The sequence below is a fragment of the Camelus bactrianus genome, chromosome 11 (assembly GCF_048773025.1).
Source record: "Camelus bactrianus isolate YW-2024 breed Bactrian camel chromosome 11, ASM4877302v1, whole genome shotgun sequence".
Lineage (NCBI taxonomy): Eukaryota > Metazoa > Chordata > Mammalia > Artiodactyla > Camelidae > Camelus > Camelus bactrianus.
Window position 1 is genome coordinate 85419531 of NC_133549.1, and position 144179 is coordinate 85563709.

At 42.2% G+C, this 144179-nt stretch overlaps 1 protein-coding gene and 2 pseudogenes across 1 annotated transcript; all 3 read left to right on the plus strand.

Moving 5' to 3' along the window:
* Positions 1–21280: 21280 nt before the first annotated feature.
* Positions 21281–91315, plus strand: LOC141579219 (zinc finger protein 81-like; annotated as a pseudogene).
* LOC141579218 (uncharacterized) lies at positions 21943–97552 on the plus strand. Its single transcript, XM_074374449.1, has 3 exons — positions 21943–22069; positions 84516–84611; positions 91322–97552. The coding sequence occupies exon 3, from the start codon at positions 91639–91641 to the stop codon at positions 92935–92937; it is 1299 nt and encodes a 432-aa protein (XP_074230550.1). The 5' UTR covers positions 21943–22069; positions 84516–84611; positions 91322–91638; the 3' UTR covers positions 92938–97552.
* Positions 84516–110622, plus strand: LOC105072436 (large ribosomal subunit protein uL6-like; annotated as a pseudogene).
* The last annotated feature ends 33557 nt before the right edge of the window (positions 110623–144179 follow it).

The window sequence follows — 144179 nt, forward strand, 5'->3', positions numbered from 1 at the left end:
GCCATTTCTTTCTTTTCTGCCTGGTAAACACATGGTCCTTCATCAAGATCCATCTGTAATAGGACAGCTGTTCAGCTGCCTTTCCCAGTTTACAAGCTAGCCTCTCCTCCCTTCTGCTCCCAAGACCTTCACGTGTGCTGGTGAAGGGTGAATGGGTGAAGATGCTCCTCTGTCTCCACCTTCTCCATCCCTGCTCCCCTCACACATGCTTCTCTCCTCCCAGATTGAGAATCCCAAGCAGAAGCAACTCTACCTTCATCTTCCTATCATCCCCAGCACCTAGCATAGGGCCATGTACATATGTGCCATGATGCTTTTAGTTAGACAAAACTTATAAGTTTGATATTAGATGAATGAACCTCTGGGCTCAGTTTCTTCATATGTATAATAATAATAATCATAGTAAAATAACACTGTGCCATAAAAGCAATAATAACATAATAATATGGTAATTATAATAGTAATGATATAATACTACTAATAATAAATCATCATAATAATAATGTAATAGAGAAGGGCAACTCTGACTCTATACTGGATCTGTTCCTTTAGTTTTAATGACTGTGCCCTGCTTTCTAGGCTCAGTCTTGCTAGCGCTGCACCTTTTGTGAAACAATGTTGCCTTTAGCCTGAAATACACAGGAGAGCCTATTCTTGAGGCCCTGACCTTTAAGGATGTTAGCACTTCTGCACTTAAGTGGAGATGGCAAGTTGCAAAACAGAGAATACCCTTTGTTTTGTTGGAAGTTTACAGGGACACCGTGACCTGGCCCAGGTGGACAGCAGCAAGAACAAAGAATGCCTGCAGCAAGAAGTTTGCAACAACCAACACACCCACTCCCCTGTTCTTTTTTTTTTTTTTTTTTTAATAAAAGGAACCTATATTCTGACTACAGCAGTTTGTTTTCCAAGGCATTAGTCTGCCATCCTCTTGGTCTGCCAGCTTTCCAAATAGTCATTATTACTTGCCCAGACACCTCATCTCCCAAATTATTGGCCTGTCATGGGGTGAGCAGAATGAATTTGGATTCAGCAACAATTATAACATAATAATAAAATAAATCCATGAGTCAGACTCTACACTAAATATCTTCACATCCACTATCTCTGTGCCTCAAGATATCCTACAGGTTATTAAGTTATATCCATTCCACACAGACTAAGGGAGGTTAAATAACTTGTCTAAAGCCTCAGAACTAATGATGATGCTGGGATTCAATTCCAGATCTGTCTGATTGCCCCATTGGTTTTCTTTCCACTATAATCTTTAATTAAAAGGTCCCCAAGAATAAATTGTTAAGGATGATGTGGGGAGGGCTTTTGGAAAGGGAGCAGACAGGTTTCTCCAGGTTCTAAGACTGGTGTGTAAAGCTCCTTGAGGAGTTGAGTAGGGGAGGGGACAAAGGCATTGGTGATTCTTCTCCCCAAGCAAACTAGTAAAGAATGACTAGAGAAAAGATCAATAGTTCAGGTGTAGTGGGGAGGGTGATGTAGGGAAGGCACAGGGGGATCTCTGAAACTAAGGAAAATGCTCTCCAAGGGCCTGAAGCTGAGCAGTGGATCCAATTGGCTGACTGATATATGGAGAAATTTAGGATGGAGCAATGTTGGAAAGGGGTGCACTTGGCCTTGGGAATTTTGGTAAGCTTTTAAAATTCAGTAGACACCAACATTGGAATTGTGGATTCAGGCCACCTCTGAGTTTTGCTGCTTGCATTGGAAAACACAAAGTGCTTCTCATCATGTGGAGCTGGTGGATGTCAGGACAGCTGGCGTGCTGGCCCTCCATATACCTTCTGATAGTCAATCATTTCCCAGAGTTTCTCTCCATTACCCTCCATCACTTGATTCAGCAAGGTCTTGACTCAGGGGACTGGGGTAGATCTAGGACAACTTCTGTTGCAGCCCATTGGTGAGTCAGGGAGGAGGCAGGGCATAACCATTGAAGGAAGGACACAGCAATTGAGGACACAGCAATTGAGGACAAACTGGTTAGAAGCAAGATAACAGAAGACTCAACTTCCAGGAAATCTTGAGCCTCAAGGCACAGCCACTGGCCCATGATAGCTCTGAGGCTGACCATAAAAGTCCAGAAAGTGTGTGTGTGTTGGGGGGGGTTGCTGATTCCTGGAAATCTCTGCCCCTTCCCCAAAGTAGTTGGAATAATCCTCCTACTCATTAGCATATGAAATTATTGAGCCCATTAAAAACTAACAATCCCACACCTCGTGGTCGCTCTATCTCTTGCCTTCTGAGATTGCCTCACTGTCTATGAACCGTGTATCTACTTTCACTTTAAACACTCCACATGCCTGTCTCCCTCCCTCTGGCCTTTTGAGATGGCCTGCTTTCTGCCTATGGAGTGTGTATCTATCTCCTGTCACTTTCCCTTCTGAGTGAGATGGACCCTACTCTGTCTAAGGAGTGTGTATTTCTCTAAATCAACCTGCTTTCACTTTACTGTGCCTCACCCTTAAATTCTTTCCTACCTGAGGCAAGAACCTAGTATCAGGCAACATTGAGTAATTGTGACTTTAGTGACAGGTTAACCAATCAAGTCAAATGCAGGAACCAGGGCCCCAAGGGAAGAGGTGTGTTTTCCCTCCGGATGGCATAGTACTTTTACATCTATTTTAAAATCATATTTCAAATGACTGAACAGGTTTGAGGGAACGTTTTCATTGTTAGGGTTTAAGGCTTTAAGTCTGTTTTCCTTTTCAAAATTATCCAGTTTCCCTTATCTCTCTCCCCTTCCGTGTGAGCTGTGCTATTGAAAGGCAAATTTCCTGGAGGGGTTGGGGAAGTCGGTGTTGAGAATTATCATATCAAACAAACCCAATAAACTGAATGAAAATTGAAAATTAGCAGAATCCTGACTGACATCTAGTCTCTGCACTAAATTGAAATTAATGTGACCCTGTCTTTTCTGTTTTAAACAAAGATAAGGAAAGAGTAAGTTGTATTCCAATTCCCTCTGGGCCCATCGGCATTCCTCCCCTGTGATGAAAATATAAACAAAAAACAGGAGTGGGGAAAAAAGGGAGGGAAAAGATCCCAAACATATTAGCGGAAAAAATATGTACAATCTTTGCTATATAACTTAATAAAAGCTTATGGACCAAGGATAAGGAAGCCACACTGAACAGATGCACTGGGTCTGAAATATGGTCCAACAAAGTCTGTAACAGGGTGAGCTTTACTTTGAACATTCTCCAAGTTGAAATGAAAGCTTCACAGAACAGATACATCAGGCAACATCAAATAAAAACGCTGATCTGGCACTGCTCCCAAAACAAGGGGGAAGAGAGGCTTGAGGGCTGGATGGGGAGGAGAGGGAAATGGGAGGGAGCAGTGAGCCAGCCTCACCTCCCTACTGGGGGCTCAAACAGTCGCTGCCCTGTGACAGTAAATACACAGCAGCCATTTAGGTCATTTCTATTGTCGACTGAAATAAACATGCAGCCTTAAAGTTAAAAGTTGTTTTATTTGGTGGGAGGACTCAAGCTGGGATGACAACCTCTCAGATAGCTCTGAGGGACTGCTCCCAAGAGGCAGGGGAGGAGCTAGGATATATAGGAGCTTTACAACAAAGACCAGGTAGTTGGAACAATAAGATTACTTGTTATCTAAAGAGAATCAGGCATCTCAAGTTAAAGAATTTAGTGTTTTTCTATGTATGGAAGGAAGCAAACATTTGGGCTCACTGAATTCATTCCTTTGACAAGCACCTAGCTATCTAGGGCCAGTATCCTGTCCTTTCTTATTCTGAGTCTGTCAGAATGCACCATTGTGAGTGGCTGCAGGGGCTGGGCTGCAAGCTTGTCCCCACTGGGGGGTGGCAGCAGCCGCTGATGACTTGGTTTCAGCATTCTTTGTTTACTGATATGTTTTCAGTATTTTCATTCACTTTGCAGTATTTTTGTTCACAATGCTCATGCTTGGTCCTAAATTAGACCAATATTTTGGGAGACATTTCGTGACCAATTTTGCCTCGTGGTGCTAGGAAGGCTTATTCCTAGATTAGGTGAAGAATCTGTTGACATGCCACTCAAAGTGCTAGTTTTGGATCAGGCCCTGTTGATATTAAAAATTCTCTGGATCACCTGTCTTACTAGTCTATTATGATCCAGGAGATGTTTACCCCTCATTGCTCATTCCCATACCTAGAATCACAGTATTACAATTATTTTATGCTGGTTATAAATTTTATCTATTTCTTCAAGGTGTTTAGCCATCAATCTTGTTGCAGACCTAGTTACACACTAGGAAATGGAGGAGATGATTTTATAAAATAGACAGGATATAAGTAACATTGTTAGTAACGTTAATAAAGTCAAAAGTAAGGATTTAATAGTTAGGAAGTTACATTTTGGGGTTAAAATTTTGCTTGTGTTTCTGATTGAGTTTGAGTGATCTTATAAGAAAATTTATATTTATGGTCAGGCTCAGAGCAGGTATTATTAATTGGCCAGGTGAGGTCTTCCACCTTGTAATGTCAATAATGGCCTAAACAGAACTATCATTCCTTTTTAGAATAAATTTTCTGAGGGCTATCTAGTTACAGCCTTGGAGTAGGGAAACCCACCAAGGTAATACAGAAGTACTGGACATAAGTTATTTACCATAAACCTAACAATTGGACTAGTTCATAATCAAAGGTATAAGCAAATATCAAAGTAATTGGTATACAGGTCTGGTCCAGTGTCTTGGGTCAGCTGTCTACCTCAGATGTCATCTTCTTCTCATCCTGGCTTGGCAGCTTTTTCTTCATTTGAGCATTGTTTTAAAGTGAGCAGTACTCCATAGGCCAGTCCACTGCAGGGGCTCTCTCTGACTGGAAACTAATCCAAAAGTCAATTTCCTTTAGCTTTCACTGTGCATGGTCTAGTTAAGAGTACCTGGTAAAGGGTCCTTCCATTCAGGTTGGAGACAGTTCTTTAAGTCATGTCTGTTCCAGTATGTATAATCCCCTGGTTGCAGATCATGGGGCATTAGAACTTTAGTGAAGGATAGATTATTGAGCTTCAGAAACAAATCTAGAGTGTTCTTTTAATAATTCAATTAAACTTTGCAGCAATGTAACATAACAGCAAGGAATGATTTGGGAAGTGTCTTAGTAAATATAGACCTCAATTAACAAAACTAGAATTTAATATCCACTAAAATATAATCTTTTTCTCTCTAAAGTTCCCTCATTTTTATCAAATATAGTCAAATCAAGATTAATTTGTTTATAAGTTAAGTCTAATTATTTGATCATATAGGCTCTTTTAAATTGGCTGTGTTAGAACTTTTAATAAGAAGTCTCAGGCTAAAATGTTAATAAGGTTTCCTTAGGCCAGGAAAGCAATATAAAGGGGTTGTCATAGATTTTTGTCTTACAGATTTAGGTAAATTGTTTTCTCTTTAAGGTCCTTAAAATACCTTGAGACTCCTATATCTGTTAGGAGATGACCTTTTTAATTTATCTGATAGAGCCACTGGGGACCTAAGTGTTTCCAGTCTCTGGAGGGATCAGATAGAGAGAAAAGATAACTGTTTCAAGTCTGCTTACATAGGTATAATTCATCAAATTGCTGTGAGTCATAACTAGCTTAAAGAGAAGAGTTTCTTTATGTCTGGGAAACAGATTAAAGCCAGTAATATTTCAGACAAATTCAAAAATTATAACCATATTCATCAGTTTACTCGGTCCCCTGTAACTAATTCTTTTGTTAGCAGTGTTATGAAATCAGAGTTTTCATTAGACCTTTAAAATTTCTTACCCAGTTTAGTTTAGCGCTATAGTTTGAAATTTATTAGAAACCAGTAAATCTCCTTGAAAAGAAAGCATTTTGTAAAATCATCAGAATAAAACAATAACTGTCTATAAATGACAAAAGATTTAAAAGCATGGTTAAACACCATTACACTGTAATCAATAAAGAAACCTGGTCAAGATAACCAGAATTATGACTGGTAACATTTCAGATATACCAGAATTTTAGGGAGCCCATATAAATTATATAATATCTATATTAATAATATTTTCTCATACAATATAACCTAGGAAGATTTGTTATTCATTTGACAATACTTCCCATGTTATTTAACATACCAAATGAAACTTACTACTTTAAAATCTCCCTTTGGGATGTTTCAGGGGCCCTCTGTAGCACCCCAAAGTTAACTGGAGATCAAAAGAACTTTAATCAGAAATTGATATTTGGGAAGCTTGTTAAAAGGTTTCAAAACACTTGGTCAGATAAAAGTATAGATCACTGTAAAGTAGTACTTATTCATTAACAAGAAAATATTTCAAAGGTAAAGGCAGAACAGATCACTTAAGGAGTATAAGTAGTTTACAATCTGTTACTGAAGGGAGATTAAAATTTTAAGAAAACTTTGTCCATCTAACAGAGAGAAAACCGAATCTAGTCTTTTACCAGGTTACTTGTAAGATTCATTTACTTTGATCAAATTTATTCTAAACTTAGCCCATCCCAACCATGTACAAAACTCTTTCCTCAGGGTTCCTCTTCCACAAGCCTTCCACAACTTTCTATACTCATATTATTTTGTCCCTTATTTTCTCTTTCATTCAGAAGTAACCAGCTTCAGGACAAAGTTACTATTTTCCATTAACAAAATATAATCCCATTCCTTATATCTTCCTTTACACATTCACCTTATTTTCCTAGGATACTGAGATGTTTCCCTTAATAGTAGAGAATATTTCAGGGTGGCGCCAAACATTTATTAATATTTTTAAACACCTTTAGTTTCTCTGTAAGAGGAAGTCAAATGTTAAGTAATATTTCAATCTTATTTTATCTGAAAATGGCATAGCTATTTAATAAACTCCCATCATTTAGCTTAATTTAGCACAACTCTACAATTTAAAGATACCAAATATTTAGAGATTTTAAGCATACATTTTTAAAAATATATTTTTAAAGAATTTACCCAAAAGGTCTCATATCATTTGCATTTTAATTTACTTAGAATTTTATCACACATTATATTATTATTATTATTATTATTATTATTATTATTATTATTATTATTATTATTATTATGACAAATATGCAACAGGTATAACAGGATCTTATTTGAATTTCATTAAACCTAGGTACAATAAGGGTATTATACTTAATATTGATGACTCTAAATATGTCTTTATTAATTAGAACAAACTTAAACTAAACTTAATACCAAGCAGTAACTTAATATTAAATATTTTCCAGTTCATGCGAACCTGACAGTCAATTTGGTCAGTTTTTATTTTAAAAATACTTAATTTGTACTCTCTTATTTTTATGTCAATTAAGTAGAGCTCTTTGACTTTTTTTTTTAAGCAGTAGAAATATCTCATATCCATAATGTGCACACAGACTTATAAACAGACAAAAGCTAGAGATCTCATAGCTTCACTTTAAATCTTACTTAAGAGTTAGGTATTACAATATAAATTTACTGCTTATAAATAACAATTGGAGTAAGCTGAATTTGCATGCTCAAATCACTAAGGCTTACTATTCATGAAAAAGACAATTAAGATTTCTTGACAAAGTCTGAAGGACCTGTCAGAGTTCTGAGTTTTAAAATGTCAAAAATTTCTTTGGCCTTAAGTTTATCTTGTTGAGCTAATTAGGCTCAGTCCTAGGTCATTGTTTGCTGTATTTACATTTCTGATCTGCAAGACAAAGACACACGCTTCCAGTTCCCCAAAGAATTGGTCGGTCACCCAGGCCCAATAGTATCTTCTTAATTTGCTTTTCTGTATCAGTGAGAAGAGCTGTAAACAAAGAATTCCATGTTTTAAAACTTTAAGGTTTACTTTATCTTGTCTTCAAAAGCTTGCAGAAGGCATTTAGTAACATCTGTTTTCCTTGAGTTATAAGTTAAACCCAGGGTAAATCTCTTATTTTTTTTAGCCCCTGAATATTAGTTTTTAGTTTTACTTTATATTGGATGGCTCAGGCAACTCTATTGTCTTCCTTTAGTTTGTTTAATGTTTTCTGAGGGACAGATATGTGCCCAGATTTATAATACCAAGAAGGGGAATCGTTTTCCCATGGAAACATATCTATCCCACAACATAATTAAGCAAAAGAGATTTATATAAAGCCCACTTAAATATACCAATTTTAAAAACTTTTATCTCAATTTTATTAACTCTTATACCTTTAATTTTAATATTTATTAGGTTTAATAAATAATTCTTATTGCTAGAAGGGGTTCCAGGAGCCTTTTTCTTTTGTTAATTTCTTGTCCACTTTATCTAATTTTATATAAAAGTCTCTGGGATCACCAATTTTGAGCCAAAGTACTTAGGCCTTTGTAAAATTTTCATTTGATTAGTTGATCTGTTGCCCCAATCATTGATCAAGCATCTCAGTCTATATATATATTTTTTTCTAGCCCTATAAGTATATACATTTTAAACTGGGGTAAATAAAGCAGACTTGTTTGAACTTTAATGTTGGGGACCAGTAGGTGATCCCTTTTGCCTTTTTTTTTTTCTTTTAACTTTACGTAGTGTAGTATCAAAACCTTGTATCTAAATCCAAAAATGTCCATTTTATTTATCCCATTCAAAATAGCCATCTAGAAAATATTTATCCAATTGGGATAAATCCCTTATTATGGTTAAGAAAAACTCTTTTGACATTTTTACATTTCTTTTTTCAGTTACTCAACCTAATTAACATTAATTATTCTAATGATTTTATTAGCATCTCTAAAACCCATTGAAGAAAAAGAGAAAACACAAATGTAGCTTTCCAAACCAGTCTTTTCCCTCTTTTAAACTAAGTTCTTAGGTTAACCATTAGATATATTTTTCTACCTTTAAACTTGATTGATTTTAATAGGTACCAATAAAACAACTGTTTATAATGAGAGCTCTCTTAACTTTCACCAATTTAGAAGTTTTTCCAAATTAAAGGAGCCATCATATGGCCATCAATTAATATATATGTATAGTGATTTTAAACCAATAAGATGAAGAGGCTTTTCCACATTGGAGTGGGGATGTTGCCTAAATAAAATTCAAAAGTTTACTCCCCAAAAGATAAAGGCCTTTGTGGCCCAGGCTGATGCAACAAAGGTCAAAATGGCAAAATGCCTGAGAATTGGTACAATCAAAGAACCGCCGAGAATCCCAATTTATTTGCTTGGCCGCCACATGCACACAATACTTGTACTCTTTGCATGGCAGAGTCCAAGTTTTCCTTTAAAAAAAAGGAAACATATGCATACATACACACACATGAAACACCCAGAGAAAGACAAAACATCTACATTTCAAGGACACAGGAAGAAAAATCCAAGTTCCCCCTAAAGGGGCTTTTGTTTTTATAAGGTCAGAATTCCAAAAAAAGTTTTATCAGGCCTGGCTAGTTACTTTCAGAGTGAGATTGTTTTTTAAATTCCCAATTAAAGTTGTAAGTTTTGTATGTAAATAAACCTGGCTGGGTTATTAGTTGGAGGCTGGCAATCTGTCATTTCTTTTTCTTCTGTTTTGAAAGTTCTATTCCCCATTTTAAGGTCGGGTTGTCAGAATAAAATTGGTACTAGGTTTTCCAGCAGGGACAACTGCATGGCATGAGGTCTTTGCTTCTACCACTCCTGCAAGTTTCTCAGTCACCTGAGAAAGCTGTTACCAGCCAGTAGGAGGGTCCCATTTTTGGAGTTGAAAGGTTTCTCATAAGACTTTTACTTTTATCCTAACAAATTTAGTGGAGGTAGCCAAATTGAGGAAAGCATTAGACCAGCCTCTTACCTAACCACTCAGTCCAGACCCCAGTATCTTTCAACTGGGCCCCGCTTGGGACGTCTCCACTGAGTGGGTATTCCCCTGGTATCTTTCAACCAGCCCCACCCAGCATGTCTCCACCTGGGTGGGTATTTCCCCCCAGTATGTTTCAACTGGAGGGCCAGGTACCTGGATTCACCACCAAATAAAACTCAGGATCATCAACCAATATGGGAGATCTGAGAACCAGGAAAGACTCACCCAAATTCGTCTGGACTCCACGAGGAGGCGGATGGGCACAAAGGGTTTCTGCTGGTACCAAGACTCCGGTTCCTCATAGAGTTCAGGCAAAGGAGAGAAGTCTGCTCTGAGTCCCTTCGTGGTTGCCAAAACTGTCAACTGAAATAAACACACAGCCTAAAAGGTAAAAGTTATGTTTTATTTGGTGGGAGGACTCAAGCTGGGATGACATCCTCTCAGATGGCTCTGAGGGACTGCTCCCAAGAGGTAGGGGAGGAGCTAGGATATATAGGAGCTTTACAACAAAGACCAGGTGGTTGGAACAATAAAAGATTACTTGTTATCTAAAGAAAAACAGGCATCTCAAGCTAAAGAATATAGTGCTTTTCTATGTATGGGAGGAAGAAAACATTTGGGCTCACTGAATTCATTCCTTTGACAAGTACCTAGATATCTAGGGCCAGTATCCTGTCCTTTCTTATTCTGAGTCTGCTCAGAGTGCACCATTGTGAGTGGCTGCAGGGGCTGGGCTGCAGGCCTGTTCCCACTGGGGGGTGGCAGCAGCCGCTGATGACTTGGTTTCAGCATTCTTTGTTTACTGATATGTTTGGTGGCAAATAGTGACCTATTGAGGGGATGGCAGGGATTGCCTGGTGTAATTAAGCTGCTTGCTAGCAGTGCCTTCAAAAGTACTTTGCCTATAGCCACCATCTGTGGTTTATGGCCAACGTTTCTGCTGAGGTAGGAGTTTGGTCTAAAGGCAGACAGAGTCCTTTCCTGCACAGCCCACCCCAGCACCCTCAGCTGAATCTCCTCCAGGAAGCCTTTGATGTCTGTCTAGCTCTTAGGAAAATGGAGAGAATTCCTTCCAGCCTTTCTTCTTATTCTCTTCACCTCCCTGAAATTTTGTCATCCCCATCTCCAATCTTTCCATGTGTTCTACTAGGTTGATTTCTCTGCTGAAGGTGTCTTAGGTGGAATCTAAGTCCTGATTTGGTACCGCCAGACCTAGGTTTGAATCTCTGGTTGTGGATGTATTTCTTTCTAAGATTCTGATTCCCACTGGAACGCCCACAGCACACAGTTGCTGGGGTGAGGGGTTAATGGGATGAGATGTACTAGTGGTACTGCAGATTACCAGAGCCAAGACATGGAAGCTTCTAACGTCAATCTCCTTCCCTTATGGAGTGGAAACCAAAGCCTCTGTATTTATCATTGGGGTTCAGCAAAGCCATTCTGACCTTTACATCTTTTGTGAAGGAAAAGCCCAGCTGGGCTAATGAGCTAAGTCACATATCTAAGTGTGATAAGTGTCAGTTTACTGATCTAAGTTCTGCTGGGCTAACTCATAAATCTGAAGTTTAGTGTCAGTTTACTGGGCTAACAAGCGAACTAGTAAATCCAAGCTCAACAAGTGTCAGTAACGTGATCTGTTCCAAATTGATAAGCTCCAGTGTACTGATTCCTTGCTTTTTGTTGTTTGAACCTTATTGGCTAATAGCCCCATACTTGTAATTAACCCTATAAAACCTCATGTGCACATCTTGGAGGTGCTCAGAGCTTCGGAGCAGAAGCCCCTCTGAGCCCGCTGGCGTAATAAATCTGAGTACTCCAGCCCTCCGAGTGGTGCTTGTTTCTTGGCTGGCCTGTCATTTCTGTAACACTTTCACAATATACAATGGCTTCCTCACAGAAAATATGTTTCCTCCCCTGTGAAGCAGTGTATCTGAGTTTGATGCCTCTTCCTTCATCTATAACTTGACCACCTTGGGCTGTTTTCTAATCCCTTGAGCCTCACTTTGCTCTTCTGTGAAATGGCAGTAGTAACAGCAATAATAATATCTTCCATGTAGGGTTTTTATGACACCCCAGTACGAGCATGCATGGTAAGGACTCAGGTGTGGTTACTCTGGTCTTTTTCTCTTTGCAAGGACTCACTAAACCTCACAGCAGCTGAATCAGTTTTCCTAGGTGCTGGAGAGCATCTCACAGAATGATAGCTCCCCAGTGGACCTTTGCTTGTCCCCAAATTCCTGTTGTCCTTCTATGGAGACCTGAACTCCTCAAGGGAGGGGTGGGTGTCTGCCACATCTTTGTAGCTTCCAGAGTCCAGCTGTTTTCTGGGCACATCTGGGTACTAAATGAATCTTTACTGAATGTAAATCTGTGGTGTGGGGTAAATTTGCAGAAGTCAATTTCATTCCATAGACACTAGAAGTCTTCTTTCTGGACACAAGTGCTAAGCGAGTGGCCTCTGTCTTTGGGGCACCCCAAGTCTCCTCTCCTCTCTCTTTTCCCTTGCTCCCTATTTTGTGTCTTTCTCATCCATCCCTGGCCTTGGGGAAAAGACAAGATCCCTGGCACTTTGTGCCTTCTCCCAGGGGCTCATTCCCAAGTCTGAGCTCCTCCACGAGGAATTAAAAGCCTTCACTCTCTGACAGCAGAATCCTGTCTCCACTGTGGACTTCCATGTCCTTGGGGAAGGTTTTGGAAACTCTCAATTAATCCAGTGTTGGGGAAAGAATTGGACTTGTGGATTCTGTGATTCCTGTCTGCCTTCTATGACTTTATGACTGTCTTTCTGCAATGGTTGGGTCTCCAGTGGAAAGTCAAAATTCTGGGAAAGCCTGGTGGGACCTAGGGCTGAACACCCCACTAGAATCCTTCTGGAACTCTGGTCTACAAAATCACCACTGTTAGGGTTGAAGCAGCTGGGGCAGAGAGCGTGGAATCAGCTCAAGGTCCTCAGGTTCTTTCTCTCCTCTCCCTGATGGATGTCCAGAATCTCAGCTGGAAAATCACAGTCTGTCCTGGGGTTTCATACAGGGTTTTTTGTGATTATGATGGAGGACCTGCCTTAAGCCCCAGATTTCCACCTTCATGGTGTGATTTGCAGGGGAGGCAGGGAGATCCAAACTGGATGCCCAGAGCCTGACATGCAGCCTGAAAATTGAGGTTCCAGATTTATTCCTTTAGGCATGTGGGACATTTCTTCACTAGAGTCCCTGTTAACAGGTAAGGTCCCTAGGAGTGGGCTGATGTTATCCCCATGTCCAGCCCCTCTTTAGAAGGGCTTGAGTACTCACAAGAATTAGACACAGGCTCTGGGGAGGAGGCATAGAACCACAAGGGAGGGGATGAGTAAGCTGGAAACTAAAAGACACTCCCCTAGTTCATAGACATCCTCTGGAGCTATCCTATGGAGGAGAAGTTGCAGGCAGGAGGCATGAGTATTTCCTTAGCATCTACCATGTGCCAAGGTGTCTCATTTGTCACAAATAAACAGACAAAACTATGAGATAGCTCTTTCCTGCCTTCCACACCCAATACCCTAGAATATAATCTCCATAAGGGGGGGGGGTTGTGTTATTCACCACTACATTCCCAGCACCTAGAGCAAACTCTCACTGCTCGATCAACATTTGCTGAATGAACAAGAACTGTTATAACCCATTTTACTGATGAGGGAACTGAGTCCCAGAAATCTTCACTGATTATCACATTCCACGTAACTGGTAGATGGTAGAGGCTGGATTCTAACTAGGTCTCCCCAACTCACTTTTCAAGTTTTTCTACATGCATTTGGTTGTGATTCTGCCCCTACACTTGTCCACCTTGGAGCAGGACCCCAGGACCCCCGCCCATACCCACCTGGAAGTGACACCATTGAGCTTTGGTTACCAGCTTGAAGAAGCAGTAAGGGATCTAGGCTGAGATTAAGGGGAGCAGTGCCCCAGCATCCTGAGCAAGTCTTGGGTGTGTCTCCTTATGTGCTGCCCTCCTCTGTGAAAATGTGGTTACCAACAGCCTCACAGAAAGAATGTGAAAAGTAAATGAGACCACGGGTGGGCACAGGAATTGGAAAGCCATAATGTGATAACCACATTTGAAGGAACATTGCTCACTGCCTAAAACCTCAGCTTCCTCATTTAGGAGGACTGCACAGAAAGGGAGAGGGAGGTGAATTGCTCTCATCGTGTTCTGACTGTGGTAATCAGCCCAGTTATTTGCTCCTCAATTCTGAACCCTCTTCCCTCCCCACTTCTCCAAGAAAAGATTATTTTTAATTACAGTTTTACACTGGATAAATGAGCCTCCACAATAAGTTAATGAGAAGGACATTGCACCAGGAGACAGCATGTTTGATTATTTTTGCAGAATTTCTTAAGCTTTATTATTTCCAGGCCATCCCTGCAAGAGTCCCCATGTCCGGGGTGAAGAATGTGGGAAAGATGCCCATGATTTCTGGGATGTTCATTTGTGGTACCTGGGACCAGAAAGAAATACTCTTTACTTTCACGAAGGGAAAGCCAGAGACTGCTGTCAATCCTTTTGGCTGTTCTCCAAGGGAGCAATTTCTCTGATACAACAGAGTAGCCCAAAGTCCCCTTAATAATGACCATAGAATGGAACTGGATAGCCTTGCTTCTCTGCATCCTCAGTTTCCATTTTTGCTTAGGTCCTATCATCACACATTGGATTCTTGCAACAAGATCCTGATGGGTGTCCCAGGATAACTTCCCCTAAAATCCATCATTGGCTGTCCTTGGCCTGAAAGATAAAATCCAAACTCTTTGGTTTCTTATTATCAGAGCTTTGCCTCTCTCTCCTGAGAAACCACACACCCTTGCTTTTTGGTGCCTCTGAACATTTAAATGTTCTTCCTTCTGACTGGGATCTTTTTCTTCTCCACTTTCTTGACCCCTCAGGGCAAATTATCAGGGAAGTACTGTCAGATCTTCTGAGGCAGCTCAGGGTTGGGGGGGGTCTCAGCAACCATCCCAGAGTGCCACACACACAGGTCAGAAGATGTATGAATGTCCCTGCGCAGTAACAGTACTCAGGGGCTCTGCCACTATGTGCTGCCCTATCTGGAATGAAGAATGAAGAGAGAGAGAGGCTAGAGAACTGTACAAGGCTCTTTGCTGCCTCAACCTGGAAATGATGAAAACTAACATTTCATTGGCCAGAGGTGGTCACGAGGTTCCCCTAACTGCAAAGGGGCCACAGAATGCAGGGGAGCCAATGAAACTTTACGTGAGCCTTGCTGTCTGTGCCACACTGACCTTAATCAAGTTTCTTTTCATCCCTGGGTTCAAAGAACATTCTGTCCAACTTTATTATGTTATAAATGGGGAAACAGAGACATCCTCCAGCTCTGAGACTTATATATATATAAATGAAAGTACTAGGGACTGAACCCAAGACCTAATGCATGCTAAGCATGCACTCCACCACTGAGCTATACCCACTCCCCTCAACTATGGTTTAATTAATTCTAAAACCTGGCAAGTGTCAAGTTCCTCCTGGACCTTGTAGATTTGGTTTAATGGCTCTGCTGAGGGCCTGAATCTACCTCCTGGACCTCCATCACAGCTCATTGCACTTGTGACTTCCCTTCCACGGGATTAGCCCACCTTCCAGCCTGTAATGGCTTTGGGGGAGGACGGTTATCTACATTTTTATTTCCTCATATTCTTCCATTTAAAATACTGTGGGATCATCTTCTGTGAAGACAGCATCCTTTGCTTTGTAGCATACATCGGTCCTCATAGGAGAAATTCCTATGGTGACAGCTATAAATGAAGGACCTTTGTAAGAAAGTAGATTATCTTGACCTAATGCTTTGTGTTGCTTTGCATAGATACTGCCATCTCATGTCTGTAATGCACAAGATCATGTAACATTCACATTCAAATTGGTTTAAAATTTTAAAATTCACTTGCAGCCTTGGGCAAGGAAGGAAGAATAAAGGAAGGAAACTAAGCATCTAGTGTCTTATCACCAGCAAAATGAATTGTGGCACTTAGACAGAATAAGTCACAGGAATGGCTGTAATTCTGCACCTGCAGCAATCTGATTATCCAAGCAGAGAAAAGAACCAGGACCTAGGAGACCCAGGAAGGCTGCATGCCATATGTGGTTACCAAGGTTTAGAGGTTTATTTTTAGAAGAACAGCATGATGGGTTGTTATATCTGTTTGACCCAAGAGAGAACCCTGGGAGGAAAATGCTGTCGCAATCAATATTGAAGTAGTTTGTGTCTATAACAAATTTGTTGTGAGCATAATTAATAAGCCAGCATATCTTTATTGAAGTCATAGTCTGTTTTCAGTATTAGAGAGGGGGGGGGAAGTATAATGTGTTTACTAGCCTATATGAAGATTGAAGAAGAGATTCTGTACAAACTGCTGGGTAGCAATTCAAAATCCAAGACAGGATGTGGTCTTCACTGTCATGTGAGGAACTTGGAGGGTACACTGTGGGCTGAGGGAACCAGGGAAAGCTAATGAAGTGGGCAGACCAGGGTAAGGATGGAAAGGCAAAAGGCTGTGTGAAAGGAATCCTCAGACAGGAGGATCAGCACAGCTACTGGGTGGTGGGGAAGCTATACAAGGTATTGAGGAGCTATAAAATAATTGGTCAGCTAAGGGGATAGCAGAAGTTTGCAAGGATAGATTTCCAAGCCAACTAAAAGTGATATCTTCCTCTTCAGAGCCCTAAAGTCACCTCTTTTTAATGATCATGGCTTCCCTTTTCACTTGAGATCTGTAAATTTGAGATTTATCTGCATTTGCAGTGTTCAACCACTCTGAAAATAATTCTATTCTTTTCTTTCCGTCTCATTGGGCCAAGCATATTGCCTCACATGCAGAAAGTATGCAGTGCCCTATATATGCTTTGAGTTGAGTTGAGCTGAATTGAATTGAACTGAACTGAACTGAATGAGACTACAGCTAAATTTGAGAGCTTTATGGCCAGCAGAAGTCTAATGAGGGAAAGTGTTGGCCTTTAATATTTAATCCCATGTTAAAGAGTTTTGCCTTTATCCTGAGAACAATGGGGAGCCATTGATGATTGTGGGCAAGGGTGTAATATGTGTAAAAGCTAATCTGTAGCTGGCTGATGTGGAAAGAGTCAGAAGACCTAGAGACCCATTAGCCATTATGAATGCCTTGCACTTGCTCAGGAGCCAGCCTGGGGTGATGTGAAGACCACGTGCTTAGATGCTTGCAGGAGCCAGACAGCTTCCTGAGACAGGAGAAGGTAATTGGGCACATTTTGGGGACAGATTCCCTTTGTTTTCATGTTAAACACATTAAACTAGACTCCACCTACTAAAAGAAATAGCTCAGTCTGTTTTTCTGGATTCCAGAGTTGTTCTCCATCTGCATTGTCATTTTCCTGATTTCAACTGAGTCAGAGATGCAAAGAAATATTTCTTTCCTACAAGAGAAACAACAGCCTGAGCATGATAATAAATGGTAGCTCACACTTGATGTCAGTGCCAGGAAGACTCTGAGGAGAGATGGGCACTGAGACAGGCTGCAGCCTACATTCTGGACTAAAAAGGGCAGTTCCTATTTAGCTACAGTTGATTGTTCATGAGCAGAAATACAAGCCTGTTCACTAGATATTTTTGAAAGGAAAGTGGGAATCCAGAGCTCTCTGACTTCTCTGAATCTTAAAATATTGGCTCAAATGTATTTAAAACACTATTGATGTCAAGCAGGTGCTCATTCCTACTTTTTGATCTGTTTGGATCAAAGAGTCTGAAGCCCCAGAACCAAGATTTAAGTCCCAACTCTGACAACCACTGATATTGAACAAGCTGCTTAACCTCTTTGAGCTCCAAACACCTATTATAAAAAAGCAGATAATATTTACCTCCTTGCAGAATGGTGAGGAATAAATTAGAGGATAAGCATATTCTAAGTACTGAAAAAAAAATTAATAACTTTAGGTTTTGAAGTCTGGGGTGCAAGGATCCAAGAGCGCAATTCCTTGGGTGTGGAAAGATTAGAAAAAGAGATCTGTGGATTCAACTTGGGGCAGTGATGGGGCTGGGGCATTGGTGACAGTGTCCCAAGAAACTACTTAGTCACAGAAAGCATCTGAAACTTGGGCATGGAAAATACCATTGGCCACAGTTCTCTAAGACACTGTCAGCTGTAATCAGTGGTCCATGTAAAGAACAGTACCTCTGTGAGTGAAATGCATTAGACTTTTAGATGAACACAACTCGTCTCAGATGGTTTTTGAGTTCAGGGACCTGGGAAGGAGGATGTTCCACGTGTCAAGTTGAACCAGTAGAAAACAACAGCAAAATCAAGGCATAAGGATGATAAATGCAGGTAGATTCTAGTCTCCCACCTGTGGAGAGGCCTGACACCCTTCCTATGTTTAAAGCTCAGCTTGCATTTGGTTTCAGTTTGCTAAGCCCTCACTGAGAGCCCCTTTTCATGTCCTCAGCTTTCACCATGGTTGGCAGGCTGAGCCACCGGAAATCATCCTACAAAAAGACAGCCAATGTTGAATGGCTTTGGCTGCGATGCTCTTTCCAGAGTTAACCTTCTTCCAGTATTGACATCTGTTGCAATCTATTTTACAGACTTCACAGAGGGGCCAATCATAAAAAAATCAATACAATTAAGGAGCAGGCTGGCTGTCTTTTAAACCATGTCTGTATGAATCTGGATATGTGAGGTTTCCAGTGGGATCCTTACCTATATTCAGATGTGTATGGGTATATTTGATTGAGCAGGCCCCACCTAAAAGGGAGAAACTTCAGCAGAGGGGCAATACAACTGACAGCAAAGCATTCTCATGGGAGGGAGTGAGGGTGTGGGTGGGAGGGTGGATGATTATGAAGAAAGTCAGGTAGATCTCACTCCAGTGGGGCTCACAGGATCACCATGCTTTGTGCCAGGAGACAGGATGATGGGATGGTATACAATAATCTGCCTTACTTAAAACTCTCCACAACACTGAGGCACCATATTCTGTGTGGGTTCATCACCAGTTGTGGGTTCTGGCCAGCAGAAGTCCCACTAAGACAGAATGAATTACCCTATATTCTGTGGAAAATTCAAGAGAGTGAGAAGGAGTCGGGAGCCAACTCCATGAGCCTCTCAAATCTATCATATTTACTGAATACAGTCAAAGGAGGAATGCAGGAATTTAGGGAAGGATAGAGTGGGATCACAATGCATACAAAGGCTTTGTTTATTGTCAGTGTTTGGCTCAAGGTCAGAAGACCTTTTCTGGTAAATCATAGATGTGTTTAGTCTTTCAGCTTATCAGGGCAGAACGTATGAGAATCAGCTGCTTAATAAGATTTTTCTTGGAATCAGGTGGTTGTGCCTGTCTTAGGTTGCCCCCTCAGGGAATCTTACCAGTCATTGGCTAACCAGCCTTCTCACCTGTGAGTCTGCAGCTTTATACCATTCCAGCCCAAGGCTGTTTTGGGGACAGAAGACTAACAGCAGGCATGCCCAGTGTTTATCATCAGGGCCTGGGTCATTGCTAAAACCTCAAGGCAGTTACTAAACACATTTTCTTTAAGGAGATAAATGGCTGGAATCTGTTACACAATTTGTTAACCCAATCATGGGCTCCCACAGTCTGTTCCCTTATATCTGAGGGTGTCCCATATCCAAAGGTGACCCAGAAGACAGACCACTCTCAGCCTTACTACTGACCATTGCTATTCCATCATGAAATAAGACTGCCAGGCGAAGCACAATAAAATATGCCTCTAAAAAATTATTTGTAGTTTATCTTAAGTTAAAATTTAACTTACAATCCTGTCTTTAGTTTGTTTTTGCTAAATCTAATAAATCTACTATGAAGTTCTCACTGTTTAAGGGCACAAAGTACCCCACCGAAGTGGCCCCTAGGGGCTTTGCTGGGGGCTATGTTGTAAGGCAAGAAGCTCATAGTGAGAACCAGTGAAATGTCAGTGATTGTTTCCGACAGTGTGATGCCATTAGTCTCACAGGCTTGTGTAGTTTGAGAAAACTTAGGGTAAACATGGATAGATTTTTACAAAAAAATTTGAAAAATGGTCGTGGTGGACCTTAAGGCAGCTCTTGCACTGATTTTTTTTATTAAGATATAATTATTTACAGTAAAATTCACCATTTATAATATACAGTTTTCTCAAATAATATAGTCACACAAACAATCAAGATATGGGACTGTTCCATCATCCTCACAATGCTGCCATACCCAGTTGTGGTCATATGATTATCTCAATATATACAGAAAAATCATTAGACAAAATTTAACATACGCATCATAAGTATCTTATTAGGCTAGGAAAAGAAGAAATCTTCCTTACTATGATACAGAATAGTCTACAAAAATATGTAAAATATCATACTTAAAGATGAAATATTGAAAATATGAGCAAATGATGCCAAATACCATTGCTTCTATTCAACATTATTCCAGAGATTTTTACCCAGTGCAATAAAATACATTTTAAACAGATATAAAGGCTAGAAAAACTTGATTATCATACTTCACAGATGACATGTGGTAAATTAAAACAGCAAAAAGAATGTATAGAAGCACTAATTGAATTAGCAAGTGAATTCCGACCGTATACAAATTGCTGGAATTTGTCTACATAAACATAACTTTTACTTTCACGTGACAGCAACAACAATTTTTCAAAAATGAAAAATTAAGGAAGAAATAAAAATACCTGCACATCATACACATCCAACCAAAGATTTGTAACTAGTCTGTATAAAGAACACTTACAACTCAGTAAGACAAACAATCCAAGAAAAATAAAGATTGTACTAAAGAAGCTATATGAATGGCAAATAAGCAAATGAAAAATGGCTCAAAACCTTCATCATTAGGGAAGTGAAAATAAAAATCACAATAAGATACTACCACACATGGACTAGAATGGCTAAAATTCAGAAACCATCCACACCCAGTGTAAATGAAGATGTAGAGCAACTAGAACTTGCATATGCTGCTGGCAGGAATTTAAAATGGTACAAGCAGTCGGGAAAACAGTTTGGAAATCCTTAAAAAGTTCAACAGATACCTATCATAAGTCCCACCAATTCTACTCCCAGAAATTTACCCAAGAGAAATGAAACATATCCAACACACATGTACTTGAATATTTATAGCAGCCTTATTTATAATAGCCCCACATTGGAAACAGCTCAAGAGTCCATCAACAGGTAAATGGATAAGCAAATCATGATATCTCCATAAAATGGTATGCTACTAATTGATAAAAAAGAGAGAATTATTAAGATGCATGACAACCTAATACTGTAAACAGATGTCAACAAATGTCGACAGTCAAATGAACCAACTTTAATAAAAGGCATGCAATGGGGCACCATAGAGCAATGAGAACAATGATTGCTACAGGCAGTGATATGGGTACATTTACAAACATAATAATGAGGGGGAAAAAAGCAACACAAAATAATACTCTAGGTTTTTATATATATATATAAAGTTTATTTTTTAAAAAAAGACAAAACATCTATTTTGGTAGACCTTCGGGGCAGTGATTACTTTGGGGAAAAGGAATTATGACTTAGAAGGGGCATGAAGTGGATTTAGGGGTGTTGAAAGTGGTCTATTTCTTGATATGGGTGGTGCCTTTATAAGTATGTTCATTTTGTCAAAATTTATTGATCTATACATATGATGCTTTTTCCTTTTACACTAGTTCCATATTACTTCACTAAAATATTTATTTTAAAATCTTTAGGAAGAAACTAAAAGGGTCTGAATTGCCTTGGTTACTGACCTTTAATGTAGACCCACTACTACTCTCTCAAATCTGGGTGGACCCTTATACACACGTGTCTCCATCTCAAGCGCGCAGCCCCGCCCTCAGGACACGGGAGCCAATCTGCGCACGTGCTTCCCAGCCCCGTCCAGGCGCCCTCCCTGGCCGTGCCCCTCCCTCCGCTCGCCCAACAGTCAGTTCCTCAGGAAGGCAGGCGGCAGTTGGTTGAGCCAATGGCGGCTCTGCGGATCTCCAGAGCGGCGCCCGCCTTGCTCCCGGCGGCGACGGCGGCGGAGCAGTCCCTCCAGGAGGCGCCGCATGGGCAGAGTGGAGGCCGCGGATCTTCGTTCCCAGCGCAGCGACGGCAGCGGCGGAGGCGGCGGCGGCGGCGCCTCGGCAGCCAACCTGGCGGCGGTGGCGGTGGCGGCGGTGGCCGGGGGCACAGCCCCGAGATGGTCCGCGGGCAGGTATTCGCTGTGAAGCCGCGCTCCAGCAATCTTTTACATCGGGGAGGGCTCCCACGTCGTCGTGTGGTGAGTGTCCGCTCCCTGCGTGCCGGCTGCGCCCGCCCGAGTGGTCCCCCGCCTGGCCTCAGCACACGCAGCTGCGGTGTGGGCCCCTGACCACAGCCCCAGCCCTGAGCCGGGCCGGGACCCCAGCCAGGCTGCCCCGTCGTTCTTGCGCAGGCGTCTTGGGCGGTGCTGGGCCTCTGGGCTGGGGTGTTGCTTGGGGTGCTTCCCAGCTGGCCCTCTTTGATCATGGGGAGTGGGGGAGTGGCATTCAGGCGGTAGGTAGTGGCGCCAGGGGTGGGGTGGAGACCAGGACCTGGGCACCCAGGACTCCCCCCCAGGTTGAGTTCACAGTGGCCTGTGTGTACAATCCTGAAATCACCATCTTGTTTGCCCTCTGTGGGAGCCATGATTGGGTTAACAAGTTGTAAAAGAGCCCAGCCGCCTGTCACCTTTAAGAAGAACAAATGTGCTTAATAACTGCTTTGCAAGAAGGCGCTTGTGCACCCGCACTCCTGTCTCCTTGCCATAGAAAGCAGAGACAATGCCTTACTTGCCTAGTTGAGGTTTTAGATAGCACTCTGCTCATTGCAAAGCAATGCCTCAGGCCCTCAGCTATAAACCCTGGGTGTGCCTGCTGTTAGATAATCTGTTATCCCCAAAACAAGGAACTGGCTGGTCTGGTAGTCTGCTTTGTAATTAACATACCTAAAGAATGTATCTTGTTCCCCTCTCCCCATGACTTCCCTAAAGATAAACTAAGCCTTTGTACTCATTGTGACTTCTCCAATCTCTATCCCATCCTGTCTTTCCCTAAATTCCTGCATTCTGTCACACTACTGTTAATGATTTTTCCTTTGATTGTACACAATAAATGTGGGAGCATTTGAGAGGCACCTGGAGTTGGCTCCCGACTCCCTCTCGCTCTCTTGACTTTTTCCACAGAATCTCGGGTAATTCATTCGGTCTCTGTGGGACTTCTGCCAGCCAGAACCCACAGCCCACCTCACCTGCATTTTCCATGGATGGATTCAGTTCAGCACCTTCCGTGGTGCTAGTGGGAATTGCCCATCACGTCCTTGGGCCCTTAGAAGAAATTAATGCTTAACTGTGTACTGAAGAAAGTCCTTATGTTCATAACATGTCAGTTGAAAGATTTTTTTTTTAATCTGATAAGAATTTTTCCTAGTCTGAAGATGATTTAGATTGGGTAACTTTCTATCACAGTTGTCCACTTAATGTGACTTACATCTCTATTAGGTGAAATGTCAAGTCCTCTTAGTGTAATTTTTTTTTCCTTTCTTAAGATCCAAGTTCAAATACTGGAATATTAGAATCCTGGTCCAGATGGTAACTTTTAATCTTCAGGTTGATATTTAATATAAGTTTAATCTATTTTGTGCTTTATTAGTATTTAGTAAATGTTGGTTAAGAATGCTGGGTTTATAAAGGATTTCTTGATTGAAATAATAATATTTGAATAAATGATATATTTACTCATTTATTTATTTAAAATTTTTTGAATCGAGACAGTCAGTTACAGTGAGTTATTTTCTAGTATACATCGTAATGTTTCAGTCGTACATATATATACATGTACATATCTTTCGTTTTATATTCTTTTTCATTAAAGGTTACTATAAGATATTGAATATAGTTCCCTGTGCTATAGAGAAGAAATTTGATTTTTATGTTTTTTTATTTTATCTTCCTGATTTCTTGATTGAAATATTAATAATACTTGACTCACTGATTTTTTAAAAGCTTAATGTTTCCAGAAGGACTTAAAAGATTTCAAGGAAGAAAAAGAATCTTTTCATTTTCTGAATCTGTCCTTTGGGAATTTTGCCTTTCCTGTGCAAAATCATTTCCTAATCGTTCTGTAGAGGATATAAAGAGTGGAGTTTGAATTGAGCCTTTCTGAGTGGGTGTGGTTTTGATAGGAAGACAATAGATGCAAGTGACAATCTGAGCTGTGGAATCCAATCCTGGAAAAGGACTTAGGTGGCAAATTGTGGAAGACTCTGTAGGCAGAAGGGAGTTTGACTTTATATTTGTGCAATGGAGAAGCATCAGAGTTTTTGAGAAGAGGCAGGCACATGATCAGTTTTGAAATTTTGGGAGAATCTAGATCAACACTGGTGTAAATGATGGTAGAAAACTGAGATGGGGAATCAGGCTACGTGACCTTCTAGAGGTGAAGTGATGTAGTGGCATGGAAGATGGAGATGTTAAGAGTCAGTAACGGTCTCTTCTCAGAGGAGTGGTGGACTTTCCATCATGGCAGGTATGGGATGAAGCAAAGGATGATGAGATCTTACAGAGTAAGAGGCTGAAGAGGTGAGATATGGATTTGGGAGAGATTCTGAGACAGGACCTGGTGATGTAGTATGGGGAAGGTTGTTAATTCCAAGGCTTCTAGCTTGGGGGCATGGTGGTGCCATTAGAGGAGAAGTACTGTAGGCAGAGGAGGTTTGTTATGCAGAAATAGTGAGTTCTGGTTTGGACTTGTTGAATTTATGATGCTGGTAGGCTATGTAGGCTATATCCAGAAGGCATCCTGAAAATAAGAGAGACCTAGAATCTGGAGATGAAAATTTGTGTAATTTGTAGTCTGGTGTGGATGAACACAGATTCTTATTTGAGTAATTGGTTAGCTGAAATTGCGTGCATATATTCTGTGTGTTTATCTTTTTAGTAAAGAATCCGTAGCATTCAGTACATTTTCAAAGTGTTCATTATCCCAGAGAGGTTAAGAATCAATGAGACAGAATAGAAAGACTGAAGAAGGAACCTTGGCAAGCAAGTAGTTTTAAGAGGTGGGCAAAGGAAGAGGAAGCTGAGGACTGGTGATATATAAGACTTGGGAAAAAAGGAAAAAATGATATGAAAGAAGCTGAAGCTGTATGTTTCATCACCTAATTAAGGTAAGTATCTATGTTGGATAAGCTCAGTTTGAAACATTTTCTTAATGTGACTGAGAGATTGTGAGGTCGTCCCCATAGAGATCCTAATTGAAGTCTTGAGAAGGGACATGTTGAGAAAAAAATGTGTGAGCTGAGCCGAAGGAATGTCTGACTTGAGGTGTCCTTAGTGGGCAAGCTACAGAAGAGGAGGAGGAGGTGTGGCCAGAGACCAGAGAACTGGGAGCCCACATTGTCAGTGGAGCTGGGGACATAGTGGTCACTGGGGATCGGTGCTGAGGACTGTACAGAGCACAGCAAGCTGGAAAACAAGCTGTTGGATTTGTTGACTTTCAGCTCTCCTCAAAAAAAACATGATTTTAACAAAAATTTCATTGTGCTCACATTCCTGATGGCACAGTATCCGGTCCGGTTAAAGTTTCTGTGATTCTGGCAGGCTAGTGAGAACTACCATTTAGTCAACACTTTATGTTAGTTTTCTTTTCTTTTTTAAAATATATATTAATTAGTCCTCTTAACCAAACTGCAGAGGTGGTTCCTTTCAGTAAGTGGAAGTTTGGACACAATGAGGTTACTTAATTTGCCCACAGACACTCAATTAGAAAGTGGTAGAGCATCTCTGTCTGATTCCTAAGTGATACTCAACCAAAGATCAGAGTTGAGAAAATACATGCTTTCAATAGTAGAAAATATCTATTGTCTGCTTTCTGTGTGATTTTCTTTTTAGCCTTTTACAAAAACATTTCATGCAAGGTCATTCATTTAGAATTCATTGAGTGCCAGTTTTCTGCAAGGAGTCAAGGGGCACCTGCCCTTCATTAGCTCTTGCTCCAGACAGTGGGGTGCAGTTAAGCAGGAAAACAGAAGGACCGTGGGGAGTGCTGTGGGGACAGAAGGCCTGAGTGGTGTGGGACTGTCTGTGTCTGGCTTCATAAACCTTCGTGCTTGGTTTGGATGTATGATTGGGAGTTTGCCTTGAGAGGTGCACCCCAGGTAGAGGAGAATGCATATGCCAAGGCACAGAAATCTGAAAATGGCACATCTGGTCAGGAAAACCAGGAGTTGTCTGGGAAGGGAGAGTGTGGGTGGGTGCCTTGGGGAGAAAGCTGGAGTGGAGGCAGCCGGGATAGGTGGGGCCAAGTTCTGAAGGACTTTGTTTTCTAAGGAGCTGGGACTTGAGTTGGTAGGTGAAAGTAACTGAAGGATGCCCTTTTTCTGCTGGTTCCTCATCAAATTTTTTGTTTCCCTCTTTGTCTCTTTTGACTTTGTACCCACTGTAATTGTTCTGTTTTCTTTCTGCTAATTTAGGGGTACTCAGTGGGTGTGATTTTTACTCTGTCTCCAGGGGCATTTTGAAATGTATGTGGGTTTTGCTTTGCTTGTTGTTGTTACATTGATTGAAAGTGTTACTGGCCTTTGTATATGTGGTGGAGGCGGATGTGCCAAATGACCCACATGCAGTGCACATGTGGCACAGTCAGTCCCTGCACCAGGGGAGCATCCTGTTAAGATGCCAGTGGTGTTTCCCTCCAGCCCATCCCTAAGAAGGCCTGGGCCCTAGGCAGGTCCTGCCTTCCTCTGAGTTACATCTTCTGCATGAACTTGTCCTTATTACTTTCAGCTGTAGCCCTCCCTCTATCCCTCTCTGGGACTTTGCTGGGTGTTGGTACCACCTGTTTGAAAGGCAGGACCATCAGTGCTATAAATCATCTACAGAGGCTGCAGACCAGATTCCTAGTTGTGCTGGTTTGACTGTTAATTTGACTTTTAATAAAGAAGTCTCTTGTATGGTTTTTGGAGCTCAAAGATGTGAGGAGACCATCTTACATGAGCAACAGAAAATCCAGAGTTTCTGAAAAGTTTTCAGTATAAGGAAAATGCAAACAAAATTCATTTTCATATTAGTAACATCCCTAATAATGTGCTCCCGGTGGTTAGCTATAATTGATATGCCATTCTGATGAATTGAATTGGTATGTTTTCAATTCTCAAGCATTAATAAAAAGTTTTATGAAAAGCATTCTAGTTGAGTTTTCTAGGAACTATGTATAGTTTATTCCTCACCTTGCTCACAGTAATGTACCTACTAAGTAGAAAACAACTGATTCCCCAACAGGCATCTCAAGCAACCCCACCACTCATCCAGCCTGCTCTGCCCACCCCCCTGCCTGACCCTGAGATGCTCTTTCTTCCTTTTTGCTTCTCTTTTCTCTTTCATTTCTTGAGGCTCCCGTACATTGGAAAGCCAATAGAATAGATGTTCTCCAAGGTCTGTCTCAGATGCTCATTCTTAGGGCAGGCTCTGGGCTCTGAACCCTTCTGAGGCTGGTAGGAGCTGGGGGTAGGGGTGTAGGGGTGAGGTCTGCATGGACTTCACCACGACCAGCTGACTAGCATTAGTTGCAAGCTTGCCGTAGGTGCTGTGGTTTCAAAGTCATTTTCATCCTCACCTTTGAGGTATTATTTTTTTTCACTTTACAGATAAGGGAACCAGGTCTCCGGTAACTTGTCCAGGGTTCACAGCCAGTAAATGTAGAGCAAAACTGAGGTTTGTCTAGACCTCAAAACCAGTCATTATTCTTTTCTTCCCTAAACTCCTATAGACTTTCTCCTGTTACAGTGAGTTACCTTGAAACATGATTCCTCCAGCCTGGGTTCCTGAATGAGTTGGCACCAAAGTATTACATTATGATTGTCATGGCCAACTTGGGCCTAATGTAGAGATGGAAGAGGGAGGAACCAGAAACTTGGAAGGGGTGAGGAAAGTGGGTTCAAAGCAGCATCATTTTTATCAGAGGGGTGTTTATCAGTGTTGATCCTTCTCACTTCTCCTATGTACCTCCACCAGTTTCTTGATTTTCATCAATTTAGTAATGTTACCGAGCATGTACCTGACCTGTGTGTTAAGCAGTAGGATCAAAGTGGTTTTAACTCTTTGGTGTTTACAGTCTAACAGGAAAGTAATCACATTTACTGAATATGATGAGGTGCACAGTGTTATCTTTTATACCCTTAAAAAGTGGAGCCAAGGTTTGAGGAGTAGTCCGGGAGGGTTTCCTGCAGGAAGTGCTGTTAAGCTGGGACCTGGAGAATGGCTTGGAGGTAGCTGAGTGAAAAATAGGGAAGGGTGCTAAAGCAATTCAGGCACTACTTGTAGCAAATGGGTTGTAGAAATTGGGGAGTTAATGATTAAAATCCAGGGATTTCTCATGGTGTTTCACAGACAGCGAGAGCAGTTAAAGCTTCAGGCATGGATGTAACCAGGAATTAGAAACTAGACCAAGGCTGCTACTCTCTTACCTCTTTACATTTAGAAAATCTTCTTGCACCCTGCATCTCTGCACAGCTGTTGTTTTTGTTTGTTCTCTTTTCACTTTTACCACATCCTCCTGCACTTGGCAGAAGAGAGCTGACCCTAGCTTCCCAGAGGTATATGTCTTCAGAGCACTCTGACTCCTGGGGGAGGGAATCCGATCCAGCTTGGGCTAGTGTCCACCACTGGTCTGGGCACCTGAGGCCCAGGTGGAGACATTTGATGAGGCTGAACCTCTCTAAGGTGGCAGAGTGAGGTGGGGGTGGTATTGTGATGTCTCCTGGTGACCTCTGACACTTACCAGGTTAGTTCTTAGTGCTCCTTCCCCTGCTGGTCTTCTACTGGTCTGAGGCCTGCTGTTGGGGGCTGAAGGGAGAGGAGAAGAGGGGAGGACAAAGTCATTTAGGCAGGAGAGGGGCTTTGGGTTGCTTTTAGTGTGCTTCTGCTTTCCTATCTCTGGCAGTGTGGGGATGGCAGCCAAACTGGATGGCATTTCTTACAGTGTATTTAACATTTGACACATATATAACATGTGAGTTATGCAGTCTAATAAACACCAAAGAACCCACCTCCCACTGCCTGACTTCAGACCAGATTGAGGCCCATGTTCTGATCTGTGGCTGGGAGTCTACAGTAGAGTGGGGAAGAGTGTTGTCTCTGGACTCCTGTGTGTGACCTGAGCTTGATTTTCTCTCCTGTAGAGAGAGGTTAGTGATACCCACCTCAGGGTTGGGAAGATTGGATGAAACACACAGGTGAGCGCTGAGCCCTTAGCCTTGGGTTCATGCTCTAGTTGTTACTCCCTGGAAGTGAATGGACCTGGTGAGACCAGTGTCCTCCCTCCCCTCAGTCTCTTGGATGTCGTCCTGGAGTGCGAAGCAGTATCTGTGGAAGTGAGACGGTTAGACTTGAGTCATATGATTGTGTGGTCTAGGGCAACATCCTCTCCTGGCAAGATTTATCAATTAGGGCATCTTCTCTGCCTGGCCCTGGTCCATGTTCCTGCACACCCTGAGGAATGCTGCAGGTGTAGGAGACAGACTGATAAGGGAATAGATTACTGTCACTTCTTGATAACACTGATATGAGATAATTCTGGACAGAGCTTCTAACTCCACCTGGGCTTCCCAGTTACTAATTAATTCAGCAAGTGTTGTTGGTATGCACTAGGACACATACTAGTTCAGTTACTTCAGTGAATAAAGCACCTAGTCCCCAGGCAGCTGATGGACGGTGGATGCCTGTCTTGGAGAGAGCCCATTCCATAGGTTGTTTTGTTTTGCTTATGTTTTCCTTTGCTGTGCAAAAGCTTGTAAGTTTATTTAGGTCCCATTTGTTTATTTCTGCTTTTATTTCTTTTTCTGGGAGAACATTGCTGAGATATATATGAGATAATGTTTTGCCTATGTTTTCTTCTAGGAGGTTTATTTTACCTTGACTTATGTTTAAGTCTTTAACTCATTTTGAGTTTACTTTTGTATATGGTGTGAGGGAGTATTCTAGCTTCATTGATTTACATGCTGCTGCCCAGGTTTCCCAGCACCATTTGCTGAAGAGACTGTTTTTATTCCATTATATGTTCTTACCTCCTTTGTCAAAGTTTAATTGACCAAAAGTTTGTGGGTTCATTTCTGGGCTCTCTATTCTGTTCCATTGATGCATATGTCTGTTTTTGTACCAATACCATGCTGTTTGGCTCATTGTATCTCTGTAGTATTGTCTGAGGTCTGGGGGTGTTATTCCTCTAGCCTCATTCTTTTTCTTCAGTAATGCTTTGGCAATTCTGGATCTCATGTGACTCTATAAATTTTCATATGATTTATTCTAGTTCTGTGAAATATGTCCTGGGTAATTTGATAGAGATTGCATTAAATCTGTAGATTGCCTTAGGCAGTGTGACCTTCTTAACAATGTTGATTCTTCTAATCCAGGAGCATGGGATATCTTTCCATTTTTTCAAGTCTTCTTTAATTTCTTTCATCAGTGTTTCATAGTTCTCCATGTATAAGTTTTTCACCTCCTTGGTTAGATTTATTCCTAGATTTATTTTTACTTTTGGTGCTATTTAAAAAGAGACTGTTCTTTACTTTCTTTTCCTGCTGATTCATCATTAGTGTAAAAAAATGCAACTGATTTTTGTACATTAATCTTGTATCCTGCTACTTTGCTGAATTCTTTGATTAGTTCTAGTAGTTTTTGTGTGGACCTATTAGGGTTTTCTATATATAGTATAATGTCATCTGTGTATAGTGTCAGTTTTACATCTCTTCCAATTTGGATCCCTTTTATTTCTTTTTCTTGCCTTATTTATGTGGCTAGGACTTCCAAGATTATGTTGAATAGGAGTGGTGATAGTGGACAACGTTGTCTGATCCCAGATTTTAGTAGGAAGATTTTTCAGTTTTTCACCATTGAGTACTATGCTTACTGTAGGTTTGTCATAAATAGTTTTTTATTATGTTCAGATATGTTCCCTCTGTACCCACTTTGGTGAGAGTTTTTATCATAAATTGGTGTTGAATTTTATCAAATGCTTTTCCTACACCTATTGAGATGATCATGTTTTCTTTTTCTTTCTCTTGTTGATGTGGTATATTTCATTGATTTGCTTATGTTGAACCATCATTGTGTTCCTGGGATGAAACCAACTTGATCCTGGTGTATGATATAATTTATATGCTGTTGGTTTCTGTTTGCTAATATTTTGTTGAGGATTTTTGCATCTATATTTATCAGTCATATTGGTCTGCAATTTTGTTTTTTGGTAGTTTTTTTGTCTGGTTTTGGTATCAGGGTGATGGTGGCTTCATAGAATGAGTTTGGGAGTACACTCTCCTTTTCAACCTTCTGGAAGAGTTTGAGAAGGACCATTATGAGTTCTTTGTATGTTTGATAGAATTCCCCAGTTAAGCCATCTGGTCCTGGACTTTTATTTGTAGGGAGGGTTTTTATTGCAAATTCAATTTGATTTCTAATGCTCGATTTGTGTTCAAGTGGTCAGTTTCTTCTTGATTCAGTCTTGGTGGACTGTATGTTTCTAGAAACCTGTCCATTTCTTCTAGGTTATCCATTTTGTTTCTATATAGTTGTTTATAGTATGTCTTTATGATGTTTTGTATTTCTGTGGTATTGGTGATCCTGGATTTTTGTTTGTTGGAAATTTTAAAGTTTACTGATTCAGTAAATCTCCTTACTAGTTACTAGTCTACTTTGGAGCTCTCTGGGCTTCTTGTAACTCAGTGTCTGTTTCCTTCCCTAGGTTAGGGAATGTTTTAGACATTGTTTCTTCAAATATCTTTCCTGTCCCATTTTCTCTTCTCCTTCTGGAGCTCCTATAATGAGAATGTTACTCTGCTTGATGTTGTGCTATTAATCCCATAAGCTGTCTTTACTTTTCCCCCCCTTCATTTCCCTTTGTGCTTCCATATTTGAGGGTATTTCTCTCACCTGTCCTTGAGTTCACTGATTCTTTCTCATGCTTCATCTAATGTATTTTTAAGTTCAATATTGTATTCTTTAGTTCTGTGACTTCTGTTTGGAACTTTCTTATATTTTCTAACTTTGTTGAAGTTTTCACTGTGTGCATCCATTTTTTATTCTCAGTTCAGTGGGCTTTTTTATGAGTGTACTTTGAATTCATCATCAGGCAAATTGCTTATCTTCATTTCATTAAGATTTTTTTTTTCTGGGATTTTATCGTGTTGTTTCATTTGGAACATTGTTCATAGTCCTCTGTTTCTTCATTTCACTTGGCTTTCTGTGTTGGTTTCTATGCATTAAATAAAGTGACCTTCTCTCCCAGTCATGAAGAGTTGTGAAGGAAATGAAATTTGTCAATTAACCCTGAGTACTCTTGGTTGTCAAGGAAACTGTGATTGTACAAGCATCTTATATTATTTTTAACAGTTCCCAGCTGTTGAGGATGTGCCAAGACCAGTCACTATCCCAAAGGGGAGGCTCTCAGTCAGCACCTAGATTCAGGCTGATTGGAATAGAAACCCTCCAATAACAGCTTTTAAAAAATACAAATATATTGAGTCTTTGGACTGGAAGTGTAGGCCCTGCTGACCCCCAGAGGCAGGAAGCCTGGAGGTGTTCCCTGGAGAACAGTCATAAGCAACAGGACTTGAGATAAATGCCCAAGCTCCTTTCTGGGAAATGTCAGTGAGTTGTAAAGAGGCAGACTGAGAGTGCAAAGATGGCACCTGCAGCCTGCCTTCCCTGAAAGCACCTCTGTGGCCTCCTGATGTGTGCCAAGCCTGACCTGCCTCCAATTCCAAAGCTCTAAGACTAGGAAGTAGGCCTTTTTTTCACATCAAGGCTAGGTGTGTGTCTCAGTGTAATATGCAGTTCCCTGAAAGTGGTAGCCTGCCAAGAAGTGTCTCTCCAGTTGTTATAGTCCCATGGGACCCAGATATGCAATCAGCTGAGTTCTCCAGAGCCAGGTAATGAAGGAGCATCCCCTGAGTGGAAGCCACAATAACTGGGTCACCAGTGTGTAGACATCCCCTGCTTGGAGATACTGGTACTCTGGAGCCCATCAGAGGGAGAGTGTGAAGATGGCTGGAGGGAGGCAGTGGGAGAGTGCAAAGATGACACCTTCTGAATAAAGGGAAGCAGAAGAAAAGAAAAAAGAAGAAAGAAATATAGCAAGACAGAGGGAGAGCTGGGAAGATGGCTCCTGCTGGCTGGGGCATAAAGTTGGCTCCCAGAGGGAAGGGAAAAATAATGAAGATGGTACCTGCTGGTTTTATTAAGGCAGAGGGATAGTAGGAAGATGACACCCACCACCAGCCTCAGTCTCTGGGGAGAATCCCAGCAGCCCCTGCCCCTCAGACCAATGCTTCCTAATTAGGAAATGAATCTCTTTCACATAAAATCTGGGTGCTTTTGAAAGGGCTGCTTCTGAACTTCGCCCTGGGACCAAGATCACAGGCCCTTTAAGAATGGGTCCTGAATTCACCACAACTCAGTGGGCCTCACAGGCATGTGACCCAAGTGTCTTCCAAGTCAGATGTTTTGGGGGTTTCTCTCTCAGTTGTTAGTCTTCAAAATTTGAGTCCCCATGCTGGGGTACAAACTGTTCACACCTCAGAGAGAAGTTCTCCATTTTGAATTCCCTCCTGAGTGTGTCTGTCCACACGAGGTGTGGGGTTTATTGTGAAATTGTGTCTCAGCCTTTCCCACCTGATTTGACGTGGTTTCCCTCTGGTTTGCCTGATGAGAAGAGGTTGCTCCATTTCTTAGGCTTTTCCAGAGGAAATTGTTCCTCATGTAGTTGTAGATTTGTTGTGTTTGTGGGAGGAGGTGAGTTAAGGATGTTTCCACGGTGCCACCTTGAACTGAAACTTATTGTGTATGTTTTAAATTTTGGTTTTCAATTGCTCAGTTCACTGCTAGAATATGGAAGTATGATTAATGTTGTGTATTTATGTTTATGTAAGGATCTTGAATTCTGGGATCTTGCTAAAGCCATTTATTATAATTTATTATGAGTTTTCTTATAGATTCCTTGGAGCTTTTTCCATAGATAATAATGTCATCTGTAAAGAATGACAATTATATTCTTTTCTAATCGGTATGACTTTATTTCCTTTTATTGCTGTGCTACACTAACTAGAACCTGTAGTGCTAAGTTGCAAACTGACAGAAGAGAGCAGACATTCTAACGTTGTTTTTGAACTCAGGGGGAAAGCATGAATTCTTTCACCATTATGATGTTAGATGTGGGTGTTTTGTAGATGTACTTTAAGTTGAGGTAGTTCACTTCTGTTCCTAGTTTTCTGAGCATTTTTAATTTGTTGAATTTGTTTAATGCTTTTTGTGTATTAATTGATGTGACTGCATGGGTTCTCTCCTCTAGACTCTTCATAGGGTAGATTACACTGTTGACTTTTGACTATTGAACCAGGCTTGCATTCCTGGAATAAATTCCACTTGGTGATAGTCTATTCACATGGATGCTTATGGTAGGTATCCTTGTGGGTTTATTGCAGGAGGCTAAATTATGGTTCCCCAATGAGGTCCATGTCTAATCACTTCTGTGACATTGTGTGAATGTTACCTTGTATGGCAAAAGGGAGTTTGCAGAAGTAACTAAGTTAAAAATCTTGAGATGAAGTTATCATAAATTTTCTCGGTGTACTTAATATAAAAGTAGGGAGAGAGAAACTGAGTCAGAGAGACCATGATATGAAAGGAGCAGAGATTAAAGTGATGCACTTTGAAGATGGAAGAAGGGACCAAACTCAAGGAAGGCAGGCATCCTCTGGAAGCCAGAAAGGGAAAGGGAACAGATTCTCCTGTACATTCTCAAAAGGAATCAGATCTGCTTGACACCTTGACTGATATCAGAATACTGAGCTGCAAAACATTATTATAATACATTTGAGATATTTTAAGCTACTAAATAGTAATTTGAAATTTAATGATACAATTTGTAATTTGTAATAATTTGTCATGACAGCTGGAGAACATGAACACACTTATATTTTGTTGAGAATTTGTGTGTGTGTGTATCCATATTCCTGGGGGTATTTGTCAGAAATTTTCTTTTTTGAGCTGTCATTGTTGGGTTTTGGTATTATGTTATGCTGGCCTCATAAAATAATTGGAGACATAATCACTTTGCTTCTATTTGCTAGAAGATTTTGTGGAATTCACGTTATTTTCTTGAAACATTTAATGGAGATCTCTAGTGAATACATGGATCAGGAGATTTCTTTTTTGGGAAGAACTCTACCTATGAGTTGAATTACTTTAAGAGTTTTAATATATGTTAGATCATCTATTTCATCAGAGTTAAGTTTTGGTAATTAGTGGTTTTTAAGGAATTTACCAATTTCATGTCTGTTTTCCTTGTGTGTGTGTGTATATATTATGAAGTGTAGTCAGTTTACAATTTTGTGTCAATTTCTGGTGTATGGTATAGTGCTTTAAGCATACATGAACATACATATACTTGCTTTCATATCCTATTTCATTAAAGGTTAACTGTAAGTTGTTGAATACAGTTCCCTGTGCTATACAGTATAAACCTGTTGTTTATCTATTTTATATATTATAGTTAGTATCTGCAAATCTCAAACTCCATATTTATCCCTCTCCATTCTCATCCCCTCTGATAACCATAAGTTTGTTTTCTCTGTCTGTGTGTTTCTGTTTCATAAATAAGTCCATTTGTGTCTTCTCCTTCAGTTTCCACATTTAAGTGATAGATGGTATTTTTCTTTTGCTTTTTGGCTAATGTCACTTAGAATGACCATCTCCAAGCCTATCCATGTTGTTGCAAATGGCTTTATTTTATTTTTGCTTATGGCTGAGTAGTATTCCATTGTATACATACACCACAATTTACTCATCCAGCCATCTGTTGATGGACATTTAGGTTGTTTCCATGTCTTGGCTATTATAAATAGTGCTGCTGTGAACATTGGGGTGTATGTATCTTTTCCAGTTAGAGTTTTCTCTGGATATATGCACAAGAATGGGATTGTTGTATCTTAGGGTAAGTCTATTTTTAGGTGTTTGAGGAATCTCCATACTGTTCTCCATAATGGCTGCCCCTAACTACTTTCCCACCAACAGTGTAGGAGGGTTCCTTTATAGGAGGGACTGTTTAATATGCAAATACAAATCTGTGTTGACACCAGTCCACACACTTCCAGCTGTGGGTAGTTAGGGAGGGATATTAACTGTGGAGTGCCTTTGCAGAATCATGAGCCCCTAAGGCCACAGCAAGATGTGTCATCCTCCCTCACCTGGATGAGATGCTCCTGCACAGAAGTCCCACAAATCCCACAGTCATGGTGAATGACATTCCCCTTTTACACACTTTTAACAGGTGCCCCATTAGCTTCCTCTCAGCCCATTCCCCTCGTGTTCTTGGGTTTAAGAGGGAGCTGTCTCCAACACTCCCCACATTGCAATAACCCTAGGAGACTAGAAGAGGCTCCCTCTACAATGGTGCAGAGATAAAGGAAGCCCTGTTTCTCAGGCCAAGTCTTCCTCTCTGGTCAGGACACCAAGGAAGGAAACCAAGGCCTGTCATCTGGCCACCTCAGGGAAGCAGACTGAAGCTCCCCAAAGACAAGTGTTGTCTCCAGGGTCCATTCTAGAGAACTGGTTAGTATCCAGAGAGCTGAAAGGCACAAAAACAGCTATTCTTCCCTAGTTTGTTCGGGGATACAGATCATGATGGGATGTACCACAGGCCCATGGCCAATCAGGCCTGAGGGAAAAGGACAATGCAGGGGTCCCTGGGGAAATTGAGAGCTGCAGGCTGCCAGGAGCAGTCTGAGGACCCCGTGTCAATGTGGAGGAAGATCTAATCAGCCACCTGTGGATCCATAGCTCTGGGGAACTCCTCATCCTCCTTCTTAGGACCCTTCTCTGTAGAGCAGTGCAAACATAAATAAGACTACAGTGGTCTTAGATTATTTCCAAACAAAACTATCATTATTCCCATTTTACATGCAACCCTCCAAGGTGCTGCTCCCTCCCACAGCCACCTATATCCACTTCCCCAACCCTCTAACTGACAACCACCCCACTCCACCCTGGCCCTTATGGTCCCATCCTCCTTCCCTGCCCTTCCTCCCTGCTCCCCACATCAGCTGGGGTCAGCACTGAATGAGGAGGAGCCCCTAAGGTACCCTGGGATCCCCCTGGGGGGCTGGCACTGGAGGGCTGGCCCACTGTTCCCTACTGGCTGCAGTTCCTCTTTCTCCTCCTCGTTCCCCCTGCGACAAAAAGGTCACATCTCTTTTTTGCCTGTGAGGAGTGAACCAGCCCCAGAGTCAAGGCCAGCATCCTGGAGATCCCAAGGTCAGGGTTAGGCAGGGACAGCTTCCCAGCAGACATTGGGTCTCCACTGGAGCCCTCTTCCTAGACTTGGCAGCTGGTGGAAGTGGTGGGCTGAGGCCAGCTGTCTGAGGGGAGGGGGCCTGGGGATCCCCCTGAACTCCAGGGCAGACAAATCTCAAGGGCCCTAGGGCAGAACTCTGAGGCATCCCCCAGGGCCACAGGCTGTACTGAGAGGCCAAGAGGAAGGCCAGGGTGGTGAGCTTCTCCTTGTCCTCACTGCACTCATCCCCTGGCCCTGGGGCCTCCTTAATAGAAGACCTCTCTCTGAGAACTGAGGCATCCTTGGCTCCCAGGCTCCATGCAGTGCAGTTTTGACCCTGGGAAGGGGAGAGGGGCAGTCCAGCCTTGAATGGAGGGAAACCCTGATGTCCTGGAAAGAGAATAAAGTGTTTGGTCCTGAACAGGCCACTATCTGTTCAGTAGCACCTTAGAAGTTCCTTGAAATCAACATCTGGTGGGCTTTCTTCATGACTGACCCCTAGCTGGGGGCCTTGGTCATATGTCTGGGCATCTTGGCTGATGTCAGGCTCACAAGGACTTGAGTCCAAAGAGGGTGCACTGACTGGTGTGTGCCCACACACCCAACTCCTCCTTCAGGACTAGGAGTCACTTCTGCACCAGCTGGTAGGAGGGAGGTGGACAGTGACTGGCACTGCATACACAGGTGAAGGGAGAAGGAGGGCTGGGTGGTGGGATGATGGCACTGGGGTGCAAGAGAAGGGATGTCTCCAGCACTCCAGTCAAACTACAGACACTAGAGCACTCCTGCTGTCCTCCTGGGCCTTATTCCCAGCTGTGTTTCCTTCCTTTCCCTATGGGCCCCCATTCTCTCCTTCCTATGGTCCTGCATTGCACCCAGTCCCTAGCAGGTGCTCTACAATGCCAGGCCTTCCAGGCAGGGGAGGGATGAACAGAGCCCTGTGGGCCTCCTGTTCTGTGGTCCCATCCCTCCCCCATCTGTCCTAGGTCTTTGCTTCTCTTGGTTACCTGGGTGTCCCTCTCTCCTCTGGCTCACCTCTTCAAGGGTGAGTCCTTCTTCCTGTCCCAACTCCTCAGCTAGGATGAAGAGATACAGGTGTGGTTATACAGAAAGCAAGTCTGCCAGGAATTGAGGGTGATTGAGAGCCTCCATGTAAGATGGAAGAGGCTGTGTGTATCCTTGTCCTGGAGTAACTTGTAAGCCATGAATACCTGGAGGGAAAGTGAAAAACAGAGACCCACCTCATGTCCTCCAAAAGATGGCCTGCTTTATTTAAGCCACTGAGGTAGTCAGCTACACACACACACACACACACAAAGCTGAGGGACAAGGTTCAGAGTTTAAGTCCCAAAGACCTGGGTGGAACCCCAATCCTGTTGCTGAGAGTGCCAGTCCCTGGAATCTTGCAGCCCCCCCAGCTCCAGGCCCAGCCCACCTTGGTGATGAAGTCTTCCTGGTAACACAGCTTGTCAGTGTAGCTCAGGAGATCCGGGTTCGTGTAGATCGTGTTCTCTTTCTGCTTCAGTTCATTTCTGTCCTCTTGGAATTCTGCATCTAGCTCCACAGTGGCTGAGGGGACAGGCCCCACCAGCTCCTACATGGTGTCCACATACTCTTTCACAGCCTCAGGGAATTTACTTAGGTGCCATGGTCTCCCAGGGACACTAGGATCTGTTTAGCTGCAGGTCGGTGGGCTGGGCCCTGGGGCCACCCTTCCTGGGCACACACACTGGCAGAGCAGCAGGAGGAAATAAAGGTGAGGGGCTCCTGCATCCAGCTCCTGACCATGCAGTGCACATGTCGGTGCAGACAGTGTTTGGACAACAGGGAAATGGGTGTGGTTGGAGTCCTGACCACCTGTATCTTCACCCACAGTGATGGAGAATGAGGAGGGAGAGGTAAGGGGGAGCTTCTGAGAGAGTCACATGTGAGGAAATGGGAAACTTCAACTTTCCAAGTGTCTCCCCATCCCACCCACTTCTCAGGCAGACTTTACATGGGTTCCTTAGACAGGAAGGTGGGACTGAAGTTACAGAACTGACCAAGTCAATACCCCAGAGTGACAAAGGGCAGCTGAGACCCCTTTCGGTGGCTGTCGAGGTTGAAAGACCAATGAGCCCCTTGAGGGAAAAGGACTGATGTGGGGGCAGTGGCCATCCCTAAACCCCTGTTACCTTTGCATTCAACTCCAGTGGGCACGTGGGTACCTGGCTGAGGGCACACTTTTGGGTCTGGGGGCCCCTGAGGTTCCAGGCTTGGTGGTGCTGGAGGAGGCAGGCCCTGCACCCACTTCATCCACTGCAAATGCTAAATCTGCATCTCCTCCTTTGCTTCAAACTCCATGACCCTGAGGGGTTAGGGAGGCACAGGCCATGCTGAGAAAAAGGCCTCGGCTCTGGAGCCCACCAAGGGAGAAGAGATGGAGGAATCAGAAAAGGTTGTGCTGGGGACAGTCAAGCTGTGTGAGATGCAGCAGGGAGCTGCTCCTGTGGGAGATACCAGATCTATGGACAACCCTGCCTCCCCAGTATTGGATGGTGTTCGACAGCATAGACCGAGGTCGCTTAGTTGAAACAGGCCTGCATGGAAGGCCCACAGAGACCAGGAAGGTGTCACATGGACTGTTCTGAGAGCACTAACAGGATGTGATATCGTTTGGCAGTGTGACTCATGGGAGAACAGAAGCCCTGGAGGGCAGGGGTATTGTCTCCTTGATCCATTAAATGATGGTTTTTCCTAGAAAAGCAATGGTCCCTAGTGGATCTTATATATTTGAGGAATGAATGAGCCCAACAAACCCCATCACACAGATGTGAGTGGGCCTGGGAGCCACTTATACCTCCCAGGGATCCCTGCACCCCACACTCACTAAAATTGTTCCTAACAGAGCTTCTTTCTTAAATTTTTATTTATTTTTTAAACTTTTTTTTATTGATTTATAATCATTTTACAATGTTGTGTCAAATTCCAGTGTTCAGCACAATTTTTCAGTCATACATGGACATATACACATTGTCAATTTTTTTCTCTTTGAGCTACCATAACATTTTGTGTATATTTCCCTGTGCTATATAGTATAATCTTGTTTATCTATTCTACAATTTTGAATTCCCAGTCTATCCCTACCCACCCTCGGCCCCCCTGGCAACCACAAGTCTGTATTCTCTGTCTATGAGTCTATTTCTGTCCTGTATTTATGCTTTGTTTTTGTTTGTTTGTTTAGATTCCACATATGAGTGATCTCATATGGTATTTTTCTTTCTCTTTCTGGCTTACTTCACTTAGAATGACATTCTCCAGGAGCACCCATGTTGTTGCAAATGGCATTATGTGGTTGGTTTTTATGGCTGAGTAGTATTCCATTGTATAAATATACCACATCTTCTTTATCCAGTCACCTGTTGATGGACATTTAGGCTGTTTCGATGTTTTGGCTATTGTAAATAGTGCTGCTATGAACATTGGGGTGCAGGTGTCATCCTGAAGTAGGGTTCCTTCTGGATACAAGCCCAGGAATGGGATTCCTGGGTCATATGGAAAATCTATTCCTAGTCTTTTGAGGAATCTCCACACTGTTTTCCATAGTGGCTGCACCAAACTGCATTCCCACCAGCAGTGTAGGAGGGTTCCCCTTTCTCCACAGCCTCTCCAGCATTTTTCACTTGTGGATCTTTGAATGACAGCCATTCTGACGGGTGTGAGGTGATACCTCATTTTAGTTTTGATTTGCATTTCTCTGATAATTAGTGATATTAAGCATTTTTTCATGTGCCTTTTGATCATTTGTATGTCTTCCTTGGAGAATTGCTTGTTTAGGTCTTCTGCCCATTTTTGGATTGGGTTGTTTATTTTTTTCTTATTGAGTCATATGAGCTGCTTATATATTCTGGAGCTAACAGAGCTTCTTGATTCCACGGGAATCAGAGAAAAGGTCTTGGGATGAACACACTGTGCCTTGTCCCCTCCAAAGCCCTTCCTAACAGTGACAGCTAATGGGTTCACAAGTTCCATTTGAAATGGGAAAACAGTTCCACTCAAGGTCAAAGTCCCAGTGACACAGGAGACAGAGGCTTCCTCATAGGCAGGAGGACAATGACCAATTAGACCAAACACAGCTCCTCTAGCTGAACTTTCCAGGGTCCAGTTCCCTAGAAAGCACTTTCCATGAAGGATCCTCTCTGTCCCTACCTTCCTAAGGCCTGATCTTCTCTTGACCCCAGTGCAAACAGGGGCAAACTGAGGCTGAAGGAGGTAGAGTGACAATCCCACATGTGACTGCTAGTAGGTGGCTGAGTTACCAATGTCTCATAAGGACAGAGTGCTCACTTTTGGAACAGAAGTTCCAGCATTTGCTGGTTGGTGTTGAAAGCTCTATAGATGCCCAAGAATGTGTTCAGGTAGGAGGGTTTGCTGCTCAGGATGGCAGTTAGCAGGTTTACCACCAGCTTCTCCAGCCTTTGTTGCTGGAATCTCCACACCCTATAGGTCTCATCCCTGCTCCTCCCTGATGGTCCACCTTCCCCCTGGGGTGGAAGGTGAGAGACATGAGTCAGAGGCAGCACTGGGGACCACCAGGGGGTTGGGGCTGGAGCTCAGAATCCTCAAGCCTCAAGGTCTTGTGCCAGAGGTGGAATAGGGGAGACCTGAGCAGACTCACAGTTCTCGGGATCAACAGTGCAAGGGGTAGATGGTGATGATTAAAAGCATTGGTGTCTCAGATCACTGTGTCAGCATCTCAGTGCCAATATCTCCCTACATCAACTAACTCATTCTTGTGACTGCAATCACGACATCCCATTCTAGAGCTGAGAAAAGAGAGGCTGATCCCGGGGTGAGAGGGATCAGGATTGTCAGGCCAACGTAGACACATGGAGACAGACAATAAACAGGACAATCTGTAGAATAATGCAGAAACACCCTTGACTTAACATGAACTGAGATTCTGTCTAAGTCTCTTTCTGATTTTCTGACTCATATGTGGGCATTGACTTTGCATCTGGCCAAGGCAGGGCCTGGGCTGTGAGGACAGGTGGGAGAGCTGGGGAATAGTTTCCTTTGCCAGCAGGTCTCTAAGAGGGAGCCCAGGGGAGAAGCAGGGCAGCTCTGGGACCTGGGGCTTCCTGGGTGTGGTGTCTCCTCCCTCACACTCACCCTAAGCCCATCCTGGCATCTGTTGGTTTCATGGGGCACCTGCCCCTCTTGCAGGGAGATGGAGCAGGGGACTCTATAGACCAGATCCTGTCCCATGTCCTGTGTGGAGTCCTGCAAACACAGTGCCCAGTGGCCGGGCAGAAACCACAGAGCCCTGTCTCACTGTCTTCCTGGTACTCAGATCCATAAGACATCTCCACTCCAGTCACACACACTCAACTCTGCACAAACCTCCAACAGGGACAAAAATCTGACAACCAGAGGGCCTTGGTTTCCCATTGGCACAGATAAGAGGCCCCTCAGGAGTCCTTTTTCCCTCCTGCCAGCACTGCCCAGGTGTAGCCATGACAGGATCACCAGGCTCAACAACGAGTTCCTTCCAGACTGGACACATCCCCTCAAGACCCCTTTCCCCCACATGGAGATGAGGGGAAGTGGGCCTGCCCAGGGAGGGCTCCCAGAGGTGGCTGGTCCCAGACTGGCTTGTTCCAGTCTACCTGGTGTTACTTTAGGTGAGCTCCTCATAAGGGACCAGAGGCGTTGGGGTTCAATAAATGCCTACAGCAACTGAACAACCTCTCACTCAAGGGTTTCCTGATGGAGAAGTCCTGGGAGATCGGGAAACAGGAAGAGAGCATGTTTCTCCATCAACTGTCTCCTGCCAAGTGAGCTGACTCTGGGGCCATCACTAGAGTGTGGGTGCCTGGTAACCAGGTTCCATTTCTGTTGGGGTATTTTAAGGAAGTGATGTCACTTCCTGGGATCTACTTCCTGGAACCCCCTCCTCAGAACACCTCCACACACATCCCTCTGGGCTGCTGTCTGCTCACCCCTCTCTTGATGCAAACCCACCTCTTCCACAGTGACAGCAGCCCTGCCCTCTCCACAGCTCCCAGGGATGGTCTGCATGCAGCTGTGAGGAGACGACCTGGCTTCTAGTCTCAAGTCTTCATTCTTACCTGTTCTCCATCCTCTATAAGTCCTGGTGTCTGTCCAGGCCTGTCTGTCTCTCTACCTGCACAGTGGGAATGATTCTAGAATGTCCTTCCACGGATGTCCTCAGGCATATGCAGAATAAGACCTGAAAAATGGGGAAGTGTTGTTATATGTATGTGATGCCTCCTATCCCTTTTTTCTTTGTCTTCCTCCCCCATGTCTTTTCCTTTTCTGGTCCCACTCCATAACCCTTATTCTATGTCATTGAACATGGGTGTCTATGTGTGTGTCTTTGTGTGTGTGTGTGTTTAAGCCAGTGCTCACACTCTGACCAGCCGAAAACTGCTTCCACATGGGAGGGATGTGCAAGAGCATCCTGAGGTCTAAAGGTCTCTAATTTCCAATGCAAACACAATGATGGGGACTGAGGCCCTGGCTAGCAGATCAGAGCTCATAACTCAAGGCTATACAGGTAGAAGGGCTGGAACTTGGATCAAAGACAGTGTGTCTCCACTGTCCACACTCAGTCCCACATTGCTGGGGGCAGTGAAACTGTCCACTTCTCTGGTCACATGGTCTGGCAGGCTGAACTTCTCTAGCTGGGCATGTAGTGACCCAGGGACAGATGAACAGATGATAGCTGTCATCACCAGGCAGACTTGACAATCTCATTTGCTGCTTCCTTTATGTTCCTGTCTTTAAATGCTTATCCCCAAGACTGAGGCTGGCTGTCAGGTTTTATCCAGGCACAATCCCAGTAGAAACAGAGATTAGGTCACCAGGAACAAGAGGCTCTTTACTCAGCTGGAGTATCTCAGCTTGCTTGTAACTCCCTGAGAAGCAGTTTCTCCCAGTGAATTCATTATAAAGTGGTCTCAGTTTTGCCATTTGTTTAGAGTCCTCATATTAGTAATATCATGCAGTATTTAATTTGTCTGACTTACTTCACTTAGAATGAAAATCAAGGTTTCCCAGACATACACCCCAGTGTTCACAGCAGCACTCTTTACAACAGTCAAGGCACAGAAGCAACCTAAATGTCCAAGGACAGATGAATGGATAAGGAAGATGTCATATGTGCACACAGTGAAATACTACTCAGCCATAAAAAAGAATGAAGTAATGTCATTTCCAGTAACACAGTTGGACATGATGTTTATCATACTAAGTGAAGTAAGTCAGAGAAAGACAAATACATCACTTGTATGTGGAATCTAAAAAAATGATACATATGAAAATATTTATAAAACAGAAACAGACTCACAGACATAGAGAACAAGCTATGGTTACCAGGATGAAAGTGTTGGTGAGGAGGGTTAAATTAGGAGTGTGGGATTAGCAGGTACACATGACTATACACAAAATAGATAACAACAAGGACCACTTTATAGTAGAGGGAACTATATCCAGTAACTATTAATAAAGTATAGTGAGATGAATATGAAGAACTATATATATAATATATAACTGAATCACTACGCTATACAGTAGGAACTAATGCAGCACTGTAAATCCAATACTCTTCAATAAGCCATGGGGACAGAGAGGGCACAGGGATCCCGGAGGACATACGGCTGCCCAGCCCTGATGGGAGTGGGGGCTGAAGGATGATGAAGGGAGGAGACCTCCAGGCAGAAGGACTCCTGAAAGGAATGAATGGGGAATCATATGATGGGATTGATGGCTAAGGCTGTAAGGACCATGCTGCCAAATGACAATGAGAATGGACCAGAACAGGTGAGGTGGGTAGCTTTGTGCTTCCCTGGGAGGCTGGCGCAGGAACAGATAGGCAGGAGGAAGTGTGAATGAGGTTGGTCCCAGGCTCTGTGTTTGGGGAGAAGGGGAAGAATCAGAGGGGGCTGATGGAGAAGAGGTGAGAGGATCTGGGGATCACTTAGCCCAGAAGCGAGGGAGACAATCCCCAGATTTCTGGCAGAGGAAACTGGGAGGACGGTGCTGCCATTCCCCACACACAAAACAGAGAAAGAGTGGGCTTGAGGGAAGGATGATGACTTTCCATTTGGACATGATGCTAAAGTGTCTGTAGGCCTCTGACTCTGAGTCCAGCTGCCTTGTGTTACTGGGAACTTTAAGAAATGCAATGTCTTAGGCCCTACCCCAGATCTCCTAAATCAGGAACCCTGTGGGTGGGTAGGGCCAGCAATCTGGGTGTTAACATTCCTCCAGCCCTTCCAGGAAGGGTGTGCTGGTCAACGTTTAACAACTCATTCCTGGGGAGAGGGGAGGAGTCCTGATTTTAGTGTCTGCCCATTCAGTGATGGGAACCATCCCACCATGGCTGACTTCTAGCGACTTGTCTGATGTCACTGCACACGGGGTTGTGAAGAGACACAACTGTCACTTGCAGGCAGCATGAACTAGCTCCAGGTGGTTGTGATGTGAACCTAGGGCCCCAGAGACCCTGCTGGAGGCCAATTGCATGAAAGTATCTACTAGGCAGGTAGATGTGTGGGTGTAAAGCTGAAGGGAGGACTTGGGGTGCAGGAAGTGTTCTGGAGATGTCAGTGGAGATACAAGCTCTGACCAGGTAAACACAGGGACAGAAACATGAGTGATGATTCTTGGTTCCTGCCCTTAAGGAGTGTGCAGTCATGTAGAAAAATAGAAAAAAGTATTCTAGAGAATGACAGAAGCGCCAAGGGTGTTAGACCCTCAACCTGGGAAGTTTCCTGGAGGAGGTGGCAGGGGCTGGGTTTTCAAACACAGGAAGGGAATTGGGTAGATGAGATGGAGGCCAGTATCCCAAGCAGAAGGGAAGGGAGAGGGGAGAATACAGCAAACAATGTCCAGGGGTTGCATGTGCGTGAGCATGGCTGATGGGAGGGGTGAGCACTGTCATGACAGGGGGGAAGCCAGGGAAGTCAGGACAAGGAGGGAACTGGGCTCAGAGCAAAGGCATTTAAACTTCATTTTGAAACCTATGAGGAATTGTTAAAGAATTGGAAGGAGTCAGGGTCTATGATCAAAACTTTATGGAAATGACAGGCCAGCCAAGAAACAAGCACCACTCAGAGGGTTGGAGTACTCAGATTTATGCTGGTGGGCTCAGAGTGGCTTCTGCTCCAAAACTCTGAGTGCCTTCAAGACGTGTGCATGAGGTTTTATTGGATTAATTACAAGCTTGGGATTTTTAGCCAATAGGGAGTGAAGAGATCAGCAATATCACAAAAGGGAAGAAGGGAATCAGTAAACTAGAACTTTTTAAAAAAAGAACAGATCAGTTACCAACACTAATTAAACTTGAAATTATGATTAAGCCCAGCAGAACTCAGATCAGTAATACGACACTTGTTAAACTTAGATTTATGAGTTAGGTCCAGCCCAGCTTTTCCTTCTCAAACTGAAAGGTCATGCTACCTCCTCAATCATCATGCTCTGTTTGCTATGAAATTTCTTCTGCTTCTCAAACACATCAAGCTATTTGTCACCTCCAGGTCTCTTTGTGTACACTTCCTCCTGCCTGGGACCCTCTCACACTAGCTCACCTCTGGGTTAACTTAAACAAGTTTCTGCCCAAATATCACCTCTATCGGGCCCTCCAGGGCCATGACATGAATTAGAACAGTCCCCCTAAGTTCTCTCCATCACAGCACCTCCTCCAGCTCCTTGTGAGAGATGCCATGAACCACAAGCTACAAGGATCTTAGTGGTTTCTATGGCTGAGTTTAAAATGTGTGTATTTCAACTCCAATGCCAAAAGGGAAAAACGACTGACTTCCCACAAATGAAAAAAAAAATTAATTGTATTTAATGGCATTGAACTTTGCTCTCAAGGCCTTATTCTAATGTTCTCCCAGCTCAGGATACTTGGGCCAATTTTTAGGTTTTCCAGATCCATTTAAACATTCTCTGTGCAGTTCAGAGTTTGACTACAGTTTTAACAAATACCCTCAGTTACTCAGGGTGTCTTCATATTCCCTCTCCCTTGTCTTCCTTTTCAATAGGCCCTGGGCACAGGGAAAGCTCACACACCACAACCCTTGGAAGGGGGTCTGGAGAGGGGAGAGGCCTGATGCGCTGCTTCTGGATACCAGCCTTTAACCTCTGACAGCTTCAGCTGCAGTGAGGTGGGGCAGGACTTTCAAAGTTAAACACAGGATTATCAATTGATCCAGCAGTTCCACTTGTAGAACTAAATTTCCAAAAGAATTCTAACCAGGGTCCGTGTTCACAGTAGCATTATTCTCAATAGCCTAAAGGGGCAAACAACACGTGTCTATCTGCAAATGAATGGGGGAATCAAATGTGGTGAATACACACAATGGAATATTATCCCATTTGAAAAGGAATTCAGATCTAAAGTTAGGTGTACCAGTGGGTAATGTGGGCAGGAAGGTATAAGTTGGGTATATGAAATTCACTTCTCTTGGGGAATGATGGAAATGTTAGCTATCTTAATTGTTGTGGTGGTTTCATTGCTGTGTAGATTTGTTATGGAAATGACAGGCCAGCCAAGAAACAAGCACCACTCTGATGGTTGGAGTACTCAGATTTATTATGCCTGCAGGCTCAGAGGGGCTTTTGCTCTGAAGCTCTGTGCACCTCCAAGACATGTGCATGAGGTTTTATAGGGTTAATTACAAGCTTGGGGTATTCGGCTAATAGGTGTGGAACAGCTTTAGCAGTATCATCACAAAAGTAGAGGCAGGGAGGCAGCAAACTGACATTCCAAGGCCAGATAGGTGTCTGAAAATCCAGCTGGCTAGCAAAAAAACATGAGCAGGCAATCAGCAAGCCAACACTCATTAACTTAGATTTATGAGTAGGCCCAGCCCAGCTTTTCCTTCACATTCTCATTAATCAATGTCCAATGGACAAAATAACTAAGTAAGATGTGACCACTGTAGAAGATAAGTTACAATGTAAATAGAACAATGTCAATGGACTATCTCTGGAAGAAATTCTGTAACTGAATTCTTCAAAACAAAGAACTGTTAAACAGCCAACACATCAGGGAAATATAACATATGAAAGAGATACATAATTTAAATATTTATAATTTATTTCAGTTGAACAAGTAATAAAAGTATATCTCACGGCTTGAGCTTTATTTGCTCAACCTGGCAATTCTATCCAGTGTACTGGAAGTCGCAGACCCCTCTCTGAGCTGGCTGGAGGGCTTTCAGGAAATGCTCCATGCGCTTTCTGGCCCAGGACGAGGCAGTCGCTCTGAGCCTTCTGTCTATGTGCGCTGCCCCACTTACCCTCCCCCTGCTTGTCCCTGTGCTCCCATTCTGAGTCTGTGGTCTTGCGAGAAGATGGTGCTGGCGCCTCTGGTGGCTGAAGGTGGGGAGCAGTTAACAGGACTCGACTACTGAGTCCCTGAGGGTTGGGCGGGTGGAGCAGGGGACCCCGCGAGAGAGGGGTAAGTGAGAAATGGCTTTATCCTCGGACCTTGGTGTGAATCCGGATCTGTTTTCATGAAATTGAGGAGAACCGCCTCGTCCCAGTGCTTGTTAACCAAGCAACGCTGAGTTTTCTCATCTTGGGGGTGAAGGGTGGTCTGAGGCCTCGGTGCGACCGCGCGCGGACTCCAGCTTTCTGGCGCTCAGCAGGTACGCACTTCTCGTCTTAGCGGAGAACCGCGTTCTCTTCTCTGGATCTCGCTCCATCCTCCCAAACACCTGCGGTCAGTGTCGCGTCCCATTTTAACGGTGAAATAGGCTCAGAGATGCGATATGAATCCAAAGTGGCGACCGGCGCAGGGGCAGGAGGAAGGATAGAGTCCATACCTCATTCTCTGCCCAGCGTAAAACTTGAGCGTGAGTCAGTCGCAGCAGTTAGCAGCTTCATGGCCCTAACCCCCTGTGGAAATCACTTTGAAGTGAATGCGGCATTGGATTTGGGGAATTTCTTTTTGTTTCTAAAGAACTTGTGAGCCATGCACATAAATGGAGGCGTCCAGGTCCCTCTGACCGCCCCCACCCCAGCATTGCCCGTGTTCTCAGTAGCGGCAATTTGCTTTTACAGGTGGTCCTGCTTGTAATTCAGGCTGACAGGAAGATCCCAGAGCTTTAGATTTTGGGTGAATATTCCAACTGGCTTGGGTCAGACTTTCTTGCAACAAAGCAGCTTTTGTGATGTAAGAAGGGGGTTCCAGGAGCAGGAATCCCTGGTAGGACAACCGGTTGGCCTGAGACTTCAGTACAGATACAGAGCCCAAGTGGAAGGAGCTCTTATTGCTTAGCCAGAGCAATTTGGGTCCTCCTGCCAGAACCACTGTCATATCCAGACTGTCACAGACTGGGTGACAGTGGAAGTTGGGGCCAACTTTCAGAAGAGGTGTAAGCTGTGGCTGGGGTAGGAGGGCGAAACAAAAGGAGCAGAAGTTACAGCTTCTTGGGGAGTTATGAAAGCATCGTGTGGAAGGAAGAGCTTACCAGCCACAGGGGAGGGAATTACCTTCTTCATCCCTTCATTATTTACTCCACTCTTTCTGGGCTCTAAGCTGCTACCACACTACACCACAACTAGAAATACGCTGATGACCCTCCTGTCTTGATCTTAGAGAATCAGAGACGGTACTGCAAGACAGGTCTTTAAGACTTGGACTTCAGGCAGATCTATTTCTGCTTTAGTTAAAATATGGTGTTGGGATAGTGTGGGCAGGAAGTGGGTGTAAAATATTAAGTGGTTACAGTCATACATTTTATTACGGCAGAATCAAGAGCAGGCATTGAGTCCCTTGATAGTTCAGGCAGGATTTTTATGCTTTGACAACAGATAAATCAAAACCAGTTTTTTATTTTGTGTGTGTGTGTGTGTGTGTCAAAAGATACATTTGAGGCCCTGAAACCAAGTTAAGAGAAATTTTTTCTTCCCTTCCAAAAGAGACCAGCCCTTTAAAACACCCCATCCCTTTTTTTCAGAATCTTGTTGGGATTCTCTGTTTTTTGATGAACATTTTACATTTTTGTTCTGTAGTTTTGCTCAGCATCAGTTTTAAAAGCATTATATTCCATTCCTTGGCTTTTCCTCATTGGCTGAATTAGTTTAATATGTTTACATCTTTCTGGGTTAGAGCATACATTCTTAATAAACTAGCAGGAAAAAAATGTTTTTACATTTGAAACTAGTGTGTCCAAGCACTGCGTAGTCATACAGTGTCATGCATCGACACAGAGTGCTCCCTCCCTGACTGTTACGCTTTCTGCCCCTTCTAAACTTGTCTCCCTTTCTGGGGTATTTGCCAGCTACTTTGTGGAGCTCTTTAGGCAGGTGACATCTCTCATGACCTTTCCTTCTTAGCCGTACCCATACAGTTCTTCACTCTCTTCCAGGACCAGCAGAAAATGATCACATCCCCTGTGAATTCTTTAAAATTTATGCACAATTTTGCTTAACAGTGATTATTTGAAGTTTATAAAATGTACATTCATGTGAAATAGTAGAAATGAATAATTTAACATCAGGAAAAATAGAGAGCAGAAGTCAGGAAGTTACAATCCATGGACCACATGCAGCATGCTCCTTGTTTTTTCATGGCCCCAAACTAAGAATTTTTAGATGATTGAGAAACAAGCAAATCAAGAGTAATGTTCCGTGATGTGAAAATTGTATGAAATTCCAATCTCAGTGTCTGTAACATTTTATTGGGACACAGTCATGCTCATTCATTTATGGCTGTGGCTGCTTTACATTTACATACATCACAAGGGCAGAGTTGAGTGGTTGTGGCAGAGACTGTATAGCTCACAAACTGAAAATATTTGCTGTGTGGACATTTACTGAAAATGTTTGCTAACCTCTAATACAGAGTAGCAGATCCATAGAAGGGCAAAGATGCCATGTAGGTAAATGTGAGTCTTGTTATCTTACTGAGTTCTGAAACAAGGACATACAAACTTTTTGAGAGGCTTCAGTAGGTGACATTGTGAATCTTCCAGTGACAGCCTTAACATTACATAAAGAAGTGGTAAGAATACAGAAAACAGTTCTTATCCAATCTGGAAGAAAAGTTAAGAGATGCCAAAAGTACATATGTGATAAATAATTCAAGTGAATTGAGCCAGTGTTAGGACTCATGATTGTTCAAAGAAGGGACAGGTCTGGGTAGACCAGGGTGAGGTAAATAGGTTAGTAGGATGAGGCTTTGTGACAGTCCTGAGGACTGGGCAGAATCTAAATCTTTGTAGAGCCTGATAAGGGATTCCTCTCATACTTAATTGTGGTAAAATACACATGACATGAAATTCACAGTTCAACCTTAAAAAGTGTAGAATTCAGTGGCATTTTTTATGTTCACAATGTTGTGCAACCATAGCCACCATCTACTTCTAGAATCTCTTCCTCACACCAAAAGGAAACCCCGTTCCCTTAATAAGCAGTGCCATAAGTTAATTAACAGTTACTCCCATTTACCCCAGCCCCTAGCAACTGCAAATCTTTTCCTGTTTACAGACCTGCCTAGTTTGGATAGCCCATATAAATGGAATCATGTAGACTTTTGTGTGTGGCTTCTTTCACTTACCATGTTTTCAAGATCCATCCATGTTCTAGCTTATATCACTTCTTCATCCCTTTTATGACTGAGTATTCCATTGTATGTGTGCATGTCTGTATATATATATACACATACACACGTGCACACACATATACACACATGTGTGTGTACGTATGTGTATAAATACACACACATGCACACACATATGTATATATATATGTAGTTGATGGGCATTTGTGGGTGATTCCTGTTCAGTTATTGAGAATAGTGCTACTGTGAGCATTCTTGTACAAGTTTTTGTTTGAAGACCTATTTTCAATTCTTTCCTAGGAGTGAAATTCATGGATCATGTGATAATTCTGTGTAACTTATTTTGAAACTGCCAAACTGTTCCACAGCAATGTCCTTTGCAAGTCATATGAATTTTATGTTAGCTTTTCTATTTCCACACAAAAGGCCTTTGAAATTTTGATAAGGATTGCATTGTATCTGTAGACCACATTGGGGAATATTGCCATTTTAAGAACAGTGAGTCTTACAATCCATGAACATGAGGTGTTTTTCCATTAATTTATTTTTTTAATTTCTTTCAGCAATGTTTTATAGTTTTTAGTATACAGATCTTACATATTCTTGCTTAAGTTTATTCTTAAGTATTTTATTATTTTTGATGCTGTTGTAAGTGGAATTGTTTTCTTCATTTGATTACTTATTGATAGTAATTTCTACACACATTGATAGTGTGTAGAAATACAACAGATTTTAAAGTGTTGATCTTGTATCTTGCAGCTTTGCTGAATTTATTCACTAGTTCTAATAGTTTATTTGTAGATTCTTTAGGATTTTCTATATATGTCATCTGCAAATGAAAGACAATTGTACTTCTTCCTTTCCAGTTTGAATGCCATTTATTTATTTACCAACCTATCCACCTACATACCTACCTACTGACCTATTTGCTCTGGCTAGAATTTCTAGTACAGTGTTGAATATATAAGTAGCCAAAGCAGGCATCCTTGTTTTTTGTTTGTTTGTTTTGTTTTGTTTGTTTTAAAATCATCTTAGTCTTCTTAAGTGTACAGTTCAGAAGTGTTAAGTTTCTTTACACTGTTGTGCAACCAACCTCCAAAGCATTATCATCTTGCAAAACTGAAAGTCTTTACCCATTAAACAGAAACTCCCCACTCCCCCCTGCCTCCTATTCAACTTTCTGTTTCTATGAGTTTGACTACTCTTGATACTTCATATAAGTGAAATGATACAGGACTTGTCTTTTTGTGACTGGTTTATTTTACTTAGTGTAATGTCTTCAGGGTTCATCCATGTTGTAGTATGTGTCAGAATTTTCTTCCTTTTTTAAGGTTGAATGATATTCTATTGTGTATATATATCATTTTGTTTATTCATTCATCTGTTGATGGATATTTGGTTTACTTCTGCATTTTGACTATTGTGCATGGTGCTTCTATGAACATGGGTGTACAAATATCTCTTTGAGATTCTGCTTTCAATTCTTTTGGGTAAATACCAAGAAATGGTATTGCTGGATCACATGGTAATTATATTTTTAATTTTTTGAGGAACCACCGTACTGTTCTCCACAGCGTCTATACCATTTTATATTCCCACCAACAATGCACAAAGTTCCAATTTCTGTGCTTCCTCATCAACACTTGTTATTTTCTGTTTTTTTTTGATAGCAGCTATCATAATGGGTATAAAGTAGTATCTGATTGTGTTTTTGACTTGTGTTTTCCTAGTGATTAGTGATGTTAAGCATATTTTCATAAGCTTATTGGCCATTTGTTTATTTTCTTTGGAGAAATGTCTGTTTAAGTCCTTTGCTTTTTTTTTTTTGTTTCTTTTTTTTGTTTGTTTGTTTGTTATTGAGTTGTAGGAGTTCTCAGAGAGCCCCCAGACAGGTCAAAACACAATTCTTTGAAAATAGGATACATATATAGACATATGTTTTATTGTGCTTCACAGATACTGCATTTTTTATAAATTGAAGGTTTTGGGCAGCCCTGCATTGAACAAATATGTTTGTGCCATTTTTCCAGAGGCATTTTCTCACTTCTTGATAATTCTCATAACATTTCAAACATTTTCATTATTATTATATTTGTTATAGTGATCTGTGATCAGTGATATTTAATGTTACATTGCAAAAAGATTGTGACTTATTGGAAGCTCAGGTGATGTTAGCATTTATTTTTAGCAGTAAAGTATTTTTCAATTAAAGTATGTACATTTAAAAAAATTTAACCCTATTGCACACTGATTAGACTATAGTATAGTGTAAAAATAACTTTTATATGTATATGCACTGGGAAACCAAAAAATTCATGTTACTGAATTTAGTAAATTGGTCTGGAACTGACCCTGAAATATCTACAAGGTATGCCTGTATTGACCACACTGGCACCAGCAAGCCAAACCAGGTTTTTCCAGATTTTTTGTTAGATTGCAGAGTTCTGAAAAACTTGATTCTGAGAGTCTTTTCTAGTTTAATCATTGCTTTACAGGAGGGATGGAATTTTGGGTTTCCCTACTGTACTATTTTACCCCAAGATTTCCACATCAGTTTTATTTCATTTTTTAAAACTTTTTTTTTTTTATTGAAGTATAATTGATTAACAACATTGTGTTAGTTTCTGGTATAAAGCAAAGAGATTCAGTTCTACATATTTACACATATTCTTTTTCATGTTATTTTTCCATTGTGTTTTATTACAGGATATTGAGTATAGTTCACTGTGCTGTACATTAAGACATTGTTGTTTATCTGTTTTATATATAGTAGTTTGTACCTGCTAATTCTATACTCCTAATTTAAACTTCCCCATCCTCTTTCCCCTTTGGTAACCATAAGATTGTTTTCTATGTCTGAGAGTCTGTTTATGTTTTGTAAATAGGTTCATTTGTGTCATATTTTAGATTCCACATGTAAGTCATATCATAAGGAATTTGTCTTTCTCTTTCTGACTTGCTTCACTTAATGTGATCATCTATAGCTCCATCCATGTTGCTGCAAATGGCATTATTTCATTCTTTTTTATGGCTGAGTAATATTCCATTGTGTATGTATACCACATCTTCTTGATCCGTTTATCAACTAATGAACATTTAGGTTGCTTTCATGTCTTGGCTATTGTAAATATTGCTGCTATGAACATTGGAGTGCATATACTTTTTGGAATTATAGTTTTCTCTAGATATATGCTGAGGAGTGGGATTTCTTGATCATATGGAACTCTGTTTTTAGTTTTTTAAGGAACCTCCATTCTGTTTTCCATTGTGCTGTGCCAATTTACATTCCTCCCAACAATGTAGTGGAGGGTCCCCCTTTCTCCACATTCTCTCCAGCATTTCTTAATTGTATTATTTTAATGATGGCCATTCTGACCAGTGTGAGGTAGTACCCAATTGTGGTTTTGATTTGCATTTCTTTAATAATTAGTGACATTGAGCATGTTTTCATGTGCCTATTGGCCATCTGTATGTTTTAATTGGAAAAGTGTCTGTTTAAGTCTTCTGCCCATTTTTTGATTGGGTTGTATTTTTTGTTGTTATTTTTGAGTTGTATGAGCTATTTATATATTTTGGAAATCAATCCCTTGTCAGCCTCATTGTTTGCGAATATTTTCTCCCATTCCATAGGTTGTCTTTTCATTTTGTTTATGGTTTCCTTTGTTGTGCAAAAGCTTATAGGTATGATTAGTTTCCATTGTTTATTTTTGCTTTTATTTCTATTGCCTTGGCAGAATTACCTAAGAAAACATTGGTACAACTTATGTCAGAAAATGTTGTGCCTAATTTCTCTTCTAGGACTTTTATGTCATCATGTCTCATGTTTAAGTCTTCAATCCATTTAAAGTTTGTCTCTTAGTATTTAGGTGCTCCTGTATTGCAAGCACATACGTTACTGACTGTAACATCCCCTTCTTGAATTGTTCTTTTTATCATTGCATAGTGTCCTCCTTTTATGGTTTTTCTTTTTAAAGTCTATTTTGTCTGATATGAGTATTGATACCCCCACTTTCTTGTCATCTCTTTTTGCATAAAGTCATATTACATCCTTTCACTTTCAGTCTGTATGTGTCCTTTGCCCTAAAGTGGACCTCTTATAGGTAGCATATTGTAGGCTCTTGTTTTGTTATCCAGTATGCAACTCTGTGTCTTTTGTTTGGAGCATTTAGTCCACTGACATTTAAAGTAATTATTCATGGATATGTATTTATTGCCATTTTAAACCTTGTTTTCTGATTGACTTTGTATTTCTTCTTTGTTCTGTTTTGTTTTTCACATTGTGTTTTGATGGTTTTCTTTTATATTATGCTCATGTTCTGTTCTTTTTGCTTTTGTGACTCTATTGTATATTTTGATTTGTGATTACCCTGTTTCTCAAGCATGTTAATCCATTACTGTATCTATTTCCTTTAGACTGGAAGTCATATGGGCCCAAACACATTCGTTTTTTTTTTTTAACATTTTTTATTGATTTATAATCATTTTACAATGTTGTTTCAAATTCCAGTGTTCAGCACAATTTTTCAGATATTCATGGACATATACACACTCATTGTCACATTTTTTTCTCTGTGAGTTATCATTACATTTTGTGTATATTTCCCTGTGCTATACAGTGTAGTCTATTCTACAATTTTGAAATCCCAGTCTATCCCATCCCACCATACACCCCCCTGGTAACCACAAGTCTGTATCTCTGTCTGTGAGTCAATTTCTGTCCTGTATTTACGCTTTGTTTTTGTTTGTTTGTTTGTTTTTGTTTTTGTTTTTTAGATTACACATATGAGCGATCTCATATGGTATTTTTCTTCCTCTTTCTGGCTTACTTCACTTAGAATGACATTCTCCAGGAGCATCCATGTTGTTGCAAATGACATTATGTTGTCAGTTTTTATGGCTGAGTAGTATTCCATTGTATAAATATACCACATCTTCTTTATCCAGTCACCTGTTGATGGACATTTAGGCTGTTTCCATGTTTTGGCTATTGTAAATAGTGCTGCTATGAACATTGCGGTGCAGGTGTCATCCTGAAGTAGATTTCCTTCTGGATACAAGCCCAGGAGTGGGATTCCTGGGTCATATGGTAAGTCTATTCTTAGACTTTTGAGGAATCTCCACACTGTTTTCCATAGTGGCTGCACCAAACTGCATTCCCACCAGCAGTGTAGGAGGGTTCCCCTTTCTCCACAGCCTCTCCAGCATTTGTCATTTGTGGATTTTTGAATGACGGCCATTCTGACTGGTGTGAGGTGATACCTCATTGTAGTTTTGATTTGCACTTCTCTGATAATTAGTGATATTGAGCATTTTTTCATGTGCTTTTTGATCATTTGTATGTCTTCCTTGGAGAATTGCTTGTTTAGGTCTTCTGCCCATTTTTGGATTGGGTTGTTTATTTTTTTCTTATTGAGTCGTATGAGCTGCTTATATATTCTGGAGATCAAGCCTTTGTTGGTTTCACTTGCAAAAATTTTCTCCCAGTCTGTAGGTTTTCTTCTTGTTTTATTTCTGGTTTCCTTTGCTGTGCAGAAGCTTGTAAGTTTCATTAGGTCCCATTTGTTTATTCTTGCTTTTATTTCTTCTAGGAGAAAATTTTTTAAATGTATGTCAGATAATGTTTTGCCTATGTTTTCCTCTAGGAGGTTTATTGAATGTTGTCTTATGTTTAAGTCTTTAATCCATTTTGAGTTGATTTTTGTATATGGTGTAAGGGAGTGTTCTAGCTTCATTGTTTTACACGATGCTGTCCAGTTTTCCCAACACCATTTGCTGAAGAGACTGTCTTTATTCCATTGTATATTTTTGCCACCTTTGTCAAAGATGAGTTGACCAAAAGTTTGTGGGTTCATTTCTGGGCTCTCTATTCTGTTCCATTGGCCTATATGTCTGTTTTGGTACCAATACCATGCTGTCTTGATGACTGTAGCTCTATAGTATTGTCTGCAGTCTTGGAGAGTTTTTCCTCCAGCCTCTTTCTTTCTCTTCAGTAATGCTTTGGCAATTCTATGTCTTTGATGGTTCCATATGAATTTTATTATGATTTGTTCTAGTTCTGTGAAATATGTCCTGGGTAATTGGATAGGGATTGCATTAAATCTGTAGTTTGCCTTGGGCAGTGTGACCATTTTAACTGTTGATTCTTCCAATCCAAGAGCAAGGAATATCTTTCCACTTTTTAAAGTCTTCTTTAATTTCCTTCATCAATGGTTTATAGTTTTCTGTGTATAATTCTTTCACCTCCTTGGTTAGATTTATTCCCAGATATTTTATTACTTTGGGTGCTATTTTAAAGGGGATTGTTTCTTTACTTTCTTCTTCTGTTGATTTATCATTAGTGTAAAGAAATGCAACTGATTTTTGAACGTTAATTTTGTAACCTGCTACCTTGCTGAATTCTTCAATCAGCTCTAGTAGCTTTTGTGTGGACTTTTTAGGGTTTTCTATATATAGTAACATGTCATCGGCATATAATGACACTTTTACCTCTTCTTTAACAATTTGGATCCCTTTTATTTTTTTCTCTTGCCTGACTGCTGTGGCTAGGACTTCCAGGACTATGTTGAATAGGAGTGGTGATAGTGGGCATTCTTGTCTTGTCCCAGATTTTAGTGGGAAGCTTTTGAGTTTTTCACCGTTGAGTACTATGCTGGCTGTAGCTTTGTCATATATAGCTTTTATTATGTTGAGATATGTTCCCTCTATACCCACTTTGGCGAGAGTTTTTATCATAAATCGGTGTTGAATTTTTTCAAATGTTTTTCTGCATCGATTGAGATGATCATGTGGTTTTTGTCCTTTCTCTTGTTGATGTGATGTATTACACTGATTGATTTGCGTATGTTGAACCAGCCTTGTGTTCCTGGGATGAACCCCACTTGGTCATGATGTATAATCTTTTTTATGTGTTGTTGGATTCTATTTGCTAAAATTTTGGTGAGGATTTTGGCGTCTATGTTCATCAGTGATATTGGCCTATAATTCTCTTTTTTTGTAGTGTCTTTGCCTGGTTTTGGTATCAGGGTGATGGTGGCTTCATAGAATGAGTTTGGGAGTTTTCCCTCCTTTTCAATCGTCTGGAAGAGTTTGAGAAGGACTGGTATGAGTCCTTCTTTGTATGTTTGGTAGAATTCCCCGGTGAAGCCGTCCAGTCCTGGACTTTTATTTGTTGGGAGGTTCTTAATTTGCTATTTCTATTTCCTTTCTAGTGATCGGATTGTTCAAGTGTTCAGATTTTTCTTGATTCAGTTTTGGTGGACAGTAAGTTTCCAGAAACTTGTCCATCTCCTCTAGGTTATCCAGTTTGGTTCCATATAGTTTTTCATAATATTCTCGTATGATATTCTGTATTTCTATTTTGTTTGTTGTAATTTCTCCATTTTCCTTTCTTATTTTGCTAATTTCTGCCCTCTCTTTTTTCTTCTTTGTGAGTTTGGCCAGAGGTTTGTCGATTTTATTTACTTTTTCAAAAAACCAGCTTTTGGTTTGGTTAATTTTTTTCTATGGTCTTGTTAATCTCTATTGTATTTAATTCCTCTCTGATCTTTATTATTTCCTTCCTTCTGCTGCTTTTTGGGGCTTTTTGTTCTTCTTTTTCTAATTCATTCAGGTGGTGGGTTAAATTGTTCATTTGAGATTGTTCTTTTTTGAGGAAGGCCTGTATCGCTATAAACTTCCCTCTTATTTGTGTCCCATAGGTTTTGAGTGGTTGTGCTTTCATTATCATTTGTCTCAAGGTATTTTTTAATTTCAGATTTGATTTCCTCATTGATCCATTGTTTTTTCAATAACATATTGTTTAATCTCCATGCTTTCCTTTTTTTCTCCTTTGTTTGTCTGTTGTTGACTTCCAGTTTCATGGCATTGCGGTCAGTAAAGATGCTTGAGATAATTTCTATCTTCTTAAAATTGTTGAGGTTTCTTTTGTGCCCAAGTACATGATCGATCCTGGAAAATGTTCCATGTGCACTTGAAAAGAATGTATATCCTATTTTTGGGGGGTGTAATGCTCTGAAAATATCCCCGAAATCTAGTTTTTCTATTGTAGTATTTAATTTCTCTGTTGCCTTATTTATTTTCTGTCTGGAAGATCTGTCCAGTGATGTTAATGCAGTGTTAAAGTCTCCAACTATGATTGTATTCCCATCAATATCCCCCTTTATCTCTGTTAGTAATTCTTGTATGTACTTAGGTGCTCCTATATTGGGTGCATATATATTAATGAGTGTAATATCCTCATCTTGTATCACTCCTTTAATCATTATAAAATGTCCTTTTTTTATCTTTCTATATGGCCTTTGTTTTAAAGTCTATTTTGCCTGAAATCAGTACTGCAACTCCTGCTTTTTTGGCTTTTCCATTTGCATGGAATATCCTTTTCCATCCTTTCACTCTCAATCTATATGTGTCCTTCTCCCTAAAGTGGGTCTCTTGTATGCAGCATTTTGAAGTTTCTTGCTTTATTATCCAGTCTGCCACTCTGTGTCTTTTGACTGGAGCATTTAGTCCATTAACATTTACAGTAATTAATGATAGATGTGTGTTTATTGCCATTTTGAACTTATCTTTGCAGTTGAATTGGTATATCCTCTTTGTTCCATTCTTCTTCGTTTTGTGGTTTGGTAATTTTCCTTTGTATTATCATGGATTTTATTTAATTTTTGTGACTCCTTTGTAAATGTTTGGGTTGTGGTTACCCTTTTTTGTAAATGTATCAACCCATTACTATAACTGTTTTTATTAAACTGATAGTAACATGATCTCAAACCCATCCTACTGTTAAAAAAATTTAAAAAATAAAGAAAAAAATATTCTATATTTCCCTGCCTCCCTCTCCCACTCTCAGTGATTTGCATGTCTTCTTTTATAATTTCATGTTTACTTTATTTGTAATTCATGAGTTATCACCTTTCCAGTTGTGTGTTTCTCATTTCTGTAGCATCCTGCTGCTTTTCTATTTAGACTAGGCCTTTCAATATTTCTTTTAGCATGGGTTTAGTGTTGCTAAACTCCTGCAGCTTTTTTTTTTTTTTTTTTTTTTTTGTCTGTGAAACTCTTTATTTCTCCTTCTATCCTCAAGGATAGCCTTGCTGGATAAAGGATCCTAGGCTGCATCTTTTTTTCATTCAGGGCTTTGAATATATCTTGCCACTCCCTTCTTGCCTGTAGTGTTTGTGTAGAGAAATCAGCTGAGAGCCTTATGGGGGTTCCCTTGTAACTTACTCTTTGCTTTTCTCTTGCTGCCTTTAGAATCATTTCTTTATCCTTGACTCTGGCCATCTTGATTATGATATGTCTTGGTGTGGGTCTATTTGGGTTCTTCCTGTTTGGGACCCTCTGAGCTTCCTGTACTTGGATATCTGATTCCTTCTTTAAGTTTGGGAAGTCTTCAGTCATGATTTCTTCAAAAACCTTTTAAATCCCCTTTGATCTTTCTTCTTCTCCTTCTGGGGCCCCTATTATGCGAAGATTGGGATGCTTTATATTATCCCATAGGTCCCTTATGGTATTTTCATAATTTTTTATTTGCTTCTCTTGTAGTTCTTCTGAATGGGTGCTTTCTATTGCCCTGTCTTCTAGATCAATAATTCGTTCCTCTGCATTATCTAGTCGGCTTTGCACAGCTATTAGATCATTCCTCATCTCTGTCAATGAGTTTACTCATTCTACTTTGCTCTTCTTTATAACTTCAATTTCATTTTTGACATATTTTATATATCTAAACACTATCTCGTTTAATTCCTTCAGCAATTCGATCATTCCTTTTTTGAAATCTTGATCTAGTAGGCTATCGATGTCTATTTCATTGATCTTTCTTTCAGGGGATTTCTCTTGTTCTTTTAATTGGGAAAGGTTTTTCTGCTTCTTCATCTTGCTCATACTTCTTTGGCACTGTGGTTTATGGTTATCAGTTGTTTATTTTGGTCCTTAAGGATTTTATCTATCTGATTCCTATTTAGGAATAGAACTTAGGAAATAAAGAAAAAAAATGAGAGAGAGAGAAAGAATTTTAAAAGAAGGGAGAAAGAGGGTTTGAAAACAGTGTATAATGAATAACAGAAGAGTGAGTTGAAGCAGAGTATTAATAGGGTTGAGACGTCCTTTTGAAACTTTTACAAAAAAAGGGTGGGGCTATGAATAGATGTATTTGAAACCTGTGTCTAATCAATAGCAGGACATCAAAACCCAAGAGAAATAGAAATGAATTATGAAGTAAAGATTAAGAGAGTAATAGAAAATAGAACAGGTAAAAACAGATTTAAAATAATAAGGGGGGGGTTGTCGGTGTTCTCCTGGAGTCTGTGTGCTTTTAATGTGAAGTCTTTCTGTCTTCGTCCTGTTTTGGAAGATCAGTTTGCTGTTTTCAGAGGCCCTCAGTTGGCGCCCTCTTCTGTGCTGCTCCCAGCACCTGTCGGCAAGCAGATAGCGCCTCCTCCTAACACTGGGTCAGGTGCAGCTGTCTGCTGTGGGCGGGTGGGTCGCTGCCCCTCCGGATGCCGCAGTCAGATGTTGCAGACTGGCGGGGTAGGAGGGCGGGTCTTGCCCCCTCCCAGCACCTCGGTCAGGGGCTGTGTTCCTGCCCGAAAGGTGGGGGGCCGCTCTCGCTCTACCTGCGCCACCGCAGGTAGCTCCGCTGCTCTGTGCGGCTGCGCGCTGCGCCCTGGTCGGCGCTCCGTAGGTGGGCTCGGGGAAGACTGAGGGACAGCCCTGTCCCTGCTCCGAGCCAGAACCAAGCTCCTTGTTTGTCTTTGTGGAGCAAGTTCTCTGAGGGACCAGGATGGAAGGATCCTATCTGCCCTGGGCTGCAGGCCAATCTCAGTTTGGCCTTTGAAGCTGCTAAGCCCTTTCGTGTGGATGCAGGTTTCAACCCCGCCCTCGCCTGAGTTCTCAGCGCGGAGTATATGGTGGCTGTGCCTGAGCCCCGCCTCTCTTCCCCCAAAAACTTTCTGCGGGTTTTCACAGATGGGGGTGTGCACCCTTCCCCCGAGAGCACATCAACCTTGCTGTTTTATGGAGGGCCCAGGTTGTTCTGCCCTGTGCACCCACAGCCACAGCGCGCAGCCCCTTGCGTTCCCCCAGGGCTGCCTCCGTGCAGCCACTTCCGTCCTCCACCCGGCTTGTGCAGCCTGGCCCTGCCTGGCCCTGCCCGCTGCTGCCGGCCTCGTCTCAGGCTGGGTGTGGGGTGGGGGAGACGGGATGCTCTGTGCCCGTTTAACTTAGTTCTGTCAGTCAAGGGCTGCTCTGTACAGATCCGAGCCTCGGAGGCTCCCCCTCCGTCCCGCTGGCCTCTCAGTAGGAGAGGGGAGATCCAGCGAGCGAGCGCCAGACCTCCTTTGCCGCTCCCTCCCCGCGGGACCTGTCCCGCGCTGCTTTGCCTTTTGTTCTTTATTTTTTCCTTTTCTCCTACCAGATTTTTGGCATCTTTATCTTTTGAAGAGGGCGATGTTCTGTCGGAGTTCCACAGGTGCTCTGGTTGGCTGAGTGGGTCTGTAGATGTGGGTCTTGGTGTATTTGTGGGAGAGGGTGACCTGCAAGTGTCCTTCTACTCCGCCATCTTTGGAAGTCTAATTCCCAAACAGGTTCTTTAAAAAAAAATCCACAATTTTTACTCCCTCCACCACATATTATGATTTTGATGTCCTCTTTTGCATCTTCGTATTTATTTATTTTTTTGCCATTCACTGTAGTTATCACATTTGCAGTTGTGATATTTTCTTTTCTATGTATTCCTGCTTCTTTTCTATTTAGAGAAGAGCTTTCACTATTTCTTTTAGGATAGGCATAGTATTCCTGTATTGTTTTAGTTTTTACTTGTCTGAGGAATTTTTTATCCCTCCCTCTATTCTAAATGATAATCTGGTTAGGGAGAGTATCATAGATTGCAGGTTTTTTCTTCAGGACTTTAATATATTTAGCTACTCCTTTCTGGCCTGCAACGTTTCTGTAGAGAAATTAACTGGTAGCCTTATGGAGATTCCTTTGTAATGAACTCTTTGTTTTTCTCTTGCCACCTTTAAAATCTTCTCTTTAATTTTGGCCATTTTAATTACAATTTGTCTTATTGTAGGTCTTTTTGGGTTCATCTTGTATGGGATCCTCAGTGCTTCCTATACCTGGATATCTGTTTCCTTCTTTAGATTTGGGAAGTAGCCATAATTTTTTCAGATACTTTTTTAAATCTCCTTTTCTCTTTCTTCTCCTTCTGAGATCCCTATTATGCTTAGGTGGGAAACTTTATATTATCCCATGGGTCTTATATATTGCTTTCATTTTTTTTAATTTGTCTTTCTGTCTGCTGTACTGAATGGGTAATTTCTGTTATTCTGTCTTCCAAACCACTTATTCACACTGCATTATCCAGTTTGCTGTTTGTTGCCTTTAGCCAGTCTTTGTCTCAGCAAATGAGTTTTCTAAATTAATTGGCTCCTGTTTATAGTTTCCAGTTCCTTGTTACAGTGATCTGCATTCCCATCATTCTTAATTCCTTCAGTAATTTCATTACCTCCTTTTTGAACTGAAGTTCTGGTAGGCTGGAGAGGTCTGTTACGTTATTTACTCTTTTGGCAAAATCCTCTTATTTCTTTAGTTGGTAGTGGTCCTTCTGCTTTTTCAACCATAAAGTCCAAAGTGTTCAACATAACAACTTATATATATCATGAAACAAATACCACAAAAAGTTTAATATCCATCATCTCATATAGATACCCTCGAATGCTTTTTATTGTGATGTAACTCTTAGAATTTACTCAGACTTTCATATATACCATACATTGTGTGAACTGTAATCATCATGTTGTACATTATATCCCCAGTACCTATTTAAATTATAACTGGAAGTTTGTAACTTTTCTTTGCTTATCTATTTTATTTATTATTGAAGTACAGTTAGTTTACAATGTTGTGTCAACTTCTGGTGTACAGCATAATGTTTCATTCATAGATATACATACATATATTTGTTTTCTTTTTTTATTATAGGTTGTTACATGTTATTGAGTATAGTTCCCTGTGCTATATAAAAGAAACTTGTTATATATCTATTTTATATAGTTAGAATCTGCAAGTCTCAGAACTCCCAGTTTATCCCTTCCCACCTCCTTTCCCCTTGATAACCATAAGTTTCCTATGTCTGTGAGTCTGTTTTTGTTTTGTAAATAAATTCGTGTGTGTGTGTGTGTGTGTGTGTGTGTGTGTGTGTGTGTGTGTGTTTAGACTCCACATTCGAGTGATATCATGTGGTATATTTTTTCTCTTTCTCGCTTACTTAGAATAATGAAGGACATAGAGAATAGTCATTCTAAGGGAAGTTTGTAACTTTTGACCACTTTCATCCAGTTTTCCTCTCCCCACCTTTTAATCCTCCACTCCCAGCCACTGATAACCACTAATCTGATCTCTTTTCCCATGAGTTTGGTGGTTTTTTTATTGTTACATTTTTGTTTAGATTCCACATATAAGTGAGATCATACAATATCTTGTGTCTGATATCAGATTTTTCATAAATCCTTCAAGGTCCATCCATATTGTCATAAAGAGCAGAAATTCCTTCTTTTATTGCTGAGTAATATTCTCTATATATTTTATATTCTATATATATTTTATTCATAGTAGTTTATACCTCTTAATTTTCCCTACCTCTGTCATGCCCCTCCCCCTTCCTTGTCCTACTGGTAACTGCTAGTTGTTCTCCATATCTGTGAATTTGTTTCTTTTTTGTTATATTCACTAGTCTTTTTTATATTCTGCAAGTAAGTGATATCACACAGTATTTGTCTTTTTCTGTCTGACTTATTTCACTTAGCATAATACTCTCCAAGACCATCCAAATTATTACAGATGGCAAAATTTCATTATTTTTTATGGCTGAGTAATATTCCATTGTTTGTATATACACCACATCTTTATCCATTCATCTGTTAATGGACACTTAGGTTGCTTCCATATCTTGGCTGTTGTAAATAATGCTGCAGTAAACATTGAGTGCATGTATCTTTTTCAATTAGTGTTTTAATTTTTTTTTTTTTTTTGGAAATATACTCAGGAGTGGAATTGCTGGGTCACATTTTCAAGTTTTTTGAGAAACATCCATACTGTTTTCCACAGTGGCTGCACCAGTTTACATCCCTACCAACAGTATATGAAGTTTCCCTTTCTCCACATGCTCTCCAACATCTGATATTTATTCTCTTTGATAATAGCCTTTCTGATAGGAGTAAGGTGATGTCTCATTTCTCTGATGATTATCAATGCTGAGCATCTTTTCACACATATGTTGGTCATACGTATGTCTTCTTTGGAAACATGTCTATTCAGGTCTTCTGTCGATAGTTATTTTTTTAGGGGTTTTCTCTTGCTCTTTTATTTGAGACAGATTCTTCTGTTTTCTAATTTTGCTTAATTTTCATTCTCTAGGAGATACATGAAACAGTTACAGCCACATAAGTGGCTTCCTTATGTGGAAGCATCCCCATACAGTCAGTGTGTACCCAGTGGATTTGATAGGATAGCTGGATCTGACTTGAACACAAGTTATGCCTTTCCTTAGGGTGTGCTGGCATTTGTCACCTTGGTAGTAGGTGTTACTGGAGATGGAGAGACTACAGCTGGATCCAGGTTTGAGCTCAGGTTTCCACTCTGCTCAGTGGCTGTCTCCACCCTCTTAGAAGTGGGCATGAGTCACATATTGCTGGACTAGGAGCCCTGAGGGTCAGGTCGAAGCTGGCTCCAAGTATGTGCTCTCCCTGCTTCCAGCAGTGGTACTTTTGCTCCAGAGGGGAGCAGCACTGGTGCAAGGTTGGGCATTTGGCTTGAACTGGGGCACAGACCATGGTGGTCCTTCCAGGGCAGACATCTGGACTGCTTCTGTTGTAAGCCTGGGTAAGCAGCTGCAATGCTTGCTGCCACATTGCTCAGATGCTGCTTTGGGTCTGAGCCTCCTTTTTTCCTCACAGCTGGGCTCTCCTCTTGGCCTCTGCCACCCTTGCCCTGGTGTGGAGCTGCACCACAGAGCACATAGGGCTTGTGTGGGCCCCCAGCGTGGGTCTGGGCACCAGCTGTGTTTGTTTGGCTTCAGATGGAGATCAAAGGTGCTTCTCATGTGCTTACTATGTAAATGCCAGTAATGGCCACCCCTGCTCTTCTCAGGCACCAGACTGGGTTACACACAGCAGGGAAGTCATCCCAGTGTGGAGCTGCATAGCAAAGCAAGTGAGGCTCCAACGTTAGCTGGGCTTGGGCTTGAGGACCTGCCGCAGCAGTCACAGGAAACCAGACAGCCACATGTACAGTTTTCAGTCTGTGTGTTTGCCTTGCTTCAGGAGCAAGCAGGCATGTGCATGCTCCACACTGGTGAAGTCCAGGCTTCCCATAGCCCTGCTGTTAACCTTACTGGCCCTCCAACTGGCCAAGGGGCTCGCCTTCCCTGTATCAGACCCCATGCTAGGGTGCCGAGTATGTGACTTGACCACTCACTCCCCGAGGAGGATCTCCACCTGTGTGTTCTCCCTTTTCTTCTGTGTCCTCTCTCAGGGGCACAGGTCTCAACCTGATCACTTCTCTTCCCTTCTTTCCATATTCTGTGTGGATTTTTCTTACAGCCTTGGTTGCACTGGAGTCTCCTGCCAGTCTCCAGTTAGTTTTAAGTGAGAATTGTTCCACATGTGGATGTATATTTGAAGTGTTTGTGAGGGGAGGTGAGTTCTGTGTTTTACTGTACTATCTTCATCTCCTTCCTCTGTCAAGTGAATACTTTGCCCATTAAGTTAAATCTAGTCTTAGTTATAAAGTCATACAACATAGCTGTATGTGGAGACATTCTCAAAATTACTAGGAGAATTGGGTACAATATTAAGGTATTACAAAGTTACAAAGCAAGCAATAATAGAAACATCACCAAGAAGTAGTTATTGAATCCAGAGGATCTCCAGTGGCTCAGGATAAGGTGGATTATTTTTCACATGGGAATTAGAATTATTTTCCATCTTTAAATTCTCCAGTTCTCAGAAATACCATCTAGTGATAAAGTATAAAAACTCAACTCTTCAACTAATTTTATCACAAAATGTCTGTCCTTGTAATGAATGTTTTTAAAATTTAATTCAATTATTCATTCATCAACTACTTATGAGAATCTACTAAGTGCCCTTTGCTATATACTGTAGGTTCTAAGAAAAATGAACTGTGGGCCCTTACAAAGGAGCCACTCTCAGTGGGGTGGGAGTGGGAGGTTAGGACACTAATAGAATATTGTTGAAGTCTTATAACTGAGGTGCACAAAAGATTCTGCTTCATATTCTTTTTCTTTAAAAATTGCAGCTGTTTTATTGATCACCTTATCACACTTCCCTGTAATAAAAATATATGATTAATTGAGGTTGAAGAGTTGTTTAAAAATTTTCCTGTCATGATAAAACTGTTTTATTATTCAAATGAATCAAAACAAATATATTTCAAATATTTATGAATAAGTGTCAAACACAAAAGTAAAGTTTTATTGGAAATACATCTTACAGAGTTGGAGTTGGATGGATTTTTTTAGAAACTAGTGTATTTTATTAGTCAGTGAGAATTACTACAATGAAAAATAGTTTAGCCTTAAACCTACTACAAGTTCAATTCCATGGCTGTAAGCATTGAGAAAACTTGTTTGCATAAATAAGTAGATGTGAGTGAACAGAGTTTTGTTATAGTAATGTCTCTTAATTTTTTGAATTGCTCCTGAATTATATGCTACCAAAGATCTATCAAAGAAAAAATACTTTTAATGATCTATCAACTGATAACTCTGATTAGGGTCTCTTTCAATTTAATTGAAATCAAGTATAGTCACCCCTTGGTATCTGCAGGGGACAGTCTCCAGGATTCCCTCCAAGGATACCAAAAGTGACTGATGCTCCTTAGATGGCTCTCTGTATCCATGGATTCCGCATCTTCAGATATGGAGGGCAACTTTAACTGAAAACCCCTTACCTTGTAAAAGGACATGTTCTTACTCATCAGTCAGTTACTCCTTTCTTTGATGTACTTTAGGGGGTTGCACTATGAGGGTATTGCACCTTCATAAGGTTTTCCATATTCTTTATGAGTATTTTTTTGGTAAAGAAAATGTAACTAGACATTTTAATCCTATTTTGAAATGCTCTGCCCTTTATATTGAGAATTTAACCTGATTTCATTTTGTTGTGGTTACTCATTTGAATTTATAGCAGCTTGACTTCAATATCCTGCTGAAAACTGCTCCTTTACAGCTTTGTCCCCACTTCTTGATGTCACAAAATTAACATCTTTATACATTGTGTGCTGTAAAACACAAACTAATAAATCTTTTAAATGTGTTATTCTCTAAATTATGTAGAAAAAATGATTTGGAATTACAAACCACAGTTACATTAATAAAAACTTTTATTCCAAATTTAAAATATATATAACTCAAATCATGTAGAAAATAGAAAGTACAGTTATAAATAATTGTCATAGTAATACTAGTTCTGTAATTGCCTATGTATTTCCTTTTATTGGATCTTTATTCATACAGTTTCAAGTTAATATTTAGCATCCTTTCATTTTACCTTGCAGGACTTTCTTGAAAATTTCTTGCAGGGCAGGTCTAGTGGTCATTAACTCCCTCAACTTTCATTTATCTGGGAATGTTTTGATTTCTCCTTGAAGAGCAGTTTTGCCAGATGTAGTATTCATAGTCGACAGGTTTTTTTCATTTAGCTCTTTGAATATATTTGACCCACTGCCTTCTGACCACCAAAGTTTCTGATGAGAGGTCTGAAGATAATCTTAATTTAGGATCCCTTGTATGTGATGAGTCACTTCCCTCTTGCTGCTTTCAAGATTTACTCTGTCTTTTGAAAGTTTGATTGTAAAATGTCTTAATATGAGTCTCTGATTTTATCTTAAAATTTGGAGTTTGTCAAACTTCTTGGATGTTTATATTCATGTCTTTTATTAAATTTGTGAACTTTAATTCAAACATTATTTCTTTGAGTATTCTTTGAATATTTTTGTGACTTTGAATGTTTTCTGTGCCCCTTTCTCTTTCTTTTCTTGCTCTGGGACTCCCATGATACATGTTTTGCTGTGATTGATGGTGTTTCTTAGGTCCCTTAGGCTCTGTTCACTTTTCTTGGATCTTTGTACTTTACATTCCTCAGCCTTGATAATTTCCATTGTCCTATCATCAAGTTCACAGATTCTTTTTTCCATCAGCTCAAATCAGCCTTTGAATATCCATATGAATTTTTCATCTCAGTTAATGTACTTTGAAGCTGCATAATTTCTTTCTAGATTCTTTTTAGGTTTTCTATCTCACTGATTTGCATTTTGTTCACATATCATTCTTGATTTTCTCCACATCTTTCTTAAGTTCTTTGAGCATTAGTAAAATAATTAAAATCATTGTCTGATATATCTGCCATTCAGTCTTCTGTAGTGATGGATTCTTTTGATTTTTTTCTTTTGCATGGCCTATACTTTTCTGTTCCTTTGTATTCTTTGTGAGTTTTTGGTTGTACACTGGTAAACACAGGTAATAATGTGGTAACTCTAGAAGAAAGATTTTCCCCCTTTGCAGGGTTTACTGTTCTTTCTATTTTTGTTAATTTTTTGGATTGATATAGGCTCTCTGTGCCAAGAATCGGCTTGATGTGTAAACTTAATGTCTTCTTAAGTCATTTCTGGGCCATTCTTTGGGTAAGCACAGTTACTTTTTAATTTTCCCAGTATTTGTAATTGTTTTCAATTTCCTAATTAATTTGGTTCTGAAAGAGGAAAAGTAAAAAAAAGGGGGGGGGGACCAAAAAATGAAGGGGCTTGTGACAAAGTGGGGAAGTGCATCAGTGGCTTTCTGCTTCTTTGCACCTCTGTGATCAGAAGTATCAATGAGCAGTCAGAGCACAGATACCCAGTATTTGGAGGACTTTGCTCTTTTTACCCACTCTAGCTCCTGTAAGGAGCTGCTACTCTGCTATGGGCTGAAATTCATTGAAATTAGCCAAAAACACCATCCAAGCCTTCTCCTGGAAGTTGTAAACCTTCAATGGACTCCAGAGTTCCAAAATCCTACATTTGGATAAATCCTGCCAGTGCAGCTGTTGTGTCTGTCGGTATATCTGTCTGGTGCTCCTACCCCACCATCTTCCCAGAATTCTCTCACATTCCTATTTATAGCCAAATAATATTCCATTGTATGTAAATACTACATTTGTTTATCCATTAATTGATGAATTCATTCATTGATGGACATTTGGACTTTTTCTACCTTTTGGCTATTTTGAATAATAGTGCTATTGTTTCTGTATGTAGTTCCTGAGTGTGTATACACACACACACACACACACACACATATGAATATGGAATTTCACACATCATGTCAAATACAAATTTTTGTGTTTAGCTTTTTGAGGAACAGTCAAACTGTTTTCTTTAGCATCTTAAACCATGTTTTCATTTCTACCAGAAATATGTGCTGGTTCCAGATTCTCTAATTCTGGCCAAAACCTGTTTTCCATTTTTTAATTGTAGTCATACTAGCATGACTGAAGTGGTACCTCATTGTGGTTTTGATTTGCATTTCCCTAATGACTAGTAAGGTTGAGCATCTTTCTATATTTGAACATTAAAAAAAAATTTTTGGAAAAATGTCCTTTCAATGATTTGCACATTTTTTAATTGGTCCTTTTTGAATTTTAAGAGTTCAGTGTATATTCTGGATATCAGACCTATGTTAGATACATGATTTGGAAATATTTTCACCAATTCTGTAAATTGTTTTTTTCTTTCTTGATAAGATCCTTTGATGCACATACGCTTTTAAAATTTTGATGAAGTCCAATTTATCTGTTTTTACTTTTATTGTTTATGCTCTTGGTGTAATATTTAAGAATACATTACCAAATCTTATGTTTTCTTCTAAAAATTTTTATGGATTTAACTATTCTATTTAGAACCATTTTGAGTTAATTTTTGAATATGGTGTTGAGGAAGTTGTCCAACATTATTCTTTCCCTGTGTTATCCAGTTGCCCCAGGACCAGACAATTCTTTCCCCATTGAATGGTCTTGGCCCATTGTTGAAAATCAGTTGTCCATAGTACATGCATTTATTTCTGAGCTCTGTATTGTTCCATTAGTCTTCGTGTTTATACTTATGCCAGTACCACAGTTTTGAGTACTGTAGTGTTGTAGTACTTTTTGAAATCAAACTCCTCCTCATTTGTTGTTTTTGTTTGTTTAAGATTGTTTGGACTATTTAGGACTGCTTTCAATTCCATAATTTTGAGTGTCAACTTTTCCATTTATGCAGAAAAGGCTGTTGGAATTTTAATAGGGATTGCAATGAATCTTAAGATCATTCTTGGTAATATTACCACTTTAACAAATATAAAGTCTTCTAAATCCATGAGAATGGACTATCTTTCCATTTATTTAGGTGTTTAATTTCTTTAGCAATTTTTGTAGTTTTGCATATCCTTGGTTAAATTTATTACTAGGTATTTTACTGTACTGGATGGTATTATAAATGGAGTTTTGTTTTTTTTTTTAATTTACTTTTTGTGTTGTTCATTGCTGGTGTAGGAAAAACCAAACCCTGATTGTTGTGTGTTGATTTTGCAGTCTGCAACTATGGTGAAATTCATGTATTGGCTCTCATAGCTTATTTTGTGTATTTTTTTGTGTATGTGTGATTTTCTCTGTATAGGATAATGTATGCAAATAGAGATAGTTTTACTTCTGCCTTTTTAATATGAGTGTCTTTTATTTTTCCTAATTGCTCTGGCTAGAACTTTTAGTACAATACCAAACAGCAGTGGTGCGAGTGGGCATCCTTGTTCTGTTCCTCATCATGAGGAAGCTTTCAGTCCTTCACCAGTGAGTGTTTTTTTGTAGGCTTTTTCATACATGCCCTTTTATCATATTGAGGAAGTTTGCCTCTGTTCTTTATTTTCTTCATGTTTTTATCATCAAATGATGTTGGATTTTTTTTCCTGCATCATTTGAGATGATCATGTCATATTTTTTCATTTGTTTGCTGGGGTGGTGCTTTACAGTGATTGATTTTATTATGTTAAACATCAATCTATTCCTGGGATAAATCCCACTTTGTCATGGTGCATAATCCTTTTAATATGCTGCTGAATTTGGTTTGCTAGTATTCTGTTGAGGATTTTTGCATCTGTATTCTTAAGGAATATTGGTCTATGATTTTCTTTGCTTATGAAGTTTTTATCTGGCTTTGGTATCAAGGTAATGCTCATAGAGTGAATTAGGAAGTATTCCTAACTTTTCAGTTTTTTGGAAGAGTTTGAGAAGGATTTGTACTTTTTTAATCATTCATTAGAATTCACCAGTGAAGCCATCTAGTCCTTGACTTTTCTTTGTTGTGCTGTTTTTCATTACTGATTGTGTTTACTTGTTACATATCTGTTGAGATTTTGTATTTCTTCTTAAGACAGTTTTGGTAATTTGTGTTTTTCTAGGAATTTTCCCATTTCCTCTAGTTATCTAGTTTATTTGGTGTACAGTTGTTCATAATATTCTCTTAAAATGATTTCTTCCTGTAATGTCCCCACTTTGATTTCTGATTTACTTCTTTGTGTCTTCTTTCTTTTTCTTAGTCCACATAGCTAAAGACTTATTAATGTTGTTTTATTCAAGGAATTAAGTTTGGGATTGACTTTTTTATCCTCTCTGATTTTTATTCTCTCCATTTGTTTCTGCTCTAATGTTTATTATTTCCTTCATTTTCTTGGCTTTGGGTTTCATTTGCTCTTTTTCTAATTTGTAAGGATGTAAAGTAATGCTATTGATTTGAGATCATTCTTCTTTCTTAATATAGGCATTTACTACTGTAAATCTCCCTTTACGTATGTCTTTGGCTGCATCCCATAAGTTGTGATATTTTGTGTTTTGTTTTTCTTTTGTTTCAAAGTGTTCTCTAATTTTTCTTGTGATTCCTTCTTTGACCCATTGATTGTTTAATAGTGTATTATTTAATATCCATATATTTTTAAGTTTTCCAGTTTTCTCTTTGTTACAGATTTCTAGCTTTATTATGGGCAACGTGTTTATGATGATTTCAGTCTTTTTAACTGCATTGTTACTTGTTTTGTGGTCAAACCTATGGTCTATCCTGTACAGTGCTTCTATTGCCCTTGGGAAGAACATATATTCTGCTAATTGTTGGTATTCTACATACTTTTCTTATGTCTGTCTGTTTTATAATGTTTTTCAAGTACTCTGTTTTCTTACTGATCTTTTGTCTAGACATTCTATTTATTGATTGAAGTGGTGTAGTGAAATCTCAACCTGTTGTCATAGAACCATTTCCTTCTCCCTTCTAGTCTGTCAATATTTGCTACATATATTTTGGTTCCCTCTTCTTTGGTCCATTCATGTTTTTGATTGATTTATTTTCTTAATTAATCCTTTTCAAAATATATAATGTCCTTCATGACTTAATAGTGTATTTTTTCCTGATATTAATATAGTGATCCAGCACTATTTTGGTTACCATTTGCATGGATATATTTTTCCATCCTCTTACTTTGAACACACTATGCTTTGGAGCGAGACTAATTTTCTTGTAGACAGCATATAGTTGGATCATTCTGCTGTTGTTGTTTTAGTCTGCCAAACCTCTGCCTTTTAATTGGTGAATTTAATCCACCTATGTTTAAAATAATTATTCATAAGGGAAGACATATACAACTGTGTTCATTTTTTGTCTTATACCATTTTTGTCCCTAATTTTGTCAGTTACTGCTTTCCTTTGTTTTTACTTGATTTGTTTGTAGTGTATTGACTCAATTTCCTTGTCATTCCCTCTTCTGTATATAAGTTAAATATTTTCTTAGTGGCTACCATGGGGATTATTATTAACATATGAGATTTATAACAGTCTAGTTTAAACTGATAGCAGTGTGGCATCAAGAGCATGCAAGAATTCTGCTTCTATACTGCTCCCTCTACCACCATGTTGTTGCTTTCACAAATTGCACCTTTATACATTTTGTGTCTTGTAACATACAATTATTTCTTATGCATTTGTCTTTTAAATGATGTAGGGGGAAAAAGTGGAGTTGCAACCCCAAATGCAATAATACTGGCTTCTATATTTACTTGCATAGTTATCTTTACTGGAAAACTTTATTTTATGGCTTTGAGTCAGTTAACTGCCTCATATTATTTCATCTCAACCTGAGGCTCTCCCTTTAGCATTTCTTGTAGAGCAGGGCTGTTGGTAATGAACTCCTTTGGTTTATGCTTATCTGGAAATACCCTCAGTTTTGAAGGACAATTTTCCTGGATATAGAATTTTCAATTGACAGATTTTTATCCCCCCTTCAGCACTTTGAATATATCAACCCAATGCCTTCTGGCCTCCAAGGTTTCTGCTGAGAAATCTGCTGCTAATCTTAGGATCCCTTGTATTTGATGAGTTATTGTTCTCTTGCTGCTTTAAAGATTCTTTTATTTTATTTTATTTTATTTTGTGAGTTTGATTGTAATGTGTCTTGGTGAATGTATTTTGAGTTTATCCTACTTGGCATTCTTAGAGTATCTTGGATGTGTAGATTCATATTTTCCTTGAAATTTGGGGAATTTGGGGCCATTATTTGTGCAGTTATTCTTTTCTTTCCTCTCTCATTTTTCTGCAACTCCATAATGTTTATGTTGGTCTGCTTGATGGTGCCACATAGGTCATTTATGCCATGTTTACTTTTCATTCCTTTTTGCTCTGCTTCTCAGACTTGATAATTTCAATTTTCCTATTTTAAAGCTAGATGATTGTTTTATGCATTCTCAAATCTTGTTAAACTCCTTTAGTGAATTTTTCATTTCAGTTACTGTACTTTTCAGTTACAGAATTTCTGTTTTTTTTTTGTTGTAATTTCTATCTCTTTATTGATATTCTTTTTTCATTTATAAATTATTTTCCTGGTTGCATTTATTTCTTTGTTTTATAGTTTCTTTTTGCTTTTTGAGTATATTGATTTAAAGTCTTTGTTTAGAAAGTTCAGTGTTTGGTCTTCCTCAGGGACATTTCTGTTAATCATATTTTTCCATTGATTGGGACATACTATCCTGTTTCTTTGTATGACTTGTGATTTTGTTGTTACTGTTGTTGAATCTGGACATTTGCATATTATAATATTATTGTATATTGTATAATATAATTTTAGAAATTGCTTTCTTGTTTTTCTCCATTTTGCTGTTCTTGATTGTTGAAGGCTTCAGTTATCCATATGAATTTCCAAACAGCCTTTTTTCCCCAAAGTATATATTTCTTGTCATGTGTGGTCATTGAATTCTCTGTTTCTTTAGCTTGTGTTCAGTTAGTGTTTTGACAGGCTTCCCCTTGAAGGCTGGTATAAAACTAAAGCTGAATAAACCTCCCAAACCTCCATCTTTCACAGTCTCTGCAAACTGGCTCTGTGCTGGGGTAATTCTTTAGTACTTAGCATGTCCATATTCAACTGTCCTAGCTTTCCCATCCTGCTTGCAGTGCTGTAGAGATCAGCTGAGGTGAAAGCTTAGGGTCTTCTGAGGTCTTTTCCCAGCATGCATTCTGTCCTGTGTATGTGTATGGCTTTCTAAATTCCCTGGTGTATGCAAGTAGTTTTGATTATCTTAATTTCCCAAAGTAGATACTCTCTCCCCAACTTATCCCCAGGCTTTAGGTGATCTGTTATGTCTCTACTGTAATCTTTTGCTCAGGTAAGTATGGATTTTTCTTATTTTTGAGCATTGCAGAAAATCACTGCTTTTCTGCCTGGGCTGAGGTGGTTTTTTTTCCCCCGTATGATAAAAATTTATTTATTTATTTATTTTTAGTTTTTTGGTATAGTTGGTTTGCAGTATTATGTTAATTTCAGGGATACAATATAATTTGATATTTGTATATGTTGCAAAAGGATAAACAAGATATGATTTTGTTGCTAGTGTTTACTTCTTTACCCTATATCACACGTTTTATAGAAATCAGTTTAGTAGTTTGCTTACATGCTGAATATTCATATTTTTTCATTTTTTCACTCTTCCATATTTATTCCAAGTTTCCTTCTGACTTGATAGCACTGATGCCATTAGATAGGTGCCCTTAATGGGCTCCCAGATGACTGTTAGAATCCACAGCCACTGAAAAAATGATAATACATTTGCAAATAAGAAAGAGGGATATGTTGCCATTTGTGCCCTTCGTTCACTTTTTTTTTTCACTTCAAAAACCAGAATTTTATAACTGGCATAAACATTTCTATTACATCAAAATACCTAGAAATAAACTTAACCAAAGAGGTTACCTATACTCCAAAAATCAAGATGACACAAATAAATGGAAAGATTTCTTGTGCTCTTGGATTGGAAGAATGAACACTATCAAAATGACCATACTACACAAAGCAACCCACAGATCCAGTGCAACCCTCTTCAAAATACTCATGACACTCCTCACATAACCTGAACAAACAATTGCAAAATTTATAAGGAGCCACAAAATATACGGGTCTTGTTTTTGTATCCATTGAGTCGGTCTATATCTTTTGGTTGGAGCATTTAATCTATTTACATTGTATGTTCTTATTGACATTTTAAAAATTGTTTTGGTTTTATTTTGTAGGTCTTTTAATTTATTTTTTCCTCTTGTTCTGTTTTCTTGTGGTTGATGACTAGAAAAATTTCTTTAATATTTGTTGTAAAGATGGTTTGGTGGTGCTGAATTCTTTTAGCTTTTGCTTATCTGTGAAGCTTTTGATTTCTCCATCAAGTCTGAATGACAGCCTTGCTGAATAGAATAATCTTGGTTGTAAGTTTTCCCCTTTCATCACTTTATAAATATCGTGCCACTCCCTTCTGGCCTGCAGTTTCTGCAGAAAAATCAGCTGATAACCTTATGGGAGTTCCCTTGTATGTTATTTGTTGCTTTTCTCTTGCTGATTTTAATATTTTCTCCTTATCCTTAATTTTTATCAGTTTGATTACTATGTGCCTTGGTGTGTTCTTTTTTGGGCTGATTCTGTTTTGTACTCTCTGCACTTCCTGGACTTGGGTGACTATTTCCTTTCCCAAGTTAGAAAAGTTTTCAGTTATTATCTCTCCAAAAATGTTCTGAGGTCCTTTCTCTCTCTCTTCTCTTTCTGGGACCCCTATCATGTGAACATTAATGCACTTCACGTTGTCCCAGAGTTCCCTTAAACTATCTTCACTTCTTTCCATTCTTTTTTCTGTTCTGCAGTAGTGAATACCACTAACCTGATCCAGTCTTCTGCCTCATTTAGTCTATACTTGTTTCCTTCTAGTGTGTTATTCCTTTCAGTAATTTTATTCTTCAACTTTGGGTATTCTTTCTTTTTTCTGACTCTTTGCTGGAATGTCCCCTGGTGCATCTGTACTCCTGAGTTCTCTGAACAGCTTCACCAACATTAGTCTAAACTCTTTCTTGGATAGATTGCCTATCTACTCATCACTTATTTCTTCTTCTAGAATTTTACCTTGTGTGTTGGCCTGGATGATATTTCTCTGCTTCCTCATATTTTCCATCTTTCTATTTGTATTTTTAGGCTTGATTAGTTATGTTTCTCAACCTTGGAGAAGTGACCCTCTGTGGGAGACATAGTGTGTGTCCCAGCAGTACATTCTTCTCTTGCCACCCAAGGGCCAGAGTCCAGCTGGTCCCACGGTAGAGTCTGGCCTGTGTTTGTGGACTCCTTCCACAGGCTTTGGGTTTGCTGCTTTCTTACTTCTGGTGCCTGCCCCCTGTGGGATGAGGCTGAGCTAGAAGCTTACATGGGTTTCTTGGCAGGAGGAATCAGTGCCTGCCCACTGCTGAGTGAAGCTTGGTTCTGGACCTCTGGTGGTTAGGGCCCTGTTTAGGGGCATGTCTAGAGGTGTTTATTGCTCAGGAGGCCTGCTGATGTGTGGGGCTAGGTCTTAGTGCTGATCGCCCCTTCAAGATGACAGCCTCCAGGAAAGCTAATGTAGATGAACACTCCCAAAATGTTCACCACCAGCTTTTATGTCCCCTGGGTGAGCTGCAGCCATCTCCTACCTCCCCTGGAGACCTTCCAAAACCAGCAGGCAGTTCTGCCCTAGATTCCTATGAAATCACTGCCTCTGCCCTTGGACCTGGCACATATTAGATTCTGTGTGTGTTTCCCAAGAGAATAAAGTGTCTTTTTCCCTCAGTCCTGTGGGGATCCTGAAGTTAAGTCCTGCTGGCCTTCAAAACCAGTTGCCCTGGGATCTTTTCCTCCCAATGCCGTAACCCTGGTTTGTGGAGCATAATGTGGGGCACAGAACGCTCACTCCTGTGAGAGGGCCTCTGTTACTTAATTAATCTTCAGTTTGTGGGTTGCCCACTCAGTGGTTTTGGGGCCCAGATTATACCACAAGCACTCCCTTCCTACTGTCCCTCTGTGGTTCCCTCTTTATGTTTCCAGTTGAAGAAGATCTTTTTTCCTAAGTTCCAATCTTTTTTCCCCAGTGGTTGTTTAGCAGTCAGTTGTGGTTTTGTTGTAGTCATGAGGAGAGGCAAGCTTGTGGTCCTACTACTCCACCATCTTGACTCCTCTCTCTGATGGATTCTTATAGCTAACTATTCTCACTTTATAGGAAAACAATATTCTCCTGAACATATTGAGGATTCTATTTAGAATATTTCAAAACTTTCCCTTATTTTTGTACTTCCCTCCTTACTCTTCAGTCATTCTGTTCATTCTGGTGGCTTACTTTTAATGCTTTAGTTTTTTCTTCTTGTTTGTTAAGTCATCATTTTCCTCCCCTGTTTTTCTCTGATGATCTAGTTTGATTAGCACAGGTGACTTGGTAGGTAAGGATGCAGATATGGATGTATCTTACCAGACTCTCACCAGAAGTTTCTGTAGGTGAGTGGGTAGGGGATGGACATGGGAGGACTCTCCTTCAGCCCAGGCAGAAAGGAGGCAGGGAAGCAAGCAGGAGGTCCCTCTTCAGTTCTTGAAACGGAGAATGGTATATCCTGAAATTAGAGCACTAAGATCTGTTTCATTAAGTAGTTGCTTTAAACAAAACTACATGCTATTATGGAGGATTGAAGTTTGAGGAGCTGCATTTCTTAGTTGGCTTCACTTTGGGCAGAACTGTCTGTATTGTCCATATACAGTCATCCCTTGGTCTCTGCAGGAGGTTGGCTCCAGGACCTCCTATGGATACCAAAATTTGCAGAAACTCAAGTCCCTTACATAAAATGGTGTAGTATTTGCATAAAACCTACTCACATCTTCCTATGCATTTTATTTTTTAATGTTTTTTCAGTTTTGAGATAAAATTGACATATGGCACTGTATAAGTTTAAGGTGTACAACATAATGATATGACTTACATCATGAAATGATTACCACAGTAGGTATAATGAATATTCATCATCTCATATAGATACAACATTAAAGAAATAGAAAAAAATGTTTTCCTTTTGCTGAGAACTCTAAGGATATACTATTCTTAATGATTATCATTTATAACATACAACAATGTTAATTATCTCTATCATGTTGTACATTACATCCCTAGTACGTATAACTGAAAATTTGTACCTTTTGTTTACCTTCATCTAATTCCCTTGTCCTGCCTCCCTACCCCATCTCTGGTAGCCACAAATCTTATCTCTTTTTCAATGAATTTGTTTGCTTGTTTTTGAAGTATAATTGACCTGTAGAACTATGTTAGTGATTCTGTATACAACATAGTGATTCTGTATACATTTCACAATGATCACCATAAGTCTAGTTATCATGTTACTATACAAAGATATCATATAATTATTGACTATATTCTCTACACTGCACATTTTATACCCATGATTCATTTATCTTGTAAACGGAAAGTTTTTGCCTCTTTAATATCCCTCACCTATTTCACATGGAATATAATATGTATGTGCAGTCAGACTGTAATAATCCTACCTAATAAAACTGAAAAGGAAAAAAAAAACTATTCCTCACCTATTTCTCTCCTTACCTCACCTACCTCTCCTCTGGCACCCATCTGTTTGTTCTCTGTATCTATGACTTTGTTTCTGTTTGGTTGTATTTGTTCATTTGTTTTGTTTTTCAGATTCCACATATAAGTACAATCATGTAGTATTTGTATCTGATTTATTTCACGTAACATAATACTTTCTAGGTCCATCCAATGTTGTCATAAATGGCAAGATTTCATTCATTTTTATGGCTGAGGAATATTCTGTTATGTATATATGTACATATATACCATATCTTCTTTATTCAGTCATCTGTTGATGGATGCTTAGGTTGCTTCCATGTCTTGGCTATTGTAAATAATGTTGCATTGAACAGAGGGGTACCAATTTCTTTTCAAATTAGTATTTTCATTTTCTTCAGATAAATAACCAAAACTGGAATTGTTGGGTTATATGGTAGTTCTATTTTTAATTTTTTGGGAAGTATTCATATTGTTTTCCATATTGACTGCACAAATTTACATTCCCACCACTAGTGCATGAAGGTTCTCTTTTCTCCACATCCTTGCCAACCCTTGTTATTGTCGTTTTGATAATAGTCATCTGACAGTTGTGAGGTGATATCTCATTGTGGTTTGATTTGCATTTCCCTGATGCTTAATGCTGTAGAGCACCTTTTCATGTGCCTGTTGGCCATCAGTATGTCTTTGGAACAATGTCTGTTCAGTCCCTTCCCCATTTTTAATTGTTTTTTTTAATGAATGTCAAGTTGTGTGAGTTCTTTGTATATTTTAGGTATTAACCTCTTGCCAGATATATCTTTTGCAAATGTCTTCTCCCATTCAGTAGGCAGCCTTTTCATTTTGTTGATAATTTCCTTCAATGTGCAAAACCTTTTTAGTTTGATGTAGTCCCAATTGTTAAGTTTTGCTTTTGTTTCCCTTGCCCAAGCAGACATATCCAAAACATATTGCTAAGACTGATGTCGGAGAGTGTACTGCCTGTGTTTCCTTGTAGAAGTTTTATGGTTTCAGGTCTTACATTTAGGTCTTTAATCCATTTTGAGTTTATTTTTGTATGTGGTGTGAGAAAATAGTCTAGTTTGACTCTTTTGCATGTAGCTCTCCAGCTCTCCCAGCACTATTTATTGAAGAAGCTATATTTCCCCCATTGTATATTCATGCCTTCTTTATGGTAGACCCTCCCATATAATTTATATAGTCTCTAGATTACTATAATACCTAATACAATGTAAATACTATGTAAATAGTTGTAAATACAATGTAAATTCTACAAAAGTAATTGCTGGTGTTTGGCAAATTCAGTTTTTCCTTTTGGAACTTTCTGGAATTTTTCCCCCAAATATTTTCAATCCGCAGTTGGTTGAATCTATGGATGCTGAACCTCGGCATATGAAGGGCTGACTTTGTAGATTTATCTATTTTTTTTAAATGTGTCCCAGCTTTAGAGAATGGCTGCTCATCAGCTTTAGTCTTAACTAACTGCTGGGTCTCCACAGACTAGGGGGCCACCAAGGTGCCCTGGCAGTCTTGTTTTGGCAGTGAGTCACCCATCCGACTACCTGTGCTGACCCCCACCTGGTTTGAAGGCTTAGAGCTTGGTGGTCTCTGGCTGTGGTTGGAAGCTGCCACTTCTGCCTACCTGTGTTTCTATAAATTGTAGGCACCATGCCTCTAGTTTCCTTCGTCTGATGTTTTTTGCTGATATTATCCAGAAGTTACATGAAATTGTCTTTTTTAGTGTATTCTGTTACTTGCACATTTGTTTGTTTTATTTTTGTTTTATTGTTTCTTCCACTTCTATTATTGGAGGCATCAGAGGCAGATGTGTGTTTTAAGTCCATTATCTTTAATTGGAAATGTCAGATATTTGTGAAATTGTGCTCATTATTTTCCACTATTCTCTGTCATCTGATTGTGTTCTCACATTTCAGGAAATTTCTTCTCAGCCTTCATAGCCTACTTTTCTTTTTTCTTTTTTCTACCAGCCACTCAGATATTGGTGTTCCCTCACATTCTGTGCTGGTATCTCTTTCCTCAGTCTGTCTCATTGCCATTTTCACCCACATCCTTATTTTCATTCTAGACCCCTCTCCTGAACTCCAGAATCATCTGTCTCACCTTTAAGTGAGTATTTCCACTTCCATGTTTTGAAGACATTTGGAGTCCTGTATGTATGTCTAGTATCCATTTCATTGTCACTGCTCTTCCGTTTCTCCAGACTTGACAAATTTTCCAGAACCTCCAGGGCAGATTGCACAGACACTCTGGGAGTAAACTCTTCCTCTGTCCCTTTGCTCAGCAAGTTCCCTGTGTAGAATCTTCACTGCTGCCCCCCTTAATTTAGTCAATCCAGCTCCACCCTACTCTGGGATCATTGCTCCTTCAGTGACAATTAATTTGTATAACTGGGACAGAAGTGTGTATTCCCACTGCATGATTTGCTTCCTGCTGTTCATAGCAGTGACCTGTGGTGAGTGGAGGTGGGGGAAGGGAGGAGCAAGTCCCCAGGGGGGAGTCTGTAGGATGGTTCTGCACACATCATATATTGTCAATCCTTTAGGGCATGGGAAGAAAATATTAGCTGGTCTATTTACATTTTTATCTGAAAAATAACAGAATTAAGCTCTCTTCAAATGTGAATTGACAGTATTTTATTTAATTTATAGATAGATATAAATAAAACTGATGATTGCTCAAGAATTTTAGAGATTTAGGTGAGTGATTAAATATTTGGAGATCTCTAACAGGATTTAAGTCAAATAGATGAGCTTGTTTCCTGCCCAGAATCTCTTCACCCTGCCTCTGCAGCCTTTATTTTATCACAGGTTCAGACCTGCTCTCCTGTCCTGTTGTGCAGTCTGTTGACTTACCACATTTTTTCAGGTCTTCTTAACTTTCATTGATGTTTTGCCATATTTTTATAAAGAAACTGCTATTTACATTTAATCACTGAAAGTTTTATCTGCTCTGTCAAATCCAAGGTGCTAACACTCTCACGTGAACTTGGATAGAACCCCTGTATGATCTCTGTCTGCTTTACACAGATTTGTGCTGTGGGTCCTTTAAGTCCTATGTTAGGTATGTCTTTATATGTTTCATTATAAGATTAAGTTTTTTCAGACCAGGAAGAGTATATTATTCAACTTGGAATTCCCCAAAACTAGTACAGATCTGGGCACATGAGGGCATGCAGATATTTTTCCCTTAAGTAATAAATTAATTCACCAGTGGTATTTCTACTGTGATTTCTGTTTTTACTCACAAAGTGTAACACAAAACAAGTTATATAGTAGAGGTCCTTTGTAACATTTCTGGTCAATTTGCAATAGTAAAAATGGTAAAAATTAGTATTTAAACTTTTTTTCCCACATCACCTGATTCAGACCATTTCAGATTGAGTAGAAATATGTGTCCCTAGGGATCATTGTCATTCAGAGATGTGACTGTGGGCTTCACCTGGAAAGAATGGAAGCAGCTGAACCCTGCTCAGAGGGCCCTGTACAGGGACGTGATGCTGGAGACCTACAGCCACCTCATCTCAGTGGGTAGGTAGCACTTGTTTCCCATGTAGACCCTCAGTACACATGTCCTTTTTTATTTACCTGTGGAAGTTTTGTAGAATATAATAATGTTTAGGTTGGGGATTCAGAGGTAAAGGACAATTTATCCCTTGTGGGTACCAGAAAGAATGTGTTGTCCTCTGTCCCACAACAGTATTAAATGAGCATTTTTAATTGTACTGTCTTTGAGTTATACTGTCCTCCTCCTTCAAAGGCCCCAAAACTCATCCAGTTTGTCTCATGATACAATTCTCATTTACAGGGTATTGCATCCCTAAGCCAGAAGTGATCCTCAAGCTGGAGCAAGGAGAGGAGCCATGGATATTAGAGGAAGAATCCTCAAGCCAGAGTGTCCCAGGTGAGTTAGTGTGAGTAGGAGCCAGATGGAGGTTAGGAGGAAATTGGATCACAAAGGGTTAGTTCAGAGATTAAAGCCATTGAAATGGTCTTCAGGAGTCACTTTTTAGTGGCTCTGGACCTTTGGAAGTAGCTTGTTGACATGACTCAAATATCCAGTCACTGAGTCACCCAGTATCTCCTATTGTCACTCTCATACCCAAATGGTTTCCTTGTTTTTTTCTTTAAAGGTATATATAGAGTTAAATACACAGGGTTTAAGTGTTCAAGTAAATACAATTTTGTATATGTACAGACCCATATTTCCATTATCAAGATTAACATATGGAACATTTTTTTTTTTAGCACCCCAGGAGGCTCCCTGGTGTCCTCTTACCAGTAAATAACATCTCTCCCTTCTGTTATCACAGATCAAATTTTCCTGTTTTTAACTTAAGATAACTTCAATCATACAGTATGTACTGTATGTGTATTTGCACTCTATATATACATACATGCACACTATATAGTGTATATATACTACACACACACACACACACACACACACACACACACACACACACACACGTGTGTGTGTGTGTGTATATATATATAGTATCTAGCTTCTTTGGATCAGCACTATGTTTGTGAGATACATGTGTATTATATATATTTGGAGTTTTTGCTTTGTATTGCTGTGTAGTGTTCCATTGTGACTATTCCAGAATTTATTTGTCCATTTAATTATTGAAACACATTTGGGGTACATATTTGAAATATACTTGTCTTAAATAAACTTATTTTGAAATGTGGGGCTTTTGAAGAAGGGTATTATAAATTGTTTCAATTCAAATATTGTAGATTTACAATAATGTATTTGTTTCAGGTGCTTCATTTAAAGTTATTATAAGATAATGCCTATAATTCCCTGTGCTATACAATATCTCTTTGTTGGTCATCTATTTTATAAACTGTAGTTTGTGTTTGTTAAACCAGACCCCTAATTTGTCCCACTCCACTTCAATCTCCCCTTTAGTTACCATAAGTTTGTTTTCTGTATCTGTGAGTCTGTTTCTGTTTTGCATATACATTCATTTGTATGTTTTTTAGATTCGACATATAATTGGTATCATATATAATTTGTCTTTCTCTGACTAATTTCACTAGGGCATAATATTCTCTAGGACCATCCACATTGCTACAAAAGACACAATTTATTTTTTATGACTGAGTAATATTCCATTGTGTACACACACACCCCCCACACACACCAAATATTCTTTATCCAGTCATCTCTTGATGGGCACTTGTGTTGTTTCCATGTCTTGGACATTGTAAATAATGTTGCTGTGAACATTGGGGTGCATGTATCTTTTCCAATTAGTGCTTTTGTTTTCTTTGGATGTATATCTAGGAGTATTATCTGCAAACAATGACAGTTATACCTCTGACCCTCCAATTTGGACACCTCTTACTCTGTGTGCGTGTGTCTATGATTGCTGTGATTAGGGCTTCCAATACTATGTTAACAAGTGGCAATAGTGGGCATCCCTGTCTTGTTCCTGGATTTAATGGGAAGGCTTTCAGCTTTTCACCATTGAGTATGATGTTGGCTGTGGGTTTGTCATAAATGGCTTTCATTATGTTGAGCTATGCTCCCTCTATACCCACTTTAATGAAAGTTTCTATCATGAATGAATATTGAACTTGATCAAATGTTTTCATCTGCATCTATTGAGATGATCATGTGACTTTTATTCCTTTCATTAATGTGTGTCACATTGATTGATTTGCAGATAATGATCCATCCTTGCATCTCTTAAATTTACCCATGTGATCATGGTGTGTGACCCTTTTTATATATTTCTGCATTCAGTTTGCTAATATTTTGTTGAGGATTTTTGAATCTATATTCATTAGAAACATTAGCCTATAATTTTCTGTTTTCATAGTGTCTTTGTCTGGTTTTGGTATCAGGGTACTTAACCACCTTGTGGAATGAATCTGGGAGTGTTTTGTTCTCTTCAGTTTTCAGAATAGTGTGAGAAGGATAGATATTAGTTCTTTATGTGTTTGGTAGAATTTCCCTGTGAAGCCATCCAGTCTTGGACCTTTGTTTGCTGGGAGAGTTTTTTATTACAAGAAAAACCATTGTCAGTTTTTGACTTGTAGGTACAATAGCCTTAAGGTGCTAGTGCAGAAGCCCTGAGGGTTGGGTGGGCTGGTTCCATTCCTCAGAATGAAGCAGTACAGGAGCAGGAGGGGCTGGACTGTGCCCACTGTAGTTGTCCTGGCACATGTCAGTGTTCCAAGACACTCCTGATTTACTGCCCCTGACAGCACCAGTAACACCCCCTATCACATTCAGTGTAGTGTCAGGTCCAGTCCAGCTCTGTCCCCCATGTGTGCACTCTCCTCAGCAGCAGCAGCCTTTGCCTAGTGAGGAGCTGTGCCATGGAGCAAAAGGGGCAGGAGCGGGTACTTGGTGTGGTCTTGGGGGCAGTCCTGGGAAACCAGCCAGAGTTCTGGCAGTCTCTGTCTGCCTCCTCCACCTTCTTTTTTGAGCAGGCCAGCATGTGTGACTCTTTTGTCAATGGTATGTATTGAAAATACCTTGTTTAAACTATGTCATCACTTTCTTAATGATGAACAGAAATGTATTTAAAAGACTATCCTTTCACTGAATTGCAGTTTTATCTTATTTATCAGGTGATCATATATGTGTGATTATGTTTCTGGGCTTTCTGTTCTGTTCTTTTCACTGATCTATCCATCTTTATGACAATATTACATTGTCTTTTATTACAGCATTATAACTTATTAATAAGTCTTGATATCTGGCAGTGTTAGCCTTCTAGGTTTGCTGCTTTAGTCAAGATTGCTTGGTTGTTATACAGCATGAATACAGAATGTTGCCAGGAATATCTTTAGACTACAGAATATATTAAAATGATACCTATGTTTTTAGATATTCTGGAAAATTCTGTGCTGCAATAGGTCTTCTACATTTTCATAAAATTTTAGAATCAGCTCATCAGTTTCCATACACACACACCTGTTTGGATTTTCTTTTTTTGTTGTTGTTAAGATTTCACTGGTTATTTTGGGGAGAATTGACATCTCAGCAATGCTGTTTCCAATCCATGACCATGGTACCTTTACTTAGGTCTTTAATTTCTCCCTGGTTCTGTGGTTTTCAGTTTAGCAGTTTTTCCAATTTTTCATTAAATATGTTCCTAAATATTTTATACTGTTTTCATTTTTTCATTTATACTATCTGAACTGTTTATTCTCTAATTGTTTAATGGGAACATATAGAAAAACAGTTGATGTTTGGACATTTACTGTGTATCCTGCAACCTTGCTTCCAAGATCAGATGAGATTGGGCTCATTCAGGGTGGAATGGCCGTAGACCCTACAACCTTGCTAATTCACTTATTCTGGTAGTTGTTTTGCAGATTTCTAAAAATTTTCTACATAAACAGTTTTATCATCTATTAATAAAGACAAGTTTACTTCTTCCTTCCCAATCTTTATACCATTTTTCTTTTCCTTGCCTTTTGTACTGGCTAGGTATACTAGGAAAATGTTTTATAGAAGTAGTGAGAGTGAACATCTTGATCTTGTTTCTGACCTCAGGGAAAAAATATTCAGTATGTTACCATTAATTTTGATGTTAACTGAAAGATTTCTGTAAATGCCCTTGATTTTTTGAGGAAGTTTTCTTCCATTCCTTGTTTGCTAAGACTTTTTAAACAATTATGAATATTGAAATTGCCCAAATGCTTTTTTTTTTGCATGTAGTGAGATAACCATATGGCTTTCCTTATTTATTATGTGATTATGGTGAGTAGTCTTAATTTTCAAATGTTAAACCAATCTGATATTTCTGAAATACATCATCTTTGATCATAATATATTGTTTTTATGATTACTGAATTTGATTTTTTTGTGTGTGTCCATGGAGATGTTATCCTGTAATTCTCCTTGTTGGAAACTTTCCACATTTGGGGTTGAAGGCTATATTATTTTCATTTTCATAAGATGAGTTGAGCATTGTTTCACATTTTTCAATTCTGTGGATGATTTTATATAAGATTGTGTTTTTTCTTTAATGTTTGGAAGATTTTACCAACAAAGCCATTTGGGTCTGAAGTTATCTCTTTGTGGAGATTTAAAGTTTCAGATTGTTAAGTTTTTAATATTTATCTTTGTTAATATTATCATAAATAAAGTACATGTAGTTTCTGGAACAGTACAGATGAATTATTCTTTACTTAAAGACAGGTAATAACTGTGTGATTCTGACATACCTTAATATCTTACTCTTGGTGCAATGAGACAGAAGCCAAATGTCCAACACATACATGCAAAGTTAGTATTGCAGGTGAAGAACACTGATAAAATGAACCTGGCCATGTTTCTATAGAAGAGAGAGAGGTAGCTCTCCTCTGTCCTCTTTTTAAAGGAGATAAAAAAAACCTTTGTTCCCTTGGAGGATCCTGAGTTCTCTCTAACATTTTAGCATATAAATAAATTTCTTCAGGCAGAAAAAAGACTATTGTTTCCAGCTTTACACCAAGGATGTCACCAGAGTCAGGATGAGATCTTGAATTTTCAGAAATTTCAAAACAGATCTATGCCCCCTCCCCACACACAGCTTTTTTGTCCTCATCATACCCACTTAGTAACCCGGAGACCATCCCATTCTGAAGACAGCAGTATTTAATACTATGACTGCCTTGCTGAGGTGTGTATACCAAGAAGTGGGTGAGGAAAATAGAATCAGATTCATTCTTCCTTATTGTTGAAAAGTCAACAGTGGTGAGATATCCTCTAAGAGGGGTTAAATCCAGATTTGATACACTCTCCCAGAAATGGGTGGCCCTGCCCACTACCTTGTGCCTTCCACAAGAATCAGAAACTAAAAATTCAGGCAGCTTTTGTAATCTTGGTTGTACAGGCTATTAGAATAAGCCTTTAGCAAGGTAACAAGTGATGCAGACAGTTCTGCCAGGATCCATGGTGTTTCCATAGCTTATAGCATCACAGGGATGTTTCTCAGCCTTGTCAGAGTGCTGCCATTGAGCAGGATGATCACACCTGCTTTCAGATTGGCAAAACTTAAGGCCAGAGCAGAGAAGGCAGTTAGGGAAGACTTCTGTGACTCCAGGCATTAGATGATTATTTTGCTGGCCAGCAAGGCTTTACTTTCAGGGTTTTCTTTTTAAAAGTCTTTTTCATCTTGTCAGTCACAGATCACAAGTTGAAACCCTGAAGGTGGGTACAACAGCCTAGAGATCCATATGAACCTCTGATGGGTCAGACATCAGATTGTAACTCATTAGCTCATTTTAACTCACTTGCTCATTAGCAAATAGCATTACTCTTCCAAAAGGCATCTCCTGAAGTGTATCTCCATCTGGAGACTGCCCTGGTCATGGTGTCTTCTTGGTATACTGCCTTCCCTCAGGTAAAAATAATTTCTAAGCCTTTTAAAGTCCATACAAGCAAAAACTATCCATCATGGGGGCTTGTTCTTTCCAGTAGTGTAAGATTCTAGATATGGATGCTAAGGTTTTACTACAAACACTTCTTTCCCTGATTGGGACGACCATCTCTAGGACTTATGCCAAATTGATTTTTGCCATATATTCTGATGTAGTAGCCACAAAATAACATAAAGCTGTTCTTAAAAATTACCCCTTTGAGTGATGTCAGCATCATGGCAGTGTGAGATATTCATTTTGTCTCTCCCCTTCAACCTACAACCAGTAAAACATCTGTAACTCAACACATCCTGTTTGCCCAACATACCAGAACCAGAGAGTTCCATATGTCTGTACATCTGAAGGTGGCTGGTCTGGAACACATAGAGGAGGCAGGACCAGAGGAACAGCTAAGAGTGGGTGACAGTGGATGAGAAAGAGCAATTTATGGGGGACAAACAGCTGGGCTTACCTGGAAAAAATATATTTATTCTAGATTTGTAAAATGATGGTGTGATTCTGATCTGAATCCAGATATAATGATATGTTTGTCTCAGTGATATGTTTTAAAAAATATGTATTATCAGTTCTTAGGACATTGAACTCAAGGAAGTAGAGTATTGTAGATAGCAGAACAGTAAAAATAGTCCTGCATAACCAAAAATCTTAAAGTAAAGGTAAATGAAATTTCTGGAACCAGGTTTAGAATTTTATCCCTTAAGGTTTTGTTTTCATGGTATATAGAGATGTTGAAATATGTATATGAAAGCAGGATTGAATACTGATACTAAATCAGGTGAGATTTGTTTGGGCAAAAGTCAGAAAGCATTGAAAAGGGGTTGGATGCTCAGGAGAGGTCCACTGCTGACCAGTGCTGATGAAATAAAGGGAAAATACCACAACTAGGGTAGAACTGTGCAGTCTGATCCTGTGGCAAGAATGGTTTGTCTACTCTTGGGTTTTGCTCTTGTTTGCATATTTTTATTCCTCATGAACCAGAAGTAGAAACAATTAAAGCTTGGGTTTTAGTACTGTTCCTTTTTGAACTGGAGCTTTTAGAGCATTGATTCATTACTGCTTGGTAGAATAGGAGAGAAGATGTGACTGGATGTGTATATGCTGTTGTCATATTCTAGGCATGAGAGATCATGACCTAAACTGATGAACTCCCCCAGATCTAATGCTGTTTCCTCTCAATATCCTTGTCAGCTAATCTTTCTTGTCACTCTATTTATATTTCAGAATTAATTAATAGCAGTAGAAACTATTCAAGAAACAAGTTTGATGAGTTTAACAAAGGTAGAAAATGGCTCCATGGTGACAAACATGAAAGAACTCATTCTGAAGAGAAACCTTATGAATGTAATAAAAATGGGAATGGCCTCTCTCTTAATGAAGACTCTGCTCCGCATCAGAAAATTCAAATTTTGAAGCAACGTTTTGAATACAATGAATGTAGGAAAGCTTTCCATGAAAATTCACTCTCTGTTATTCAGAAGAAAACTTACACAGGACAGAACATCTGTGAGTACACTGAATGTGGAAAAAACTTCTGCAATATGCCATCTCTTACTGCTCACCAAAGAACACATCCAGCTGATAATCACTATGATTTTAATAAATGTGGAGGAAATTTCTTAGAGGAATCCATCCTCTTTGAACAGAGTGTTCACCCTTTGAACCAGAAGTCAGAATTCATTCAAATTCAGGGAACCCACTCAATTGACAATATAATTGAATATAATGAATATGGAAACTGTTTCAGTGAAAAGCTAATTTTTGGTGTACAACAGAGCATACACACAGGAGAAAAAACTTATGAATGTCATGAATGTGGAAAAACCTTCAACCAAAAATCAGCCCACACAAGACATCAGAGAACCCATACAGAGGAAAAATCCTGGGAATGTCATGAATGTGGGAAAACTTTCTATAAGAATTCATACCTCATTAAACATCAGAGAATTCATACAGGGGAGAAACCTTATGAATGTCAGGAATGTGGGAGATCCTTCATTGAAAAGTCAATTCTCACCCAACATCATAGGACACACAAACGAAAGAAATCATATGAATGCCCTGAATGTGGGAAATCCTTCGCAAGTAATTCGGCCCTTACTCTACATGAGAAAAGACACACAGGGGAGAAGCCCAATGAGTGCTGTGAATGTGGGAAAGCCTTTCTCCGAAAATCAGACCTCATTATACACCAAAGAACTCACACAGGGGAAAAACCTTATGAATGTAACACATGTGGAAAATACTTCCGCCACAGGTCAGCCTTCACTTTGCATCAGAGAATACACACAGGAGAGAAATCCTTTATATGTAATGAATGTGGTAAATCCTTCTATGTGAAGTCATACCTCATTGTACATCAAAGAATTCACACAGGGGAAAGACCTTACGAATGTGACGAATGTGGGAAATCCTTCTCTGCGAAGTCAACTCTTAATAAACATTTGAAAACTCATACAGGTGAGAAGCCCTATGCATGTATTGAATGTGGAAGATTTCTATGCAGCTTCAGGAGTTTCACACAGCATCAGAGGACACACACAGGAGAGAAACCTTTTGAATGTAATGAATGTGGGAAAAACTTTCGTCAGAAGTCATCCCTAACTGCGCATAAGAAAACTCACATAATACAGAAACCCTATGAATGTAATGAATGCGGAAAATCATTCTGTCTGAAGTCAAGACTCACTGTACATCGTAGAATACACACAGGGGAGAAACCCTATGAATGTAATGTTTGTGGAAAATCATTCTATGTCAACTCAAAACTCACTGTACATCAGAGAACACATTTGAGGAGAAACTCTATAAATATAAATGAGGGAAATCACTCTGGGTGAAGTCCAGAGTTTATAGAACAAAGAACACAAAGTGGAGAGTAAAATCTATTAATATAATGATTTTGAGAACACCTTTGGTCAAAAATCAGTTCTCACAATACAGAGCAGAGAACTTAAAGAGGAGAGAAAATAATATGAAGATATTCTGGACATTGGAAAATTTTCTACTGGAATTTGGACCATGTAGTATATGAGACAACTGAGCGGAGAAAACCTATTGGTGAATGAATACAGGGCAGATTTTGTCCAAAGTCACACCTTACTAAATATTTATAGAAATGATATATAGTATTTGTAGAGAAGTCTTTACTCACAGGCCAGGGAAAATGCACAAGCTATAGGAAATTATAGGAAGACATTTACTATGAGGTGATATTTTATTGGGCTTGTGTGAAATACTTGAAGTGGCATCTCAGTGGGTATCACATAGTAGTTATTAGAAAAGTACTTCTAAGTAAGTGGAAGCTTTAAGTTAAAGTTAAGTTTATCATACATCAGAGATGTTCAATTGAAGTGTCTAGCAATTTAGGAAATGTGGAGAATGTTTTCATTTTAGCACTTTGCTTTGTAAAAATACAGTCTGGCCCATTGCCCAGTGTGCTGTTCCTTTCAACTTAAGGTTTTAGATGTGACCTGGAGTTGGCAGTTGTAAACAATTCAAAGATTTATTGCTCAGGCATATGTGAAACAAGGAAGGGTTTTTGCAGGGGACCCACCAACAAGAAGACTTTCTGATGTCCAGGTGGAGAGAGAGAACCTGGTCTTTGTGACATACATAGGACAGCAGCCTGCCAGCAGGATTTTTAAAATAATTCTGGGGTGTACTAATTTTGAGTGGCTTGTCCTGGAATGGTGGATCGAAGGGGCAAGGTAGGTTGCCTTGAATGCAACTTACCAGCTGTAGCAGAAGTGGTTGAGTTTAGAACGTAGGTGGTTTCTGCCCTGCCAGTGTCTTACCAGTTTGGCCAACCGTCATCCATCATGTGAGTGACTTATTGCACCCAACTTTATTTCCCCACATACTTACCACTTCTCACATGTGATACAATGATTTTTTAAAGGCAAAAATTCACATACAAACATATACATTGTCAAGTACAGAGCTTTAAAGAGCACAAATAGATTCTACTACTTGGTAGGCAACAGTAGCTTTCAGCAGACCAGTGCTCTCACTAAGGACAACTAGAAAGGCAGTTCACAGAAAGTATATTTAAATGCAACATGTTGTTGCAAAGCAGAGAGGGCTGGTATGGTAAAATTCAGGAGAGGAGTGAAAGAAAGTAAATGGGAAAATGGGAGCACCTGCCAATTCTGGCTACAGGGAGGAGCCTGAATATTGAGCTTGGCTCAGTCAGAGGATTATGGCTTGGTGTCAGGGCAGGGGAGATGTAGGGTGCAGGGAGACCAGAAACCAGAGACCAGCAGAAATCTGGCAGTCAAGGCTGAAGTGAAAATTTTGAAACATAGGAGACTTCAAACACATGGCCAGTTTATCAAAATTTTCTTTACTCAGGGAAAAATGAATAGAATTCAGGAACTGCCAGCAGGCTGGGCCCTTGGTGAACACAGCATGCTCTCAGTGGCAGTGCAGAGTCGTACCAGAGGTAAACTGTACCTTACCAAATCTGCAAACAATTCCTGACTCATATTTTGAAAATCTTCCAGAAAGAAAACTCACAGGAACAGATGACTTCACTCCAGTTATTCCAAATATTTAAAGAAATAGTACCAAGCTTTTATAAGCTCTTCCAGAGAAAGGAGGATAGGAGTTTTCCTGTTCATTTTATGAAGCTAGTACAACACTGATACCAAAACCTTAAGATATTTCAGGAAAGTAAGGTTCATTCCACTATCTTATGAATTTAGATGCAAAACCCTGAAATTAAATAAAAATTCCAGTCATATCACATATCTTGACTAAATGATATTAGAGGAATCAAAGGATGCATTTAATGTTTAAAATTCACTTGATTTGACCTTCTATTCCCCTTCCTCTCAGACTCTACCTTCTCCCTTGCAATATGTACAATTCTCTCCTGCTTTCCTGTCCTAGAGTGGGAGTCAGAACAGCCCTGACATGGGGGATGAGAAAGGTGTGGAGGTGATGTGCCCCCTTGCATCAGAAGTGCTGAGGGCAGTTGGAAGACATGATCAGCATGGCTGAGATGCTGGTAACACTGGGCAGATAAATAAATGTACTGAGGGTGGTGAGAGCCAGGTTTCTCATTGTTGGAGATGGTATCTGCAAACACAGAAGGGGAAAGCTAGAAAACAATCTAAAGTGTTGGAATATAATTCATATTTTAAGTACACAAATAAAGTATTGCTTATGGATGTGTGTTTTGGATCTGTGTGCTGAGAGGGCCTAAACACAGTGACACCCCCATAAGGTTGAGCACACCAGGTGCCAGGTTGTTAATTTTAAGTACTATTCTCCCACCAATAAACAATGAGGTCTCTGAAGGTATGGTTTATTGAAAGTCAGAGATGGGGAGAAATACAAGATGATCCTGAATCATCTTATCTGTTAGACAATACAATGTCAAAGAATAATTGGAAGCACATTAAAAGGACAAAGGAACCATCTTGTACAGCTTCCACTGGCCAAGATTGACACAATTTGAACATCAAAACAAATTAACAGCATAATAATGCAGAAGGTAAAACAGGAATACATTAATTTATACAGATATAAATATGTTAATCCATAAAGGAAGGAAAGCTTTTTACAATGCCAGCTAATAAATGTAGAAGGAACAATGGCAATAGAAAAACACAATGTGGTAACCGTCATACTGGTGGTTGATTCAGTAAGTAGTTGACAACACAGGCTAGAGTTTGTGGGTAGAGGTTTGATGGACAGGATGTTGGCATAATCTCCAAATATTTCCCCACAAAATACTGATCAGCTACAGAGGTGAAAACAGTAACTTTATGATAAGCCTGTCAGAGAACAACATAATCAGATGATCAAAGTTCACTTCACCAGTGGCAGAGCAAGTCAGTGTGTTGTACTCCCTGATGAGATGCACTGAAAAGAGCCAGCATCACTCATGCTATATTCCTGCTAAGGATGCGTGGCCAGAGTGTGATCATGAGGAAACATTAGATGAACCCACTTGAAAGGTTCTTTCACAGAATGGAAAGCCTATGTTTAAATTGGCAAGGACATAAAAGGAAAAGACTTCCAGATTGGAGGAGGCTGAAGAATCTTAACAAGGAAACAAAAAGGAAAGAACCATTGGCATAATTCATAGTTTATGGATTGAATGATAATGTCTATTTCTTGATTTGGTTCAGTAAGCAAGTGTTTTTGGGGGGGAATACACACTCCAGTATTTAGGGGAAATAGAGTCCCATGTCTGCTGTTTTTTTTCAAATGCATCAGAGAAAGAGGAATATGTGTGAGTGTGTGTATAGGTTTAAGATTGCAAGCAAGTGTGCTAGAGGCATGGAGGAAATGCAGTGCACAGTTTGGGAAATCTGTTTTTGTGCACTGCTTATGACTTAAAGTTTGAAGTCATTTCAAAGTAAATGTGTGAACATTTAAGCTAATTGACGTAGCTAACACATAAGTAGAAAAAGGCAAGTGAAGCCATGTTAGCATCTCAGTAGATTCAGAAAACATCTTTTAGAACACTTTACACACCTTCATGATTGAAAAAAACTAAACTAGGGATGAAAGGAAATTTCACTAAAAAAAATCATCCTAAGCAGATAAATACTGGACTACTTCTTCCTGATATTAATAATGAAACAGGAAGTCTTGTCACCACAAAGTCTATTCAACATTGGACTGAAAGCTCTATCTTGGTCAGGTTAGAAAGGACAAAAAATCAAAAAATGGCATAAAAACTTTTAAGATTGAATTAAAACTCCTTATTTTCAGGTGATATCATTGTATTAGTAAAAAAGTCAATAAAGTCTATGGAAGAGTTATTAGAAATAAGTGAATTTAGCAAACTGACTATAAAAATCATATTTTTGTGTGTGATCAACAAATAGAAAAAATAAGTGATACCAGGACAATTGTATCCTTTCTGCCTAGGGTAGCATGTGCTAGACTTACCCTCCTGCCTGACAAAATTGGGTAAAAGGAAACAAAAACTACTTGTTTTCAAGTCACAGGATGTCAGGCAATAAAGGGCAGTGATCCTTGGAGGTGATGGGTAGGCTCACTATATTGTGATGGTTACACATTTACATCTGTTAAATTGTATCAAGTTGTACAATTCAAATATGTGCATTATAAATACTGTGTTACATTGCTGTTACATTTATAACAGGCCTAAAGCAGTTCTAGAAATCTAAACACTGCATCCCAAAATTGAGAAGTTAAAAAACAAAAAGGACTTTTAATGACTTTGAAGGCTGATTTCTCCCCAGATTGGTTGATTCATTGCTGCCCTAATCACCATCCAACATTTTTTCTTTTTGGTCAAATTTAAAATGTATATGCAGATTTAGTGACCAATAATAGCTAAGGCAATCTGAAAGTGGCAAACTCAATCTATAGGACTTAGACTGTCACATAACAAGACTGTTACAAGCATATCTCAGAGTTATTGTAGGCTTGGATTTATACCACTGCAATAAAGTAAATATCACAGTAAAATGAGTCATAATTTTTTTGGTCTTTCCAGTCATATTAAAGTTATATTTACACTATAGTATATAAAGTGTGCCATAGTGTTATGTCTTAAAAAAAGCTGCCTTAATCAAAAAAATACTCTTTCTTAAAAATGCTAACCATCATATGAAACTTCAACGTGCAATCTTTTTGTAATAGTAACATCAGGGACCACAAATTATCATAACAAGTCAAATAGTAATGAAAAATATGAAATGCTGTGAGAATTACCAGAGTGTGACACAGAGACATGAAGGGAACAAGTGCTGTTTTCTCCCAGATCCCATCCCCCAACCTGAGCCCCTAGACCCCCAGCCATCCCACTTCCTATCAGTCTTGTCCTCAGGAAGTCCCACCCCTTTCTTTGAAGTGGTTTGATTCAGTTTAACCATTTCTCTAATTCTGGGCCCTGTGACAACAGCTTCATTCCTGACAGCCTACTTTATTTGCAAAATCCATGAGATTCACACTTAATAGGCAAAGTTTCCAGGAACAAAAATGTAACAGGAAAGATGGAGCTGAACTCCATTTGCTGAGGACATCTCTGGGGGATGGGGAGGCCTTGAGGCTGGGTGAGGAGTCCACAGAAATGGGGGTGGGTCAGGGAGGCTCAAGGCTATTCTCTGCCACTGCCTGGAGCTCATCTCATTGAGGTTTTCCAGCTACAATCTTCAGGTACAAGATCCCCCATCCAGCTAGACAAGGGTAGATCACCTAGGGCTGCCCATATTCAGGAACCCTGCTCTGGGCACCAGGCCCATATCAGTGGGGTGGAGAATCCCTGGTTACACAGGGCCTGCCTGGATGTGGCTCCCCGGTGTGTCAGGGCAATGTCAGAAATGGGTAGGGGCTGCTGCAAATAGTTGATTAAGATGCACCCAGAACCTACCCTGGCCCCACTATGAAATGTGGATCACGAGGCTACCGGCCCATCTTGAGCACCACTACCAGTGGTCAGCCCCTCACCTCCCATCCCAAACTGTGTGTGGCCCCTAACTCATGCCCTGGACAGGGCTGTGGGGAAAAAACACTGCTCTGGAGAATACTTGGGTGTAAAATGCATTAGAAGCCCATCACAACTCCCACTGTGGGCATGGGGCAAGGACTGTGCCACCTCCTCCAGCCCAGTGCTCACAGGCCTGGCTGGGGGGTCCTGAGGGCTCTAGCCATCTGCTCCTTCCCTGCTGATGCTCATGTAAGTGAGAAGTCCTGCAGTGATGTTAAAGCAGGCTCATAGCTAGATAAGAGCAGAGAAAGACACAGAACAAATGGCAGATTTGGGCAGAAAGGAGGGCCACAGGCCAAATGCATGAAACCATACAACATATAAGCACCAGGGGTCCCTGGACAGAGAAAGAAAAGCAGGAACCTCTAGGCTAATAAGTGGTCACACCTTCAGAGGTCAATAAAAGAAAGGAAAGGCAGAAATTTCCAGTGTCTGAAATCTTTTGCACATTTTCCCCACATTTCAATAAAATTAACTTTGCAAGATTAGAAGTACCCATCATTCATTGACTCTATGACATTTCCCACCCAGACTAAATTAGGATAAAAATCCCTCCTCCCTTTGGGAAGGTGGAGTTGGGGTAAAAATCAGGGATTATGACCCCAGGCCCTTCCCTCCCTAATAAATATTTGGCATTTTTACACCCTATGTAACCAACTTGCCAAAGAAACTCAGGGCAGCCCCTCACCTGAGCCTGCCCACTCTCGCCTTGAGAGTGTGCTATCCGTCCTTTAATAAATTCTCACTTGACTTTTTTAACCACTGTGTCTTGTCTCTGAATTCCTTTTGGGACAGGACAAGAACCTGGAACACCAGTTACATCCACCAGCAACAGAATCATGCACTGTTTTGCCTTTCGTGTCTGGCATACTTTGCTTAGTGTAACATCTTCAAGATTCATCCATGTTCTAGCAGGTATCAGAACTTAAATCCTATTTTTTTCCTTTTTGCATTGCCATTACATTGATTTTCTTTCTTTCTTTTTTTTTTTTTAAGACCTTTATTGTGGTAGATTCCTGAACAGTAAATGACACTTCTTTCAGGTGTATAATTTGATGAATTTTGCTAGATGTATATAGCATTGAAACAACTACCACAATCAAGATAGCCAACATTTCCATTATTCCCCAAGAGAAGCAAATTTCAATACCCAGCTTATACCTTTCTGCCCACATTACCCCCTGCTAACCCTAACTTTAGAACTGAATTTGTTTTCAAGGTGGGATAATATTCCATTGTGTGTATTCACCACATTTGTTTCCCCCATTCATTTGCAGATGGACACATGTTGCTTGCCCCTTTAGGCTGTTGAGAATAATGCTACTGTGAACACGGACCCTGGTTAGAATTCTTTTGGAAATTTAGTTCTACAGGCGGAATTGCTGGATCAATTGGTAATTCTGTGTTTAACTTTGGAAGCCCTGCCCCTCCTCACTGCAACTGAAGCTGTCAGAGGTTAAAGGCTGGCATCCAGAAGCATTGCAACAGGCCTCTCCCCTCTCCAGTCCCCCTTCCAAGGGTTGTGGTGTGTGAGCTTTCCCTGTGCCCAGGGCCTATTGAAAAGGAAGACAAGGGAAGGGGAATATGAAGACACCATGAGTAACTGAGGGTATTTGTTAAAACTGTAGTCAAACTTTGAACTGGACAGAGAATGTTTAAAGGATCTGGAAAACCTACTAACTTAGCCTAAGTATCCTGAGCGGGGAGAACATTAGAATAGGGCCCTGAGAGCAAAGTTCAATGCCATTAAACACAATTAAAATTTTTTTTTCATTGTGGGATAACAGTTGGTTTTTCCATTTGGCATTGGAGTTGAAATGCACACATTTTAAACTCAGCCACAGAAACCACTAAGATCCTTATAGTTTGTGGTTCATGCCATCTCTCACAAGGAGCTGGAGGAGGTTCTGTGATGGAGAGAAATGAGGGGCCTGTTCTAACTCATGTCATGGCCCTGAGGGTCCCTCGGCGGAGGTGACACTTGGGCAGCAACTTATTGAAGTCAACCCAGAGGTGAGCAAGTGTGAGGGTCCTAGGAAGAAAGAAGTGCACACAAAGAGGCTGGTAGTGACAAATAGCTTGATGTGTTTGAGAAGCAGAAGAAATTTCATAGCAAATAGAGCATGATGATTAAGGAGGTAGCATGACCTTTCAGTTTTGATCATAGGCACCACTCCTTCCAATACTTTACCAATTCCTCATAGGTTCCAAAATGAAGTTTAACTTCCTTTTCTCTGAGCCCAGTTCCCTCCTGGACCTGACTTCCCTGGCCTCCCCTCTGTCATAGCAGTGCTCACCCCTCCCATCAGCCGTGCTCACCCACATGCAGCCCCTGGACATTATTGGCTCTTTTCTCTCCTCTCCCTTCCCTTCTGCCTGGGACACTGGCCTCCCTCTTCTCCACCTGCCTAATGTCCTTCCTGTGTTTGAAAACCCAGGTCCTGCCACCTCCTCCAGGAAACTTCTCAGGTTGAGGGGCTCACCCCCTTGACACTAATGTCATTCTCTCTGGAATGGTTGGTTATTTCTCTTTCTAAGTGACTGCACACTCCTTAAGGGCAGGAACCAAGAATCATTACTCATGTTTCTGTCCCTGTGTTTACCTGGTCAGAGCTTGTATCTCCGCTGACATCTCCAGAACACTTCCTGCACCGCAAGTCCTCCCTTCAGCTTTACACCCACACATCTACCTGCCTAGTAGATACGTTCAAGCAATTGGCTCCATCAGTGGTTCTGGGGCCCCAGGTTCACAGCACAACCACCTGGAGCTACCATGCTGCCTGAGGGTGACAATTGCTGTGTCTCTTCTCAACTCGGTCTGAAGTCAGATGAGTGGCTAGAAGTCAACTGTGGTGGGATGGTTCCCACCACTGAATTGGCAGACACTAAAATCAGGGCTCCTACCCTCTCCCCAGGAATGAGTTGTTAAACACTGACCAGCACACCCTTCCTGGGAGGGCTGGAGGGTTTGGTAACACCCAGATTGCTGGCCCCACCCACCCACAGGGTTCCTGATCTAGGAGGTCTGGGGTAGGGCCTGAGAAATTGCATTTCTAAAAGTTCCCAGTAACACGAGGCAGCTGGACTCAGAGTCAGAGGCCTGAAGACACTTTAGCATCATGTCCAAAAGGAAAGTCATCATCCTTCCTTCAAGCCCATTCTTTCTCTGTTTTGTGTGTGGGAAATGTCAGCACCATCCTCCCAGTTTCCTCTGCCTGAAATCTGGGGATTGTCTCCTTCTACTTCTGGGCTAAATGATCACCAGATCCTGTCACCTCTCCTCCACCAGCGCCCTCTGATCCTTCCCCTTCTCCTTGACCTCAGGGCCTGGGCCTGGCCTCATTCACACTCCCTCCCTCTTGTCTGTTCCTGTGCCAGACTCCCAGGGAGGAACACACCTACCCTCCTCATCTCTTCTGGTCAATTTTCCTTGTGACTTGGCAGCATGGTCCTTACAAGCTGAGCCATCAATCCCATCGGAGGATTCCAGCATGAAAGGGTTCATGGCTCCCCATTCATTCTCTTCAGGAGACCTTCTGCCTGAAGGTCCCCTCCCTTCATCATTCTTTAGCCCCACCCCCATCAGGGCTGGGCAGCTCTATTTCCTCTGGGATCCCTGTGCCCTCTCTGTCCCCATGGCTTATTGAAGTGCATTGGATTTACAGTGTTGTATTAGATCCTGCTGTATAGATAGTGATTCATATACATGTATATATATTCTTCTTCATATTCTTGTCATTATAGGTTATTAATAGTTACTGAATATAATTCCCTGTACTATAAATTGGTCCTTGTTTATCTGTTTTGTGTATAGTCGTGTCTACTTGCTAATCCCACACTCCTAATTTATCCCTCTTCACCAACACTTCCCATCCTGGTAACCATAGTTTGTTTTCTATGTGTGTGAGTTTGTTTCTGTTTTATAAATAAGTTCATGTGGATCATTTTTTTAGACTCCACATACCAGTGATATATTTGCCTTTGTCTGACTTACTTCACTTAGTATGTTCAAAGTCATGTCCATCCATGTTACTGGAAATGATATTATTTCATTTTTTATGGCTGAGTAGTATTTCATCGTGTGCACATATGACATCTTTCTTACCCATTCATCTGTCCTTGGACTTTTAAGTTGCTTCTGTGTCTTCACTGTTGTAAATAGTGCTGCTGTGAATATTGGGGTCTATGTCTGGGAAACCAAGAGACTGTCATTCTAAGCAAAGTAAGTCACACAGACAAAGATAAATTCTACAAGATATAAGTAATACAAGGAATCTAAACAAATGGCAAAACTGAGACTACTTTGTAATGAAGTCACTGGGAAAAAAGTGCTTCTTAGGGGGCAAAAAGCAAGCTGAGATAGTCCAGCTGAGTAAAAGCCTCTTTTTCCTAGTGACCTCACCTCTGGTTCTACTGGGATTAGGCCTGGATAAAGCCTGACAGCCAGCCTCAGTCTTGGGGAGAAGCATTTAAAGACAGAAACATAAAGGAAGCAGCAAATGAGATTCTCAAGTCTGGTGATGACAGCCATCATCTGCCCATCTGTCTCTGGGTCACTGCATGTCCAGCTGGAGAAGTTCAGCCCACAGACTGACCAGAGAAGTGGACAGTTTCTCTGCCCACAACACTGTGGTACAGAGTGTGGACAGTGGAGACACACTGTCTTTGATCCAAGTTCCAGCCCGGCTACCTGCATAGCCTTGAGTCATGATCTCTGACCCCTGAGCCAGGACCTCAAACCCCTCATTGGGTTTGCTTTGGAAATTAGAAGCCCTCAGATGTCAGGATGCTCTTGCCCATCCCTCCCATGTGGGAGCAGTTTTCTGCTGGCCACACAGAGAGTGAGTACTGGCTTAGACACACACACACACACAAAGACACACACATAGACACCGTGCTCAATGACATTGAATAAGGATGATTGGGTGGGACCGGAAGAGAAACAGACATGGAGGAGGGCATAAGAGAAAGAAAAAAGGGATAGGAGGCATCTCCTACATATGACACCACTCCCTCATTTTTCCATTTTTATTCTGCATATGCTGAGACATCCCTGGAAGAAACTGCTAGAATCATTCCCATTATGCAGGTGGGGAAACAGACAGGCCTGGACAGACACCAGGACTTATCCAGGATGGCGAACAGGTAAGAACAAGGAGTGGAGTCTGGAAGCCAGGTCGTCTCCTCACAGCTTCACGCAGACCCTCCCCAGGAGCCGTGGAGAGGGCGGGACAGCTGTAACTGTCGAAGATGTGGATTTATGTGGAGAAGGGCATGAGCAGGCAGCAGCCCAGAGGGCTGTGTGTGGAGGTGTTGTCTGAGGAGGGGGTTCCAGGAAGCAGACCCCAGGAAGTGACATCACTTCCTTGACCATAGCCCCCGGCAGAAGTGGAAACTGGCTACCAGGCACCCACATTCTAGTGATGGTGCCAGAGCCAGCACACTTGGTTGGAGACAGTTGATGGAGAAACATGCTCCCTTCCCAATTCCTAGTCTCCCAGGGCTTCTCCATCAGGAGACCCTGGAGTGAGAGATTGTTCAGTAGCTGTAGGAGTTGGTGGAACTCTCAAGCACGATGCCCATCGTCCAGTATGAAGAGGTCATGTAAGGTAATATGAGGTGGCCTGGAACAAGCCAACCTGGGAACAGCCACCTCTGGGAGCCCTCCCTGGTCAGGCCCACTTCCCCTCATCTCCATGTGGGGGAAGGGGGACCTGAGGGGAATTGTCCCATCTGGCAGGAACTTGTTGTACCTGATAGTCCTGTCATGACCACACACAAAGACAGGGCTGGCAGGGGGGAAGAGGAATCCTGAGGGACCTCTTACCCATGCCAATGGGAGTCCAATGCCCTAGGGTTGTCTGCTTTTTTGTCCCTGATGGATGTTTGTACAGAAAGTTGAGTGTGTGTGACTGGAGGGGAGATATCTTATGGATATGAGGACCAGGAAGACAGCGAGACATGGCTCTGAGGTTTCTGCCCAGCTGCTGGGCACTGTGTTTGCAGGACTACACACAGGAGATGGGACAGGACCTGGTCCATGGAGTCCCCTGCTCCATCTCCCTGCAAGAGGGGCAGGTGCCCCATGACACCAACAGAACACAGAATAGTATCAAGGTGATTGAAAGGGAGGAGATGCCACACCCAGGAAGCCCCAGGTAACAGAGCTGCCCTGCTCCTCCCCTGGGCTCCCTCTTTGAGACCTGCTGGCCAAGGAATCTGATGCCCCATCTCTCCCATCTGCCCTCACAGCCCAGGCCCTGCCTTGGCCAGATGCAAAGTCAGTGCCCAAATATAAGTCAGAATCTCAGAAAGACACTTTGACAGAATTTCAGTTCATGTTAAGTCAAGGGTGTTTCTGCATCTTCTATAGATTGTCCTGTTTATTCTCTGTCTCCATGTGTCCACATTACCCTGACAATTCTGTTCCCTCCCACCCCAAGATCAACCTCTGTGTTCTCATCTCTACAATGGGATGCTGTGACAGCAGTTACAGGGATGAGGTAGTTGATGCAGGGATGTGATGTCACTGTGGTGCTGACACAATGATTTGAGACACTAATGCATTTAATCATCGTCCACCGCCCCTTGTACTGTTGATGCCGAGAACCTTGAGTCTGCTCAGGGCTCCCGTATTCCACCTCAGGCACAAGAACTTGAGGCTTGAGGATTCAGTCTGAACTCCAGCCCCAACCCCCTGGGGGTCCCTGGTGCTGCCTCTGACTCATGACTCTCCTCTTTCCTCCCCAGAAGTAAGATATACCATCAGGGACCAGGGATGAGACCTACAGGGTGTGGAGACTTCAGCGACACAGGCTGGAGAAGCTAGTGGCAAACCTGGTGACTGCCATCCTGGGCGACAACCCCTCCTACCTGAAAACATTGCTGGGCACCTATAGAGGTTTTGCTATGACCCAGCATGTGCTGGGCCTTGTGTTCCAACAGTGAGTAATTTACTCTCATGGGACACTGGTGACTGGGGCACCTAACTGCAGTGACATGTGGGATTGTCACTTTACCTCTCTGAGCCTCTGTTTACCCTTTTGCACACTGGGGTCAAGAGAGGATCAGGCCCTAGGAGGGTAGGAACAAAGGGGCCCTTCATGGAAAGTGCTTTCAGGGGCCCTGGACCCTGGAAAAGTCAGCTGGAGATTCTGTGGTTGTGCTAATTTGTCATTATCCTGCCCATGAGGAAGCCTCTGCCTCCTGTGTCACTGGGACTTTGGCCTTTGGTGGAATGGTTTTCCCATTTCAAAGGGGATTTGTGATGCCATTAGCTGTCCCTGTCCTAGGAGAGTGAGAGTAGCGATCCCTTGGAGGGACAAGTGGGGTCCCAGGCCCACTCAGATGTGTGCTATGAGGCTGGGTGGGCTCAGTCATTCATTCCTCAAATATATAGGAAGGGCACCAAGGGACAGGGGCTTTTCTAGGAACAACCATCATTTAATGCATCGAGCAGACCACAGCCCTGCCCTTCAGGGCTTCTATTCTCCTCGGAGTCACACTGTCACACTAGACATCACATCCAGGTAGTGCTCTCAGGACAGGCCATATGACACCTTCCTGGTCTCCTCTAGATATGGATGCATCCTTCCTCATACTGATGAGGACAGTAAACCCCTGCACCAGCTGAAACTGTGAGTCTCTCTGAATGAAGTGGGAGGGACTCCCTTTCTCAAAGACTGTGTGGAGCTGTGGGCTTTGTGGATGGAGAGGGATGAGAAGAACACTGGATCCAACATATCCTCTGATTCTGGCTTGAGAGCAGAAGTCTTAGGGCTTCTCCTGGAAAGAGGAAAGGAGACCCTCAGAGCTGTGGATGTGGCTGTGGTGCTGTGAGGGGCATCCAGGAGGTCTTAGGACTGACTAAGCTCCTGAGAGTACCCACAGCCATCCCCTCTCCATCCCAGCCCTGCCCCCTACTTCCTTCCTGGGACCCAGCACACAAGGGGTGGAGGGCATCCTGCTTACCATCTGGTGGAGCCTCCATGGTGGGGATTTAGCTGGTGCTCAGGGGACCCAGTGAGACTCAGGGGACAGCTGTGGCATCCTATTGGAGGTGAGTGCCAGAGGCAGGAGGAGATTCAGGCAGGATTTCTGGAGGGTTAGACAGCAGGCAGGTGCAGGAGCTAAATTCTGAGCTGTGAGAGGGCCCGTGGGAAGCCTGGGTGGCATACAGAGCCTGTCTGTTCCCTCCTGGGTCAGACAGTGATAGAGCAGCTACTGTGTTCCTGAGATGGCAGTGCTAAGAGCAGACAGCTTTCCTACACTCAGAGAGAACACATCCAGTAGGTGTGGGCAAGGAGAGGGACCGAGCAGTGTGACAGGTGTCCTGAAGAGGTGTGGAGGTGGTCATAGCAATGACAAAGGGCTGTCCCTTCAGAAGGCTAGCAGCAGCCTCTCCTGTGTGTTCAAGGCTGCCTCTGCCCAGACTGCCAGGTAAGATGGGATGTGGAGCAGAGGCAGCGTCTGGATGGGCAGGAGCCAAAGGCAAAAAGGCCCAGGTCCCTTCAGGGCCCCTGGGAGCCCAGCCTCAAAGGAGAGGCCAGGCCTCTGACTCTGGTGCCTTCTGACTACCCCCAGGGCCATGTCCTACATCCTGGGAACCAGGCTGCTCCAGTACCCAGATGATTTCCACCAGCCTCCAGAATTTCCATGCTTTAAGACAGTGCTCACTTACATATAGCTGAGCATGCCTGGCTCTGACCTGAAGCAGCAGGCCCACCTCCTTCTGGCACAGCTGGAGCAAGTGGAACTCCCAGAGGCAAAGAGTGATGGTGAGGAGGATGCAGGGTAGGTGATGGGGTGAGTGAGGAGGGGAAGGCACTGGACCACACAAAGCAGAGCCTCCTGAGGCTGGAACTGACCAGGAGCAATTAGGAGGCTCAGAATCCTCATCCCCTGGACTGCAGTCTGGGAAGCCTTACTGGGGGTGGAATCATGGACTGAGAGTTCATTGAGTAGCAGTGAGGGCTCCCCTGGCTTTGGGAGACACGTGGGAAAGCAGTCCTATTGATGAGAGTTTCCTTTCTTGGAGTGACAGCACCTGCTGCAAAACCCGCTGGGGAAACCCCTCTGGATGGAGAGCCAGCTCCAGCTCTCCTGCCTGCGACAGCGCCAGAGCCAGAGCAGAACGATGTGCTGTATCAGTCAGGCTGTTTCCTGCCCTCATCTTCAGTGCCGGGATGCCTACACTCCTGAGGTGTTTGTGAATTTACAATTCCTGATTATTCTTATTAGTGATAATATATTACTTGTGACCTGTTGTGTCTGGCTGAGTAACAGATGAATAGAATGATAATCATTGTTTTTTGGTTTAAATTTTAAACTTTTAAAAATTAAAAATAAGGCAGGGCATCTCATTAAGGCAGGGTCCTGGATATGTTCCACCCAGGGGAAATTTGATTTGCAACAGTGACACCCACTTGAGCTCCGATGAGCAGAAAGAGTTTTCCCAAAACATATCAGGTGATGGAGAAGCTGCAGGAAAGTCTGAGCCTCAGGCCAGGCATCCTGGGAGGTACTTACAGGCCCTGCCATCCCTCAGGCTCCCCCAGCAGTGATGGACTGCCCCACCCCTTGTCCATCCCCCAGGACTGTCATCCTTGTATTCAGCTTCTGCAGGGGATGCAGCTCTGCCTTTCTCCTAAGACCACAAAGAAGGGATGGGGGGCCAATGATGTCCATCATGGTAAAATCAGGGGGTCCCATGGCCAGAGGTAACTGAATGAGGCCTTAGTTAGCAACCTCTCTCTTCTCTGCCTGAAGATGGATGCCCCCATGCACACAGCATAGGTCCTCACAAGGAGGAGATGCTGAGCTCTTCCTGGAGGGGAAAAGACTGAAGCCCCTTATTCAACTGGGAGCAGACAAAGAGAGATCAGAGGACCCAGGGGAAGGGCCGCCTGGGCTGAGGCTCCACCTTCATGCTTAGGAGCACAGGCTCAGTGTTGGTTTGTAGGACTTGGCCAGAATTGATCACACCCAGGTGTGAAGGCAAAACCAAATTCACCTCAACAAAATGCCTTCAGTACAGAAGCCCAGACATCCCTTGTCCACTTGGAAGTTTTGGAAGCTTGAGATGCTATGTAGCTCATGATGGACCTGGGGCTCACTCACATACTTCCAAATTCTTGTAAAACCACATATAACACCTGTCAGACTTCTGATTCTGAGAAGGGGCCCACCTGGTCAAACCTCTAAGGAGATGCTCCAGTGTCAGCCAGTCATGGAAAACTTGCAGCTAAGCTGTCAGGACCTGTAGTCAGGCTCCAAGAGCCATCCAATCCCCTACCAGTTACCCACTTATACGTTCTGTAGTTTTGCTTTTAGAATTTCTTCAACCCGTCAACCCCTGGGGTTCATACTGTTAATTACAGGTAAAAGCTGTGAGTTCCTGGTTTGCAAACATTTTAAATGACAAATCAATCCTTTTGCTTCAAGAAATCCTGATTCTTTTCTGGGATTTAATTCCAATTTTAATATGACATCAGAAACAGTGCGTAACTTATTTAGATTAATTATTTTCAAATCATGATTGAATATTTACTGTATGTCAAACACTGAGCAGAGAGCAGACTGAGAACTGATTGAGGAGCTTCCTGGTCTGGGAGAAGCTCTGAATCCACAGAAGGAGAGAAGACATTCTGGGAAGTGCCTGCCATACTAGGAATATGGACAGGAATCATGCTCGGTACATTCAGGGAATGATCCTAGATTTAGAAGCTGCCTGGGGGTGACAGGATGGGCTCCACTTTCAGAGACAAACAAAACATGGTTGGGGGGAAACTGGTAGCTGGAGCAATGGAAGCAGGTCCTTTAAGGACAAGGGATCAGAAGGAACATTATGCAGCTTGGAAATTCATGTTTTCTAAAGTTTTCAATAGATAGGGTAATTACACATGTTAAGTGCAAAAGTGACCAGTAATATATCTCATTTCAGTTTTTCAAGTTGTACATCATTTTAGATGAAATGAGACAAATATGCTGTGTGATGCACTTCTAATCTGTTTTTACATTTTATTGTTAATATAAACAGCAAAGGGCCATGCATATCTTTGTTTGGATATGCTAACTTCTCTGCACCAGATACACAGGGCTGGGATGTGCACAAGTGACCCTAGCACGTTCCCACTCTCTCCCTACAGGTCCTGTGACACATCGACCTCCTTTCCCTTGTCTGCTGTGGACCCACAACACAGCTCAGGGGCTTCATCAACACTCCCTGACACCTTGCCCTTGGGAAATGCCCTGTCATGTCATGATCAAGACAAGGACTTCAAGTAGAAGGCACACTCAAGACTTCAATTTTATGGAATTTGGTTTCTCCTAACAGCAAGACTGACGTTGAGATGCTTTCTCTGCCACATCTACTGTGAGAATGAAGACAATTCTCAGCAATCAGACTATCGACATTCCAGAAAATCATTTTGAAGGGACTCACAGTAATTGTGAAGGGCCCCAGAGGCACCCTGCGGAGGGACTTCAATCACATCAATGTAGAACTCAGTCTCCTTGGAAAGAAAAAGAGGCTCCAGGTTGACAAGTGGTGGGGAAATAGAAAAGAACTGGCTACTGTTCACACTATCTGTAGTCATGTACAGAACACGATGAAGGGTGTTACACTGGGCTTCCATTACAAGATGAGGTCTGTGTATGCTCACTTCCCCATCAACGTCATTATTCAGGAGAATGGTTCGCTTATTGAAATTCAAAATTTCTTGGGTGAAAAATGCATTTGCAGGGCTTGGATGAGGCCAGGTGTTGCTTGTTCAGTATCTCAAGCTCAGAAAGATGAGTTAGTTCTTGAGGGAAATGACATTGAACTGGTATCAAATTCAGCTGCTTTGATTCAGCAAGCCACAACAGTTAAAAACAAGGATATCAGAAAATTTTTGGATAGTATCTATGTTTCTGAAAAAAGAACAGTTCAGCAGGCTGATGAATAATATCGAAGTTGTCTGGGTACAGAAAGAGCAAGATGCCAGATGACTCCTCAGATTCAGTTGTAATATCTTAAGGATACAATAAAAGCTGTGTTGACTGGGAAAAAAAAAAAAGGTTGATGTTGTGTGTGTGTGAATGTTACCTGTTTGTCTGACATCCCATGGAGCCAGCAGCACACATGCCATTCCTCATAGCCACCAGAGGGAGGTGTATAACTGTTTATGACAAACACTGCTCCATTCAAAAGTGGTCCTTTCCAATTTAGCCTTCATCAGAACGTGTTTTATAAACTGAGGATTTCTTTAAGGTATATAGATTGCTTTTCTTCTTTAATCTCATTTCAGATCTAATGTAAATACACTACAATTCACAAATATAGTTGAGCCACTGAGTGCAAGTTGTCCCTTGTGACAGATAGACATGTATAATTCTGTGTCCAACCCCCATTTGTGTCCACCTCTGTCCCTTCCTCATTCCCTCCAACCATCTGTAAATATCTATTTAATTGACCATCAGTATAATGTTGTAGAGATATTTTAAAATATATTGTCTTTTGTGTATGTGATATAGATCATTGTGTGCAAGTGGTCTGCTCACAGGACTGTGGGATTGTCCCTGAGTCCCTAGGGGTCAATTAAAGGTGGCAGTAGGTCTCAGTGGGAGTCACTGAAAGGGAAGATCTCCTGCTCAGCACAGCCAAGGTGGGTCCACACTGTCTCCTGTCCCTTGAGCACTGAGTCTGCTTTCCCCTGTGGAGCTCTGCTAAAATCCTGTGTATCCTGAAGGGGCATCAGGGTCAGAATGAAGGACACTGATTATAGGAACTCTGGGAGGGGTACAGGTTATGATTTTAATTACCTTGGTCCTTTGACAACAACAGCTTTTCCTGTGTTGTGTTATAACAAACACTTAGCCACCTTGGAGCAGAGTCTATGCCTTGGTTTAAAGTGTATTTCAGGTCTCTAGCCCAGCACTTGTCCAAGAGGATGTGCTTGTATTGCTGATTGAATACATTTGGGAGGGAAAATATGACAGGCTTGCAAATGATTTTGAAATGGGGACTTTCCTGGAGTTTTCCCGATGGGAAGTCATCATAAATAGGCACCTTCCTCACCTGCCAGGCTCATTACCCCTGATGACCTTCCTATGGGTGTGTCTTTGAAGAATCAACTCCTGGTTCTGGGTGATGGAAGAAGGAAAACAATGTGTTCCCTTAGCATTCTGGGACATGAGGTTACTTGGTGGCAATTGTAGCTCTTCAAAATCAGTGCCACCCTCTGAATTTGGGCCCCTGTATTTCCAGAAGTCCCCCAAGGCTCTAGTCCTCTCACCTAGGTCAGATCAAAGTCAGAGGAAGTGTGGGGTGAATGCAATTTTCCTCTGGGGACAGGTGCCTCTACCTTCACAGGGAGAATGGGCTGTGGAGGGTGTGGTACAGGGCCATTTTTGGATCAGCTGTGTCCCAGGGGCCCTTTGCAGGGGGCCACATTGGTTTTTGGTAACCTTCTGTGGATTAGGTGTGCCCAGGCCAAGCATAATATCTTGACAAGAATGTTTCAATTCAACACAAATGTACTATCTCTACAGAGCCCAAAATGTGTAATGAAATTATTTAATCTAGAAAGAAATCAGTGACCTGTAAAAAAGTTGGTGTGCATTAAGGTAACCATCTCCACACAAATCTCAGTAAGCTCCTACTTAATGTGCAGGCAGCACTGTCCACCTGGGCTGCTGGCTGTGATGCTGTTTGTTATTTCAGGAGCGCCTGTCCTGTCCCCCTGCCCTGCATTGACACAGTGAGCATTGTGCCCAGCGATGAAGATGGCCACCCCAATAGCAAATGGACATTGGAATTCCTTAAGAGGCACTTTACAAAGGCAGATTTCCAGGCTCTGGTCTTGGAGATTCTGACTCAGTAGATCTGAGAAGGAGACCAAGAATCTGCATTTTCCCGTGCAGGCAGGCCTGTGGAACAGTGTTTGGACACAATCAAGTAGTGGTGTGGACACTGTTGTCATGCAGAGTCTTGCAGGGATCCAGGCTCAGCCACTCCTTCCTGTGGACTCCCTGAGCATGAAACTTTCAGTCTTGGTTTATTTTCTAGAAAAGGAATACACCACGTATGTCCTTCTTAACCCCTGGGCGGCTCATGGGGATCAAGGGAGATGATATGAGTAACATAAGAAAACAGCTAACATTCATTAACTATTGACCATTTCCAGGCACCAGATGAAGCACTTTGCCTGCATAACAGTCTTCATAAAAAACATCATAGGAGGAATTTACTTTCATCTCTGTTACTTCTGTTTTAAAGATGAGTGAGCTGAGACACAGGGAGGTTAGGCATCTTGTCTAAAGTCTCTGAGCTTGGGATGTGAGCTCTGGCATGAGCGCAGGGCCCAGGCTCCTCTCCAGTTCCCCTCGTGAAACCTGGTAAGTGCTGGGCACAAGTGGCAGTGGTGCGGGATCCAGCTTTCCTGCCCCGTCCTCCACTGACAGCATCAGGAATTAAGGTCTAAACCTGAGGGATCTGACAGGTTGGAGAGCCTTGAACATTAAACATGGCTGGCCAGTGCCCTTCTGCAGTAGAGCAAGGAGCAGATGGTCCTCATGTGACCCTCCCCTCCCTGCCAGCTGTCAGGGGTGTGGAAACATGCACCAGTTTCTGCTGATGGGAAGGAAGGAAAACACAATGACAATAACAAGTCCAGCTGGGGCACAGGCTGCCATCTTGAACTGCCAAGGCCAGAAGCCAAAATATTGAGAATTCTTAAAACATCTCTTTACACTTCTATATTTGACAAGGAGAAGAGGATGCTACCATTTATTGAGCACCAACTCTATGCAAAACACTTTTGAACTGTCATTTCTTTTAAGCCTCACAGAACCCCTGTGAAGCAGGGTTTCTTTCTGAGCCCATTCTACAAGTGAGAATCCTGGGTCTCAGAAGTGCTAATTAAGGTCTTCAGGGGCCAGCAAGCAATGCACAGTGGATCTTATTCAGAGGGGCCTAGCTCCAAAGCCCTGCCCTTCCTGTGTCACAGCACCCCATACAGGACACTTCCCCTCCATCATGGTGGCCGGCTTTGACAAGGCTCTTACCTCACAACCAACACCTGGATACTCTTTCCATACAACTTTAGATCTTGAAGATGAAGCTCTCTGTCTCATGACAGGACCAGGGCATCCTAAAGCATGTGGGAAGGCTAAGAAGACTGAGTTAAAGGAGTTTCAACCTCATGCTAAGGTTGTGCCCATTTCAATTATCAGCCAGGCCAAGATGAAAAGTCACAATTAACCGACCACTACTTAGTACCAAGAACTTGCTCATAAATGACATGAGTAAAGTGTCATCACCACCTTGCCAGATTGGGTTGTATTATCCCATTACAGATGCAGAACCTCAAGGTCAATGAAGGGGAAGGGAAAGAGGGAGGTGGGAGTGCTATTCCCCCTGTCCTCCCCCCGCAGCCTGGGCCTGCCCCTTCCTTGCCCAAATCCTCTCCCTCCTGCTGACTGACAGGCTAGTTCCACCTGCTCAGGTTTATCCTTTCAGCATTAGGCCAGTAATTGCCATTAACATGCAAATTCTGTAGGAAAGGCTGGTGCTTAAACCCTTATCACGTGTTTCTACTTTGGAGCTAGGATGGATCAATCAAAGTAAAGTATGGTTGGTTTTGATTCAGGAAGGCAAGGGGGTTGGAGAGGAAAAGAGGGAGTGGAAGGCTAGAGGATAAGAAGACACAAAATGGGAACTTGGGAGCCCTACTTGTGGCTTCACAGACTCTGGCCTCTTTTCCCCCAAACATCTACATTTGTATGAATTCATCTTTGAACTCCTTGTGTTCATTCAGGTACTTGATAATTGTTCTTGCTCACTGGAGCCCCTGCCAAGTAGAAGGTTCTGGTTCTGAGGGGCAGCTCAGGCCCAGGGAGAGGGTTCCTAGCCTTGCCAGATAGGTATGTTAGTGGCTTTCCCATTTCTGTTTGTGGAAATAGTAATGGGGAGCCAGGCAAGGTGAAGAGGTTCAGGTTCTGTTTTCAACTGTATTATGAATGGGAACCCCTTTCCAGGCTCAAGGGAGAGCTCTGCATAAGATGGTGTATGTCACCACCCACACATGGACTTACACACACACATACACACACACAGAGTTCCATCTGCCCGTGAATGATCCCCCTGAAACACTCAGCAAAGCAAGGGTTGGGATGTGAGAGATGGGAGGTGGTGAGTCAGTGCTTTCTGAGACAGGATAATGAGTTCCATAACCTGTGTCACTGGAATGAGCCAGCATAGCAGTCAGGAGCCTGGGCTGGACCATTTTCCACCACCAGTGCCTTGAGCAAGTCATTTAACCTCTCAGCAGGCAGCTCCCTTTTCTGACCTGTAAAGTGGAGGTAATACCAGGACCTACCTCATAGAATTGTCATGAGGACTGAATGAGCACACATAAAACATTTAAAACAATGCTTGGCACCTAACAGGTGCTCAGTAAATATGTGCTGAATGAATAGAATAGTCATTTCATCATTATTATATTCTTACCAGGAGGAACTTCCCAGGGTGGCTTCAGATTCAGTGGGAAGAGGGAGCACAGCCCTATTAAGATCCCCACACCTGTCCTTCTGGTGGGTCCAGATGGCCTGCAGACTCATCTCAGTTCTCAGTCTAGGAAGGAAAGGGAGAACAACCAAATGTCTCAAAGCAAAACAAATGATGGAATCTAGGATAAGATGGAGAGGGGGGTTGATGTCTTACAATTAAATAAAGGCATTGCCACAGAGCTGCTTCTGGAGAGACAGTCAAGGCAGGCCTGTTTTTGTGTTTTTTTGTTTTTTTGTTTTTTTGTTTTCCCCTAACTCCAGGCTTGGACTGGTTGATAATGTTGAGCTTCCTTTTGGATCTGAATGATCCATAGAAGGAAAGCTTATTTTTCACTTTTTCCCCCCCAGTGCTCTTCACTCCCTTCTCTGCCCCCTTTCCTGGGATTTGACTCCAATATAAGAAACCAAAATGGTGGCACTTCCTTGATGAGAGCAGAGACCATGTAGCTGTGTGTCTCTAGAGGGGATGGAGTCCTACATAAACTACTTGGCTGATCTCCTTATGAAAAGCAACTGACAGATGGGGACGGAGCTGTGCTTTATCATCCGTGTCCCCCACTTCTTGACCATGTGGGAAGGATGACTTCAACAGACCCTGGTATTAGGCCTGGTGGAGGTGGGAACAGCTGTGGGGCAAGGCAGATCCAACTGGGGCCTGTGGGACTTTAGTTTCCCACATATGCATGTATGTAAGGGGATCTAGCAGATGGGCAGCCTGCAAGCTTGGGTAGAGAATCACTGACAAAGCAGCAGTAGCTCTGAATATATCACAGTGACCTGGGTTGCAAATTTCACTCCAGGGGATGGGGACTTGGACCAACATGGAGAAAAGGCATTCAACCCAATTTTTCCTGCAATGCCAGAGGAATAAAACAAGTCAGTGTTGAATGCAAAATTAGCTTTGGCCAGTCTCCAGAGTGATTTGAGCTATTTAGGAGTCATGGAGAACAAGCCAAAGGAAGTTCAGTAGTTTGCTTCTTGATTTGTCAAGGGAGCAGAAAGAGGGGATGGATCACCAGGTGGCTGGGTTCCCTGAGTCACTTGTTAGGGAGCAGATGAATGAAGATGGCTGGAACTCATGAGAAGGATCCTAGGACATTGACTTTGGGACAACTCCTGGCACAATTTAGCAGGCAGATCATAATCCCAGCAGATGCATGGGTAATCTGGTGTTCCCGCTCAGTGGCACCAGTCACTGAAAGGACCATATCAGTTTCTGAAAACCTTCCTACAGGCTAAACTCTTCTTCAAGACCCTCTGCAAAAGGTAAACTCAGGCAGAATGTAGACATTAGGGATTCAGTGGAGAGAAAAGCCACAGAAACGCTGAGGCCAACTCCACTACAGCCAGCCTGTTGGAGTTGGGAGTGGATGCTGTCGGTGCCCTCCTTGTCTCACCTTTCCCAGCTGGTGCACTCCTCCAGCTGCTGTGAGAGTTGGCCATTAAAGGCTCCAGCTGCCCCTTCCCCAGAGAATTGCTCTCTGCCAAATGCTTGTCCTGTCAACCCTTCTGCCTCAAGGTGAGACCAGCCCTGTGCTCTCATCCATACTCCAAAACTCCCTGCAGGGTCAGGCTGAACCAGATCACCAGCTGAGGCCACATCCTTGCTTAGTCCCTTCTTCTGCTGGATCCTGCCTCCCCTGTGCACCTTCTACTGAGACCACCCCCTCCAGACATCATTTGAACAAGAATCCCCATTGTGGACTTGGCTTCTAAGTAACCCAACCTATGAGACAGTTGGGGAAAGACGGGCATTTCACAACAGTCCCAAACCTGACTATGCATCAGAATCACCAGGGCAGCTTTTGAAATACAGATTCCCAGGCCCTGCATCCCAAGAATCTGAATCTGCAGGTCTGAAGTGATAGTTTTGCTAAGTGGCTCCTTGGTAATTTGAAAGCAGCCAGTCCTTTGACTAATGGGAACCAATCATTCTGGCTCATGGTATTTCTTCCCTTCCGTAGATCTTTTAGAAAACAGTTACTGATCAAGCTCAGGAACAAATCACACCATCTGTCAAAGACTGAGAAGCAGAGATTTAAGTAAATGGGTCCACAGTTCTCAGCAAGCCTCTTGCAGTGCAGTGTGCTATGCTGACTCTCAGAACTTTTTAAGCAGATTGTACCTTCACATGCTCTTTTTCATGTGTCCTGAAATGTGGAGGTCTGTCTGGCTGGGAAAAGGGAGTCTCTTTTGAGGCACTGAGTTACCATGGAGCTTTCCAAAAAGATGTATCTGAACAAACTGAGAATTTAATTAATGCTTCCCAGTCCCCGCACTCAGGAGTGTTAACCTGCAAACCCCTCCCCCTCCTTTTTTCACACACAGGCCAAGATTTTCAATATGATTTGCTGTGTGCATTATTTGATGATGAAATTTGAAAACAAGTATTTTGTTCTGCTACTGGGGACCCTGTAATAGGAAGACTCATGACTAGGTTCTTGTGAAAGACACAATCCTAACACATTCTAAGTAAGTTAATTAAATAACTGAATGAAGATGGTTCAGCCTAGTGCAGAATAAGGGAGTATTCTGCATTTTGTAACAATAATGATGAGAATCTTGAAAAGAAGAGCAGCAAAACATGATTGCTGAGATTTGAATGCTTACTGTGTACAAGGCCCAGCACTAATTACTTGGTCTGCATATCTTTTTTTTTTTTTTTTAATTTGAAGTATAGTTGATTTACAATGTTGTGTTAGTTTCTGGTGTAAACATCAGTGGTTCAGCTATACACATATATATTTAATCCTCCCAGGAACTCTTTGAAGTAAATATATACATTAGGGGTGCATGAAGGCCTCAAAAATATGGAACTTTATTTGCCTCTTGTGTGAAAAAAAGTCCAGGGCTGGTATGTAATGAGCAACCCAGGCTCTTTCCAGCTCTTGGATCCACCATCTTTGTGATCCTCATCTTCCCAGCCCAAGGTGGCTCCTGGATCTCCAGTCATCACATCATTAGCCCAAACAGGAGGATTAAAGAAGGAACATGATGTTTGTGTTCTAAAGAGACTTTCTAGAAATCCCACACCACAGCTGCTTTGACCTCATTGGCCAGACAGAAGCCTCTAGCTGCAAGTGAGGCCTGGACATGTAGCCTTTTGGTTGTATGACCGTGGACTGAGTTTTAAAAATTGAGGTTTTTATCAATTTGAAAGGGAAGGAAAATATGGAAGGTTGGGTAGGAAATTAACAGTTTCTGCCATAGTAGGGGATATTCTTATCACCATTTTGCAGATAAGGAGGATGAGGCACTGAGAGGTTTAGCCACATGACTTAGCCGTGTTCACATAACTTATGGTGGCAGAACCACAGTAGGACCCTGGTCTCTCTGACCCAGTGGTCCCTCTTAACTAGTCTTCTTTCCTGCAATTTTTGCTATTTTGTAAAATAGCCATGTTACCTTAGAGTTACACTTGTTCATTTTCTTTCTGGGATGCCTTTGCCCTCTTCTTGGTATAAATCCTAGACAGGTGTCAGAACTCATCTCTGAGGTCCCAGAAAGCCCTTCCTTGCACCCCCAGCTGCTTTCTTCCTTCAGCAAATACTTATTAAACACCTGCCTCCAGTGCCAGGCACTATTCTTGGCTCTTGTGCTGCATCAGTGAGAAAAACGAACTTCTGCTAGCTTAGTAACTGTGTCATCTTGATCATGTTATTTAAGCTTTCTGAGCCTCAGTTTCCTCATCTGTAAAATGGGAATAATAGAATTTATCCCACAGAGTCATTGTAAGGATTGAATAAGATACTAAAAAGAAAGTGCAGTCACTGACATCATTACATTTCATAAAATGTACATATCACTGTGACTTCTGGTTGTTGTTTTGAGCATGTCTTATCTTCCCCAATAGGCTGTAAACTTCTCATGGGCAGGAATAGTATCCAGGGCCTCTAGCATCATCCAGATATCTTACTTACCAATGTGGGGGCTTAGTAAATGTTGAGTGGATCAAAAGGGTCCCAGGGTAGAGAGGACTTCCTGCTTGCTTATGCTGCTAGATAAGGAAACTGAGAGGTAGAGCTAGCCCCATAGGAACTTTTTTTTGGTCTCATTTAAGCTTTGAGTTGTGGTGGGTGGTGTGCTAAAGAGAAATAAGACTGACAAGACTGAGTACTAATCTGCTCATACTCTCCTGGAAGGCCAGAAAAAGAACATATATTCTTTTCTTTTTAGGGTTTCTTTTCTTCACCTTCTCTGATAGATGGAACATTCCAGCAAGTCCTGTGCTGACCTCTTCCTGTGTTTTTTCTGTCTCCTCGTTCTCCCCACCATACCTTCTATCGCTCACCTTGGTCTCTGCCACCTATGGGAATGATGCCAATGGCCTAGTGTCCACAGAAGAAACTTCTGGAAGTCCAGAAGCATCATGCATCCAGGGTCCCAGAGCTGTTGCATTCTAGTCCCACAGACAGAATCCCACAAAGAGCTAACCAGCAGTTCCATTGAAACTGCACACCGGGTGTGCTGGCCACTGCACTCCCTCCACTTTGTCTTCTCAGCCCAGCCTTCCCTCCAGCCCTTCAGCAGAGGTGAAAGGCAAGTTCACAGGATGTGGGGCCTTCTTTCTTCCCTGACATCTGGTTGGATTATGGGCAGCTAAATAGTGGCTTTGCCAGGAACAGCAAAAGCTTATTCACTGTGGTTTTTAAACACCAAGTGCAAATATTTTTCCTTTTCAGCTTGGGGTCACTGGAAAGGAAAAAACAGGGCCAAAAAGGAGATTAACCTTTTAAAACTATTACGACTTTCAAAAGAAAATAAACCAATGGTATCCTTTACTTCTGTTCTGAGATTTTATGACTGATTGTTGTTTGAGGCAAGACTGGGAATCCAAAGATTTTTAAATACTGTTTTAGCTTCTTTTTCTACTCAAAAGCCCACCTTGATTGCTTTCAAGAGCCCACACAAATCCCAGGAAAGCCCAGGGCCATGCTCTTTGCTTTCTCTCTCATCTGTCCTCATTACTGCCCCACTTTGCCTCTACCTTCTCCATAGCCCTTTGATTTCTTCCCTTAAGTGGGGCCCCAACACTCTACAAATGGGAGGGGACACAGTCAGAAGCTCTACAGTTGGCAGTATTTTAGGCAGTGCCCCTGCCATCCACGGGTGCTGCTGACAGATGCCTGGAAGGCTGACAACTGTGTCTGGATCCAGGTTCCAGCCAGAACTTCTGTTGATTTGGGCCATCTTAGTGCATCCCAGAACCTTAGCACCATTCTGATCCTCTTCAGAAATGATGTCACCCACTCCAGCTCTGGCCCCACATGATTGTGGAGCAGAAGCAGGGAGCTGATGACACTGCCATTGCCAGAAACCCGGTGACAGTGTGAGAAGAGAGCAAGTCCCTCTCCCTTGTGATGAGTTATTTCCGTGTCCTCACTGGACCACAAAGCACACATTCTTCTCTGACTCTCCCTCAGTTTCCCTTCTTCCCTTTGTCCACCCTTCCAGCTTCCACACATGGATGCAGTTGCTGATTTCAGGTGGGAGGGAGAGCCTGTGCCATGAGGACATAAAGGCTGTTAGAGCAGAGCTGTGGAAGTCTCTGTTCTCCCTTTCTTGTCAGGGGGATGATCTGAAACAGGCTCCAGGTTGGTCGATGTTTGTGAAAGGGCTGAAGGATGCTTGCCATGTACTATTACTGTTGTTATGGCAACACAATGGTCTAACATGTTGTTACATGTGCCGTTTGTGTTGGGGGTGGGAGGGGATCAGAAACTGATTTGCAAACTTCAAAGAGCAAACTCCAGTTGTATCCCACCCTCATCCTTTCAGCACGTGTGCAAGTATTTGCCGATCTGTTGAATAGCTCAGCCTCACACTGACTTAAGTTGTTTTCACAGCCAAGTGAACCAGTCCTGGCCTGGTGTGAAGAATGAGAGGTGATGGGGTGATGGAAGGCAGTGTATTCCTTCTCATGACTGGGCAGTCAGCATCGGGGCAGGGCTGGGCTGCTTTAGCTCCCTGGGTTTAGTATTTGCCCAGCTTCTGGGCTCTGGTCACATGCTAGTGGTTTCCATAGCCATGTGGCACTTGGCAAAGCTTCTCAAACCCTTGGGGCCTGAGAGTCTGCATGTCAAACAAGCTCTCAAGTGATGCCAGTACCACTGGCCCCATGCCCTCTATTGCACCTTGAGCAGCAAGTCTGGGAAGAAAGTACCATTGCCTTCTGAACTCCTCCAGGGCTGAGAGCGCTGCTAAGCCCCTCCTCTGGGACAGGGTGTGCTGGAGGCTGCCTTGGAATCCTGATTTGCCATTCAAGTGAACCCCACAGGGATTAGCAGCAGGGCCTGCACTTGGGTGAGACCATTTGCCCCTCCAGGGGGGAGTCTGTGAGGCAAGGCAGATTCTGTGGGAAAATCTGCCACCCTCCTTGTCTAAGGTTGCTCTTCCTCACCCTCCTACCCCACTGAGATCCAATTTAGGCCCCCAGAGACTCCCAGAGTTCTTTGAAGAAACGTCCCATCCCTAAGAAGCAGAGCAGGAATCCAAGCTTGCCTCTCACCTGATGCCTGCCCAAGAATGCAGGTATTTGGGGTTGGCAGCACTTCCTGGCCAGTCTCAGGGGAGGGGGCTGAGGGAGGCCAGCCTGATGGAGAGGGGCTGGTGCTGCAGCAGCTCCCCATTCTGGGGCAGTAAGAAGAAAGAGAGCCCTTTCACAGCAGCCAGCAGGAAGGAGGCAGGCCCTGTCTGACCCTTAGTGATGACCTTGATGGTTTTGCTCAGAGGCTCCAAAGCTTTGTGGACTTTGGGCTGTTCTTTCTGGCTGTGTTTGCAACTCTGTGCCCCTTGTGAGGGGGTGGACCACTTAGGACAGGGAGAACAAGCCTTTCCCCCTCATCCTCTGCTGCACTGACACTGGCCTGTCTTCCAGAAGGGCCCAGAGGGCAGCCCAGAGTGGGGTCAGGGCAAGAGACTCAGGCTGGGGTCTGGGGTCTGGGCTGAGGGAGAGGCCTGGGTGGGCTCCATCCTGAGTCCTGCACTGGCTGGCTGGGCCCTACCTGCCAGTCCCTTTCCCCTCCTCTGTCACCCTGCCCCTCCTGTCTTCTTGGAATTCCTCAGTATCCTACTCTCATCCTGAGATCAGAGAGATTGCTTTATCTCCCTATCGCCCCAAACAGCCATGAACTGGGAGTCCTCAGACTAAAGTTCCCCAATTTCTAGTTTCTGTTCCATTTTAAATGGCCATAAGCCATTTGGGGGCTAACCTGAGTTCTGTAGTCCTAAATCTGATAGTCATCACAGGAGGTTGGCCACAGAGCTGGACCTGTTTGAGCAGTGTTGAACTCTTTGCAGCACTCCCCCTGCACCGTGGTTAGCCCTTCCATTTTGACTCAGGCTCCTGAGTGGCAGGGGCAGTGCCTGTCTTACATTTCTTCTAGAGATGCTACCACCATCCTTGTCGTGTTGAGCAGGCAGCGGGGCGGGGAGACGGTGAGTGTTGAAGTGGCTGCTCTCCTGCCCCAGCTAAGTCCACTTACTCCAATTTTGCCTCCTGTCTCCCTGGAGCCTGAGGCTGTGCGTGGCTCCAAGGGCCATGCGTTGGCCAAACTACTACCAGTGTGGTTGGTTATCTGCAGCCCTGCTGCATGGAAGTGTGTTCCACCCTGCCATCTGAGAACACACCTTCTGAGTTGCTTTTCCAGGTGTGGTGATGGGGAGGCACTGGTTTGTTTCTGCTTTGTTACCTAAGGGCCCTTAGGATGGGAAGGAATCATGCCTGTGGACCAGGTGGCTTCTGGTGGGTGCCACTGAACCTCTGTCAGTTTCTTCAGGGCATCACGCTTTCCAAATTTGGGAGGAAATTTGTTCAAATCTGAATCCCAAATATCATGCACATTTACGATGAATTGCCATTATCTGCTGTGCAGGCCGCACCTTGGACCAATCCAATCAGAACCTTTGGGGGTGGAGCCAGGCATCCATGCTTTAAAAGCCCCCGGGTGGATTCCAGTGTGCAGGCAGGGTTACTGAGAATCATTGACTTAGGGAAGAAGTAGCGACTTCACTCCCACTCTACCCACCAATTTCCCTCAAGGAACTGAGTGAGACAATTAAAGACCAAAAGTCACACATTCTCGTGAGGACAAGGGATCCTGGGTAGAGTGTCCAGCCACCAGGGAATATTCATCTGGCCCGAAGGACCAAGTACTGGGAGGGAGTGTCAAAGAAATAAGTGCGTGCCAGCAGTTTCCTGTCTGTGCTCCTGGAGAAAGATGGGGAGAAGATTTAGGGCCGCTTGACCTGCTTTACCTTGGGGAGTTGAAGATCCAAGGCATGAGGATGGCTGGCGGGCCAGGGGGTGGGAAGATGGCAGGCTCATGGAAGGGGCTTCTCCTTTTCAGAGCTGCCAGCCTGCTGGGAACTGGGTTGTCCTCTGATAGGAACAGCAGCAGGGTCAGGGCCCCTCCACCAGCTCGGGAACACTCATGAGTGGGGAGACCAGGCCCTTCAGCTACGATGCCTCCAAGTAGGACTTGCATTCAGCACAATAAAAGCTGAGGGGAAAATGACTGTTATTTGCTTCAACACAAATTTTATTACACCAGGTTTCATTATAAAACTATTACTGTTTTGGGTGTGTGTTTATTGCATAAACAATTTTATTACTCTGATCTTCACCATCTATCAAACCTGGGCCTCAAAGGGAGTTTTATTTCCTAGATTTAAAGCAATGGAACAATTGTTTCATACGATTGTCTTATAAGCATAGGAATAATTCAAGGAAAAGTAAAACTCTCAGCTATCTTTCCTCCTCAGCCCCTACTGAATCTCCCAAACCTTAGAGGCAGGCACAGCCCCTACGTGCCAACTATGTTAGATCTTGTAGCTGATGAACTGTATCTGAGTAGATGTTCATGGGACAGGATGGTCTTCAGGAAGAGAGGACTGTGGGACTCAAGTTTCAGGCTCCTGTTGCATCCACCCTACAAGGATGTGCTGGCTTGGGCAGGTGTGAGAACCATTTAAGTTGGTCAGGCAGGATCTTAGGACGCAGTCCTCTCCACCAACCCATAGTCAGGGGCGAGGGACCCAACAGCTACTACCATTATCTCTGCCCTGATCTCTGAGCATTCATATTTACCAGAAGCAGAGCTTTCCTATCAGGATGAATGTCAGCTCATGTCCCTTAATTCCTTCCTGGGAACTCCACTTTCAGAGGGAGTGAGATGTAGGATGCCACCATCTTATGGCAAAGTCCATTTTGTCAATTTTATTGGTGTTTTCCATTTTTAATTAATTTATCTGATTTTTATATTCATTTAATTGAGGTTTTTAACCTTTTTTTCCATTTCTAAAGTTGAATGCTTAATTTAAAAAATAAACATGAAAATTGATTGCTATAACTTTACCTCATGGTATGGGTTTGGTAATTTTTCCCCCTTTTAACCCTCATGAGCCCTCCTACTAGCATGAAGGCATTCAGAGTTTTTAGCACAATGACTGTGGACTTTTACTGTTAATGCTTTAGTGGTCACTGCGTATTTTTCCCTGATGGAGTTCTTGAAGAACCACATGCAGGCTCCCTTGTCTGGCACCAGAACCTTCAGAAGCACTTGTGGGATGGGGGTGACAGTGTTTTTTTTTTTTTTTATTAGAACCAACTCCTGTGGTATTTTGTGCTGACAGAGACTTGTGGAGGTGTGGGCTCCCTTACATCTAAACCTGCATGTTAGCGTGTCTTTTGTGTTGAAGGAAGAAAGCAGACTATGAACACTTTGTGTCAGGCACTGTGTGAGGTACCTTGTCTCCTGTTACCTGAACAGCCCCCTGCAGAGAGGGAACGGCAGTGCTATCAGTCAGATGAGAAGGTATTTTGAGGTGAAGCCAGTTCCTAAGGTCACACAACTAGAGTCAGACTTGAGATTGTAGACTGTCATCCTGTTTCAGTTGCCAGAGCTCTTTTCATTACTCCCTGTTTTCCTTAATTAGCGTTATTAATAATTTTGGAATTTTAGCATATTTTATTTTTACAAGCAAATTTAGTTCAGAAACATATTCAAATTTGAATGGTCATTATTTTAGAAATACATAGAGGGAATGTTTTACCATGTATGCTAGCTAGGTACAAAGACTAGCTAAAATTCTTTAAAAAAAAAACAAAAACCTGAATATTTTCATTCTCTTCAGGAACAGAGTGCTTCACAGTACACAGTTTTGAAGATTCACGTGAACTCAGTGGGTTAGGAGCCATAAGAGGAATTAAATTAGGCAAGACCTAAATGAAACAAGGTCCTAGAAGGTAATGGAAAGACAGTACTGCCCACAGCATTGCTTATGTGGCGTAGGTCTGATTGCTGTGCACCTGCGTGGGGTTGTCTGTGTCTGGCTTCACAAACCTTCATGCCGGGTGTTGATGTATGACTGGGAGTTTGCCTTGAGAAATGCACTGGAGGTAGGGGAGAATACACACAACAAGGCACAGAAGTCTAAACATGGTATCTCTGGTCAGGAAAACCAGGAGTTTTCCGGGAAGGGAGAGTAGGGGTGAGTGTCCTTGGGGAGAAAGCTGGAGTGGAGGCAGCCAGGATAGGTGGGGCTGAGTTCTGAAGGACTTTGATTTCTAAGGAGTTGGGACTTGATTTGGCAGGGGAAAGTCTCTGAAGGATGCACTTTTTCTGCTGGCTCCTCATCAAATTTTGTGTTTCCTTCTTTGTCTCTCTTTGACTTTCTACCTGCTGTTCTTATCTCTTCTTTCTACTTATTTAGGGGTACACAGTGGGTGTGATTTTTATCCAGTCTATGGGCGCATTTTGAAATGTATGTGGGTTTTGTTTTGTTTTTCATTGTTACATTGATTGGAGCTGTTATTGGTCTTCAGTGTGTATGTGGTGGAGGCGGATGTGCCAAATGACCTGCATGCAGTTTGCACAGCACTTTCAGTCCCTGCACTGGAGGAGCATCCTGTTAAGATTCCAGTGGTGTTTCCCTCCAGCCCATCCCCAAGAAGGGCTGGGCCCTTGGCAGGTCCTGTCTTCCTCTGAGGTTCATTTCCTCCATGAACTTGTCCCTATTACTCTCAGCTCTAGCACTCCCTTCCATCTCTCCCTGGGACTTGCTGGATTTTGCTACCACCCATTTGAAAGGCAGGCCCAGCAGTGCTATAAATCATCTACAGAAGATCCAGACCAGATTCCTAGTTGTGCCAGTTTAACTTTTAATTTGACTTAGAAGTCAATAAAGAAGTCTCTTGTATGGTTTTTGGAGCTCAAAGATGTGAGGAGATCGTCTTATATAAGCAACAGAAAATCTAGAGTTTCTGAACAGTTTTGAGTGCAAGTAAAATGCAAACAAAATTCATTTTGATATTAGCAACATCCCTAATAATGTGCTCCTGGTGGTTAGCTATAATATATATGCTATTTTGATGAATTTAATTTGTATCATCACAATTCTCAATTATTAATAAAAATATTTTTTATGAAAAGCATCCCTGTTGAGCTTTCTGGGAACTATGTATAGTTTATTCCTCACCTTGCTTGCAGTGATGTACCTACTAAGTAGAAAACAACCGATTCCCCAACAGGCATCTCGAGCTACCCCACCATGCCTCCAGCCTGCTCTGCCCACCCCCTGCCTGACCCTGAGATGCTCTTTCTTCCTTTTTGCTTCTCTTTTCTCTTTCACTTCTTGGGGCTCCCATACATTGCAAAGCCAACAGGATAGATGTTCTCCAAGGTCCCTCTCAGATGCTCAGTCTTAGGGCAGGCTCTAGGCTCTGAACCCATCAGTGGCTGGTAGGAGCTAGAGGTGAGGTGTAGGGGTGAGGTCTGTGGGACCTCACTATGACCAGCTGACTAACATTAGTTGCAAGCTTGCCTTCAGTGCTGTGGTTTCAAAGTCATTTTCATCCTCAACTTTGAGGTATTATTTTTTTCACTGTACAGATAAGGAAACCAGGTCCCAGGTAACTTGTCTAGGATTAACAGCCAGTAAATGTATAGCAGAACTGAGATTTGTCTAGATCTCAAAAGCTGTCATTATTCTTTGTTTTCCTAAACTCCTATAGACCTTCCTTTGTTACAGTGAGTTACTTGGAAATGTGCTTCCTCCAGCCTGGGTTCCTGAATGTGTTGGCACCAAAGTATAAAATGATGATTGTCATGGCCAACTTGGGCCTGCTGTGGAGATGGAAGAGGAAGGAACCAGAAATTTGGAAGGGGTGAGGAAGGTAGGGTCAAAGAAGCTTCATTTTTATCAGAAGTGTGTTTATCAGTGTTGATCCTTCTCAGTCCTCCTACTTACCTCCACCAGTTTCTTGATTTTCATCAATTTAGTAATGTTACCGAGCATGTACCTGACCTGTGTGCTAAGCAGTAGGATCAAAGTGGTTTTAACGCTTTGGTGTTTACAGTCTAACAGGAAAGTAATCACATTTACTGAATATGATGAGGTGCACAGTGTTATCTTTTGTACCCTTAAAAAGTGGAGCCAAGGTTTGAGGAGTAGTCCAGGAGGGTTTCCTGCAGGAAGTGCTGTTAAGCTGGGACCTGGAGAATGGCTTGGAGGTAGCTGAGTGAAAAATAGGGAAGGGTGCTAAAGCAATTCAGGCACTACTTGTAGCAAATGGGTTGTAGAAATTGGGGAGTTAATGATTAAAATCCAGGGATTTCTCATGGTGTTTCACAGACAGCGAGAGCAGTTAAAGCTTCAGGCATGGATGTAACCAGGAATTAGAAACTAGACCAAGGCTGCTACTCTCTTACCTCTTTACATTTAGAAAATCTTCTTGCACCCTGCATCTCTGCACAGCTGTTGTTTTTGTTTGTTCTCTTTTCACTTTTACCACATCCTCCTGCACTTGGCAGAAGAGAGCTGACCCTAGCTTCCCAGAGGTATATGTCTTCAGAGCACTCTGACTCCTGGGGGAGGGAATCCGATCCAGCTTGGGCTAGTGTCCGCCACTGGTCTGGGCACCTGAGGCCCAGGTGGAGACATTTGATGAGGCTGAACCTCTCTAAGGTGGCAGAGTGAGGTGGGGGTGGTACTGTGATGTCTCCCACTGACCTCTGACACTTAGCAGGTCAGTTCTTGGTGCTGCTTCCCCTGCTGATCTTGTGCTGGGCCTAGGCTTGCTGTTGGGGGATGGGGGGAGGAGAAGAGAGGAGGACAATGTCATTTAGGCAGGAGAGGGGCTTTGGGTTGCTTTTAGGCTGCTTCTGCTTTCCTGTCTTTGGCAGTATGGGGGTGGCAACCAAACTGGGTGGCATTCCTTACAATGTATTTAACATTTGACACATAACATGTGAAATATGCAGGCTAACAATAAACACCCAAGAACCCACCTCCCACTGACTGACTTCAGACCAGATTATCAGAGGCCCATGTTCTGATCTGGCTGGGAGTCTGTACAGTAGAGCTGGTAAGAGTGTGGGCTCTGGACACCTGTATGTGACCTTAGCTTGTTTTTCTCTCCTGTAGAGAGAGGTTAGTGATACCCACCTCAGGGTTGGGAGGATTGGATGAAACACACAGGTGAGTGCTGAGCCCTTAGCCTTGGGTTCATGCTCTAGTTGTTACTCCCTGGAAGTGAACGGGCCTGGTGAGACCAGTGTCCTCCCTCCCCTCAGTCTCTTGGGCATCATCCTGGAGTGCGAAGCAGTGTCTGTGGAAGTGAGACTGTTAGACTTGAGTCACATGGTTGTGTGGTCTAGGGCAACATCCTCTCCTGGCAAGATTTATCCATAGAGCATCTTCTCTGCCTGGCACTGGTCCTTGTTCCTGCACACCCTGAGGGATGCTGCAGGTGGTGTAGAGGTGGACTGATAAGAAAATACATTACTGTGTCACTTGGTGAAAACACTGATATGAGATAATTCTGGACAGAGCTGCTAACTCCACCTGGGCTTCCCAGTTACTAATTAATTAAGCAAGTGTTGCCGGTATACACTAGGACACATACTAATTGTTCAGCTACTTCAGTGAATAAAACACCTAGTTCCCAGGCAGCTTGTGGATGGTGAATGCCTGGCTTGGAGAGAGCCCATTCCACAGGTTGTTATTTGGTTTTGCTTATGTTTTCCTTTGCTGTGCAAAAGCTTGTAAGTTTAATTAGGTCCTATTTGTTTATTTCTGCTTTTATTTTTATTCTCTTGAGTAGACTGCCCTGGGAGGACATTGCTGAGATACACGTGAGATAATGTTTTGCCTATGTTTTCTTCTAGCAGGTTTATTGTGTCTTGTCTTATGTTTAAGTCTTTAACTCATTTCAAGTTTATTTTTGTATATGGTGTGAGGGAGTATTCTAGCTTCATTGATTTACATGCTACTGCCTGGTTTTCCTAACACCATTTGCTGAAGAGACTGTCTTTATTCCATTATATGTTCTTGCCTCCTTTGTCAAAGATTAATTGACCAAAAGTTTGTGGGTTCATTTCTGGGCTCTCTATTCTGTTCCATTGATGCATATGTCTGTTTTTGTGCCAATAGCATGCTGTTTGGATGATTGTATCTCTGTAGTATTGTCTGAAGTCAGGGAGGGTTATTCCTCCAGACTCTCTTTTTCTTCAGTAATACTTTGGCAGTCTTGGGTCTTTCGTGATTCCATATAAATTTTCTAGTTCTTTGAAATATGTCCTAGGTAATTTGATAGAGATTGCATTAAATCTGTAGATTGCGTTGGTCAGGAGGACTATTTTAACAATATTGATTCTTCCAATCCAGAAGCATGGAATATCTTTCCATTTTTTAAGTCTTTTTTAATTTCCTTAATCAATGTTTTGTAGTTCTCCATGTATAAGTCTTTCACCTCCTTGGTCAGATTTATTCCTAGGTATTTTATTGCTTTGGGTGCTATTCAAAAAGGGACTGTTTCTTTACTTTCTTTTCCTGTTTATTCATCATTAGTGTAAAGAAATGCAACTGATTTTCATATATTAATCTTGTATCCTCCTACCTTGCTGAATTCTTTCATTAGTTCTAGTAGGTTTTGTGTGGACCTTTTAGGGTTTTCTATATATAATATCATGTCATCTGCATATAGTGACAATCTTACTTCTTCTTTTCCAATTTGTATTCCCTTTATATTTCTTTATCTTGACTGATTTATGTGTCTAGGACTTCCAAGACTAAGTTGAATAGGAGCAGTGTGATTGGACAACTTTGTCTTCTGGTCCCAGATTTTAGTGGGAAGTTTTTTCACTTTTTCACCATTGAGTATTATGCTTACTGTAGGTTTGTCATAAATAGTTTTTATTATGTTCAAATATGTTCCCTCTATACCCACTTTGGTGAGATTATTTTTATCATAAATAGGTGTTGAATTTTATCAAATGCTTCTCCTGAATCTATTGAGATGGTCATGCATTTTTTGTCCTTTCTCTTGTTGATGTGGTGTTTTATATTGATTAATTTGCTTATGTTGAACCATCCTTGTGTTCCTGGGATGAAGCTAACTTGGTCATTCTGTATGATCTCTTTTATGTGTTGTTGGATTCTGTTTGCTGATATTTTATTGAGGATTTTAGCATCTATGTTCATCAGTGATATGGGCCTGTAATTTTTTTGGGGGGGGGCAGTTTCATTGTCTGGTTTTGGTATCAGGGTGATGGTGGCTTCATAGAATGAGTGTGGGAGTGCTCCCTCCTTTTCAATCTTCTGGAAGAGTTTGAAAAGGACCAGCATGAGTTCTTTGTATGTTTGGTAGAATTCCCCAGTGAAGCCATCCAGTACTGGACTTTTATTTGTAGGGAGGTTTATTATTGCTAATTCAATTTCATTTCTAATGCTCAATTTGTGTTCAAGTGGTCAATTTCTTGATTCAGTCTTGGTGGACTGTACGTTTTCAGAAACTTGTCCATTTCTTCTAGGTTATCCATTTTGTTTCTATATAGTTGTTTGTAGTATTCTCGTATATTTTGTATATCTGTGGTATTGGTGGTCCTGGATTTTTACTTGTAGGGAGTTTTAAAATTTACTGATTCAGTAAATCTCCTTACCAGTTATCAGTCTGCTTTAGAGCTCTCTGGGCTTCCTATAACTGGGTGTCTGTTTCATTTCCCAGGTTAGGAAAAGTTTCAGATATTATTTCTTCAAATATATTTTCTGTTCCCTTTTCTCTTCTCCTTCTGGAGCTCCTATAATGAGAATGTTACTCTGGCTTGATGTTGTGCTATTAATCCTGTAAACTATCTTCACCTTTTTTTCTTTCCCCTTCATTTCCATTTTTGCTTCCATGTTTGAGGGAGTTCCTCTCACCTGTCCTTGTGTTCACTGATTCTTTCTTGTGCTTCATCTAGTGTATTTTTAAGTTCAATTATTATATTCCTTATTTCTATGACTTCTGTTTGAAACTTTCTTATATTTTCTAACTCTTTGTTGAAGTTGTCACTGTGTTCATCCATTTTTTCTTCTGAGTTCAGTGGGCTTTTTTATGAGTGTACTTTGAATTCTTCATCAGGCAAATTACTTGTCTTCACTTCATTAAGGTTGTTTCTGAGGTTTTATCTTGTTCTTTCATTTGGAACATTGTCCATTGCCCTCTGTTTCTTCATTTCACTTGACTCTGTGTTGGTTTCTATGCATCAAATAAAACAGCCATCTCCCCCAGTCTTGAAGTGTTGTGTGAGAGATGAACTTTATCAGTTAACCCTGCCTACTATTTGTTGTCAATGAAACTGTGATTGTCCAAGCAGTGTATTTTATTTTTAACTCCCAGTAGTTGAGGCTGTGCCAAGACCAGTCACTATCCCAAAGGGAAGGCTGTCAGTCAGCAGTAAGATTCAGGCTGATTGTAATCCAAATCCTCCACTAACAGCTTTTAAAGAATACAAGTATATTGAGTCTTTGGACTGGAAATGTAGGCCCTGCTGGCCCCCAGAGCCAGCAAGTCTGGAGGTGTCCCCTGGAGAACAGTCACAAACAGTAGGGCTTCAGATAAGTGTACAAGCTCCTTTCTGGGAAACATCAGTGAGCTGTGGCAAGGTAGACTGAGAGTGCAAGGATATCACCCCCAGCCTACCTTCCCTGAGAGCACCACAGTAGGCTCCTGATGTGTGCCAAACCTGAAGCCTGCCTCCAAGTCCGAAGCTCTAAGACTAGGAAGTATGCTTTTTTTTTTTTTCACATCAAGGCTGGGGGTGTGTCTCAGTCTAATATGCAGTGCCTTGAAAGTGATAGCCTGCCCAGAAGTGTCTCTCCAACTGTTATAGTCCCATAAACACTCAGACATGCAATCAGCCCAGGCATCCAGAGCCAGATGATCAAGGAGCATCCCCTGAGTGGAAGCCACAATAACTGGGTTACCAGTGTGTAGACATTCCCTGCTTGGAGATACTGGTACTCTGGAGCCCATCAGAGGGAGAGTGTGAAGATGGCTGGAGGGAGGCATTGGGAGAGTGCAAAGATGACACCTTCTGAATTAAGGGTGGCAGAAGAAAAGAAAGAAGAAGAAAGAAATATAGCAAGACAGAGGGACAGCTGGGAAGATGGCTCCTGCTGGCTGGAGCATAAAATTGGCCACCAAAGGGAAGGGAAAAATAATAAAGATGGTACTGCTGGTTTTATTAAGGCAGAGGGGGAGCAGGAGGATGGCACCCATCACCAGCCTCAGTCCCTAGGCAGTATCCCAGCAGCCCCTGCCCCTCAGACCAATGCTTTCAAATTAGGAAATGAATCTCTTTCACATAAAATCTGGGTGCTTTTCAATGGGCTGCTTCTGAACTTGGCCCTGGGACCAAGAGCACAGGCCCTTTAAGAGTTTGTCCTGAATTCACCAGAACTTGGTGGGTCTCACAGGCATGTGACCTGAGTGTCTTCCAAGTCAGATGTTTTGGGGGTTTCTCTCTCAGTTGTTAGTCTTAAAAGTTTGAGTCCCTGTGCTGGGGTACAAACCGTTCACACCTCAGGGAGAAGTTCCACATTTTGAGCTCCCTCCTGAGTGTGTCTGTCCACACCAGGGGTGGGGTTTATGGTGAAATTGTGTCTCAGCCTTTCCCACCTGCTTTGATGTGGTTTCCCTGTGGTTTGCCTGATGTGAAGGGGTTGCTCCACCTCTTCTTAGGCTTTTCCAGAGGAAATTATTCTACATGTAGCTGTAGAGTTTGTGTGTTTGTGGGAAAGGTGATTTCAGGACGATTCCATGGCACCACATTCAACTGAAACCTATTGTGTATGTTTTAAATTTTGGTTTTCCTTTGCTTAGTTCACTGCTAGTATTTGGAAGTATGATTAATGCCGTGTATTCATGTTTATGCATGGATCTTGTATTCTGGGATCTTGCTAAAGCCATTTATTATAATTTATTATGAGTTTTCTTATTGATTCCTTGAAGTTTTCTCCATAGACAATGATGCCATCTGTAAATGGCAATTATATTTCTTCTTTGTTAATTGGTATGTCTTTATTTCCTTCTCTTGCTGTGCTACATTAACTGGAACCTGTAGTGCTAAGTTGCAAACTGACAGAAGAGAGCAGACTTTCTAACATTGTTTTTGAACTCAGGGGAAAAACCTTAATTCTTTCACCATTATGATGTTAGATGTGGGTGTTTTGTAGATGTTCTTTATTAGGTTGAGGTAGTACCCTTCTATTCCTAGTTTTCTGAGCATTTTTAAAGTGAATGGGTGTTGAATTTTGTTTAATGTTTTTTCTGTATTAATTGATGTGACTGCCTGGGTTCTCTTCTTTTGACTCTTTGTAGTATAGATTCCACTGTTAATTTTTGACTATTGAACCAGGCTTGCATTCCTGGAATAAATTCCACTTGGTGATAGTCTATTCATGTGGGTGCTTATGGTAAGTATCCTTGCAGGAGGCTAAATAACGGTTCCCCAACCAGGTCCATGTCTAATCACTTCTGTGACAATGTGTGAATGTTACCTTGTATGGCAAAAGGGAGTTTGCAGAAGTAACTAAGTTAAAAATCGTAAGATGAGGTTATCATAAATTTTCTCATTGTACTTAATATAAAAGTAGGGAGAGAGGAACTGAGTCAGAGAGACCATGACATGAAAGGAGCAGAGATTAAAGTGATGCACTTTGAAGATGGAAGAAGGAACCAGACTCAAGGAAGGAAGGCATCCTCTGGAAGCCAGAAAGGGAAAGGGAACAGATTCTTCTGTAAGTTCTCAAATGGAATCAGCCCTGCTGACACCTTGACTGATATTGGACTACTGAGCTGCAAAATATTACTATAATAAATTTGAGATATTTTAAGCTATTAAATAGTAATTTGTAATTTAATGATACAATTTGTAATTTACAATTCCTTATAATAATTTGTCATGACATCCAGAGAGAATGAACACACTTATATTCTGTTGAGGATTTGTGTGTGTGTGTATTCATATTCCTGAGATTATTAGTAAGAAATTTTCTTTTTTGAGCTGTCATTGTCAGGTTTTGGTATTATGTTATGCTGGCCTCATAAAATAATATGAGACATAATCACTTTGCTTCTATTTGCTAGAACAGATTTTGTGGAATTCTTGTTATTCTCTTGAAACATTTGTTGGAAATCTCCAATGAATACATGGATCAGATTTCTTTTTTGGAAGGACTCTACCTATGAGTTGAATTACTTTAAGAGTTTTGATATGTATTAGATCATCTATTTCATCAGAGTTAAGTTTTGGTAGTTTGTGGTTTTCAAGGAATTTACCCATTTCATGTCTCTTTTTCTAGTATGTTTGTGTGTGTATGTGCATTGTTTGAAGTGTAGTCGGTTTACAATGTTGTGTCAATTTCTGGTGTACAATGTAATGCTTTAGTCATACATGAACATACATATATTTGCTTTCATATTCTATTTCATTAAAGGTTACTGCAAGATGTTGAATATGGTTCCCTGTGCTATACAGTATAAACCTGTTGTTTATCTATTTTATATATTATAGTTAATATCTGCAAATCTCAAACTCCCAATTTATCCCTTCCCATTCCTTTCTCCTCTGATAACCATAGTTTGTTTTCTCTGTCTGTGAGTGTGTTTCTCTTTTATAAATAAGTCCATTTGTGTCTTCTTTAGATTCCACATTTAAGTGATATCATATGTTATTTTTCTTTCACTTTCTGGCTAACTTCACTTAGAATGATCGTCCCCAAGTCTATCCATGTTGTTGCAAATGGCAGTATTTTATTCTTGTTTATGGCTGAGTAGTACTCCATTGTGTAAACATACCACAACTTATTTATCCACTCTTCTGTCGACGGACATTTAGGTTGTCTCCATGTCTTGGCTATTGTACATAGTGCTCCTATGAACATTGGGGTGCATGTATCTTTTCCAATTAGAGTTCTCTCTGGATATATGCACAAGAATGGGATTGCTGGATCATAGGGTGAGTCTACTTTTAGTTGTTCGAGGAACTTCCATACTGTTCTCTATAATGGCTTCACAAAACTACTTTCCCACTAACAGTGTAGGAGGGTTCCCTTATAGGAGGAACTGTATCATATGTAAATACAAATCTGTGTTGACACACATCCAGCTGTGAATGGGAAAGGAAGGAATAGTAATTGTGCAGTATCTTTGCAAACTTGTTATCCCCTAAGGTCACAGAAAGATGGTTCATCCTCCCTCAGCTGGACAAGATGCTCATGCACAGAAATCCACAAATCCCACATTGATGCTGACTGTCATTCCCCTTTTACACACCTTTAAGAGGCACCCCATGAGGTTCCTCTCTGCACATTCCCTTTGTGTCTTTGGAATTAAGAGGGAGCTACCTCCACCACTCCCCACATTGCAATAATCCCAGGAGACTAGAAGAGGCTCCCTCTAAAATGGTGCAGAGAGGCAGGAAGCCCTGTCTCTCAGGCCAAGTCTTCCTCTCTTGTCAGGACACCAAGACAGGAGATCCTGGCCTGTCATCTGTCTGTCTCAGGGAAGCAGACTGAAGCTCCCAAAAGACAAGGGCTGTCTCCAGGCTCCATTCTAGAGAAATGGTTAGTGTCCAGAGAGCTGGAAGTCACAAAAACAGCTCTCCATCCCTAGTTTGCTCAGGGATGCAGATGATGATGATGGAATGCCCCACAGGCCCGTGGCAAATCAGGCTCGAGGGAAAAGGGCCATACAGGGGTCCCTGGGGAAAGTGAGAGTGGCAGGCTGCCAGGAGCAGACTGAGGACCCCTTGTCAATGTGAAGGAAGAGCTAGTCAGCCACCTGTGGATCCATAACTCCTGAGACCTCCTCATCCACATTCCCAGGACCCTTCTCTGTAGAGCAGCAGATAGGAATAAGACTACAGTGGTCTGAGATTATTTCCAAAAAAAGTATCATTATTCACATTTTACATACATCACCCCCAGGTGCTGCTCCCTCCCACAGTCACCAGACCCACCTCCCCTACCCTCTAAGTCTGCACCTCTCACCCTACCCTGGCCCTGATGGTCCCAACCTCTTCCCCTGCCCTTCCTCCTTACCCCCCACATCAGCTGGGATCAGCACTGAATGAAGAAAAGACCCTAAGGTACCCTAGGGTCCCCCTAGTGGGCTGGCAATGGAGGGCTGGCATGCTGTTCCCTGCTGGCTGCAGTGCCTCTTTCTCCTCCTCCTCCCTGAAACTAGGTCACACCTTCTCTTTTTTTGTCTGTGAGGGGTGAAGCAGCACCACAGTCAAGGCTGGCCTCCCAGAGATCCCGAGGTCAGTCTTGGGCAGGTGGAGGAGCTGGGCTGAGGCCAATTCTCTGTGGGGAGGGGGCCTGGGGAGCCCCCAAACCTCCAGGGCAAACAAATCTCAAGGGCCCTTGGACAGAGCTCTGGGACATCCCCCAGGGCAACAGGCTGTACTGAGAGGCCAAGAGGAAGGCCAGGCTGGGGAGTTTCTCCTTGTCCTCACTGGACCCATCCCCTGGCCCTGGGGCCTCCCCAATAGGAGACCTCTTTCTGAGAACTGAGGCATCCCTGGGCCCCAGGCTCCATGCAGTGTGCTTTTGACCCTGGGGAGGAGAGAGGGTCTGTCCAGCCCAGAATGGAGGGAAGCCCTGATGTCCTGGAGAGAGAATAAAGCATTTCATCCTGAAGAGGCCACTGTCTGTTAAATAGCCCCTTAGAAGTTCCTTGAAATCAATGTCTGGTGATCTGTCTTCATCACAGACCCCTACCTGGGGGCCTTGGTCATGCATCTGAGCATCTTGGCCAATGTCAGACTCATAAGGACTTGAGTCCAAATGGGGTGCACTGTGACAGGTGTGTGCCTGCACACCCAACTTCTCCTTCAGGACTAGGAGTCATTTCTGCACCAGCTGGTAGGAGGGAGGTGGACAGTGACTGGACCTGCATACACAGGTGAGGGGAGAAGGAGGGCTGGGCAGTGGGATGATGGCATTGGGGAGCAAGAGGGGGATGTCTCCAGGACTCCAGTCAAATTACAGACACTAGAGCACTCCTGCTGTCCTGGGCCTTACCCCAGCTGTGTGTCCTTCCTTTCCCTCTGGACCCCCATCCTCTCCTTCCTATGGTCCTGCATTGCACCCAGTCCCTAGAAGGCCCTCCACAGTGCCAGGCCTACCAGGCAGGGGAGGAATGAACAGAGCCATGTGGGCCTCCTGTTCTGTGGTCCCATCCCTCCCTCAGCTGTCCTAGGTCTTTGCCTCCCTTGGTTACCTAGGTGTCCCTTGCCTTCCTTCTTCTACCTGGGGTCCACCCCTCCCTTGTCTCCCTGAGTGTCCCTCCCTCCTCTGCCTCACCTCTTCAAGGGTGAGTCCTTCTTCCTTCCAACTCCTCAGCTAGGACCAAGAGATCCAGCTGTGGTTCTGGGAAAGCAAGTCCACCAGGAAATGATGTGAATGACTGCCTCCACCTAAGATGGAAGGAAGAGGCTGTGAGTATTCTTGGCCTGGAGTAAACTTGTGAGTCATAAATACCTGGAGGGAAAGTGAAAAACAGAGCCCCATCCCATTGTCCTCCACAAGGTGGCACGCTTTAAACCACTGAGGCAGTCAGCTACACACAAACACACGCACACACAGACACAGACACACACAGACACAGACACACACACACACACACACACACACACACACACACACTCACACACACACACACACCCTCAGGGACAAGGTTCAGAGCTTATGTCCCAAAGGCCTGGGCAGAACCCCAATCCTGGTGCTGAGAGTGCCAGTCCCTGGAATCTTGCAGCCCCCAAGCTCCAGGCCCAGCCCATCTTGGTAATGAAGTCTTCCTGGGAGCACAGTTTGTCAGTGTAGCTCAGGAGATCTGGTCCGTGTAGGTCCTGTTCTCTCCTGCTTCAGTTCATTTCTGTCCTCTTGGAATTCTGCATCAAGCTCCCCAGTGGCTGAGGGGACAGGCCCCACCAGCTCCTCCATGGTGTCCACATACTCTCACAGCCTCAGGGGGAATCTCTTTAGGTGCCATGGTCTCCCAGGGCCTCTGGGATCTGTGTAGCTGCAGGTGGGTGAGCTGGGCCATGGGGCCGCCCTTCCTGGGCACACACCCTGGGTCAGAGCGGGAGGGGGAAATAAAGGTGAGGGGCTCCTGCATCCAGCTCCTGACCACACAGCACACGTGTCGGTTTGGACAGTGTTTGGATGACATGGACGTGGGTGTGGTTGGAGTCTTGACCACCTGTATCTTCACCCACAGTGATGGGGAATGAGGAGGGAGAAGTAAGGTGGGGCTTCTAAGACAGTCATGTGGGAGGAAGTGAAGTCAGTAAGTGGGAAACTCCTACTTTCTAAGTTTCTCCCCAATCCCATCCATTTCTCAGGCAGACTTTATGTGGGTTCCTTAGACAGGGAGGTAGGAGTGAAGTTACAAAACTGACCAAGTCAATACCCCAGAGTGACAAAGGGCAGCTGAGACCCCTCCTGGTGGCTGCTGAGGTTGAAAGACCAATGAGCCCCTTGAGGGAAAAGGACTGATGTGGGGACAGTGGCCATCCCTAAGCCCCTGTTACCTTTGCATTCAGCTCCAGTGGGCACATGGGTACCTGGCTGAGGGCCCACATTTGGGGCTGGTGGCCCCCAAGTTTCCAGCCTTGGTGGGGCTGGAGGACGTAGACCCTGTACCTCCTTCATCCACTGCACCTGTTGAATCCACATCTCCTCCTTTGCTTCAAACTCCATGACCTTGAGGGGTGAGGGAAGCACAGGCCATGCTGAGAAAAGGCCTGAGCTCTGGACCCCCACCCCCACCCCGAAGGGAGAAGAGATGGAGGAATCAGAAGAGGTGGTGTGGGGACAGTCAAGGCCTATGATGTACTGTCCACAGTGGGGAGCTGCTCCTGGGGTAGATACCAGATCTAGGGTCACACCTGCCTCCCAAGCACTGGATGTTGTTTAATAGCATAGACTCAGGTCACTGAATTGAAACAGGTCTGCATGGAAGGCCCATAGAGGAGACCAAGAAGGTGTCACATGGACTGTCCTGAGAGCACTACCTGGATGTGATGTTTTGTGTGAAAGTGTGACTCCTGGGAGAATGGAAGCCCTTGAGGGCAGGGCTGTTGTCTGCTCCATGCATTAAATTATGGTTTTTCCTAGAAAAGTCCTGGTCCCTAGTGGGCCTTCCTATCAATCTGAGGAATGAATGAGCCCAACCAACCCCATCACACAGATCTGAGTGGGCCTGGGTCCCCCTTCTCCCTCCTTGGGATCCCTGCTCTCACTCTCCCAGAACAGGGACAGCTAATGGCATAAGAAGTTCCCTTTGAAATGGGAAAACAGTTTGACCCAAGGCCAAAGTCCCAGTGAAACAGAAGGCAGAGGCTTCCTCATAGGCAGGAGGACAATGACCAATTAGCCCAAACACATCGCCTCTAATTGATCTTTCCAGGGACCAGGTCCCCAGAAAGCACTTTTCAAGAAGGGTCCTCTCTATTCCTACCCCACTAGGGCCTGATCCTCTCTTGAACCTCTCGTGCAGTGGGGCATACTGAGGCTCAGAGAGGTAGAGTGACAGTCCCACATGTGACTGCTAGTAGATGGCTGAGTCATAAATGTCCTATGAGGATAGAGTGCTCACCTTTGGAACAGAAGTTCCAGCACCTTCTGGGTGGTGATTAAAGCTCTATAGTTGCCCAGGAATGTGTGCAAGTAGGAGGGCTTGCTGTCCAGTATGACTGGCAACATGTTTCACACCAGATTCTCCAGGCTTTGTTGCTGGAGGCTCCCCATCATGTAGGTCTCATCCCTGTTCCCTGATGGCCCATCTCCCCACTGGGGTGAAAAGAGGAGAGACATGAGTCACAGGCAGCACCAGGGAAAACCAGGGTTTTGGGAATCAAAATCAAATCCTCAAGCCTCAAGGTCTTGGGCCAGAGATGGAATAGGGGCGCCATGAATATATTCATTCAAGGTTCTCAGCATCATGGTGCGAGATGATTAAATGAATTAGTGTCTCAGATCATTGTGTCAGCACCGCAGTGCCAGCACATCCCAGAATAACTACCTCATCCCTGTGACTGCTGTCAAAACAACCCATTCTAGAGATGAGAACACAGAGGCTAATCCTGGGGTGGGAAGGCTCAGGATTGTCAGGCCAACGTGGACACATGTGGATATAGAAGAAACAGGACAATCTGTTGAAAAATGCAGAAGCAACCTTGACTTAACATGAACTGACATTCTGTCAAAGTGTCTTTCTGAGATTCTGACTCATATGTGGTCATTGACTTTGCATCTGGCCAAGGCAGGACCTGGACTGTGAGGGCAGGTGGGAGAGATGGGGAATCAGTTTGCTTTGCCAGGATGGTATAAGAGGGAGCCCAGGGGAAGAGCAGGGCAGCTCTGGGACCCAGGGCTTCCTGGGTGTGGAGTCTCCTCACTCGCACTCACCCTGAGGCTGTCCTGGGCTCTGTTGGTGTCATGGGGCACCTGCCCTTCCTGCAGGGAGATGGAGCAGGGAACTCCATGGACTAGGTCCTGTCCCATGTCCTGTGTAGTCCTGCAAACACAGTGCCCAGCCACCAGGCAGAATCCTCAGAGCCCTGTCTGTTTTCCTTGACTGGTTCTCAGGCCAATAATGCATCTCCTGTCCAGACACACACACATTACTCTCTGCAGAGACATACATCAGGGACAAAAAAGCTGATAACCTGAGGGCCTTGGATTCCCAGTGGCACAGATAAGATACCCCTCAGGAGTCCTCTTCCCCCTCTTGCCAGCCCTGTCCTTGGGTGCGGCCATCACAGGATCACCAGGATACCAAGTGTTCAACAACCTGTTCCTGCCCACAGGGGACACCTCTCCCCAAGTCCCCCTACCTCAAGATGGAGATGAGGGGAAGTGGGCCTGCCCAGGGAGGGCTCTTGGAGGAGACTGGGCCAGGACTGGCCTGCTCCAGGCCACCCTGTGTTACCTTATGTGACCTATTCATAATAGAGCAGAGATGTTGGGGTTGAGGGTTCAACCAATGCCTACAGCCTCTCAGAAACCTTTCACTCCAGGGTTTTCTGGAGAAGAAGCCCCAGGAGCTTGTGAAACAGAAAGAGAACATGTTTCTTTGTGAACTGTCTCCAGCCAAGGGAGCTGGCTCTGGGGCCATCACTAGAATGTGGGTGCCTGGTAACCAGATTCCATTTATGTTGGGGTCTGTTGTCAAGGAAGTGACATTAATCCCTGAAGTCCAGTTCCTTGAACCCCCTTCTCAGACAACATCTCCACAAACTGCCCTCTGGGCTGCTGCCTGCTCACCCCCTTCTCCATGCAAACCCACATCTTCCACAGGTACAGCAGCCCCACCCTCTCCACAGCTCCCAGGGAGGGTTTGTGTGCAGCTGTGAGGAGACGACCAGAATCAACTCCTCATTCTTACCTGTTCTCCATCTTGGATTTATCCTGGTGTTTCTCCAGGATGATCTCCCCATCTGCACAGTGGGGCTGGTTTTAGCTTGTACTTCTAGGGATGTCCTCAGGCACATGTGGGATAAGACCTGAAAAATGTGGGAATGGTGACACTTGTAGGTGATGCCTCCAACCCCATTTTTCTTTTTTTTTGGTCTTATTAACCACCCTCACATCTGTTCCTCTCCTGATCCCACCCCATAGTCCTTATTTAATATCACTGTCCATGTGTGTCTATGTGTTTGTGTGTGTGTGTGTGTGCTTGTGCACACGTGTAAGCCAGTGCTCAGTCTCTGTGTGGCCAGCAGAAAACTGCCCTCACATGGGAGGGTTGGGCAAGAGCTTCCTGTGGTCTGAGGGTTTCTAATTTCCAACGCAAACCTGAGGAAAGTGATTCAAGCCTTGGCCAGCAGGTCAGAGCACCATGACTCCAGGCCATAGAGGCAGCAGGGGCTGGAGCTGGGATCACAGACTCACACAGTCAGGTTCTACTGTCCACACTCAGAACCACAGTGTTGTGGGCAGGGAGACTGTCCCCTTCATGGGCACACAGACTGGCAGAAGTCATCTTCTCTGGCTGGACACAGTGGTCCAGGGACAGGTGGGCAGTTGAAGGTTTTCTGTCACCAGAGAGACTTGACAATCTCATTTTGTGCTTCCTCTATTTTCCCACCCTCACATGACTCTCCCCAAGTACAACCCCAGTATAAACGATCACCTTTCCCAGGAACAATAGGATTTTTATTCACAGAAGAAGACCCTCAGTCTCGGTGGAAATTGCCTGGGAATCATTTCCTTCCAATGATTTCAAGAGGAACGTGTAACAGATTTGATTCACTCTCGTAAGTGTCTAAGGTTCAGTTGGCCCCAAGCTGCCTTCTGGAACTCTCCTCCCACCCCTTTGCCCATCCTTGCAGCAGCTCCATCTTCCCACCTGCTCAAACCAGAACCTGGGGCTCTGTCTGCTCCATCTTTCTTCCTCACCCCTACATGGAGTCAGCTCCTCCCCTGTCCCTGGGTCCCAACTCTCTGTATCCCCCTCCCCCTCCTGTCCAGGCCACCACTGAGACTGTCCTGGATTCATGCTCTTTGCTTCCCTTTCTCACTCCCTCTGACCAAAGGGATGGATGTTTAAAATAAGTCCATTCCTGTCACTCTGCTAACACAAAGAAATGTTTCAGAGGCACTTTGAGGAAGAGCCCTAATCCTAGCCAAGTCCTCAGAAGCATCCCTAGGAGGTAGCACCTTCATCCTTTGGCTTTACACAGTGCTAAAATGCCGTGATACCCAGACAGAGTAAATCAATTAAAAATTTCCTTTCATTGTCACATAAGGGGAGAGGTTTACAGGGAAGAAAAACTGCTCATGGAAATTGGTGTGTCCATGAGCACAATGATCTGATTCATTAGGGGTTGTGTCTAGCTGGACACCTGAGTCTGGGGAAGGAGTTATCTTCCACGTGAGCAAAGGCTCCAGGCGGATGCAGGTCCCCTAATCCCTACCTCTTGGGAAATTTAGGTTTCAGCTCCGAGAGGCTGCAGGCCAGGATGTACCTGATGTAGGATGGGATGAGGTGGGAAAGGCTGAGCCTCTCACATTCATTTCACAGTGTCTGGGGTCTCCACGTTGTAGCTGTTACCTCAGTAGGAATGGTGACATTGGGGTATCCCATCACCGATGTGAAGCAGATGTGAGTCTGGGGTCCAGTGAGACCTGGGACTGCACCACACTTGTGGACACCTGCAGCCCCATCCCTCATGAGGGCAGAAGATATACAAATGGCACAAAGTGTGGTGTGCAGAGTCAGGGTGAGTAAGCCTCCTGTGAGCTCCCTGGTGGCCAAGGGGACAAGGGTTTCACCCCTCAGTCTTGACTTTCTATTGTGAATCAGTGGCCCTCTGGCTAATCTATGATGCCCACTAAAGACATATGGCTTACCTGTCTCTGGCTTCCCAGGGCCACTTTAGGCCCCTGCTCTGTAGAGATATATCTGAAAAGGAGTGAACTGGCCTCAGCATTCTCTCACCAGGACCCTTATGGCAAATTTGATCCTGACCCCTCCACCAACTCTTCCTTCACATCTTTTTCTCCTCCCCTCTGTGTTTCTATGTGTACTTCTACCTCCACACTTTACCTTTTGCTATTTTCTCAGTTTGGGATGCACACTTTCTTCCTTGACTCAGCTCATGGGCTCATCTCAGCCCTTGTGGAGCCCACTGCAGGGACCTACTGCAGCAGACGGCAGGGGAGGGAAGACCTCTGGGCAGTGGTGGGAAGGACAAGGGTCCTCTGTGGTGCTCCATGTCC

What these genes read in the sequence shown, in the direction of transcription:
- LOC141579218 (XM_074374449.1), top strand. Translation starts at nt 91,639, where the DNA reads ATGCCATCTCTTACTGCTCACCAAAGAACACATCCAGCTGATAATCAC.